This window comes from Eurosta solidaginis, chromosome 1 (genome assembly GCF_040869045.1).
Source record: "Eurosta solidaginis isolate ZX-2024a chromosome 1, ASM4086904v1, whole genome shotgun sequence".
Taxonomy (NCBI): Eukaryota; Metazoa; Arthropoda; class Insecta; order Diptera; family Tephritidae; genus Eurosta; species Eurosta solidaginis.
Window position 1 is genome coordinate 324,810,764 of NC_090319.1, and position 136,655 is coordinate 324,947,418.

General features: G+C 36.7%; 5 protein-coding genes and 1 pseudogene across 11 annotated transcripts; 3 read left to right on the forward strand and 3 right to left on the reverse strand.

Moving 5' to 3' along the window:
* The first annotated feature begins 299 nt into the window (after positions 1 to 299).
* On the forward strand, positions 300 to 106,414 carry DPCoAC (dephosphocoenzyme A carrier). 5 transcript variants are annotated; one of them, XM_067761992.1, is made up of 9 exons: positions 303 to 884; positions 56,737 to 56,789; positions 94,783 to 94,951; positions 95,026 to 95,140; positions 95,214 to 95,402; positions 97,646 to 97,765; positions 97,834 to 97,979; positions 101,987 to 102,173; positions 102,227 to 106,414. In XM_067761992.1, the coding sequence occupies exons 3-9, from the start codon at positions 94,789 to 94,791 to the stop codon at positions 102,378 to 102,380; spliced, it is 1,074 nt and encodes a 357-aa protein (XP_067618093.1). In that variant the 5' UTR covers positions 303 to 884; positions 56,737 to 56,789; positions 94,783 to 94,788; the 3' UTR covers positions 102,381 to 106,414. The 5 variants fall into 5 exon arrangements, with proteins under 5 accessions (XP_067618090.1, XP_067618091.1, XP_067618094.1 ...); XM_067761993.1 differs by lacking the exon at positions 56,737 to 56,789 and having other exon boundaries at positions 302 to 920; XM_067761991.1 differs by lacking the exon at positions 56,737 to 56,789.
* LOC137240857 (piggyBac transposable element-derived protein 3-like) lies at positions 26,743 to 28,564 on the forward strand (annotated as a pseudogene).
* LOC137237809 (uncharacterized) lies at positions 46,144 to 54,341 on the forward strand. The gene is made up of 2 exons (XM_067761994.1): positions 46,144 to 52,734; positions 52,797 to 54,341. The coding sequence occupies exon 2, from the start codon at positions 52,813 to 52,815 to the stop codon at positions 53,917 to 53,919; it is 1,107 nt and encodes a 368-aa protein (XP_067618095.1). The 5' UTR covers positions 46,144 to 52,734; positions 52,797 to 52,812; the 3' UTR covers positions 53,920 to 54,341.
* On the reverse strand, positions 58,728 to 61,474 carry LOC137237805 (uncharacterized). 2 transcript variants are annotated; one of them, XR_010949040.1, is made up of 2 exons: positions 58,897 to 61,467; positions 58,728 to 58,805 (listed from the first exon to the last, which is right to left on the reverse strand). XR_010949040.1 is itself a non-coding variant. In XM_067761987.1 (2 exons), the coding sequence occupies exons 1-2, from the start codon at positions 61,465 to 61,467 to the stop codon at positions 58,990 to 58,992; spliced, it is 2,409 nt and encodes an 802-aa protein (XP_067618088.1). In that variant the 5' UTR covers positions 61,468 to 61,474; the 3' UTR covers positions 58,730 to 58,989. The 2 variants fall into 2 exon arrangements, 1 of the variants encoding a protein (XP_067618088.1); XM_067761987.1 differs by having other exon boundaries at positions 58,730 to 61,372; positions 61,442 to 61,474.
* On the reverse strand, positions 61,655 to 64,339 carry LOC137237806 (uncharacterized). The gene is made up of 2 exons (XM_067761988.1): positions 64,300 to 64,339; positions 61,655 to 64,230 (listed from the first exon to the last, which is right to left on the reverse strand). Exons 1-2 carry the CDS (start codon positions 64,323 to 64,325, stop codon positions 61,848 to 61,850), a joined length of 2,409 nt encoding a protein of 802 aa, XP_067618089.1. The 5' UTR covers positions 64,326 to 64,339; the 3' UTR covers positions 61,655 to 61,847.
* LOC137237804 (uncharacterized) lies at positions 64,395 to 68,457 on the reverse strand. 2 transcript variants are annotated; one of them, XR_010949039.1, is made up of 3 exons: positions 67,475 to 68,457; positions 64,613 to 67,379; positions 64,395 to 64,521 (listed from the first exon to the last, which is right to left on the reverse strand). XR_010949039.1 is itself a non-coding variant. In XM_067761986.1 (3 exons), the coding sequence occupies exons 2-3, from the start codon at positions 67,181 to 67,183 to the stop codon at positions 64,706 to 64,708; spliced, it is 2,409 nt and encodes an 802-aa protein (XP_067618087.1). In that variant the 5' UTR covers positions 67,184 to 67,379; positions 67,475 to 68,457; the 3' UTR covers positions 64,699 to 64,705. The 2 variants fall into 2 exon arrangements, 1 of the variants encoding a protein (XP_067618087.1); XM_067761986.1 differs by lacking the exon at positions 64,395 to 64,521 and having other exon boundaries at positions 64,699 to 67,088; positions 67,158 to 67,379.
* Positions 106,415 to 136,655: the final 30,241 nt, after the last annotated feature.

Consider the following 136,655-nt stretch of genomic DNA (forward strand, 5'->3'; position numbering starts at 1 on the left):
GCGTTATGGTATGGCACTATTAATCGATTACATTGATTTCCATAAGGTAGGTTCGATCAGCTGTTTTGTCAACATTAATTGGCCCTTTACTTTCTATCATTTTGGATTTTTTTTTTAAATTCTTGGTCCTAATAGTTTCTGAGGGTGGTTACCTTCGTAGGAACCATCTATCGTACACACTCGCACTCACAGGCTTGAACAATTTCGCCAAAAAAGGTTAGAGCGAGACAACACCAGCTGCACAAGCAACGAAATTAAACAAAGTGAATACGATGATAAATATCTAACAAAATAAACAATCAAAAACAATTGTGTAAAATGTTAGAACGCAATAGAAAAAGTTCGCCAGTTGAAGTTTCGTAATTTCTTTTTTATCAAAAAGAAATTTGTACGGAGCTTATCATTTTAGTTGAGTAAACGCAGAAGTCGTAATAAGCGTTGTGAAGACGTAAAATAATTTAATTTTTGTGCAGTGAAGCACGAAAGCAGTGCGTTGACGAAATTAAATACAAATTCACTAATAGAAATTTATAATTAAGGTGTGAACGAAAAAAGTGCTAATTCGGCTAAATCTTAGGAAAGGGTAAAGTCCCAGAATAACTTCGGTTCTTGTCACTGTATAAATTTATTTGCGTGGAAATGTGTTTTAAAATAAAATAACATTGAATAGAACTAATTGTTAGTGAAGTGTGGAAGTGTGTATATCGTCGAAAATAGATGCAAGAAGTATTTAGCTCAATTGGAGCCGGTGCATCCGTGGCGGAGTATTAGCCAAAAGTGTGTCTTAGAGATCCACAACCACCCACTTAACACAGGACAGCATCGTATAATCTTCTCTTAAATTATTACGTCCAAAGTATTACTTTACATTCGGCTGAAGATCGGTGAGTGTTACAATTCAGAATGTTAATTTGTCCGCCGTAAGTAAATTCAAGTGCAACTTTAACATGTAGATACTTAATTATATAATTAGCATAGTATATAATAAAATAAACATCTCACTTTTTTTAGTATATATGTAAATATACATATACATGAATCTAAGTATGTATGCATAAATATACATACATACATAAAAATTACAGCCTGCCTCAGTTCGATTGCGCTGTTTGTTTGGACGGATGAACATTCTAGGTGGACATACTTAAATCATTGTGAATCAAACTAAGTTTGATATCTTAAAGCCCCGACACATAAGCACCTTTTCAGATAGATGAGTTTAACACAAGCTTATCAGCCCAATTCTAAACGAAAATTCCGTGCGAGTTTTCTCCCTTCTCCCATTCCTCGTATTCTAAATAAAAATTCCTTGTGAGTTTTTTCACTTCTCCCTTTCCTCCTATTCTGAACAATGTTCGAAAAAGCGGAAACCGGTTATGGGAGAAAAGTAGGTATTCAGACCAATTCTAAATATTCTCGCGGAATTTTGTTCTCGCGGATTTTTTTATTCCCGCGGAAAAATTCCTCCAATTCTGTTCTCCTAGGGAGAACAATAATTGGGGAATAGGAATTTCGAATTTTCGAAATCAGCTGTTTTGTCAATTGAAATTTCGTTGCACATTTCTTATTTGGTTTAAAAAATTGAAAAGTTTAATTATTGTTGCAAATTTGTTGGAAATTAAGAAATAAAATATAAACAATGCACAGTATTTATTGCATTTCATGTGGTATTCACTGAAATGAGTAATGAATTGGTGCCACAGCAACATCAACAGCGGAACATAAGAAGAAGACGGCCGCAAAACAAAAATCTGCCGGAGTTGCCTGATTTCATTCAGCAAAGCAATTTTCTGGCAGCCAAGTTGAGTTGAATTCGTCCTTCGTTCCTTCGTCATATGGCAAAATCTAATTAAGCCTTATTAAAAAATCCTTGCGCAATTTCTGGATGGCTGCATCAAATATGTATACCAAGAGCTCTACCGTTGCTTATGATATACTTTTCGACTTAAAATAAAGAATATTGTGGTTGTAGTTGTTGTTGAATTAACAGTGAGAATATTGTGGTAGAATGTTCATAGATATTTTAGCACAAATTTGTACAAATAAGTGTTTTCTTAAAAGAACCAATTTCCTTTAACTATTTTGATGCATTTCCTTTAATTTAACTAGTGAAAAAACTCCTATGAAATGGCAGAGAAATCTCCCTCTCCCTCACATTCATAATACCTACTTTTCTCCCATAACCGGTTTCCGCTTTTTCGAACATTGTTCAGAATAGGAGGAAAGGGAGAAGTAAAAACTCACAAGGAATTTTTATTTAGAATACGAGGAATGGGAGAAGGGAAAAAACTCGCACGGAATTTTGGTTTAGAATTGGGCTGATTATGAATGTGAGGGAGAGGGAGATTTCTCTACCATTTCATAGGAGTTTTTTCACTTGTTAAATTAAAGGGAATGCATCAAAATAGTTAAAGGAAATTGGTTATTTTAAGAAAGAACACTTATTTGTACAAATTTTTGCTAAAAGATGTATTTATATTCTACCACAATATTCTCACTGTTAATACAACAACAACTACAACCACAATATTCTTTATTTTAAGTCGAAAAGTATATCATAAGCAACGGTAGAGCTCTTGGTATACAAATTTGATGCAGCCATCCAGAAATTGCGCAAGGATTTTTTAATAAGGCTTAAATAGATTTTGGCATATGATGAAGGACGAATTCAATTCAACTTGGCCGCCAGAAAATTGCTTTGCTGAATGAAAGCAGGCAACTCCGGCAGATTTGTGTTATGCGGCCGTCTTCTTCTTATGTTCCGCTGTTGATGTTGCTGTGGCACCAATTCATTACTCATTTCAGTGAATACCACATGAAATGCAATAAATACTGTGCAATGTTTATATTTTATTTCTTAATTTCCAACAAATTTGCAACAATAATTAAACTTTTCAATTTTTTAAACAAAATAAGAAATGTGCAACGAAATTTCAATTGACAAAACAGCTGACTTCGAAAATTCGAAATTCCTATTCCCCAATTATTGTTCTCCCTAGGAGAAGAGAATTGGAGGAATTTTTCCGCGGGAATAAAAAAATCCGCGAGAACAAAATTCCGCGAGAATATTTAGAATGGTCTGTATGAGTTATGGGTAGATTGCACGCATTTTTATGGTGAACGGTAGAATGAGCGACACTGGCGCCATCTGATATTGAAAAGCATAGTGTACAAGTACAAGTGTGTTAACTTCTTTCTGACAGGCACTCGCTTAAGTGAGCATAACGGGAAAATCTGGGTTGCCATTGTTGTTTCGGTTGAAAACGGTCAAATAGGGTTCTGTGCAGAGACCATGATTCAACTATATACAGGTTGGCTCATCTGTAAAGCAACAAAATATGTCTGTTCAAATTGTCAAAAGCTGTGTATTGTTGTTGGTGCGAATGGTATGGAATGGAAACATGCAACTTAGCAGTTTTTGTATGTGTAAGTAAAATGTTGCCAACATGCAATGACATAAATAAAATCAGCTGATGAGATGAGCCAACCTGTACATAATTGAACCATGGCAGAGACGTAAAAGATTGAAACAGGGTTTATGTAGTCACAAAAGTGTTGCTCCTGTTCCACAGCATTTTAAATTTAGATCATGGCGAAAAGTGTTCAGTTTAGAGTTATTCATTTTCATTAAAAGTTTAATTTATTACGGAGGGTTGCTCCTTTAAGCGTAAAAAGCAGAGAAAACGTAAAGTTTTTCTAATTATTGTGAAAAACTTTAATTTGAATTTCTGTACCCAAGTTTACTATATTTGTGTAACACAAGAATCTGGAGGTCAATTCCTTAACTATGAAAAACTGAAAATGTACACTTATCGAAAACTCATTTGCACACACAATTTTAACTTTGAATTTAATTGTGTTTTTATGCACAAAATTTTGAAACTAAAAACTAAATTTTCATTTGTCAGAAAAAATAAAGAAAAAACGGCCTAATGTCAAAAAACCCTATCGAAATACAAACTGGCTTGTGTATTTCGTGGGTTTTTATATTATCTTAATATATAAGAAACACGTGTCATACAATTGAGGCCAATGGACTCCTAAACTACTAACCCGATTTTGAATTTGTTTTGCACCCTGTTTGTAGTTTGATCTAACTTGAAATATAGGATAGGTTACTGGGTGACTAGGGTCTCGAGATATAGGCCAAAACGTGGATCCGGGTACCCCTAGAATGTGTTTATAGAATATGGATATCAAATGAAAGCTGTGGATGAGTGCTTTAGCAGAGGGTAATTTTCCTACCCCTGGGTGACTAGGGTATCGAGATATAGGCCAAAACGTGGACCAGTGGATGCCTAGACAGTGTTTATACAATATGGATATAAAATGAAAGCTGTTGATGAGTGCTTTAGTACAGAGTAATATATTATCCAGAGACGGACAGGCACTGGGATTAGGACTAGGACTGGGACTGAGACTCGGAGTGGGACTTGGACTGGGACTGGAATAAAATACATACCACCTTCTGGGACACGCAATAAGGGATGCAGAAGAATGAGAAGAAATTGAGAGAAGAGAAAAGAGAGAAGGAGATTGAGAAAGAGATAGAATGAGACGAAGATGGAGATAGATGAAGCGAAAAAGACGGAGGGAGGAGTGAATAAAAGGATTAGGAAAAAGTTAAGAGGGAGGGAGGCCAGAGTCAGACGGAAAAAGGTTATTAAAATGTATGCAGATTGGCCAAATTTAGGGCAGGACAACGTCTGCCGGGTCTTCTAGTACCTTTATATTAAGTCGCTTTCATTTTTGACCCACGGAAAAGTATTTTTCGGTAATTTCCCGTTGAGCTAGACACTTGATACTTAGAGCATAGTTCAGATCTGGGGAAGTTACAATGCAAGTGAAAAAAATCCGACAGGTCGCGCACGGGACGAGATATACAGAAAATTTATTTTAAAATGGAAATTTCGAATTTTAACTAACTTCTCGGTTATCCAGAGACTTGAAACTTAGCACATAGTTTGCGAGTCGATGGCACTACAATTCGAGGAAAACAATGCCGCCAGGTGGCAGATGAATCGAGATAAACGAAAGTCCCTGAAGGAACGCAGGGAATTTTGCGATCGATTTTTAGGTAACTTCCCGGTGAGCTAGAGACTTGGAACTTGGGCGTGAGCCACAACCCGGTGACAATGCAATATTTGATCAAAAAAATTTGGCTAGATGGCGCATGGATCGAGATATTAAGAAAACTAGTTTTGATTTGGGAATCTTTCAATCCATTTTCAACTAACTCCCCGGTGACCTAGAGATTTGAAACTTGGCACACAGTTCGAGACTTGGTGACAATACAACCTACAGAAAACCAAATTTCGCTAGGTAGCGCGCTAAGTGAGATAACTACAAATCCTTGCAAAACGAGGGGAATCTTGCAATCGATTTTATACTAACTTCCCGGTGAGCTGGAGATAAAGTATATCATACAAACTTGTTTGCATTTACAGCACCATTTTATTTGCAGGAGACTTTCACAGCTACAAAAATTAGGGCGGATTTACATAGGCGCTTTGGCTGTGTTGCATTCATTAATTCATCTGTCGGGCGAAGTATCGAAAAATTTATATAAATGCCTTCGTTGCGTGCCTACGCTTTGACAACGCCGTACGAAAAACAATGAAACACCGTACGTTATCATTGTTTTGAAGCGACCCAAGCGTTTATATAATTTTGCCCTTATGCATTTGTGTAAACAGCCTTAGAAGTGAAAATATTCCATGTTACACGTGTGGCGCTTTATATTTTGACTTTAATTTAAATAAATTTTGCTTTCCGTATGTTTCCGCATTGTTGCAGGCTACAAATCTTCTAGTATTCTTATTTACGCGAAAATATATGCAACTTTTTCATCTGTAAATACTACAAAGTTTTATTAAACTATTAAATGCAACTCAGCTTGCAGTACTCTTACGTACAAAAAATGCAACTCTAGACCTGAGATTTGCATCAGGTGAACGAGGCTGTTTGTAGTTTTGACGTTTATCGCTTAGTTGACACACTTGTCTAGGTACACTATGTTGAAAAGTAGCCATCATAGTGTACCTATACAAGTGTGTCAACTAAGCGATAAACGTCAAAACTATAAACAGCCTCGCTCACCTGATGCAAATCTCAGGTCTAGAGTTGCATTTTTGGTACGTAAGAGTACTTCAAGCTGAGTTGCATTTAATAGTTTAATAAAACTTTGTAGTATTTACAGATGTAATAGTTGCATATATTTCCGCGGAAATAAGAATACTAGAAGATTTGTAGCCTGCAACAATGCGGAAACATATGGAAAGCAAAAGTTATTTAAAATATAGTCAACGCCACACGTGTAACATGGAAAAATTTCACTTCTAAGGCTATTTACACATATACATAAGGGCAAAATTATATAAAACGCTTTGGTGGCTTCAAAGCAAAGTTAACGTACGGCGTTTCATTGTTTTTCGTATGGCGTTGTCAAAGCGTAGGCACGCAACCAAAGCATTTATGTAAATTTTTCGATACTTCGCCCGACAGATGAATTAATGAATGCAACACAACCAAAGCGTCTTTGTAAATCCGCCTTAATTTTTGTAGCTGTGAAAGTCTCCTGCAAATAAAATGGTGCTGTTAGTGCAAACAAATCAAACTCCTATATGACACTACTTTATTTTCTATGTATTTTTCTTGTATTTTCTCTTATATTTTTTGTCGAGGGAGTCAATAAGGTTTCAGTACTGGTGTAAGTGTGTAACTCTATTTAAAAAAACTAACGAAATACAAGAAAAATACAACGTAGTTCATTAAAAACAAACGAGCCAGTTGTATTTCGATAGGGTTTTTTGACATTAGACAGCTTTTTCTTTATTTTTTCTGTCAAATGAAAATTTTGTTTTTAGTTTCAAAATTTTGTGCATAAAAACACAACTAAATTCAAAGTGTAAATTGTGTGTGCAAATGAGTTTTCAATAAGTGTACATTTTTCAGTTTTTCATAGTTAGATTCTTGTGTTACACAAATATAGTGAACTTGGGTACAGAACTTCAAATTAAAAAGTTTTTCACAATAATTTGAAAAACTCTACGTTTTCTCTGCTTTTTACACTTAAAGGAGTAGCCCTCCGTAATAAATTAAACTTTTAATTAAAATCAATAACTCTGAACTGAACACTTTTCGCCATGATATAAAATTAAAATACTGTGGAACAGGAGCAACACTTTAGTGACTACATACACCCTGTTTCAATCTTTTACGTCTCTGCACAGAACCCTAATTGACCGTTTTCAACCGAAACAACAATGGCAACCCAGATTTTCCCGTTATGCTCACTTAAAGCCGTGGTTACTCACGAACGTACGTAGAAAAAACGTGTCAGCTGACACGACCTATCTTATGAGTGTGCAATGTAAACGAAAACTCACCGACGTGCAACGCCCGTACGTACGTAGCCCGGAACGTAGAAATCAAAACAATTTTGATTTTTTCCGTAAGAACGTGTCAGCTGATCGCTCTCTCACTAGACAGAGTTGCCTAGTAAACTTTTGTGCGCTAATTTTTGACCTTTTGCAATTTTATGCAAAAACGCCTAATTAAAGTTTGAAAAATTGTGAAAATAATTCGAAATAATTATGTAAAAGTGCTGATTATAAATATTTAATCTATTTATACTTATTTAATAGTATTCCGGCCTTTTACAATATCAAAAATTAAATTGGAAAAAGTTGATGTTTCCATAAGCATACATGCAAAATGGTCAATGGCAACAGTGCTTATCTGTAAACAATACACACACAAATATCTTATGTACATGTACACAGACGCACACATTGATTCCTACGGGCTTGAGAGTTCGGTCAAACGTGCTTCGTACGACAAACGTCCTTACGTACGGCACACGTCGGTGGGTAACTGCCGCATAATGCGGCAGTTACTCACGAACGTACGTACCAAAAACGTGTCAGCTGACACGACCTATCTTATGAGTGTGCAATGTAAACGAAAACTCACCGACGTGCAACGCCCGTACGTACGTAGCCCGGAACGTAGAAATCAAAACAATTTTGATTTTTTCCGTAAGAACGTGTCAGCTGATCGCTCTCTCACTAGACAGAGTTGCCCAGTAAATTTTTGTACGCTAATTTTTGACCGTTTGCAATTTTAAGCAAAAACGCCTAATTAAAGTTTGAAAAATTGTGAAAATAATTCGAAATAATTATGTAAAAGTGCTGATTATAAATATTTTATCTATTTATACTTATTTAATATGTATTCCGGCCTTTTACAATATCAAAAATTAAATTGGAAAAAGTTGATGTTTCCATAAGCATACATGCAAAATGGTCAATGGCAACAGTGCTTATCTGTAAACAATACACACACAAATATGTTATGTACATGTACACAGACGCACACATTGATTCCTACGGGCTTGAGAGTTCGGTCAAACGTGCTTCGTACGACAAACGTCCTTACGTACGGCACACGTCGGTGGGTAACTGCCGCATAAGCCGTAGTTACCCACGAACGTACGTAGAAAAAACGTGTCAGCTGACACGACCTAAAGCCGTGGTTACTCACGAACGTACGTAGAAAAAACGTGTCAGCTGACACGACCTATCTTATGAGTGTGCAATGTAAACGAAAACTCACCGACGTGCAACGCCCGTACGTACGTAGCCCGGAACGTAGAAATCAAAACAATTTTGATTTTTTCCGTAAGAACGTGTCAGCTGATCGCTTTCTCACTAGACAGAGTTGCCTAGTAAACTTTTGTGCGCTAATTTTTGACCGTTTGCAATTTTATGCAAAAACGCCTAATTAAAGTTTGAAAAATTGTGAAAATAATTCGAAATAATTATGTAAAAGTGCTGATTATAAATATTTAATCTATTTATACTTATTTAATAGTATTCCGGCCTTTTACAATATCAAAAATTAAATTGGAAAAAGTTGATGTTTCCATAAGCAAACATGCAAAATGGTCAATGGCAACAGTGCTTATCTGTAAACAATACACACACAAATATCTTATGTACATGTACACAGACGCACACATTGATTCCTACGGGCTTGAGAGTTCGGTCAAACGTGCTTCGTACGACAAACGTCCTTACGTACGGCACACGTCGGTGGGTAACTGCCGCATAACTTATGAGTGTGCAATGTAAACGAAAACTCATCGACGTTTAACGCACGTACTTACGTAGCCCGGAACTAGAAAGCAAAACAATTTTGATTTTTTCCGTAAGAACGTGTCAGCTGATCGCTCTCTCACTAGACAGAGTTGCCTAGTAAACGTTTGTGCGCTAATTTTTGACCGATTGCAGTTATTATATAAAAAGGCCTAAAGATTGTTTAAAATTTTGTTGAAATATCCTAAAATTATTATATAAAATTGTAGGTTACAAATAAATGAACTAGAAATTCTTTTTCAGTATTTGTTTCTGCCATTTGCACATGAAAATTTGTAATTCCAAAAGTTGATGTTTCCATAAGCATGCATGCAAAATGGTCAATGGCAACAGTGCTTTGCTGTAAACAATACACACACAAATATGTTATGTACATGTACACAGACGCACACATTGATTGCTATGGGCTTGAGAGTTCGGTCAAACGTATTTCGTACGACACACGTCGGTGGGTAACTGCCGCATTAAGCGAGTGCCTGTCAGAAAGAAGTCAACACACTTGTACTTGTACACTATGGTAGCCATCTCCCAAATTTTGTTACAAGCAAATCATAAGAAGAAGAATGTGACATTTGTTTTGGTTAAGGGTGTTGACACACTTTGCAAGTGAAATTATTTTTCCCACTGGTTAGTAAATTTTCTAACATTCTTCGCAAGTAAAAACTGTAATATAACAAATGAATACGACACAAAATATGTTAGCAAGTGTCTTTGTTGTATAGGGATAATGTTTATACCAGTGCTTTGCGAAATTTTTTATGCGAATGGGGAAGGCGTGATAAGCTTCAATTGCCAAGTCTGAAGTTCCTTCATATTTACAAACGCAACATCTTGGTTGATTGTGGGGATGTTATTGGAATGCATAAGCTTGTGTTAAGCGCACCTTTGTGAAAAATGTCATTGTGTCACGGCCTTAAGAGTGTTGGCACAGTTTGCAAGTGAAATTATTTTTCCCACTGGTTGGTAAATTTTCTAACATTTTGCACAATTAAAAACTGCAATATAACAATCGAATACGACACAAAATATGTTAGCAAGTATTTTTGTTGTATAGGGAGAATGTTTACAACAGTGCTTCGCGAAATTTTGTATGTGAATGGGGAAGGCGTGATAAACTTCAATTGCCAAGTCTGAAGTTCCTTCATATTTACAAACGCAACATCTTGGTTGATTGTGGCGAATGAATGCATAAGCTTGTGTTAAACGCATCTATATGATGTCATTGTGTCACCGCCTTTATCTGTCAACTGCCTGTCAGGATGTTCAATCCTATGCCAGGATGTTCAATATGGGAAATTCAAGGGGTTGTGTAGCGCAATATATAGCTTCTCCAACCCAATTGTCAACCTCACCTTCGGGCGGCGAATCCCGTTTCACTAACAGACGAGGCTCTGGCGACCCCAAGCTCCTCATGGAACTTGGGGGTGGGGAGGGAGGGATGGCCTGAAGGTTTAATGTGGCCATATAAATCGTCTCCGAGATGGTCGGGCCAGTACCTTAATTGTGCTGTGTTACCGGAGCGTACCGGATCTGTATCCGGCAAAGGACCATCACATCGATAACACTCCCCAAAGACTTCGGGGAGTAACCTTATCGCTACAACAACAACAACATGTTCAATATGGCTACTTTTTAGCGTTTTTACAGGGTATTCAATAGCTATCATCCGGTGGCAAAATCCTGAGCCAGATAAATAATTTTGCATGTAAATGCAACAACAACGATTTGAGCCAGATAAATCCAGATAGAAGTCTGGTTCAATTTGTGAGCCAGATAATTTGTTAATTACTTCTTTTTAGGTTGGCAACGCGGCGTTTAATATACCTACTTTTTCAAAAATAGATGTCGCTGCTTAGCCTTTCGCCGTATGAGTTAAATGAAAAACAGCGGCGACATCTGCCTATCATATTTCACGTGTGCGAAAATTTCACGACATCTGCTTCTCAAGTCTCTCAATGATCCAGAGCATTCCCGTGAGAATTGAGCGTGTTGTTGTTGTTGTTGTTGTAGCGATAAGGTTGCTCCCCGAAGGCTTTGGGGAGTGTTATCGGTGTGATGGTCCTTTGCCGGATACAGATCCGGTACGCTCCGGTACCACAGCATCATTAAGGTGCTAGCCCGACCATCTCGGGAACGATTTATGTGGCCACATTAAACCTTCAGGCCATTCCCCCCTCTCCACCCCCAAGTTCCATGAGGAGCTTGGGGTCGCCAGAGCCTCGTCTATTAGTGAAACAGGATTCGCCGCAGATAGGTGAGGTTGACAATTGGGTTTGGAGAAGCTATATATTGCGCTGGCAACCTGAAGGGTTGCGCTACACAGCCCCTTGAATCTGGTATTTTAGTCGCCTCTTACGACAGGCATACCTATCGCGGGTATATTCTGATCCCCTAACCCGCTGGGGTAGAATTGAGCGTGAGCCGGAGCTGTAAAACTCACTGAATGACGGCAAATATGGCGGCGCATAGGGCCGGCTATCTTCAGCGGGTGATAGAAAGAGATACAGAATGAGACAGCGATTGTCAATTACAAATAGGTGATTCAATCACTTTGGAATTTTGACGTCTATGCAGAAGATATCACACTTAGTTTGATTCACAATGACAAACCTTTGCATGGTGATGGAAATTTCCATCACAACATATACAGCCCAATTTTAAACGAAAATTCCGTGCGAGTTTTCTCCCTTCTCCCATTCCTCGTATTCTAAATAAAAATTCCTTGTGAGTTTTTTCACTTCTCCCTTTCCTCCTATTCTGATCAATGTTCGAAAAAGCGGAAACCGGTTATGGGAGAAAAGTAGGTATTATGAATGTGAGGGAGAGGGAGATTTCTCTGCCATTTCATAGGAGTTTTTTCACTTGTTAAATTAAAGGGAATGCATCAAAATAGTTAAAGGAAATTGGTTATTTTAAGAAAGAACACTTATTTGTACAAATTTGTGCTAAAAGATGTATTTATATTCTACCACAATATTCTCACTGTTAATACAACAACAACTACAACCACAATATTCTTTATTTTAAGTCGAAAAGTATATCATAAGCAACGGTAGAGCTCTTGGTATACAAATTTGATGCAGCCATCCAGAAATTGCGCAAGGATTTTTTAATAAGGCTTAAATAGATTTTGGCATATGATGAAGGACGAATTCAACTCAACTTGGCCGCCAGAAAATTGCTTTGCTGAATGAAAGCAGGCAACTTCGGCAGATTTGTGTTATGCGGCCGTCTTCTTCTTATGTTCCGCTGTTGATGTTGCTGTGGCACCAATTCATTACTCATTTCAGTGAATACCACATGAAATGCAATAAATACTGTGCAATGTTTATATTTTATTTCTTAATTTCCAACAAATTTGCAACAATAATTAAACTTTCCAATTTTTTAAACAAAATAAGAAATTTGCAACGAAATTTCAATTAACAAAACAGCTGACTTCGAAAATTCGAAATTCCTATTCCCCAATTATTGTTCTCCCTAGGAGAACAGTATTGGAGGAATTTTTCCGCGGGAATAAAAAAATCCGCGAGAACAAAATTCCGCGAGAATATTTAGAATTGGTCTGATAGCCATTGTGAATCAAACTAAGTGTGATATCTTATCTGTCAACTGCCTGACAGGATGTTCAATATGGCTACTTTTTTAGCGTTTTGACAGGGTGTTCAATATGGCAGCGCATAGGGTCGTCTATCTTCAGTGGGTGATAGAAAGAGATACAGAATGAGACAGCGATTGTCAATTACAAATAGGTGATCCAATCACTTTGGAATTTTGACGTCTATGCAGAAGATATCACACTTAGTTTCATTCACAATGCATATAGCGATCAAAAAATTTAGCACCAAACATATGTATTGTAGTTTTTTTGCATCTGGCATGTCTGTTGACATCTTATAAACAGTTGGTAACATCCCTGTTAAATAAAAAGCTATCCACGCCATCAATATAACGGTTTAAAGTTGACATTCTACAGTTTTTTGTGGCTGGAAGCAAAGTGCAATTTCGTGAATTTTTTTTTTAAATAATTTGAAAGATATTTTCATAATAAAGACAATTATGAGGCGTTGGATTTTATATAAGATGCGATTTTCAAACTTTTGTTGATTTGTAGGGGAAGAGGGGTCATAAAAATCACCAAAATGGAATCCGCAGCTCTAGGAAACTCTTAGTTTATGAAATATAAGCGTTTAAATTTCCAAATTTAGTAACATTGCAACTTAAGTCCTGCGCCTATATTCGGGTCGCACATGTCGATAGCGGTATCAAAAGACGCGTATTTTCTTCAAGATTCAGAATCCGAAAGCAATATAGTTTCTGCTTTCGGATTCTGAATCTTTTATCTCGTTTAAAAGTTATTCGCGGAAAACCCGTCGGTACTATTGTCCCTTTTTTCGTTGCAATTAAACAAACGAAACCATATGAAGGTGGTGAATAGTGTTGCCAGCTCCGCAAGAATATCTTTTCATCTTGGTAGAACATTATAAGGTGGTGGCACGTCGACATTAATGCAAACAAACATAACTACCAATGTATCTTGTTTTTGTAATTCTCTGAATATTCTCTTCTCTTCTTTTGCCTTGCCTTGCCTTGTCTTGTCTCGTCTTGTCGTGCCTTGCCTTGTCTTGCCCTGTCTTGTTGTTGTTGTTGTTGTTGTTGTTGTTGTAGCGATACGGTTGCTCCCCGAAGGTTTAGGGAGTGATCGATGTGATGGTCCTTTGCCGTTTACAGATCCGGTACGCTCCGGTAACACAGCATCATTAAGGTACTGGCCCGACCATCTCGGGAACGATTTATATGGCCACATCAAACCTTCAGGCCAATCCGGTATTTTAGTCGCCTCTTACGACAGGCATACCTACCGCGGGTATATTCTAACCCCCTGACCCGCTGGGTTGTCTTGTCTTGTCTTGTCTTGTCTTTTCTTGTCTTGTCTTGTCTTCACTTTCGCCTGCGGCGCTTTTGTTCAAAAAATACAAAAACATTTTGTTTTTCATTTCGAATGATAAAACATGAAAATTTTTTATAAAAATCGCGCAATTTTTTTTTTAATCAATTTTTTATTAAAAAATTTTCGCATGCGTCGCAAATGTAGAACAAATAAAAATACCCCTTTCTCTAAATTCTTATCATAAAAAATTTAAATTTTTTAATTTCTTATCATAAAAAATTTAAATGTTTACTTAAAAATCTTTCGTTTCGTAAAATTAAATACATTAATTACATATTATTCAGAGACTTAAAAAAACAAGATACATTGATAGTGTATGTTTGTTTGCATTTATGCCGACCTGCACCACCTTATAATGTTCTACCATTTCTTAAAATTTGAAGTTTTTCCTATTTATTGTTATAAATACACTTGGGAAATGAAATAAAATTGATATAAAGCTCTTTTTTGCAAAGATATAACTTATTTTATTCGTCCACGACCCTTTTAAAAATCTTTTATATAAAAGTGGGCGTGGTCCTTAACCGATTTCGTTAATTTTTCTTCAAAGCATTCCTTATAGTAAAGGCAACCTCTCTGCCGAATTTTGTTACGATAGGCTTAACGATTTTTGATTTATGATTAATAATATTTGTAGAATTGATTTTATCACAAGTCGGCTGTTCCACGCCCATTTTAAACAATATTTTCAAATTTTTATCAAGAGTCAATATCAGTCCACATGTCAAATTTCAACATTCTAGTTGTATTATTTACTAAATAATCAGGTTTTTTGTGTTTTCCAAAATGTTATTTATATAAAAAGTGGGCGTGGTTATCATCCGATTTCTCTGTTGTTGTTGTTGTTGTAGCGATAAGGTTGCTCCCCGAAGGCTTTGGGGAGTGTTATCGATGTGATGGTCCTTTGCCGGATACAGATCCGGTACGCTCCGGTACCACAGCACCATTAAGGTGCTGGCCCGACCATCTCGGGAACGATTTATGTGGCCACATTAAACCTTCAGGCCATCCCCTCCCTCCCCAACCCCAAGTTCCATAAGGAGCTTAGGGTCGCCAGAGCCTCGTCTGTTAGTGAAACAGGATTCGCCGCGGATAGGTGAGGTTGACAATTGGGTTTGGAGAAGCTATATGTTGCGCTGGCAACCTGCAGGGTTGCGCTACACAGCCCCTTGAATCTGGTATTTTAGTCGCCTCTTACGACAGGCATACCTACCGCGGGTATATTCTGACCCCCCCCCCCCTAACCCGATTTCTCTCACTTTCAATACCAATCTATTCTGGGTCCAGATAAGCTCGTGTACCAAATTTGGCGAAGATATCTCAATATTTACTCAAGTTATCGTGTTAACGGACAGACGGACGGACGGATGGATGGACGGACATGGCTCAATCAAATTTTTTTTCGATACTGATGATTTTGATATATGGAAGTCTATATCTATCTCGATTCCTTTCTACCTGTACAACAAACCGTTATCCAATCAAAGTTAATATACTCTGTGTGCAAAGCACGCTGAGTATAAATATTAGTTTTATAATACATATATATTATATATAGTATATAAAAATTTTACTATTTTGTACTTACTTATAAAGTACTTATAAAAAAATGTGGCATTTGAGAGTATGCCTCAAAGTTTCATATAAATGATGTATATTGGAACCAAACAAGATAAGTCATTTCATATAAATATGTTTTCATACAAATAAGCCGCAATCTATTGTATACATATGTATATTTGTGTAATTTGTTTACCTACCCTGTTTGGCCGTTCTTATAAAAGCTTGAACAAATTCAGTTGTATAAACAAGGTTTTACCCACATGTTCATAAAAAATATAAAGGTTTATAAAGTTGTTATAAGTCGTTGGATCTTTGAATGTAAATGTCATTTAAAAAAGCTTTATTAACCTCCTGGCGTTCGCGGCGGTGTGGTGGTAACGTGTTGGCCTACCACACTGAAGATCCTGAGTTAAAATATAAAAAATGAAGAAACAAGTTTTTTCAATAAAAAACAGATTTTTCTATGCGGGTTCGCCCCTCGGCAGTGATTTGGCAAGCATTCCGAGTGTATTTCTGCCATGAAAATGTTCTCAATGAAAACTCGTCTGCCTTGCAGCTGCCGTTCGGAGTCGTCGTTAAAGACGTTGTTGTTGTTGTAGCAATGCTCGCCCCACCTAATAGCCGCGACCGATCACAAATTGTCATCAATATCCTCTAACGGGAGTCCAAGGAAACTTGCCGTTTCAACAGGGGTGGACCATAAGGAAAGGGGTGTTAGAGGCGTTGGTTCCACATTACAATTAAAGAGATGGTTGGTGTCATGTGGGGACACATTGCAAGCGGGGCATACATTTTGTATGTCGGGGTTGATTCTGGATAGGTAAGAGTTTAACCAGTTACAGTATCCAGAACGAAGTTGAGCAAGAGTGACACGCGTTTCCCTGGGGAGTATGCGTTCCTCTTCCGCTAGTTCTGGATATTTTTCTTCAAGTACTGGATTCACCGGGCAATTCCCGACATAAAGGTCCGACGCCTGTCTATGGAGTTCACCAAGGACCTGCTTGTGTTTTTTCGCTTCATACGGCTGGGTTCTCAGGTGCCGTATTTCCTCAAAATGCTTACGGAGATGACTCCTTAGGCCCCTAGGCGGTGCTGGTTCGTCAATCAGATGTCTGTTGGGATGCCCAGGTTTCTGGGTATTCAACCGAAACTGTTTGGTCAGCATCTCATTTCTCTCCCTGATGGGGAGTATTCTCGCCTCATTATGCAGATGGTGTTCTGGGGACATAAGAAGACAGCCCGTGGCGATTCTGAGAGCAGTATTTTGGCAGGCCTGTAGTTTCTTCCAGTGGGTAGTTTTTTAGGTTTGGCGACCATATGGGTGACGCGTAGCACGTAATCGGCTGGCTAATTGCTTTGTATGTGGTCATGAGCGTTTCTTTATCTTTTCCCCAGGTACTGCCAGCAAGGGATTTGAGGATTTTATTACGGCTCTGAATTCTCGGAACAATTGCGGTTGCGTGCGCACCAAAATGTAGATCCTGATCAAACGTCACACCCAAGATCTTGGGGTGTAGGACAGTCGGTAGCGTAGTGCCATCGACGTGGCTGTTCAATATGGTCGACATTTGGGGCGTCCATGTTGTAAATAAGGTCGCGGAAGATTTAGTCGGTGACAATGCCAGGTTTCGCGAGGCGAAAAAACTGGAGAGATCAGGGAGATAGCCGTTTATTTTATTTCATAGCTCATCGATCTCTGGGCCTGGGCCTGTGGCCATTATTGTGCAGTCATCGGCGTAGGAAACGATTGTGACTCCTTCCGGTGGTGAAGGTAGCTTAGATATGTAGAAATTAAACAAAAGTGGGGATAGGACACCACCCTGTGGCACCCCTTGTTTAATTCTCCTTGGTTTTGATGTTTCGTTTCTGAATTGCACCGATGCCTGCCGACCACCCAGATAATTTGCGGTCCACCTTTTAAGACATGGGGGAAGGGTATACCCTTCCAGGTCTTGCAGTAATGAGCCATGGTTGACCGTATCAAAGGCTTTTGATAGGTCTAGCGCTACGAGTACTGTTCTATGGTGGGGGTATTGATTCAAACCGCAATTTATCTGGGTGCTAATGACATTTAGCGCGGAGGTAGTGCTATAGAGTTTTCTGAAGCCATGCTGATGAGGGGCCAGCTGCAAAAGTGCTTGGAAATAATGGAGCAAAATGGCTTCAAGCGTCTTTGCCACTGGCGATAGGAGAGATATCGGACGATATGACTCACCTACGTTAGCTGGTTTCCCAGGCTTTAGTAGCGGGACCACCTTGGCCATTTTCCATTTCTCGGGTATGGCAAAGGTGGAGAGAGACAGGTTGAAGACATGCGCTAAATATTTGAAACCCTCTTTCCCTAGGTTTTTAAGCATCGGCATGGCTATGCCGTCTGGGCCCACTGCTTTGGATGGTTTAGCGCGACCAATGGCGTCCTCAACCTCTTTAGCGGTGATGGTGATTGGTGACGCGCTAAATTTGTGTTTATGTGCGTGTCTATTGGCTCTCCGTCTATCTTTGTCGACCGTAGGATGCATTATATATTGTCGGCAGAAAGCGCTCGCGCATTTTTCCGCATCCGACAGCACCTTATCGCCAAAGGCGATGGAAACTTTGTCTTTGTGCTTAGTCGGATTCGATAGGGACTTTACGGTGGACCAGAGTTTACCTACACCGGTAGAGAGGTTACAACCTCTTAGGTGCTCTTCCCATTTCGCCCGCTTGTGTTCGTCCACAAGCAATCTGATGCGTTGGTTTATATCCCTTATTTGGGGGTCGCCTGGATCAAGCTGTCTTATAAGGTCGCGTTCCCTCGCTAAGCTCGCGGCCTCCGCCGGGAAGTGGGGCCGGATTTCGGGAATTCTCCCGGCGGGAATGAAATGTGCCGAGGCGGATTCAATGAGCTTACGGAAGGCACGCTCCCCTTGGCGGGCATCAGTCGGGATAGGGAGGGCAGCAAAGCTGCTGTCTGTTGCAGATTTATATTCTTCCCACTTTCCTTTTTTGAAGTTTATGAAAGTGCGTTTTTCGGTGATGATGAAGTCGGCGGTACGCTCGAACGAAATAAGTATGGGCAGGTGGTCGGATGCCAATGTTACCATCGGCTGCCAGTTGACGCAGTTTACGAGTTCTGCGCTCACGATTGAGATATCTGGCGAGCTATGACAGCTTCCTACCATACGTGTGGGGGCGTCTCCGTTTATTGTGCAGAACGTCGTTTCTTCTATTTGATCCGCCAACATCTCACCCCTACTGTCCGCCCGCAAGTTTGAATGCCATAGGTCGTGATGGGCATTGAAATCGCCTAAGATAATGCGATTGTTGCCAGTGAGTAAGGCCCCGATTTTAGGGCGGTATCCACTGGGGCAACAGGTGACAGGAGGGATGTAGATGTTGATGATTTCTAGATTTGCATCGCCTGACCGGACAGATAGGCCTTGACGTTCTAAGACATTGTCCCTGCGGTCGATGCCAGGATCAAATATATGATATTGCATAGAGTGGTGTATAATAAACGCGAGGCCGCCTCCATTTCCGCTCTCGCGGTCCTTCCTGTGGACATTATACCCAGAGCAGGTCTGCAATGCAGATCTTGCTGTGAGTTTAGTCTCTTGAATCGCAGCAATGCGAATGTTGTGCCGCTTCATGAAATCGACTATCTCCGTAATCTTCCCAGTTAGTCCATTACAGTTTAACTGCAGAATTCTGAAGTGCATGAGGGGTGACGCCGCCACTCTAGGGGTAAGTGACGGGTGACTACGCCTAGGTTGTGGAAGGCCAGAACGCAATTGCTGTTGTGGCCTTGGGACTGGGCGCCCTTGGGCAAGCATTGGGGTACCCGGATGATTTGGGTTTGCGACCTGGCAACATGGCGCGATGAAACCCGTCGAGGGGTTGCCGTCGCGGAGACCAGAACATCTAGGAAAGTGGCACCACCCAAGGCAGGAGCTGCATTGAGCGGATGTCGCAAACCTATATATTCTGTGCTGGCAGACGGTGCAAACGGAGGGAGGGACTAAGAGTCTGTTTCCATGACCTGCACGATTGCTGCCAGAAAAGAGGGGGGGAGAAGAAGACGGGGCAGGGGCTGATGCTCAGCATTGCTACCAGCTCTACTACGAAGGTAGTAGTTATGAGTGGTATCAGCTGTTTGAGTTGTTGGCGCCGTGGGGCGCGAGCAGCAGCGGGTACTTGTTGTGGCTTGCTGAGCAGCGAGGCTGCTGGAAGGTAGTGGAGGGGCAATTAGGCGTAGATTACGGGACGCCCTTGGGCGTGAGCAGCAAGGAGCCACAAAAGATTTATAAAAGTTACGTGGACGTCGGGTTTTGGGATCAAGCCCAGAACAACCTGTCCGATGCAACCATCCCTTGCACGAGACACACTGAACAGAGTATGACCGTCCTAAAAAGATTCTTTTCTGGCAAATGCAGCAAAACCATTTCTCAGGACCGGGGTCAGGAGACGGACCCGGATTGGGTTCGATACCTTCCCGGAGTAAGAGAATATGTAGCAGTCCTGCTGCAAGGAGCTGCTGGGAGGATGACAATTTGTGGGAGGGACGAAACAAATTAAATGGGGTCACACTGAAATGACAGTCCTTGGTCGGGAAAAATCCCGAGTCGCTCCGGTACATAGAACCGACTGCCTTGGGAAAAGACGAAGTCCCGTTAATTTGTAGGAAAAATTTAAAAAGGAGCACGACGCAAATTGGAAGAGAACCTCGGCCTAAAATCTCTTCGGAGGATTTCGCGCCCTGCATTTATTTATTTTTATTATGAACCTCTCATCTCAGTAATTTTTATGAATAAGAGATGTTAGTTTGCCGTTAAATTTATACCAGGAATGGCAAGGGCAATACTTTTTGTTATATACATACATATGGAATTCATATGTTTTTGTTCGAAAGTATAAAAACCTGAATTAATAAATTTATGTGGCATAAGAGTTGTAAACGGTAAATGAAAATAATTATCACGCCTTAAGCCAAAATCACACAGAATTTATTAAAATGCTTCTGGATAGCAAACATTTTTAGAAAAGAACCCTGAAAAAGCGTTTTGTTCAAGATATGCTGATATTCGTTTTAAGAACCAGTACTTTTCCGCTAAAACTGATCCTTTCCGATTAAACATATTTATTCTAAACAATATTTATTCTAGAAATCCCTTGTGAAGGTAATTTAATAAAGATGATACTACGCTTGAATTAATAAAACTTCCTACCTACTTTTACTAGTTTTATTTATTTCTTTTTTTCGCTTAAATTAAGATTTATAAGATTTATTGTGTCTTCGTTTTCCAAAGTGTTTTCAATTAATCCATATTATCCTATCGCCCCAAATAGAGTGCGTTTATACTTCGCAATGCCCTAATCGCGGTTGACCAAGTAGGCTTAGATTTTAAAATGTATAGTAAAATATTCGTAGCTCCCTATAATCAGTTTCTAATTTAAGAAGGACACGCATGCATATTTTTTTGTGAGAAGTTTGTGAAATTTATTAAATTTCGCCCGACATGACCTGCAGGAAACCCCAAGTAAAAATTTGCCTAGACTTTAAGCTATAATTATTGGAGTTTTTATTTTGTTTTGTTCATGAAATTATCATATATTTGGCAATTTGAAGAGAATTATATTTCGTCTTCTTATTATGGCTTTGATACTTTTCATTCAGTGCCATATTTAAGGTGCGCTGGGCATAGAAGAGTGCGTGAAATCTACTATATATTTGTGAAAGTATGTCTGTATGTATGTTTGGACCTGCAGCCTAAAGCGCAGAATGGAATCGAACGAAATTTTGTCATGACATAACCTGAGTGCGTCAATCTATCGTAGGCTATATAAAAAAAGTTTTCGACAAGGGGGCGTGGCACCTCCCATACAACTGGAATTTTTCGTAGTCAATATATGTGAAAGTATTAAGGCTAGACGACTGAAATTAGGTGAGTGGTTATATGAGACCATTCCCTACCCCCTCCAGAAAAACTGGGTATCACGAAAAAGGGGCGTGGCATCTCCCATACAAATGGGGGTTAAGATTAGTTAATATATTAGTCTATATAGCACTGCTTTTATTTATATTCGAACGACGCTCTATGGCGCCTTTTGAGTTTTTTCTTTGCAAAAACCATAACTTTTGAAATAATAAAGATATTTTAAAGATTTATACAGCACCTGAAAGCTAATTATTTAGACTTTGGATAATTTAAAATACAGGGTGCCAGAGTAACATTGTGCTTCATAATAATTCGTCAAAGTTGAAAAATTGTAGAAAAATACAAAAAAAATTTTTTTTGTTAAAAATTGAAGGACAAACTTTGAAATTTTTTTTATGAGGATATATTTGAACATGAAATCAGATAAACTTATGATTTGTATGAAAGAGTGTGGCTCTACCCACTTATGATTAAAAGTTTTGCATTTATTAGCCGTTTTTTTTTATACACGCGTATACGTTTACGTTTGCGCGTGAAAAAAAACGAATATCCTCGCTTAGATAATGCTTAGAGACTCTTCTAGCGGCAGTGGTTAAATAACTAGCTACAGCCACAGGGTGTACCGAAAAGCGGAGACACAACCCTCTGATGGCCATAGAGTATAACATATAGCTAAATCAGTTGCGATGAATTGTGGACACACATAGAATACATAGAATTAGTGTAGATGGTGAAACAGAGACACATATTTCAGTTACATCTGAGTATAATGCGTATTGAAATTTAGTAGTACACATTTTATGCGCAGCAATTTCAGAGGTGTATTTAAAGTTTGACGCTTAGCAGTCCATATAAAGTTTAAGCGTATAGACGTTTACGTGTAAAAAAAAAACACGGCTATTATATTTATCTATTTATCCTTCGATAACCCGAGATCTATAAACAGCGCCAAAGACTTCAGGAGTGTATCTCCTAGGTAGCGCATTTGGGGGACTGGACTTGCTAACGCAACTGCTCCTATGATATGGGACTTGGTGTTTTCTTCGTCTTTTTTATATTTAATAGCCAATGCTTCTGTAAGATGAGTCTTGGTGATAGTTCTAGTATAATCTGACAGCTTCCTTTTTCTTGTGTAGGTCGAACATTCTTCTATGGGTTTTGTTGGTCTTCCTCTAGTTCGCTTGGTTGATGTGCTAGGCATTTCTTGGTCAAAAAAACTTTTAGCAGCTAGCCAGCTTTCATACTTACTTATAAACCTTGAAGTAGAACGACCGACTGCTTGCCATTTTCTTTGTATTGAAATGTAGAGGAGCCAATTTTTTCTTTCAAGCCTTCAGTCTTCTTTGTTGCATGCTTCATTTGGTAATTCTGTCATAATAGCCTCAAAGAACTCCGCTTTTGTCTTTGAAGCTTTGAACATCTCAAATATTTTAGAATTTTCTAGAGACATATTAAAATTTGCCATCGAGTATATCTTACTAAAAAAATATGTGAGCTCTATTTATGTTTATTTAAATAAACAGTATACTTTATTCTATAGGCTCCAAAAAACGACTGATTTTGGGCGTTGTATTAAACATTGCTTTATATACTCAAATTATGGAAATGAGTTCCAGGTATATTATGCAGCTTGTAACCGAAAAATTTGGTTTTATTAACAAATTCCAACAACAAAAGTGACCGTACTAAATTCGCCTCCTTCTTACCTATACCTGCTCAGGCGCGTATTTATACTCAAGGTTGCTTCACTTTATTTGATGTAAAAAGTGAAATCGCAGCTGGACGCAGGTAAACTTTATGAATTCAGGTAACTGAATATTTAGCAAATACCTACTGTAAATTTCACGGATACCTTTTTGTCCTTTTTTATTTTCCATCAAATTTCGAAAAAGGTCCTAAAAATAGGCTTTTCGAAAAACAGGCAAATCTGAGAACTTTTATAAAAAAAAAAAAACAAATTTTATGTTTTGCTTCAACCCAGAATTAATTAAGCCAGCCGTACAAATACAATTAGTACTATCTATTTATTTAAACAACAAAAACAGAAAGCAACATAAGAAACCTGAAAATGAAGAACTTCTACAATCACATGAAGTACAAATACGGTGAACACACTTGCATGTACTTAAAACAATTTAGCAAACAGAAAATTAAATTAGCTAAGCAATCACAACAACTAAAATATTTACTGGAATGTAAAAGATACGGTCTCATACCGAACCATCTTTCAAACACACTAAAAAGCACGCTAATAAACACAACATCCGACAAAGTACAGCAACAAATAGAAAAAACAAAACACCATTTTTTCTTAAAAATTCTCAATATTGAAATCACGCAAACAAATATGAACATAAAAGTAACTAAGGATACAATATATAATGCACATCAACAAATACGTAGGACTCTCAATGAAGATGAATTTAAGGCAGTCGTCGTCAAGCAAAACTCTCTAAGTAATAAGATCGGTAAACAAAGTGAAACAACCATTTCATCCAAAATTCAGAAGCTCAAACACGAGCAAATTCGGAAATTAGGCGTCAGCCTTAACTCTGAATGGTTTGTCAACGCTACAAATATAGAATTTCCCGAGGATGTCAAGTGGCTACTGTCTTTAGGCAAAAAATTTACATTGCCAACTACAACAAACAATTTTTCCTCTGTCCAAACAATAGCCGAAATGGAACAAGTTTTTGAGACTTTAGAAACAGAAAAAGAAAAGGAAGTAGCAAGAAATAAACTCAGCAACAGAATTATGAATTTTAAGCGCAACATCAGGCACAATTCTGTGGAAAAATTCATATTAGAAACATATAGGAAAACAAAAGCGTTCCTTAAGACACACAAAGACGACATAGTCATCACAGACAGCGACAAAGGAAACAAAACAATAGCACTCTACAAAATGGACTACAACACTAAAATGGAAAATCTACTAGGAGACAAGAATACTTACAAAGTAGTTAGAGGCGATCCAACAAACACACTACAAAGGAAAAACAACAACATAGTTTACGAACTATATAAAGGCAAACACATTAGCTTAAGAGAAAAACAACAATTGACGAGCACGGCAGCAACTGCCCCTCGTTTATATGGGCTACCAAAAATCCACAAACCTGAATGTCCCCTACGTCCAATTGTTTCGTGCACCAATGTCCCATGTTATCAGCTCTCCAAATTTATAGGAAAAATACTGATATCGTTGATTTCGCCTGAACTCAACATTAAAAACTCATATGAATTAAAAGAAAGACTAAACAATATAAATGTTTGTGAAAAAGATGTGTTAGTGTCGTTCGATGTTGTCTCCTTGTTCACCAACATACCAACAAATTTAGCGTCAAAAATCATAATGCGGAAATGGGAAGAAATAGCAAAAAACACGACTATATCTAAGAGCAAGTTCCAAAGCATATTAGATTTCTGCCTCAAAGATAACAATTACTTCACACACAACGACAAAATGTATACACAAACTTATGGCATGCCCATGGGCAACCCCCTCTCCCCCACTATTGCCGACATAGTCATGGACGATGTACTCAACTTCACATTCATGGAACTCCAAAAACAACACGGCATACAAATAAAATTTCTAGTCAAATACGTAGACGACATCTTCGCGATTATTGAAAAGGACGACGCAAATATAATTTTAGATACACTCAACAAATACCACAACAAGTTAAAATTTACTATAGAGAAAGAAGTAAATGGCAGTATCCCTTTCTTGGACACCCGCATTCACAACAACAACAATAATTTGATTTTAGATTGGTACTCTAAACCAACGGCTTCTGGGCGCCTAATGAACTATTTTTCTTCTCAGCCCTTTAAATATAAAATTAATACAGCAAATAATTTTATACATAAAGTATTATCAATAAGCCATCAACAGTTTCATGAGACCAATGTAAGAAATATTAAAAACACGCTTAAAAAGAATAACTACCCTGACTACTTAATAACCAATCTAATCGACAAAAAACTAATGGACATAAAAAACACAACAAAACAAACCCCAAATATAGATAACCAAACAAAGCGATACTTCAGTGTCACATACATTCCCAGGCTGACAGAAAGTCTTGCACATGATCATAATAATAAGAGAACATCCCACACAACATTGGCATTCAAATCGAATTGCACTCTAGCGACGTGTTTCACTAAAACAAAAAGCCCTATAGATATCCAACAACAAAGTAATGTAGTATATGAAATACAGTGCAAAGGTAACGACAGCGAAAACTGCAACAAAGTGTACATTGGCACAACAAAAAGAACACTAGGTACGCGATTAGCTGAACACGAAGCCGACATACGCAAACAAAAACAAAGCACAGCTTTATCTCAACACGCGGTAACAAACAACCACACAGCTTACTTTGCAAATACAAGAATATTGGACAAAGAGAAAAGAGAAAAAACGAGATACACCATAGAGAGCCTTCGAATACTTCAAAAAAGAGAACATACGATTAACAGAAGAGAAGACACTGACAATATTGCCGCTTCATATTTATTATGTTTATAGCATTTATAGTGACAAGTTTACCACAAAAAACGATGGTATCGATTTTTGATTTAGTTTTAATAGTTTAATGGTTTTAACATATTTGAATATTTAAAGCAACACATTTTTATGTAAGTAAGTGCAAAATTAACATTATTGTCAAGTGTAATTTTTGTTTGATGTGTAATCATGTTCACCATCTCCTTACATATCTCTATATATATGGATGTAAAAAAATAAAAACTTATTGTAATGTTCGCTTTCTTATATTAAATAAATATAGATATCTCAACTCCTGATGATGCCAAGGAAATTTGGCGAAACGTTGAGTTATAAGGTGGAATAAGTCTCTTTTATTCGCACTATCAACAATTAGATCAGAAAAGCTTATAAAAATTAAAAAATCTGCATAATTATCCTTTCGTTATAATACAAGAGAGCTGTAGCAGGCCGTTTTATTTAGAGATAAAAAAATTTTTAATGCAACAAAAAAGAAAAACTACAAATTTTTCTAAGTGTTAAAAATTAATCAACTTTGAGCGGCTCTACCTCCTAAAATATCATTTTCTGTTTAATAAGAGTTACATATTCGTAATTCTTTATTAAATACATGTATTAGGTTTATCGAACGCTTTCATGAAATTTTTGATTTTTGCCAAGCTTTTCGGGCAGAGGCGCCATAGTGCGACGTCGGGTACTCTGCTAGTATCTTATAAAAACAAGAAAAAGAATCTGTTCCACCCGAATTTGTGTTCGATAAAAGTAATACCTTAGAGTTTTTCGAGATTTTTTTTGACGATAAGGTTTACGAACTTCTCTCTCTTCTCTTTTTTGCAAAGATATAGCTTATTTTATTCATCCACGACCCTTTTAAAAATCGTTTATATAAAAGTGGGCGTGGTTCTTAATCGATTTCGTTAATTTTTCTTCAAAGCATTCCTTATAGTAAGGGCAACCTCTCTACCGAATTTTGTTACGATAGATTTAACGACTTTTGCTTTGTGATTAATAATATTTGTAAAATTGATTTTATCACAAGTGGGCGGTGCCACGTCCATTTAAAAATTTTTTTTTCAAATTTTTATCAAGGGTCTCAATATCAGTCCCCACGTCAAATTTCAGCATTCTAGGTGTATTATTTACTAAATAATCAGGTTTTTGTGTTTTCCAAAATGTTATATATATAAAAGTGGGCGTGGTTATCATCCGATTTCACTCATTTTCAATACCAATCTATTCTGGGTCCAGATAAGCTCGTGTACCAAACTTGGTGAAGATATCTCAATATTTACTCAGGTTATCGTGTTAACCGACAGACGGACGGACGGACATGGCTCAATCGAATTTTTTTTCGATACTGATGATTTTGATATATGGAAGTCTATATATATCTCGATTCCTTCATACCTGTACAACCAACCGTTATCCAATCAAAGTTAGTATATTCTGTGTGCAAAGCACGCTGACTATAAAAATGAACTTCAGAGTTACAACTGAAGCAGATAAGAGTTTTATCGGTATTTTACTCCTATCTGGTTTTAATAGTGCTTCTTGATATATATTATACTGGAACCAAAATATAGATACTCATCATCCAGGTGTGGCCTCGTGCATATCTCGTACTGGGTTCGGAGAACTACTACGTTCTTTCCATGCCAGTGGGGATGGCCATATTTCTCCTGATGCAAAATTTGGTAAAGTAAGTCCTTTATGGGATTTGTTGAATGAAAGATGGCTAAGGTATTTTCCCGGAGACAAACATTTATCTATAGATGAATCGATCATACCTTATTTTGGAAAACATGGAACCAAGCAGCACATTCACGAAAATCCAATTCCTTTTGGGTATAAAATAAGGTCACTCTGCACAAGATTGGGGTATCTCATTTTTGGAGAACCATATCGATGAAGTCAGTAAAGTTGGCAACGATGCTACTGTAACTCTTAGAGCCAACATAGTTGAAGACGCTCCAATCAAAGATGTTGTAAAAAATATGAAAAAAACTGGGCTCATACCATCAAGTAACCGATATAAATTCCAACATAACTTTAGTACGTTACAACGACAACAATATCGTAACCGTCACCTCAACGGAAAGCGAGGTTCGCCCAGTCGGCAAGGTATAGAGATGGCTCAATAATAAACGTGCAGATGTCCATTAGCCGCATTGCTACCAAATATACTACAAGTTTATGGGTGGAGTAGATAGACTTGATCAAAATGTCGGAAAATACAGAATCGGAATAAGGCTCAAAAGATGGCATTGGCAAATGTTGACTTTTCCCATAAACGTGTGCGTTAATAATGCATTTCAGTTATACCTGCTTTCAGAGCAGCACAAGGTTAAAAGTTTTTTTTTATCTTTCACGAGGTATATAGTGCAGAGGTACTTGCTTCTTGGAGCAGCACCCTTGACACTGGCAAGTCGAAAGTTCACGATTCTACTAGACTGGATGGAAACGCACTTCAACTGGTTTATATGTTCAGTTAACTTATCAATTTAACTAAGTTATTATTTTTTTAACGATATAGATTGTTTTCTAAATTTTCTTCGTTTGGGCGTTAATAAAAGAATTATCATAAATTATTATTAAGGGAGTTTAAATCGTTTTCCACCTGGTCCATCCAGCGGAGTGGCGGCCAGAGCGTCATCTTTCATTCGCACAACATGGACGAGCCAGCGTAGCCGCTGCATTTAAATTCGCTGAACTATGTTGATGTCTGCGTAAAGCTCGTACAGCTCATCATTAAATCTTCTTCGGTACTCGCCATACATCCTTCGAAGAACTTTTCCCTCTAACACTTCCAGAGCCGCTTTATCTGATGTTTTAATGTTCCATGCTTCTGCACAATATATCAGGACGGGTACGATAAGTGACTTGTAGAGTATGGTTTTCGTTTGCAGAGAGGGGACTTTACTTTTCAATTGCCCACCTAGTCCAAAGTAGCATTTATTGGCAACAGTCACTTTAACTTTGAGTTAAAAATATTGTAACGAATTTACTGCAATTCCCCTTATTTGCAATCTTCTGCCAACGTTCGTATCGCTAAACTGTTGAATAAATAACTCCAATATTGAATAATGGAAAAATTGCCTTTATTAAAGTACTTCACAATAACACTTATACCTTGCAACGAATAGCTTGCTTAATACCCAAACTGATTAATAGCTCAAATGAAGCTGATTTTTTGCCTCTACTATTGTCGCCTTTTTATACTGTCCGACCTCCTCGTTGCATAGTTCTAGGCTTTTCTAATTCCAGAACTTACTAGTTAGTTATAAATTTCTCAGCTACAACTACAGATGTAAATGTTTATAGCTTCTCTCATACCCCATGAGCTTGTATGAGTGAGCGACACTTCCACAATCACAATTGCATACCTTTAGGAGCATTTCTTTTGCTTCTCCGCCGCGTGCACACGTATGTGAAGACATAATGACTGAATTATTGATGTGAATTCACGTCACTGCTTAGCATCGGCTTAGAGATGGCAGTACCCCTTAGTGTTGCTAATATTCGTATCACTGCCCTCCACCTAAGTCTGATCGTCCCGTTCAGACAAATCTCTCGATCTAAACGCTGCTAGCCTCTCCAAATGAACCACCCTTCTACTTCGTGGTTTCCCAATTGTTTGTATGCGGTAGATGGTGTCACTGATCTTCTTCACAACTTTGTACGGGCCTTCCCAACTGCACCGAAATTTGGATGGAACACCTTTCCGCCGGTTAGGGTTGTATAACAGTACCAAATCTCCCGCCAAGAAACCTTTCGAATTATTGTTCTCATCGTACCTATGTTTCATCGTACTACTCAATACCCTAGTTCGTTCCTTCACACTCTGTTGTTTGGCCAATGAACTACTTCGTAGAGCTTGCGCTGGACGGATTTGCTTTGCATAATCAGTATCGTTCCGACGCTTCAAAACAGTAGTGTGCCCTGGCTTGAAACCGCCCTCGCATTCTTTCTGCGAAATTCTTTCCTTCGTTTTAGTACGTCCGTTAGGGTTTTTCGATGCCAGTGTTTCTCTCAAAGGTACCTTCGGTTTTGATTTGTTTGGCCCATTCGTTCCATCAACCCTTGCCCAATCTGCTGCCTTTGACTTTTACTGTTTTTGTCGGATCTCTTTCACCAGCACTCGATTACTGCTGAACCCTTCTTCCAAACTGAAGTTAAGTGGCACATCCTGGTTCTCATAGCGCATAATCTTTCTTGGCATATCGATCCTGATGTCATGGTCAACTAAGAAGTCCACTCCCAATATGACTTCATCAACGATCTCCGCCACAACGAATTTGTGTAGAACCATGACCTTTCCAATTAGGACTTCACATATCACTACTCCCTGGACTTGGTTATACTCGCCTGTGACCGTACGCAACCTTGCTCCAGGTAACGGTTTTACTCTCCTGTTGACTAAATCAGATCGAATCAAGGAATGAGATGCGCTCGTATCTACAGTCAGTACACGCTCCTTGCCATCCACATTCCCTCTGACGGTAAGACTGCTTGATTTCCTTCCAATTTGCGACACAGATATCACAGGACATTCAATAGCTGGAGCTAGCTCTCGATTTTTACATCTGGCACGCTCTTGCTTATCTCCTCCAACTTTGCGCTTACGGCCACCCAAGTTGGAACTACCAGGACCAAGATTGCAATGACGTGCAATGTGACCGGGCTTCCCGCATTTGAAGCATTTGATAACTCTTTCACTCCGCTTCTGCGATCCTTTCAGCGCCTCCAATATTGCGTCTACCAACTCTGGCCTTTCTACTTCCACACTGCGTGCTTTGAAAACAGGCTTACACAGAAGCGACGCTGTTTCCTGAATCAGAGCATGTGATACCGTTTCTGCGAATGTTAGTTTTGGATTCGCATATGTAGCCCGCTTCCTTTCTACATCTCGTATGCCATTTATTAAACTCTGGATTTTTACCCTTTCAGTGCATTCCACGGGTGCGTCCGCATTTGCAAGATGAGCCAATCTTTCAATATCTGAAGCAAACTCCTGCAATGTCTCATTTGCTTTTTGGTAGCGGTTTTGCAACTCTATTTGGAATATCTGTTTTCTATGCTCGCTTCCATAACGTCTCTCGACAGCGGCCATCAATGCTTCATAGTTGTTCCGCTCTCCTTCGGGAATCGTCTGTAGGATTTCGGCTGCTGGCCCCTTCAATGCCACGAACAGTGCAGCAACTTTATCTTCCGCATTCCAGTTGTTCACTGCTGCGGTCTTCTCAAACTGTAGCTTGAAGACCTGGAAAGGAACAGAACCGTCAAAGGATGGTGTCTTTACCTTCGGATTGCTTGCTGAAACAGCTGGACGATTTAGTTGTAACTGCTCCATACGACCTTTCAAATCATCGACTTCTGCCTGAAATTGAGCGATTTTTGCATCCTGCGCTTGCAGTTTTGATGATCCCCTTGCTTCCTGTTCTGACAGTTGCGAAGATATGGGAGATTCTTGTGCTTTCAACTACTCAGACATATATGTCTTCTGTTCTAACTGTGTTTCTATCTTAGATGTTATACGTGTCTCCTGTGATTCCAGTTGAGATGCCAGTTGAGATGACATTTGCGATGACATTTCTGAAATACGTTCCTCCTGTGCTTTCATATTGGATGTTAAACGTGTCTCTTGCGATTCCAGTTGAGAAACCACTGTCGATGTTTGAGCAGATATTGCAGCCAAAATCATGTTCAAGTCTGTGCTCGTAACTGTCTGCGTAACTGTCTCTTCCATTTTTGTTGTTTCCTCGCCATCAAGATGAAAGTCATACTCTTCCCTGTCAATTCCTTCTAATTCCATTGTCTGTCCTAGTCGTTCCTGAAGTTCTAGTTTAATGCCGGTTGTATTCAATCTACGGCTCTCCAACTCCTTCTTCAGTTGCTGGATCTTCAATTCACTTAACTTTGGCATGTCCAAGTTGTATTCGAAATCTTCGGAATTTATTCAACAATTCCTCTTCTGACACCAATTGTAACGAATTTACTGCAATTCCCCTTATTTGCAATCTTATGCCAACGTTCGTATCGCTAAACTGTTGAATAAATAACTCCAATATTGAATAATGGAAAAATGGCCTTTATTAAAGTACTTCACAATAACACTTATACTTTGCAACGAATAGCTTGCTTAATAACCAAACTGATTGATAGCTCAAATGAAACTGATTTTTTGCCTCTACTATTGTCGCCTTTTTATACTGTCCGACCTCCTCGTTGCATATTTCTAGGCTTTTCTAATTCCAGAACTTACTAGTTAGTTATAAATTTCTCAGCTACAACTACAGATGTATAATTTTTATAGCTTCTCTCATACCCCATGCGCTTGTATGTGTGAGCGACACTTCCACAATCACAATTGCATACCTTTAGGAGCATTTCAGATAAGATATCTGCATGTGCTTGTGCGTTGCTTCTCCGCCGCGTGCACGCGTTTGTGTAGACATAATGATTGAATTATTGATGTGAATTCACGTGACTGCTTAGCATCGGCCTAGAGATGGCAGTACCCCTCAGTGTTGGTAATATTCGTAACAATATTGTAACGAATATTAGCAGCAGTTTTTTTTTTATTTATTTATTAGCAGCACTAAGGGATACTATCATCTCTAAGCCGATGCTAAGCAGTGACTTGGATGCACATCAATAGTTCAATCATTATGTCTACACATATGTACGTACACGCAGCGGAGAAGTAACGTACAAACACATGCAGATATGTTATCTGAGATGCTCCCAAAAGAATGCAATTATAATTGTGGAAGTGTCGCTCACAAATACACGCGCATATGAGAAGCTATACACGTGCATCTGTAGTTATAATGATTGAATTATTGATGTGCATCCAAGTCACTGCTTAGCATCGGCTTAGAGATGATAGTATCCCTTAGTGCTGCTAGAATGGGCCTCAGTGGCTAGAAATGGACAGCGCTAAATATTTTTATTTCCAACATATATTTATTTATTTAATTTATTACAAGTGTGTCGGGGTCATTGTAATCTTTTAGGAATATGAGCCGAATTCCAACCTTCGCTAACGTTAAATCTCCATCGCCAAAAATACCTAAAGCAGTATCAAGTGCGCAGAAAAGTATGCAACATTTAGTACCGTATGGTTACAAGGAATAACAGCCTAACTGCTATACTTCTACATACATAGGACTTAGGTGGTTATTCCTTATGACCATATGATACTTTATGTCACATAAGCTGTCACCGCCGAAGTGTTTTATTAACAAACGGTCGTCACTGTTACGCACAATGGCGTGGGCGGCATTTTCATCGAGATGAAAAGCAAACATTTGCCTCGCACCACCCAAAATGAGTTCCAAAGTTTATAAGGAGTTCTTGGACGATGCTCTCGTTTGATTTTCAGATGATCAAATGGATGAAGACAGCATTTTCCAACAGGATAACGCTGCCATTCATGTTTCAAAGGGGTCTTTCAAATGGCTGGCAGAACACAACATTCCACTTATGAAGTGACCTGCATGCAGTTCCAATTCGAAGCCGGTAGAAGAACTTTGTAGAGCAAAATTTATGGACAAAAGGTCCACGGACACTAGGGTGGTCCATCTTTTTCGATTTCGGAAGTTTTAATCTCCCACTCGTGGAAATGATTTCAATTGATGAAAAAATAACCCTATTAAAAAATAAGCGAGCTAAAATAAGGGGAAGGCGGGCCGCACAATATGCCCTTTTACCAATATAAGAATACTTTGAATTATTCCTAATATTTATACAACCTATTGCATTCATATTATAAATGAAAAAATAACCCTATTAAAAAATAAGCGAGCTAAAATAAGGGGAAGGCGGGCCGCACAATATGCCCTTTTACCAATATAAGAATACTTTGAATTATTCCTAATATTTATACAACCTATTGCATTCATATTATCTAAGTAATGGCAACCGACAAATACGAATATTTAATACTTTAATATGATGTAAAATGTGTAAAAAAATATGGCATCATAAACTTGTAGCATAGGAAAAAATCAATAGATATAAAATCACATATTGGAAAAGTAATGTTTATTTTATTTTAAACTACAGCCTTTTAACAAAAAATATTCATTCTATTACTTAAAAACTTGTAACATGGTTTCCTTGTTGACATTTGGAAAACGTGCTTTATAATCTTTAACAACTGAAATAAAAATTAGGTTTGTTCTTCATTTTTTGTTAAAGGTGATTATATTCACCAATAAGCTTTATGCCGCGCTCAGCTGCATCATTTACCACTTTAAGTTTACGAACAATATCTAAACATTGTTTGTAAGATGAATTTGTGCTCCATTTTCCAAAAAGTCTGTAGGTAAGTTTAACTTTTCAAAAAATAATTTACTTTTATCGCATATAAAGTCCTCAATTTCCTTGTGTTTAATGCCATTAATATCACTTATCTTCAACCGTTTAATGCCTTCTTCATTTGGCTTTACTTTCTTTAAAGCATCGACCATAGCCCGCTTTGAAACAATCGAAATTTCGTTACCAAAAAAAGGTAACGAAATGTTGACTGGATTTAAATACCACAAATGGTTTAATATTTTTTTACTTGTTACTCCAGATATCTCTTTGTCAATATTTTTATATTCATTCAGTTCTTTCCAAAGCTGTAAATCAAGTAGTGGTGCTTTGTTCGCATATGTAGCTTTGAACCAAACTTTTACATATAAAAAAAAAATAAAAAAAATAAAAAGGCATATATCTGCAATTCCTGTCTTTTCTTTTACTGTTAATTGAAATTGATCTTGAAAAAAAAAAATATTTTGAGACAGTAAATTGCCTTAGACATCCAACGTGCATGATGAAATGCACCTGGACGATAAAAATTTAGGTTAGTGGGATGTACTTCAGTGAAAAGTTTACAAAGTAATAAAAACTCTTTATAATCATCGCGGGGTTGTTGAATTGTTAGACATAGATTTATAAAATTTGGAATTTCAAGTTTAACTGGCTCTAGAATGTGTTTAATTTTTTCTATCTGTAATCCAGTCTTTACCTGATTTTGAATTATTTTTGGCCAAAATTCTTGAAAACGTTTAAATAAGGGTACGCTTGGACCAGATGAAGAAGGCATCTTTACTTCAAAGACACTTCAAAATCATTTCAAGTATGTGGTGTCTACATGGAAAGTACAAAATATCACGTTCTAACATGTGTTGCAGTATTGTGGCCGCCCCTTTGATATAACCCATGTTGGATGCTGTAGTATCACAAAAGAACGCTATCACTTTACTGTCCAAATTCCACTCTAAAAATACGTCATAGACTGCAGCGGCTTGCTCTTTTCCTGTTGAATTTGGCAGAGCAGGAACTGCAAGCAAAGTGCTCAATATCACCACTGGTAACCAAGACAGCAAGCCTATCGACCTTTTCTGCTTCAGTTAAGGAAGGTAAAAGCTTTCCATCCCAATGAATTACTGGTGCCAATAACTTATCATTTTCAAAAGCAGCCTTTAAATTAATAGACCTCTTTTCACGCATTTGTTGCCTGGACCGGCGTAATGTAGATCTGCTTATGGACAAAGCTGCAGCGTCATGCCCCAATGCTTCTCCTACGTCTACTAAAATGTGGACTCCAAATCTGTCGCTAATTTTGCAGGCATCAAATGCCGCTGATATTTTCGGAGTGAATGTTACGTGCACCATAGAGTCTTTTTTTGGTTGTGAAGGACCCGGTTCTTCTTGAAGTACCTCTTCTGGAAATTTATCTGTTTCATCTTTGCTGCTACGGGACTCGTCCGAACTACCACCTGATGATAAAGGAAATGTAACTCGTTCCATTATTCTGGATTGTTCTTGAACGCTTCCCTGCATTCGCTCGAATAGTTTTTCAGATCTTTCCATAGCAGCTTTCTCTTTGGAAGCAAGTTGGTAATCGTACCCATGCATATAGGCAGGACGCCCTTTTTTCTTTGATTAAGTAAAAACTGTATATCTTCGTCTATTTTCAGCAACTCCAAAGCATTTGTATGGGAGATATCAAATAAGTCATCAAGTCTTTCCACAAAAATATGTTCTTTTTCTTTTGAACTAGGCCTTTTAGCTGACTTCTGTAGTACCCTCCACTCTGTATACAGCATCTCAAGCTTCTCGATACAGTGATCATCTCTACGTGTCGGAATGCGAGACTTATCCCAAAAAACAGAAACTTCTTTAAGAGTTAAAGAGGCACTTTCACGTAGACTAAGCTTAACTTCACGCATGTTGTAAAATAGCACCAGTAATACTTGCTTATTGGAGGGCAATTTATTGCCTACAATTTGCGACGTATAGTGTCCAATTAAATAAACCTCACAATCTTTTCGTAAAGATCTTTTAGCAGACATCATAAAAAAACTTCGAAGAAAAACCTTTTTCACAGAAGAACGCACGAATAGACACAGTGTTACTACCGTATAGCTATTATCAATGATGACGGCATCATTGATGATGACTATTATCTTATAATATAAAATCGAGAAGAAAAACACCGCGAGAGACGTGTCAGCTGATTGCTCTCTCAACTGACAGAGTTGCCTATTGACATTTTTATATGCTGAGTATGGTCCGTTTGCAATTATAACAGAAAATGTATAATATATTTTTCTAATTTTAATAAATTAACGAAAAATTTATATGAAAAGTTGTAAATTATAGATAAGTGAACTGGCTAGATATATTTTATATTAGTTTTTTTTATGATGTGAAAAACTGTAAACTGAAAATGGATGTTTGCATGCTAACCAATCAATGGCAACATTTTTCTAAATGTATACAAAGCAAAACAAAAGAAAACAGCTGATTTCTAAGTTGCCACAAAAATCAATCAAACTTGAACGCGCACGTGCGTACGTACGTACGTCCGTACGTTTTTTGGGTAACAGACGCTTTGGCGATAAATTGACGCCTACTAGTTTATTTGCATAAACCACTCAGTGGCGTCATATAAAATGTTTGACCTGCCTGCGGCACGGGTTAGAGTTATCCAATTTATCCCAAATTTTGACACAAATTACTTTTAGCGTAATGAAACATTTCTGTGGGGTGGGAGGCAAGAAATTAAAATAAAATATTTTTTACCTTATAAAATGGACCACCCTAACGGACACCTTTACAGAACTCAATTAGAGTTGAATTTGGCTATTAAAGAAGCTTGGAAAGATTTAAGCAGCATGCTGCTGCAAAATTTAGCCAAGTCGATACCCATTTGAATATATGAAGCCATTAATAAAAATGGAGGACCAATTAATTGGTAAAAATTTATTAAATGAATAAATATTTAAAAATAAAGTTGTTGCGTTTAAACGAATATGCACGTATTCGTAGTAGTATTTTTATACTCAGTTGAGCAGAGCTCACAGAGTATATTAAGTTTGATTGGATAACGGTTGGTTGTACATATATAAAGGAATCGAGATAGATATAGACTTCCATATATCAAAATAATCAGGATCGAAAAAAAATTTGATTGAGCCATGTCCGTCCGTCCGTCCGTCCGTCCGTTAACACGATAACTTGAGTAAATTTTGAGGTATCTTGATGAAATTTGGTATGTAGATTCCTGGGCACTCATCTCAGATCGCTATTTAAAATGAACGATATCGGACTATAACCACGCCCACTTTTTCGATATCGAAAATTTCGAAAAACCGAAAAAATGCGATAATTCATTGCCAAAGGCGGTTAAAGCGATGAAACTTGGCAGATGGGTTGACGTTATGACACAGAATAGAAAATTAGTACGATTTTGGACAATGGGCGTGGCACCGCCCACTTTTACAAGAAGGTAATTTAAAAGTTTTGCAAGCTGTAATTTGGCAGTCGTTGAAGATATCATGATGAAATTTGGCAGGAACGCTACTACTATTACTATATATGTGCTAAATAAAAATTAGCAAAATTGGATGAAGAACACGCCCACTTTTAAAAAAAATTTTTTTTTAAATTCAAATTTTAACAAAAATTTTAATATCTTTACTGTATATAAGTAAATTAAGTCAAAATTCAACTCCTGTAATGATATGATGCAACAAAATACAAAAATAAAAGAAAATTTCAAAATGGGCGTGGCTCCGCCCAGTTTCATTTAGTTTGTCTAGAATACTTTTAATGCCATAAGTCGAACAAAAATTTACCAATCCTCCTCAAATTCGGTAGGGACATAGATTCTATCTACTTTATCGATATCGAAAATTACGAAAAATGAAAAAAATGCCATAATTCTATACCAAATACGAAAAAAGGGATGAAACATGGTAACTGGATTGGTTTATTGACGCAAAATATAACTTTGGAAAAAACTTTGTAAAATGGGTGTGACACCTACCATATTAAGTAGAAGAAAATGAAAAAGTTCTACAAGGCGAAATCAACAGCCCTTGGAATCTTGGGAGGAATACTGTTAGTGGTATTGCATATATAAATAAATTAGCAGTACCCGACAGATGATTTTCTGGATCACCTGGTCCACATTTTGGTCGATATCGCGAGAACACCTTCACATATACATCTAAGGGCCACCCGCTTTTAAAACCCTCATTAATACCTTTAATTTGATATCCATATCGTACAAACACATTCTAGAGTCACCCCTGGCCCACCCTAATGGCGATATCTCGAAAAGGCGTCCACCTATAGACCTAATGTCCACTGCCTCTTAAAATGCTCAGTAACACCTTTCGTTTGATACCCATATCGTACAAACATTCTAGAGTCACCTCTGGCCCACCCTAATGGCGATATCTCGAAAAGGCGTCCACCTATAGACCTAATGTCCACTGCCTCTTAAAATGCTCAGTAACACCTTTCGTTTGATACCCATATCGTACAAACATTCTAGAGTCACCCTTGGTCCACATTTATGGCGATATATCGAAAAGGCGTCCACATATAGAACTAAGGATTACTCCCTTTTAAAATACTCATTACCACCTTTCATTTGATACCCATATCGTACAAACACATTCTAGAGTCACCCCTGGCCCACCCTAATGGCGATATCTCGAAAAGGCGTCCACCTATAGACCTAATGCCCACTCTCTCTTAAAATGCTCAGTAACACCTTTCGTTTGATACCCATATCGTACAAACATTATAGAGTCACCCCTGTTCCACACTAATGGCGATATCTCGAAAAGACGTCCACCAATAGACCTAATGCCCACTCCCTCTTAAAATGCTCAGTAACACCTTTCGTTTGATACCCATATCGTACAAACACATTCTAGAGTCACCCCTGGCCCACCCTAATGACGATATCTCGAAAAGGCGTCCACTTATAGACCTAATGCCCACTCCCTCTTAAAATGCTCAGTAACACCTTTCGTTTGATACCCATATCGTACAAACATTCTAGAGTCACCCTTGGTCCACCTTTATGGCGATATCTCGAAAAGGCGTCCACCTATAGAACTAAGGATTACTCCCTTTTAAAATACTCATTACCATCTTTCATTTGATACCCATATCATACAAATACATTCTAGAGTCACCCCTGGCCCACCCTAATGGCGACATTTCGAAAAGGCGTCCACCTATAGACCTATTGCCCACTCCCTCTTAAAATGCTCAGTAACACTTTTCGTTTGATACCCATATCGTACAAACAAATTCTAGAGTCAGCCCTGGTCCACCTTTATGGCGATATCCCTAAATGGCGTCCATCCATAGAACTATGGCCTACTCTCTCTTAAAATACTCTTTAATACCTTCCATTTGATACACATGTCATACAACCACATTCCAGGGTTCCCTAGGTTCATTTTTCTACATGGTGATTTTCCTTATTTTGTCTCCATAGCTCTCAACTGAGTATGTAATGTTCGGTTGCACCCGAACTTAGCCTTCCCTACTTGTTGAATATGTGATGATAAGAGTACAACAACAACGAAAACAGGTTTTTTGAGTCAATTCGAATTTCCGTTAGATGAACAAAGAATATGGGCTAGAATTTGTTGTTATGAATGCATAAACAAAAGAACGCCAAAGTGGTAAAGTTAAAATTAAGAGTGCGTTTAAACAAATATGTATCACTGTATCTTCTCCGGTTGAATTCCTTATCCAATTTTTCAAACGCCTCAAAGTTGAAAAACTTCGTTCACTGCTGGCAATGGTTACAGCAATCTTCAAAAAGTTGAAAACGAGTGGAAAAAGTTTTTCCTTACAACGATTCAATGCGTCGATGAATGTCTTTGGGCGATGTTCTGCTCCAACCCATCGTTCTCTCCATAGTAGGACTTCATTTTTCACCAAAGATACCGCTGTTCCAGCAAGTGCTGGCCACTGATCCATTATTAAGTATTTTGACAGTTTCAGAAGCGCTTTCACCTACTTCTCTGACCAATTTATCGGGAATGACATTTTCAATAATGGACAATGTGTTTTTATGCTTGATGAATCTATTAGACACTGAAGATATGAAGTGATCGATGAAAGGGATGAATATTGATTTGCGAAAATATTCTTCGCTGAGCTGTTTTTTCGGTTTTTTTGACGACTCACAATCCTAGGGACTTCAATCTTCTCTCCGATAGATTCAGCTATTTCTTTAGCATCAAGAGACTTTTTTTTGAACTTTTCTCTCATTTCTTTCAACAAAACATCCAGATCATCAGCCGCTGAAAGAGGTAATGGTTGAGCCAAAGATGAAATTTCGTTAATAACAACCATTGCCACAATGAATGCTCCAGTCCTCAAAATGTGTAGATAACTGAAAGCATTTCTAGAACTTTCAGCGTTTCCAAAGTCATGAATTTTTTTTAAACTGAAACAAATGGGAGTAAACATTTCTTTGAAGCAGATTACAGCATCTAGTCTTTCCGTCCATCTTGCGATTGTGTGAAAATCGCTTCAAACGTTCTTTCTTTGTTGTATAATTCAAAGTTTCGACGGCATCCTTGAGAATAGCTTCGCATTTTGCTGAAGGTCGTCAAAAAACGAGAAATTTTGAATGTCATATTTTAAGAAATTATTAATTTTATCAATTTAGTATAACTTATCTTGTGAGATTGAACACAATCGTCAAGGAAGAAACATTATTTTAGAAATTGAAATGTATATCATCTCAACTCAACCTTTTACGAAACTACTACTATTTAGGGAAGGGGTTTGTCCCCAAAACGCCCCCCGTTACTACACCACTGATTCAATGAATCTGAGCGAATTATCGTCCCATTGATCTTGAAAAACATCACTTAGTTATACATAATACCAACATCTAATTTTTGGATCTATTAAATTTTTTTATCTTTAAATAAAGGTCAGCGGACCATTAATTCATTACCGCTACAAATATGTAAATCTTTGAAAGCGTATTTAGCTTTGTAGTATATTTATTTACACATTGTCAAAGCTTGTTTTTGCTATTTGTTTTTTTTTTTTGTTACTTTTATCAACTTCGTTATTTGCCGGGTTAAGTTCAAAGTCCATATAATCAAACACAAGCAGGTTTATAAACAATCCTCCTTCAGTGCTCTCACCTCCTATGAATTAGATCTTATTTTTATACTCATCGTGCTTTGCACACAGAGTAGGTACATATATTAACTTTGATTGGATAACGGTTGGTTGTACAGGTATAAAGAAATCGAGATAGATATATCAAAATCATCAGTATCGAAAAAAATTTGATTGAGCCATGTCCCTCCGTCCGTCCGTCCGTCCGTTAACACGATAACTTGAGTAAATATTGAGATATCTTCACCAAATTTGGTACACGAGCTTATCTGGACCCAGAATAGATTGGTATTGAAAAGGAGCGAAATCGGATGATAACCACGCCCACTTTTTATATATATAACATTTTGGAAAACACAAAAACTTGATTATTTAATAAATAATACACCTAGAATGTTGAAATTTGACTTGTGGGCTGATATTGAGACTTCTGATAAAAATTTTTTTAAAATGGGCGTGGCACCGCCCTCTTGTGATAAAATCATTTTCACAAATATTATTAATCATAAATCAAAAATCGTTAAACCTATCATAACAAAATTCGGCAGAGAGGTTGCCTTTACTATAAGGAATGCTTTGAAGAAAAATTAACGAAATCGGTTAAGGACCACGCCCACTTTTATATAAAAGATTTTTAAAAGGGTCGTGGACGAATAAAATAAGTTATATCTTTGCAATGAGCTTTATATCAATGGTATTTCATTTCCCAAGTGGATTTATAACAATAAATAGGAAAAACTGGGCGTGGCACCGCCCCTTTTATGACTAAGCAATTTCTATGTTTCGGGAGCCATAACTAAAAGAAAAATTAACATATCGTAATGAAATTGTGTACAAATATTTTCCTTATAGCAGGGAATATTTCTAGAAAAAATGGACTGGATCGGTTAAAGACCACGGCAACTTAGATATAAAACAAGTTTTAAAGGGTCGTAGACTAGAATAATAAGCTATAACTTAGCAAAAAATAGTTTCGAATCAATGATATTTCACTTATCAAGTTTTATTGTAAGAGGAAATGACATTTTTTTTAAACGTGCAGTGCCACGTTTTATGTAGAAAATTAATTCACTGAAATGAAATGTACAATTGAAGCTCACGCTGAGTATATAATGTTGCGTTACACCCGAACTTAGACACCTTTACTTGTTTGTTATTATTTTATTTAAGTAAGCGCGCATACTTTTGAGTTTGTGCCTAAATGAATATCTACTCGTATGTATGTATGAATGTATGTACATATGTAAGTTATTTTTGCACACAAGTTTGCTCAAACCAAATTTCTCAGTTCTAGAATCACTGCAGAAAATTCGAGTTGCTTCGAACTAGTGTCGAGTTAGACCATTTGCTGACAGCAGTAGTTCTTGCTCAATACTTCACGTTTACAAGGTTACGTCAATAGCGGTAGTTAAACGGGACTATTGTCACACCCGTTAAGCTTATACAATTTAACATTTTCTCAAGTAAACTAGTGTTTATCTGTCCGTAAAAAAGAGGGCAGAGGGAAGATTAATTTTAAAGTTCACGTGAGAAAACGGCCCCAAGTTTATGAGTGACAAAAACATCGTATGACTATCATAGAAATGATTGATTGAAATCACCATATGTAATAATTCATTGACTTTAGTTCGTTAATACACCGTGCTAGCTGCGCAGAGTGCTTAACTCAAAGCGTTACATCAAGCAGTCAAATGCTCATTTTGAGATTACAATTAAAATTTTGGATTGCAACCCTATGTAAATTGATTGCCTGGAAATTGATTGCTGCTGAATTAGACGACAACAAGAAGAAATATTTAATGGGTGAAAATTAAGAAAAAAAGGCGTAGTACCAAGTACTCGTGAAATTCGAAGTGTAAACATACAGGTGTACGTTTGGAAACTAGCTTTTGTAAGATAGCTAGAGTTCGCCCGGCGTTGCAGTTAACCCACAACAGAAACAAATAGTTTCGCGCTTTTTGAGAAGAGCTTCGTCGGCTTCTTATTGGTAACAACTTATGTGTTTTTTAAACGGTTTTATTTAGCTTGACTTGACAGGCTGACTGGCTGGCTGGCACGAATTTTGTAATTGAAATTTAAGTAACTTCCCGATAAGCTACAAGCTTGAAAATATTTCAAAAAATCGTATTTGTGGTCCGATTTGGTTTGTTTTTGGAACACATAATACATACATGAATAGAAAGCAATCTATGAAAAAAAAAAATAGCTGCTAGGTGGCGCAAGGATCGAGATATTCAAAAAAATCGTATTTGTGGTCCGATTTGGCTCATATTTGGAACACATATTACATACAAGAATAGAAAGAGACCTATGAAAAAATTGCCGCTAGGTGGCGTAAGGACCAAGATATTCAAAACTTCGTATTTGTGGTCCGATTTGGTTTGTATTTGGAACACAATACATACATGAATAGAAAGCGACCTATAAAAAATAGTATTTGTGGTCCGATTTGACTCGTATTTGGAGCACATAATAAATACAAGAAAAGAAAGAGACCTATGAAAAAAAAAAAATCGCCGCTAGGTGGCGCAAGGATCGAGATATTCAAAAAATCGTATTTGTTGTCCGATTTGGCTCATATTTGGAACACATAATACATACATGAATGGAAAGCGACCTATGAAAAAAATCGCCGCTAGGTGGCGCAGTATTCAAAAAAATCTTATTTGTGCTCCGATTAGGCTCATATTTGGAACACATATTACATACAAGAATAGACAGAGACCTATGAAAAAATCGCGGCTAGGTGGCGCAAGGATCGAGATATTCAAATAAATCGTATTTGTGGTCCGATTTGGCTCATATTTGGAACACATAATACATAGATGAATAGAAAGCGATCTATGAAAAAAAAATCGCTGCTAGGTGGCGCACGGATCGAGATATTCAAAAAATCGTATTTGCGGTCCGATTTGGCTCATATTTGGAACACATAATACATACAAGAATAGAAAGAGACCTATGAAAAAATTGCCGCTAGGTGGAGCAAGGATCGAGATATTCAAAAAATCGTATTTGTGGTCCGATTTGGTTTGTACTTGGAACACATAATACATACAAGAATAGAAAGAGAGCTATAAAAAATTGCCGCTAGGTGGAGCAAGGATCGAGATATTCAAAAAATCGTATTTGCGGTCCGATTTGGCTGATATTTGGAACACATAATACATAGATGAATAGAAAGCGATCTATGAAAAAAAAATCGCTGCTAGGTGGCGCAAGGATCGAGAGATTCAAAAAATCGTAGTTGTTGTCCGATTTGTCTCATATTTGGAACACATAATACATACATGAATGGAAAGCGACAAATGAAAAAAATCAGCGCTAGGTGGCGCAGGTATTTAGATATTCAAAAAAATCTTATTTGTGCTCCGATTAGGTTCATATTTGGAACACTATTACATACATGAATAGAATATGACATATGAAAAAAATCGCCGCCAGGTGGCGCAAGGATTGAGTTATTAAAAATACTCGTATTTGTGGTCCGATTTGGCTCATATTTGGAACAAATATTACATACAGTCCTGTAGAAGTGACATCAAAATATTTTGGAGGTCGAGGAGGGACAAACATACGTGGCGCAGAGTCGAGTAAAGTCTTTGGAAGGATTATGTATTGAGGACTTAGATTGTAACAAATTGTCAGGGGAGAGTCCTTGTAATAATGAGTCACTAAATGAACTAAATAGAATGAGAAATAATAGGCAATTAAAGAAAGACTAAAAACTTGAAAATAAAATAATTAAAAAAATTTTTAAGTTACAGGGGCCCTATTCAGTAACTGTGAGTTTTAAAATGTACACTTTTTCTTCATATTGTTACGAATATTAGCAACACTAAAGGGTACTGCCATCTCTAAGCCGATGCTAAGCAGCGCCTTGTATGCACATCCATAAATCAATCATTATGTATCTACATAAACGAATCAATCTTATGTCTACACATATGTACGTACACGCAGCGGAGAAGAGATGCACAAACACATGCAGATATCTTATCTGTGATGCTCCCGAAAGTATGCAATTGTAATTGTGGAAGTGTCGCTCACAAATACGCGCACATATGAGGAGCTATACACGTGCATCTGCAGTTATAATTATTTGGCAGTAACTAAGTAAATTCTGGAAGCGCCTAGAAGATGCAACGAGGAAATCACAGAGTATAAAAGCACCAAAGGTAGAGGCGCTACAACCAGTTTTGATTAAGCACGCAATCTGTCGGGCAAAAGTAGAGTTATTTGTTGTGAAGTACTTTAATAAAGGCCATTTTGCATTACTAAATATTGGAGTTATTTATTCAACAGTATAGTGATTCGAACTTAGCAGAAGGATACAAATTAGAGGATTTGCAGTAAAATTCGTTACAATATAATTTTTAATGTGAAAAATGTACATTTCAAAACTCATAGTTACTGAATAGGGCTACAGGTAAGTATTGTTTTCAATAAAACCGTTTAACATAGTTTTGCTATCGATAACGAATAACTATCGTCAACCTATCGGTTTGTTCACTGAAATAAATGGTGCTAGTAAAATCAACAAATCGGTTCTGTTGTTCTTGACTTAACGGAGATTCGGTGAAATTGATCGAATTATGGTTAATTCGACTGTTTGGTTTAGTAATTTCAACAGAAGAGAAATTGTCGCTCTTAAGTTAGCAAAATTCTGTAAAATTGACAGATTCCTGGTCAATCTAACTGATTTTTCTGTTAACACAACTGATCTTACAGGTCATTTCAACGGCGATCAACTCTCAATACATGAGCAAATTTCAAAGAGAATTTTACGCTCACTGCGCTCTCTACTTTGTACTTATGACGATGGTGCCACTTGTTAAAAAAAACACCAAAATAAGAAAACCATCAAATCGAAAAAACACACGAAATGGGAAAACAACAAAATCTAGTTTTTCAGTTATCAATACAAAACAAACCCTTTTTTGAATTTACTGTGCAAAAATTATGAGATACCGGGACACCTATCTATCGGGTACAATTTTGCAACTTCTCGTCCAAGCGAAATGCAAAATTGCGCCCTCTTGTTGCAAAAGTTTTGTTTGAACGAACAGGATTTTTCCAAAGTTAGTAATATTTTGTTCAAGTTTTTACAAATTTTCACTGACGCGAACGAATTTAATAAGATAACAACATAAAAGTTTGAGTTGTTTTGGAATCGTTTCAACTTAAAGTGTTACGAAAATTAAACTTGCCGAATTATATGTAAAGTTACTCCAGTGGTGAATTACCTTCCTGCGATTTGGTTCTTTACTGTTCTATAACTTACAAGTTCTCTTTTTAAAATGTTACGTCAAACATTTATACATACTATAAGTTTTGTTCGAAACAATCAAGTGTGGACACTACATGCGAGAGAAGAAATTGAGAATGAGCTGAGCTGCAACTGAAAGAATTGAGAATCAGTTTTGTGACTTCTATTTTCATTTCTATTTGCAAAGCGAAGTTCAAAACTATAAATTAAATTATAAAATATAAAATTTAGTGAAAGTGCGTTTAATAAAACCAAATAATAAAGTGTATAAATTTTAATGTGTGCCAGCATATTTGATGTAGCCCAATTGACGTTCGGTTAGTAAGTGCCACAGTGGTGTGATTGTAGCGTGCTCCGCCTGCCACACCGTATGCCCTGGGTTCGCACCCCGGGAAAAGCAACATCAAAATTTTAGAAATAAGGTTTTTCAATTAGAAGAAAATTTTTCTAAGCGGGGTCGCCCCTCGGCAGTATTTGGCAAGCGCTCGGAGTGTACTTCTGCCATGAAAAGCTCTCAGTGAAAAGTCATCTGCCTTGCAAGCGCTCCGAGTGTACTTCTGCCATGAAAAGCTCTCAGTGAAAACTCATCTGCCTTGCAGATACTGTTCGGAGTTGGCATAAAACATGTTGGTCCCGCCCGGCCAATTTGTAGGGAAAATCAAGAGGAGCACGACGCAAATTGGAAGAGAAGCTTGGCCTAAAATCTCTTCGGAGGTTATCGCGCCTTATATTTATTTACAACTTTTTTTGTTCATTTGACTACTAAAACGGTCAATTACGAATCAACGATTTGTGCGCTGTTGATTCAACATCTTGTTGCGATGGATACAATTGACAGAAATTTCGGTTGAATTGACCCGTATTTCAATTGATTTTACCAATCTTTTTCTTTCAGTGTTATTGCGAAGTCATCGGCTTCTTATTGATTTCTTATCGGCTTGACAGGGTTACACATTTGCCATTTTATACCTTTTCGATAGTACTTTGATAAGAAATTGATAACAAATATATATATATATATATATGTATGTATATATATTGATAATATATCGATAAGTGCATTTAATTTAAATTAATTTAATTATATTTCATTTAATTTTATTTTGGTAATTATTGCTAATACGCATCCAAAAATATGAGGAGAGGTGGCAAACGACGCGTCTTGACCTCAGTATTAATAATCCTAAGGCGGAAAAAAAATTTCGAGTCGTTCAAAGATATTAACAAAAAACCGAAAAATTACCCCGGCACTCTCCAAAGTATAGTATAGTATTCAGCCGCGGTTATAAAAAATTACCCTCAAAATTAAATCCGTGTAAAATCCACAATTTTTTTCCCGTGGGCAGCATTACAACAACCGCATGAAAATTGCCAACATCAACTGCAAATATCACCGGACAAAGAAACATTTTTCTACTCTCCTGATCTTTAATACTGAGGTCAAGACGCGTCGTTTGACATCTCTCTCGATATTTGTTGTGCTCTGTTTTTGTAAACACTTTTTTGTATCAATAATAAAAAGCATTTGCTCATGTTTGCTGGGGTCCTTATTTCTAACAAAACAGCAGTGTTTTCATATGTTCGAGCACATGCATGCACAGAAATTGTGTATATGCTCAAAAACTTTAATTTATATGTAGGTGACATGTTTGCCTTTCTGTTGCTGTGTGATTTCGCTCATACCAACTCTAGCACGCACCTTGCTCCCACATTACGCTAATGTATAGTGGCTATACTTACACTCTCATTCTTTATTACTCCATAAAGCAAACTAATACCACACAGTAGAGCTGCAAACGTATCGATATTCGGCTTACTCGATATTTAAGAGGGAGGGTATCGATATATCGCGATATATATCGAATTTTTTTTATAGTGAAAAGCGCTTACTCAATTTAAAAGCAATATCGGGTATTTATCAGACATTTATGTAAAAACAATATGTACATGTAAGTTATAACAGCAGTATCCAGCGGTTGACCCATTTACTCACGTTGCTGAGCATGTGACCGCGCTATGTTGCGTGTTGAAGTTTCGCTGACGCAGCACACGCGCAGAATAAGCGGAAGTTAATTGGGACAACGTTTGGTGTAGTTGCAGAAATTGTGATTGAACAGCAAATCTAGTTTTAGTTAAGTAAACTATTTTTTATACAATAATTGGTTAGCATAGCATAATTACTTTAACACAAGAACTTAGCTGCTAGGTAAATTACTTTGTTCGAGTTAGTTCAATTTGGATCGTGCAAGAGCACAGAATAAATTTTATAACGTTAAAATATTTTTCGTGTTTATTTTAATTCGGTGAACGGACAGTTCACCGCAACTTTAATTTTTTATCGCCTCGCCTGCTGTGAGGCTTAACTGGCGCCCGAGCAGTGCGGTGCAGGGTTCGCGTTCCAAGTGAAATTGTATTTAGTTATGCGTACAAAGGATAAAAAACTCGTGTAGTGAAGATACGAAACAAAGAAATTTTTTTTTTTTTTTTCAAGAAACCAAAACAGATACAAGAATCAACTAAAAATCCTTACAGTGAAAATAAGAACAAGAAAACAAAAAGGAGACAAACATCAGCAAAACTTACCGAGCCCAAATGAAGTGGTGGTTGTAAGTAACAAATCGTAAGCCTCATTGTATATCTTTTCATTCCAGCATGAATCCAGAAAAGATGAAAAAGTCCTTAACGGAAATGAATGACGCCGTTAACGCAATTCTCGCCAAACTTAGAAGGTTTGAAGAGCATTAGATGTGTTCATTAGAGGCCTAAATGGTGACCTCCCCACTTGGCACATGAACTTCAACCGCAGGAACGCCATATATCGCCAGCCCCGCCCAAATAGGTATTTCAATAACAACTCCCAATAGCCCCTCGGTATTATGTAAACCCAAATATAATGACGCCGGTCAGGTTAGAGCAGCTCCAAATCAACCAAGAGCATTTACAAATTTCTCAGGTATACACCAAGGCCGGGCAGGACCAAACTGCAACTACCCGAACTCCGGTCAAACGAGAAATAGCAATCAGACTACGCAAAATTGGCGTAGCAACTCTACCCCTTCAGGATTTATTAGAACAAACCCTAGTCCTTCCCGCCAAACCAGAATATCTAAAATACCGGCCAAATACAGGACTTTAACAATTCAAAGAGGGGCACACGTTCGGGAAGGTTTTTATTCCAATCAGGCAGGGGGCCAAGCAAACAATAGAAGTTGTTTCACTTAATACCAGTGGATGAGGAAGCAGGAAAAGACACTACGATCGAACACGGTCAGGAGCAAGGCGATGGCGATCAACCAAATTTTACGGCAGGGGCCTCGTGTCCGGTGTACCATACTTAGAGTATGCCACTCCACATCAGGGAACTCTAGAATTCTTGGTATACATGGGGGATAACAAGAATTACACTAGCGAACGAGCTGCACAAAATTCCACAGCGGTGGAAAAACCATTCACAATCATTTCGGCGGGGGGAATATTAAAATACATAGAAAAGTTCGTGGACATTTTTTAACGTTTGTGGGAAAGGACATCCCCACTACATTCTTTAACCTTCCGGGGCTAAAGTCCTTTGATGGAATCCTTGGAGACGATACGCTGACAGAAGTCAGAGCAGTTCTTGAGGGGGAATTGAACATATTGATATTATAACCAGACACAGTAATATCTCTTAAGCGCAAAACGGCACATGTTAATAGTATCTACACGGACCTCCCTATCGATCCTAACATTTCAGAGCCTGCAAAAGAGTAAATCCGTAGAATCCTTAGCAAGCACGAAGAGATGTTTGGCCGAGTTGATAGGAGCATAAGAGGGCTCACCGCAATGCCATTGAAAATAGCAGATTTTAGAGCGGTATTATTTCCCGAGAATGCGTGCTCAAATTAGGAAATATGTACTGGCTTGTGAAACATGCAAGTTTAGTAAGTACGATAGACACCCTAATAAACCAGAGTTACAGGCTACATCAATCCCATCACAACCTTGCGAGATCCTTCACATAGATATTTTTGAAACAACAAATTTTTAAGTTTTATTGACAAATTTTCAAAATTCGCAAAGCTTTTTCAAGTTAGGAACAAAGGAACTCTGCACCTTAAACACAAAATTGTGAAGCTTCTCCACTATTTTACAACTCCAAAAATTTTAGTCAGTGATAATGAACGGGGATTGATTAACCCAATAATACAGAAGTATTAGAATCATTGGGAATTCAGCTTTACCGCACTTCATCTCAGAGAAGTGAGGTAAATGGCCAAATTGAGAGATTCCACTCCACGTTACTAGAAATTTATAGATTCCTGAAGGCGGAAAACTCTGATCTCAGGACTAAAGGACTCGTTAATATAGCAGTAGATCGCTATAATAATTCAGTTCACTCTGTAACGAACAGGAAACCTTCGGATATATTTTTTAATCGCTCAGAAGCTTCTAACTATCAGGAACTCCTTGACAAAAGCAGGAAAATTAATAGATACACAAAAAAAATTATTAAAATAGAAACAGATGGCTAAGGTTGAGAGACATAATAGGAGAAGGACCATGTAGAAGCGTTATAACAAAAATGATATTATATACGTCAAGGATAAGAAAATAAAGGGGAAACAAAAACAAATTTATAAAAAGGAAATAGTTGCCAAGGAGAACGAAGTTTCTGTAACCACACTTAGTGGGATAAAAATTATAAAGCACATATAAAAAATGTAAAAAGAAGGGGACAAAATACCCCCACATAATAAAACAAACAAACATACAAAAAACATGAAAAGAAATTATAAAATATCTGGCACCAAGAGGGAGTTTATCTAACAAGAGCGGGCTTGTAAGTGGGACAAATCGTGCCTTAGTAGGCTCGTAGTGCCATCGAATTTGACAAATGGCTACACTACTTCCAAACGGGATTCTGGCGATCTCCCCATAGCTGGTTCGAGAAATGTTAACACCTCTGGTCCAGGAGAAAAGAGAAAAATTTGAGCTTATGCGCCTAATCCGCTAAGCAAATGCATATTTAATTCTCTGCGCCTAATCCGTAAAAAAAAAAAAAAAAAAAAAAAAAAACATATTAATTAAAACATATTAGAACAGAAGACAAAAGAAAAAAGAAAAAAACATATTTCTGAATTTTGTTATTACTTGCTACAACAAAAAAGAACAAAAAAAAAAAAAAAAAAAAAAAACAAAAAAAAAAAGAAAAAGGGAAAGAGAAAAAACAAAAAATCACCAAAGAAATGTATTTCTGAATTCCGTTATTACAACATTGAAATTATTAGATACTACTATGTAGCGTAAACACAAAACCAACAAAAAACAAATATACAAGGAACCGAAATGATATGTACAAAAAAAAACAAAAAAAAAAAAGGAAATAGAATGAAAAAACGCCCCTTTTCTAACAATTTTTTCACTCCCACTAATATCCTAACCTCACAATAACATAAATAACTTCCAACAACCACTAACCTACTAACACCAATAATGTTAGGTATGGTCTTTCCAATTGCAGACTCCCACTGTTGGCGTCGGCCATCAGCGGCCTCCACATTTTCCACTATAAGGCACCAATCGTTAGTATCCAGAGCGGAAATGGGTGGATCATCAGCGGATCCTTCAAACTTATACATGCTATCAACCTCCGGCAGTACGCTACTATTATATCGAAGATGGAAAAGCTGGCTTACCAACTACTAAAACGAACTGACGACCAGCTCCTAGCACAAGTCTATATCAACCAAACTCTGCAGCGCCTCGAAGAGCTGACGGGGAACACGAAAAGAATCAGACCCTACCGATCTATTGACTGGATAGGCTCTGCGTGGAAATGGCTAGCGGGATCACCCGATGCCACTGATTGGGACAATATCCTCCACAGCCAGGGTGAAATCATAGAAAACAATAATCACCAATACAAGGTAAACAAAGATCTATTCACGGCAACTTTAGAAATTTCCAAAAAAATTAATGAAATTGTAAGCCGCACCAATTCGGTAATGAAGGAAGCTGAGGCAGAACAATTCGAGCAGAGCGCCCTTCATAATATCGTGCTCGTCCGAGAAGAGGTCAATAAAGTAGTACGGGCATGTCAGCAAGCTAAACGTGGAATTATTAACACTAACCTACTCGACATGGACGAAGTTAATCAGATCCTGTCAGAAATGGAAACACTACCTTACCAAAATATAATTGAGGCAATTGAATACGGAAAACCATCAATATATACAAATGGGACTATGCTCCTATACGTTCTATCAATACCCAAAGTAACAGAGAAGAAGTATAACCTATTAATTACTCGCGCCGGTATCTACGAAGGCAAACAACTGGACCTTCCATTCGATAAAATGCTCGTCAACCAAGAAGAAACGTATGGACTCAAGGAAAACTGCTTGACAACCAGTTCATCTACGGTATGTGAATCAGAGTCCTTGAGCAAATTGGAAGAGAATACCTGCCTACCTCGGTTGCTGAAAGGAGGTGACGCTAGCTGCCAATTCATCAGGCGCAATGGAACGATAATCGAATTGATAAACGATAACACAATTTTTATCTCAAACTACCAAGGTGTAGTGGAAAGTAATAACGATACTAGTAACATAAATGGCACCTACGTTATCCAGTTAAGTAACGAAACGATAAAAATTGGCAACCAAGTGTTCTCCAGCAACGAAGCAATCACAGCTCAAGCCTTGCCAGCCGTACTAGCAAACGTCAAAAAGCACACTACAAAGATCAATCTGGAGTACGTTCACGATATCACGATGGAAAACGTTAGATATCTAGGGTATGTAAACGGGAAAACTAACTTCTCGTTAGTCACGGAAACTGCCTCGATATTCGCAATAGCCCTCATCGTCACCATGCTATGGAAATGGTACACTAGGAAGCTAGATATTCCACCAGTTCAAATTCCGATGCAATGGGCAACAAACACGAAGATCTTCAAGGGCCACTCTGCCCATGAAATCCGTTACCTGGACGACAGCGCACCAGTCAAGCCAGTCAGAATCAACATTACGCCAAGTAACCAGATCGACTCTATAAAAGATATATCCACTTCACATTTTTCATGCTTTGATCTGCGGGACGCAGATCTTTAAAGGGGGAGGAGTTATAACAGCAGTATCCAGCGGTTGACCCATTTACTCACGTTGCTGAGCATGTGACCGCGCTATGTTGCGTGTTGAAGTTTCGCTGACGCAGCACACGCGCAGAATAAGCGGAAGTTAATTGGGACAACGATTGGTGTAGTTGCAGAAATTGTGATTGAACAGCAAATCTAGTTTTAGTTAAGTAAACTATTTTTTATACAATAATTGGTTAGCATAGCATAATTACTTTAACACAAGAACTTAGCTGCTAGGTAAATTACTTTGTTCGAGTTAGTTCAATTTGGATCGTGCAAGAGCACAGAATAAATTTTATAACGTTAAAATATTTTTCGTGTTTATTTTAATTCGGTGAACGGACAGTTCACCGCAACTTTAATTTTTTATCGCCTCGCCTGCTGTGAGGCTTAATTTGTATATATATATATATATATATATATATATATATATATATATATATATATATATATATATGTTATATTGTCTTCATAACTTCGAAACGATCATAAAACACATTCTGCAAAGTTGTCCGCGATGGTAGCTTATACAGCGAAACGAGGGTATATACAAAGTTACGACACACTTTGTCATCCACTACGGGAAAAGGTCGAACGTCTGCGGTGACTAAAGCCTAGTAGGGTGCTGTCAAAAGCCTTTTTACGTGATGATGGATCTTCATATATTTTTTTCATATAAAAATCAATCCTATTTGGCGAGCTATATGAATCTAAATTTGCAGTTGTATGCGATCGTTATAGATGGTGAAACAAATTGTACCTATTACCACTAGTTTTATAACACTTTTTGCAACAGTAGCATATTGCAAAAGTGTTACTGATTTTGTCAAAATGGATCCAAATGCTTGACTTTGTACTTCGTAGCTTTTTGGCAACACAATTTGTGTGTATAATATGAAAAAATAACGTACCTTTCACATTGACCTTTTGTAAGAATTTTTCAATATTCAGAGCCACCAACTTGTTAGGTATTCATCTAAAATAAACATAAATCTGACATAATGTCTGTAGTTTTATTTATTTATGTTTTATTTGTCTTACCAAAGTTTTAGACGCTGGTAATTCTGCCGCTAGCAAAAGGAATAAGAAATGGGAATACAGTACGCGATATTTAAAAAAAAACATCGATAATCGCACGGTGAACCTAGTACTCGATGTATCGATATTTATATCGATACTTTTGCAGCTCTACCACACAGTACGCCTATGCTTATATATTCTTATTGGTACATACATATACCAATATTACACACTACGCCTGCATTTACATTCTACACACATCCCCCACATAGCATGCCCCCTACAAAGACCTTACGCTCACGCTTACTTTTATATCTTATGCTTACATTCAGGGTCCCCCCATACCGTGAGCAAATTCGTTTACACCTCAAATTGTTATATATTTCAGTTAAATTATATATGTTTCTATAAGTAGGTGGGTAGAAATGGTAGTCAAGAAGTAAAAAATCAAAAGTTTTTTAATTTCGATTTTCTATTAAACAATTGAATGAGACTCCATAATTTAAAAAGTAAATAAGTAAGGAAGGCTAAGTTCGGGTGTAACCGAACATTACATACTCAGCTGAGAGCTTTGGTGACAAAATGAAACCTAGGGTAACCCTTGAATGTGTTTGTACGACATGGGTATCAAATGGAAGGTATTAAAGAGTATTTTAGAAAGGATTGGTCCTTAGTTCTATAGGTGGACGCCTTTTCGAGATATCGCCATAAAGGTGGACCAGGGGTGACTCTAGAATGTGTTTGTACGATATGGGTATCAAATGAAGGTGTTAGTGAGGGTTTTAAAAGGGAGTGAAGAAGCTATGCCCTTACCGAATTTCACAAGGACTGGTAAATTTTTGTTTGACTTGTGGCATTAAAAGTGTTCTAGACAAATTAACTGAAAAAGGGCGGAGCCACACCCATTTTGAGATTTTCTTTTATTTTTGTATTTTGTTGCACCATATCATTACTGGAGTTGCATGTTGACATAATTTACTTGTATACTGTAAAGATATTCAACTTTTTGTTAAAATTTGACTTAAACATTTTTTTTAAGGGGGCGTGTACGTCATCCGATTTTGCTAATTTTTATTTAGCACACATATAGAAATAGGGATAACGTTCCTGCCAAATTTCATCATGATATCTTCAACGACTGCCAAATTACGGCCTGCGAAACTTTTAAATTACCATCTTTTAAAAGTGGGCGGTGGCACGCCCATTTTCCAAAATTTTATAAATTTTCTATTCTGCGTCATAAGGTCATCCCAACTACCAAGTTTCATCGCTTTATCCGTCTTTGGTAATGAATTATCGCACTTTTTCGGGTTTTCGATATCGAAAAAGTGGGCGTGGTTATTGTCCGATTTCGTTCATTTTATATAGCGATCTGAGATGAGTGCCCTTACATACCACATTTCATTAAGATACCTAAAAATTTACTCAAGTTGTCATGTTTACGGACGGACGGACATGGCTAAATGAATTTCTTTTTTCTCCCAGATCATTTTGATATATAGAAGTCTATATCTATCTCGATTAGTTTCTGCCGTTACGGATTACCGTTATGCGAACAAAATTAGTATACTCTGTGAGCTCTGCTCAGCTGAGTATAAAAAACTCCTTGGTTGAATATCACTTTGCATGCACTTAAGTTTGCTCACTACTGGGCGTTCATTCTGTTTATTCCTTCTTTTAGCATCTCATTTAATAAAACGTGTCTATAAATACAACTGACAAACAGAATCTCAATGGGTTTGTTATAACGCCATATTTCTTGTCTTTACAGGGTGTATCAATAATACAGATCGTTATTCTTTGCTGGCAACAACTTTTTTAACGGTAATAAAATGCTAGAGAACTTTTATCCGTTTTGCCTGAAATGGCTAACGTAGGTTCACGTTATAACCAGAATATGTGGTAACAACTTATTATCATGTTAAACTGGAAATGTAAAGTTAATAATGCTTTTGATAAAAAAATAAGATTGTATATCGATCTTTGTACTTAAAAAAATTAAACCAAATTACTTTATATTTTCGCCGTATATAAAATTGGCAATTTTACCATTTGTGTCAGAATCGCTGATAAGAATCTCTGGGATAAGCAGCTTTATTCATGGGTTGTCCGTTGCATGAGTTGCACTTCGATGGCGGATGCCCTTACACTTTGGACGCATCTTCTTAGCTGCAATAGAACAAAAAATTAAACAATCTCTCCGTATTTTGAACAGCATAGTCCACTAAGGTTGGGAAAACATTTGTTTAGGCTTGCCATTACAAAATCGCGAAAGTTTTTGCGTACATTAGAGTGGTCCAAAAAAATTTGTTTTTTGCTATAGTGAAAATAAAAAGATATCCTGTAAAAACTTGAGCTTTAACCTCGAATAACTACTAGACAAGTCAGTTTACCAAAAAATATTTTCAGACCTTTTATGTAGACCATTTAATTGCCTATAAAAATATGAATTGCTAGTGGTATTGGTAAGAGCTCTGGTACACATTCTATAAAAACTTGAAAATTCCCCATACAATTTGTATGGAAAAACTTAGTCGCATGAGGCACCTGTTGCCGTGTTTGTGGTTGAACTTCTTCGAAACGGCACGACCGATTCTCATAAAATTTTGTGAACATATTGAGTAGGTTTGAGAATCGGATCTTATCTATTTTTCACGCCCCTTAATTTTTTTTTAGACATAATTTGCTGTTTTTTTATGAAACAGCGTTCAAAAATACCTACAACCCTCTGAGACGAGGACTGGGAATAAGGGATGGAGAAAAATAACAAGCACTAAAAGGAAACAAAAACGAGGGAAGGAGAAAGATACTGAGAAAGAGATAGAGTTAGACGAAGATAGAGAGATAGGCATAGATGGAGCGGGAAGAGAGAACTAGAGGGAGCTGGAGAGAAAAGAAGGGATGGAAAAGACGGAGAGGGAGAAAGAAACGCAGATAGGGTAGTGAATAAATGGTTAAAAAAGGGAAGAGAGGGAGTGAGAGTAAGAGGTAAAGCCTTATTAAAAGTTATGTAGATAAATAGAATTAAGTGCAGAGCAACGTCTGCTGGGTCTGCTCGTATTAAAATAAAAATCTGAAATTTTTACATGTTGTCTTTTGAGATGGGTTTGAAAAGTATTTTCATTATACCAAAATTAAAAAAAATATATTTTTTGGCTAACTTTAATATATGTACTCATAATATATGGGTGTTTCCAACGTGACGGACGTTTTATCGTGGTACAATTTTTTGGGTATAAAAATTAAAGTAGGCACTGGATCAGAAACTTTTGTTTTGTTATAAATGAAGTTCGTAGAAATAAATCCAAACCAATTAAAAATATTTCCCATAAGTGATACACGAATACTTTATGGCTACCTAAAGTTGCTGTTACACCTTTCGAAAACGTAGTTAAAATTTTAGGTGATATCATATTTTCTTAGAATTCTGCGTAAACCATTTCGCTGCATGTAATAGGAATGTTTAATAAAAGAATATAAAAGTATTATAATTGCATATCTCGTATCTCTGCAGCAATGTTATTTTTTGATCAAAAATCGAGTTGGACTTGTTTGACGGTCCCGTTTAAACGTTCCACTTGTTTTTGTAGTAAAGCCTGAATTTTAAATGCAAATAACAAACGGCATGTTCATATTTTTTTATAAATATGCAAAGTTATGTCGAAAATTGCATTAATTCTTGCAAAATTAATTTTTGAACTTCACCACTCAGATGTGAGAAAATCTGTTTAAAATAATTATTAAATTGTGGAGCTTTTCGGCCGATTTTTTTGAAATAAAACCATCGTTTATTTTATCTTCTACGCGTTTCGACGCATATTCGCGTCTTCCTCAGGAAGGCTTTAATAAATATACGAAAAACAAGATATTTATATTAATCGAATTACATTATACATTGAATCAAATAACATTTTTTCCCTATTGCACTTACTAAGTTAACAATTATTTAAATATCACATCTGGGTATAATCAATGGAAAATTATATATATATAAAAAACACCGCACATCTTCTCTTGTCCAGGCTCAAACATTTTGTGTGATCGCAGTAGCATATGCGCAATTTATGTTGTCAACGTCTTCTTTAAAATTCATTGCTTTGTTAAATTGTTGTTGTATCCGTAACCCTTCTAGCGTCATCCTTCTTCTTGTTCTGTTCTCCACATCCAATATTTTTGTGTTGTTAAAATCAGCTGTGTGGTTATTTTCTATCAGGTGTTGCGATAATGCTGTAGTGTATTTGTTGTTTTTGGCATCGGATTTATGTTCGTTTACCCTTGTTTCAAGCGATCTTTTTGTTGTGCCAATGTAAACCTTATTGCAGCTTTCTCCTTGTTTGCCTTTGCACTGTATTTCATACACTACGTTGTGTAGTTGTTCTTTATTAATTTTGTCCTTTGTTTTTGTGTATATGCTGCGAATTGTGTGATGCGGTTTGTGTGCGTAGCTTAAATTGTTGCTTTTGATAATTTTACCTAAAGTGTTGTTGTCCGTTAGTTGAGGTACATATGTGACGCCAATGTATATTTTGTTGTTGTTATCTTCCCTTTCTGTATTGATATTGCAGTTTCTCGTTTTGTTTTCTGCTGCAGTTATAAATGCTTCTATTACTGCATTAGGGTAGCCATTTTTTTGGAGAATGTTTTTTATATTTCTCTTGTTTTCCTCCATGAACTCCTGGTCGCTCAGGGAGTAGACTTTCTTAATAAAACCTATGGCCGTGTTTTTCTTTTGACTCCATGGGTGGTTCGACAAATAGTGGATCATTCTCGATGATGCTACGGCTTTCTTATACCAATTGGTCCTTATTTTGTTCTCTGTATTATGGACCTCTATATCTAGGAAGGCTAATTTGTTGTTCGTTTCTCTCTCCAGGGTGAATTTTATTTTAGTATGTTGTCCATTGAATATTTTTAGTATCTCTTCCACGTCATTAATCTTAACTATAGCGAACATGTCATCTACATATTTTGTTATGTATTTTACATGTATGTCCTTAGATCTTAGCTCAGTGATGCTGTCGTCAATAATCTTGTCCAACACAATATCTGCTATTGTTGGTGATAAGGGATTGCCCATCGGCATACCATATGTTTGTTGGTAGAAGGTCCCATCGTGTACGAAATAATTATTTTCTCTCAAGCAAAACTCGAGAATTTTGAGAAATTGGGTTTTTGAGATTTTTGTGTGGTTTTGTAAACCTGTCCATTGTTTCATGATTGTGCCAATCGCAAAGTGAATAGGTATGTTTGTGAATAGGGATACTACGTCCAATGATATTAGAGTTTCGTCATCTTCAATTGTTAGATTTTTAATGTTTTCTTTTAGTCGTTGTGAATTCTTTATATTGTATTTGTCCGAAACGATGTTTTGTAGTATCTGACCTACGTATTTTGATAATCTCGAGCATGGTACGTTCACCGAAGAAGAAATAGGCCGCAGAGGTATGTTTTCTTTATGAACTTTAGGTAATCCATATATTCTCGGAGCTGTAGCTGCTGGGCACGACAAGTAGTGTTTTTCTTTCAAATTGATGCTTTGCGTTTTGTAGAGGTCGTTCACGATCTTGTTGTTTTTACGTAATAGAAATTGGGTAGGATCAGTTCTTATGGTTTTGTACGTTAGCTTGTCATCCAAGAGGTCTTTCATTTTGTCTTCGTACTCTGATTTGTACATCATCACAGTCTTACTACCTTTATCCGCGTTCATGATAACTATGGAGTCCTTATGTTGTTTTAGGAACCGTTTGGTTTCTTCATAGATTTGCAATATGAATTTCTCTTTCGGACTGTTTCTAAATTTATTTTTAAAGTTGTTTACCCTAGTTGCAAATTTGCATCTAACTATGTCTTTCTCTCTATCATCTGGCATCGTCTGTATGCCTTGCTCGATATCTGCTATTAACTGTACGGGCGAGAAAGTCTTTTTCGTGATGGGAAGCGCGAATTTATTACCCAGGGATAGTAGCCACCGGCACTCTGTGGGAATGTTAATCTTTGTCTTGTTCGTAAACCAATCTTCATTATATTTCAAATTATATTTTTCAAAGGTTTCTTTTATTGCAGTGAGCAGTTTTTTATTTAGATTTATTTCAATTTTCTTTTTGGTACCCTCTAAGTATTGATTTTGAGATGCAACTATTGAGTTATACTCTTTTTCATCCAAAATTTCACCCATTGCTTGCTTGGTTTTTCTTATAAGATCATTAACCATTTTAATTTTTATATTTGCCTCTTTGATTTCTAAGTTGAGTACTTTTATTAAAAATTGGTTTTCTATATTCTGCATTTCCTTCTTCGTTATTTCAAGTTTAAATCCCAATACTATTTTACTTGTCTTACCCTTTAAATGTGGTGGTGTGATCCCATAGTCCTTACATTTAAGTAAAAATTTTAGTCGTTGTTGTTGTCTTGCGAGAGTCAGATGGTGTTTTTTGTATTCTTTAATTAGTTGGCAAGTGTCTATATTGTATTTGTACCTTATATGCTGGAAAAAATGTCTCATCTTGCTGCTTTTTTGTTTTTCGTATTTGCTGCTTCGGTGTAGCTCTCCGATCAGTTTTAATTATTTTACATTGGGCCAGGTCGTAAAGTTTAATTATTAAATTGTGGAGCTTTTCGGCCGATTTTTTTGAAATAAAACCATCGTTTATTTTATCTTCTACGCGTTTCGACGCATATTCGCGTCTTCCTCAGGAAGGCTTTAATAAATATACGAAAAACAAGATATTTATATTAATCGAATTACATTATACATTGAATCAAATAACATTTTTTCCCTATTGCACTTACTAAGTTAACAATTATTTAAATATCACATCTGGGTATAATCAATGGAAAATTGTATATATATAAAAAACACCGCACATCTTCTCTTGTCCAGGCTCAAACATTTTGTGTGATCGCAGTAGCATATGCGCAATTTATGTTGTCAACGTCTTCTTTAAAATTCATTGCTTTGTTAAATTGTTGTTGTATCCGTAACCCTTCTAGCGTCATCCTTCTTCTTGTTCTGTTCTCCACATCCAATATTTTTGTGTTGTTAAAATCAGCTGTGTGGTTATTTTCTATCAGGTGTTGCGATAATGCTGTAGTGTATTTGTTGTTTTTGGCATCGGATTTATGTTCGTTTACCCTTGTTTCAAGCGATCTTTTTGTTGTGCCAATGTAAACCTTATTGCAGCTTTCTCCTTGTTTGCCTTTGCACTGTATTTCATACACTACGTTGTGTAGTTGTTCTTTATTAATTTTGTCCTTTGTTTTTGTGTATATGCTGCGAATTGTGTGATGCGGTTTGTGTGCGTAGCTTAAATTGTTGCTTTTGATAATTTTACCTAAAGTGTTGTTGTCCGTTAGTTGAGGTACATATGTGACGCCAATGTATATTTTGTTGTTGTTATCTTCCCTTTCTGTATTGATATTGCAGTTTCTCGTTTTGTTTTCTGCTGCAGTTATAAATGCTTCTATTACTGCATTAGGGTAGCCATTTTTTTGGAGAATGTTTTTTATATTTCTCTTGTTTTCCTCCATGAACTCCTGGTCGCTCAGGGAGTAGACTTTCTTAATAAAACCTATGGCCGTGTTTTTCTTTTGACTCCATGGGTGGTTCGACAAATAGTGGATCATTCTCGATGATGCTACGGCTTTCTTATACCAATTGGTCCTTATTTTGTTCTCTGTATTATGGACCTCTATATCTAGGAAGGCTAATTTGTTGTTCGTTTCTCTCTCCAGGGTGAATTTTATTTTAGTATGTTGTCCATTGAATATTTTTAGTATCTCTTCCACGTCATTAATCTTAACTATAGCGAACATGTCATCTACATATTTTGTTATGTATTTTACATGTATGTCCTTAGATCTTAGCTCAGTGATGCTGTCGTCAATAATCTTGTCCAACACAATATCTGCTATTGTTGGTGATAAGGGATTGCCCATCGGCATACCATATGTTTGTTGGTAGAAGGTCCCATCGTGTACGAAATAATTATTTTCTCTCAAGCAAAACTCGAGAATTTTGAGAAATTGGGTTTTTGAGATTTTTGTGTGGTTTTGTAAACCTGTCCATTGTTTCATGATTGTGCCAATCGCAAAGTGAATAGGTATGTTTGTGAATAGGGATACTACGTCCAATGATATTAGAGTTTCGTCATCTTCAATTGTTAGATTTTTAATGTTTTCTTTTAGTCGTTGTGAATTCTTTATATTGTATTTGTCCGAAACGATGTTTTGTAGTATCTGACCTACGTATTTTGATAATCTCGAGCATGGTACGTTCACCGAAGAAGAAATAGGCCGCAGAGGTATGTTTTCTTTATGAACTTTAGGTAATCCATATATTCTCGGAGCTGTAGCTGCTGGGCACGACAAGTAGTGTTTTTCTTTCAAATTGATGCTTTGCGTTTTGTAGAGGTCGTTCACGATCTTGTTGTTTTTACGTAATAGAAATTGGGTAGGATCAGTTCTTATGGTTTTGTACGTTAGCTTGTCATCCAAGAGGTCTTTCATTTTGTCTTCGTACTCTGATTTGTACATCATCACAGTCTTACTACCTTTATCCGCGTTCATGATAACTATGGAGTCCTTATGTTGTTTTAGGAACCGTTTGGTTTCTTCATAGATTTGCAATATGAATTTCTCTTTCGGACTGTTTCTAAATTTATTTTTAAAGTTGTTTACCCTAGTTGCAAATTTGCATCTAACTATGTCTTTCTCTCTATCATCTGGCATCGTCTGTATGCCTTGCTCGATATCTGCTATTAACTGTACGGGCGAGAAAGTCTTTTTCGAGATGGGAAGCGCGAATTTATTACCCAGGGATAGTAGCCACCGGCACTCTGTGGGAATGTTAATCTTTGTCTTGTTCGTAAACCAATCTTCATTATATTTCAAATTATATTTTTCAAAGGTTTCTTTTATTGCAGTGAGCAGTTTTTTATTTAGATTTATTTCAATTTTCTTTTTGGTACCCTCTAAGTATTGATTTTGAGATGCAACTATTGAGTTATACTCTTTTTCATCCAAAATTTCACCCATTGCTTGCTTGGTTTTTCTTATAAGATCATTAACCATTTTAATTTTTATATTTGCCTCTTTGATTTCTAAGTTGAGTACTTTTATTAAAAATTGGTTTTCTATATTCTGCATTTCCTTCTTCGTTATTTCAAGTTTAAATCCCAATACTATTTTACTTGTCTTACCCTTTAAATGTGGTGGTGTGATCCCATAGTCCTTACATTTAAGTAAAAATTTTAGTCGTTGTTGTTGTCTTGCGAGAGTCAGATGGTGTTTTTTGTATTCTTTAATTAGTTGGCAAGTGTCTATATTGTATTTGTACCTTATATGCTGGAAAAAATGTCTCATCTTGCTGCTTTTTTGTTTTTCGTATTTGCTGCTTCGGTGTAGCTCTCCGATCAGTTTTAATTATTTTATATTGGGCCAGGTCGTAAAGTTTAATTATTAAATTGTGGAGCTTTTCGGCCGATTTTTTTGAAATAAAACCATCGTTTATTTTATCTTCTACGCGTTTCGACGCATATTCGCGTCTTCCTCAGGAAGGCTTTAATAAATATACGAAAAACAAGATATTTATATTAATCGAATTACATTATACATTGAATCAAATAACATTTTTTCCCTATTGCACTTACTAAGTTAACAATTATTTAAATATCACATCTGGGTATAATCAATGGAAAATTATATATATATAAAAAACACCGCACATCTTCTCTTGTCCAGGCTCAAACATTTTGTGTGATCGCAGTAGCATATGCGCAATTTATGTTGTCAACGTCTTCTTTAAAATTCATTGCTTTGTTAAATTGTTGTTGTATCCGTAACCCTTCTAGCGTCATCCTTCTTCTTGTTCTGTTCTCCACATCCAATATTTTTGTGTTGTTAAAATCAGCTGTGTGGTTATTTTCTATCAGGTGTTGCGATAATGCTGTAGTGTATTTGTTGTTTTTGGCATCGGATTTATGTTCGTTTACCCTTGTTTCAAGCGATCTTTTTGTTGTGCCAATGTAAACCTTATTGCAGCTTTCTCCTTGTTTGCCTTTGCACTGTATTTCATACACTACGTTGTGTAGTTGTTCTTTATTAATTTTGTCCTTTGTTTTTGTGTATATGCTGCGAATTGTGTGATGCGGTTTGTGTGCGTAGCTTAAATTGTTGCTTTTGATAATTTTACCTAAAGTGTTGTTGTCCGTTAGTTGAGGTACATATGTGACGCCAATGTATATTTTGTTGTTGTTATCTTCCCTTTCTGTATTGATATTGCAGTTTCTCGTTTTGTTTTCTGCTGCAGTTATAAATGCTTCTATTACTGCATTAGGGTAGCCATTTTTTTGGAGAATGTTTTTTATATTTCTCTTGTTTTCCTCCATGAACTCCTGGTCGCTCAGGGAGTAGACTTTCTTAATAAAACCTATGGCCGTGTTTTTCTTTTGACTCCATGGGTGGTTCGACAAATAGTGGATCATTCTCGATGATGCTACGGCTTTCTTATACCAATTGGTCCTTATTTTGTTCTCTGTATTATGGACCTCTATATCTAGGAAGGCTAATTTGTTGTTCGTTTCTCTCTCCAGGGTGAATTTTATTTTAGTATGTTGTCCATTGAATATTTTTAGTATCTCTTCCACGTCATTAATCTTAACTATAGCGAACATGTCATCTACATATTTTGTTATGTATTTTACATGTATGTCCTTAGATCTTAGCTCAGTGATGCTGTCGTCAATAATCTTGTCCAACACAATATCTGCTATTGTTGGTGATAAGGGATTGCCCATCGGCATACCATATGTTTGTTGGTAGAAGGTCCCATCGTGTACGAAATAATTATTTTCTCTCAAGCAAAACTCGAGAATTTTGAGAAATTGGGTTTTTGAGATTTTTGTGTGGTTTTGTAAACCTGTCCATTGTTTCATGATTGTGCCAATCGCAAAGTGAATAGGTATGTTTGTGAATAGGGATACTACGTCCAATGATATTAGAGTTTCGTCATCTTCAATTGTTAGATTTTTAATGTTTTCTTTTAGTCGTTGTGAATTCTTTATATTGTATTTGTCCGAAACGATGTTTTGTAGTATCTGACCTACGTATTTTGATAATCTCGAGCATGGTACGTTCACCGAAGAAGAAATAGGCCGCAGAGGTATGTTTTCTTTATGAACTTTAGGTAATCCATATATTCTCGGAGCTGTAGCTGCTGGGCACGACAAGTAGTGTTTTTCTTTCAAATTGATGCTTTGCGTTTTGTAGAGGTCGTTCACGATCTTGTTGTTTTTACGTAATAGAAATTGGGTAGGATCAGTTCTTATGGTTTTGTACGTTAGCTTGTCATCCAAGAGGTCTTTCATTTTGTCTTCGTACTCTGATTTGTACATCATCACAGTCTTACTACCTTTATCCGCGTTCATGATAACTATGGAGTCCTTATGTTGTTTTAGGAACCGTTTGGTTTCTTCATAGATTTGCAATATGAATTTCTCTTTCGGACTGTTTCTAAATTTATTTTTAAAGTTGTTTACCCTAGTTGCAAATTTGCATCTAACTATGTCTTTCTCTCTATCATCTGGCATCGTCTGTATGCCTTGCTCGATATCTGCTATTAACTGTACGGGCGAGAAAGTCTTTTTCGAGATGGGAAGCGCGAATTTATTACCCAGGGATAGTAGCCACCGGCACTCTGTGGGAATGTTAATCTTTGTCTTGTTCGTAAACCAATCTTCATTATATTTCAAATTATATTTTTCAAAGGTTTCTTTTATTGCAGTGAGCAGTTTTTTATTTAGATTTATTTCAATTTTCTTTTTGGTACCCTCTAAGTATTGATTTTGAGATGCAACTATTGAGTTATACTCTTTTTCATCCAAAATTTCACCCATTGCTTGCTTGGTTTTTCTTATAAGATCATTAACCATTTTAATTTTTATATTTGCCTCTTTGATTTCTAAGTTGAGTACTTTTATTAAAAATTGGTTTTCTATATTCTGCATTTCCTTCTTCGTTATTTCAAGTTTAAATCCCAATACTATTTTACTTGTCTTACCCTTTAAATGTGGTGGTGTGATCCCATAGTCCTTACATTTAAGTAAAAATTTTAGTCGTTGTTGTTGTCTTGCGAGAGTCAGATGGTGTTTTTTGTATTCTTTAATTAGTTGGCAAGTGTCTATATTGTATTTGTACCTTATATGCTGGAAAAAATGTCTCATCTTGCTGCTTTTTTGTTTTTCGTATTTGCTGCTTCGGTGTAGCTCTCCGATCAGTTTTAATTATTTTATATTGGGCCAGGTCGTAAAGTTTAATTATTAAATTGTGGAGCTTTTCGGCCGATTTTTTTGAAATAAAACCATCGTTTATTTTATCTTCTACGCGTTTCGACGCATATTCGCGTCTTCCTCAGGAAGGCTTTAATAAATATACGAAAAACAAGATATTTATATTAATCGAATTACATTATACATTGAATCAAATAACATTTTTTTTTTCTCTATTGCACTTACTAAGTTAACAATTATTTAAATATCACATCTGGGTATAATCAATGGAAAATTATATATATATAAAAAACACCGCACATCTTCTCTTGTCCAGGCTCAAACATTTTGTGTGATCGCAGTAGCATATGCGCAATTTATGTTGTCAACGTCTTCTTTAAAATTCATTGCTTTGTTAAATTGTTGTTGTATCCGTAACCCTTCTAGCGTCATCCTTCTTCTTGTTCTGTTCTCCACATCCAATATTTTTGTGTTGTTAAAATCAGCTGTGTGGTTATTTTCTATCAGGTGTTGCGATAATGCTGTAGTGTATTTGTTGTTTTTGGCATCGGATTTATGTTCGTTTACCCTTGTTTCAAGCGATCTTTTTGTTGTGCCAATGTAAACCTTATTGCAGCTTTCTCCTTGTTTGCCTTTGCACTGTATTTCATACACTACGTTGTGTAGTTGTTCTTTATTAATTTTGTCCTTTGTTTTTGTGTATATGCTGCGAATTGTGTGATGCGGTTTGTGTGCGTAGCTTAAATTGTTGCTTTTGATAATTTTACCTAAAGTGTTGTTGTCCGTTAGTTGAGGTACATATGTGACGCCAATGTATATTTTGTTGTTGTTATCTTCCCTTTCTGTATTGATATTGCAGTTTCTCGTTTTGTTTTCTGCTGCAGTTATAAATGCTTCTATTACTGCATTAGGGTAGCCATTTTTTTGGAGAATGTTTTTTATATTTCTCTTGTTTTCCTCCATGAACTCCTGGTCGCTCAGGGAGTAGACTTTCTTAATAAAACCTATGGCCGTGTTTTTCTTTTGACTCCATGGGTGGTTCGACAAATAGTGGATCATTCTCGATGATGCTACGGCTTTCTTATACCAATTGGTCCTTATTTTGTTCTCTGTATTATGGACCTCTATATCTAGGAAGGCTAATTTGTTGTTCGTTTCTCTCTCCAGGGTGAATTTTATTTTAGTATGTTGTCCATTGAATATTTTTAGTATCTCTTCCACGTCATTAATCTTAACTCTAGCGAACATGTCATCTACATATTTTGTTATGTATTTTACATGTATGTCCTTAGATCTTAGCTCAGTGATGCTGTCGTCAATAATCTTGTCCAACACAATATCTGCTATTGTTGGTGATAAGGGATTGCCCATCGGCATACCATATGTTTGTTGGTAGAAGGTCCCATCGTGTACGAAATAATTATTTTCTCTCAAGCAAAACTCGAGAATTTTGAGAAATTGGGTTTTTGAGATTTTTGTGTGGTTTTGTAAACCTGTCCATTGTTTCATGATTGTGCCAATCGCAAAGTGAATAGGTATGTTTGTGAATAGGGATACTACGTCCAATGATATTAGAGTTTCGTCATCTTCAATTGTTAGATTTTTAATGTTTTCTTTTAGTCGTTGTGAATTCTTTATATTGTATTTGTCCGAAACGATGTTTTGTAGTATCTGACCTACGTATTTTGATAATCTCGAGCATGGTACGTTCACCGAAGAAGAAATAGGCCGCAGAGGTATGGACAATGGACAACATACTAAAATAAAATTCACCCTGGAGAGAGAAACGAACAACAAATTAGCCTTCCTAGATATAGAGGTCCATAATACAGAGAACAAAATAAGGACCAATTGGTATAAGAAAGCCGTAGCATCATCGAGAATGATCCACTATTTGTCGAACCACCCATGGAGTCAAAAGAAAAACACGGCCATAGGTTTTATTAAGAAAGTCTACTCCCTGAGCGACCAGGAGTTCATGGAGGAAAACAAGAGAAATATAAAAAACATTCTCCAAAAAAATGGCTACCCTAATGCAGTAATAGAAGCATTTATAACTGCAGCAGAAAACAAAACGAGAAACTGCAATATCAATACAGAAAGGGAAGATAACAACAACAAAATATACATTGGCGTCACATATGTACCTCAACTAACGGACAACAACACTTTAGGTAAAATTATCAAAAGCAACAATTTAAGCTACGCACACAAACCGCATCACACAATTCGCAGCATATACACAAAAACAAAGGACAAAATTAATAAAGAACAACTACACAACGTAGTGTATGAAATACAGTGCAAAGGCAAACAAGGAGAAAGCTGCAATAAGGTTTACATTGGCACAACAAAAAGATCGCTTGAAACAAGGGTAAACGAACATAAATCCGATGCCAAAAACAACAAATACACTACAGCATTATCGCAACACCTGATAGAAAATAACCACACAGCTGATTTTAACAACACAAAAATATTGGATGTGGAGAACAGAACAAGAAGAAGGATGACGCTAGAAGGGTTACGGATACAACAACAATTTAACAAAGCAATGAATTTTAAAGAAGACGTTGACAACATAAATTGCGCATATGCTACTGCGATCACACAAAATGTTTGAGCCTGGACAAGAGAAGATGTGCGGTGTTTTTTATATATATATAATTTTCCATTGATTATACCCAGATGTGATATTTAAATAATTGTTAACTTAGTAAGTGCAATAGGGAAAAAATGTTATTTGATTCAATGTATAATGTAATTCGATTAATATAAATATCTTGTTTTTCGTATATTTATTAAAGCCTTCCTGAGGAAGACGCGAATATGCGTCGAAACGCGTAGAAGATAAAATAAACGATGGTTTTATTTCAAAAAAATCGGCCGAAAAGCTCCACAATTTAATAATTAAACTTTACCACCTGGCCCAATATAAAATAGTTTAAAATAAATTTGGAAGGAAATAAATGACATTTTTCGAAAAGTGTTCAGACTTTCCGAGTTTTAACATCCTTACTTGAATGCGAATACTTCTTGAAAAACAAACTATGGGACCATAAAGATACCCTTAAATAACATTTAGATTGGAAATTAGGAAACGTAAAACCTGCTAAGCCTAATTTTTGTAAATTTGAAACATATTTTGCATCCGAACGCTTGCGAAAAATCACGTTTTTTAAAGAGTTAAGAGTAAGTTTTTAAAAGTTTTTTTTTTATTAGTTTGATGGGTCATATATATGTATGTAGGTATTGATAACGTTATTTGTGTTTGCAATATTGAGGGCGATCTCCGTCGCTTTCCAAAAATATAATAAAGTTTAATCTTGCGACAGCTGCATTCTTAATTGATTGTCGATGTGTAAAATAATCTGACAGATGTCGCTGTGGAGAATGTAATCAGTATTTGCGATATAACGTGTTTAAAAAATAGCAACTAATTTTGGGGAAGCACTCTAATGTACATAAATTCTACGTGGTTTTATTTAGTTAATAAATAGTTCAATTAAATTTGCTAAATTTTTGTTTATTCACCAAACAGCAGCGCTACCGGCAAACCATGACGGGCACAATAAATTCAAAGTCCAAATGCAACAATTTAAAAATAAACTGAGTGCATTACAAAATGTGTTTTCATGTGTTACACAATTGCCAAATACTCGTAAATAAGCATTAATTTGAGTATATAAATATATATTGTATGCATGTAAATAACTATATTCGTTTAAATTAGTCAACGCCATGACAAAAGTCATAAACATTTACGTCAACTTGTTATTGTTCGTTGGCATCAGCTGTTTTCTATTGTTGTTATTGCTTATACAATTTATTTTTCCTCGTTCAAAACTGGCATTGTTTTTGTTTATCTTAAAAAATTTGAGGTTAATTTTACGTTTTGCGAATTGCCGAGCCTACATACGCTATAACTTTTTATACCCAGCTGTACTTGTACGCAGGGTATTATAACTTTGATTCGATAACGGTTGGTTGTACAGGTATAAAGGAATCGAGATAGATATAGACTTCCATATATCAAAATCATCAGTATCGAAAACAAACTTGATTGAGCCCGTCCGCCCGTCTGTCCGTCTGTCCGTTAACACGATAACTTGAGTAAATATTGAGATATCTTCACCAAATTTGGTACACGAGCTTATCTTGACCCAGAATAGATTTGTATTGAAAATGAGCGAAATCGGATGATAACCACGCCCACTTTTTATATATATATCATTTTAGAAGCACACAAAAAACCTGATTATTTAGTAAATAAAACACCAAGGATGTTGAAATTTGACGTGTGGACTGATATTGAGACACTTGATAAAAATTTGAAAAAATTTTTAAAATGGGCGTGGCACCTCCCACTTGTGATAAAATCAATTTTACAAACATTATTAATCATAAATCAAAAATCGTTAAACCTATCGTAACAAAATTTGGCAGAGAGGTTGCCTTTACTATAACGAATGCTTTGAAGAAAAATTAACGAAATCGGTTAAGGACCACGCCCACTTTTATATAAAATATTTTAAAAGGGTCGTGGACGAAAAAAAAAAATAAGCTATAAGCAAAAAAGCAAAAAAGCTATAAGCAAAAAAGAGCTTTATATCAATGGTATTTCATTTCCCAAGTGGATTTATAACAATAAATAGGAAAAACTTTAAATTTAAAAAATGGGCGTGGCACCGCCCCTTTTATGACTAAGCAATCTTCTATGCTTCGGGAGCCATAACTTGAAGAAAAAATTAGTTCAGAATAGAACCATATGTAAGTATATGTATTATTGCGCAGCCTTGTAACACTATTAAGCACACAAAACAAACAACAACAGCATTTCAAGTGTATATCTGGGTATGTAATGTTCGGTTTCACCCGAACTTAGACTTCCTTACTTGTTTTAAATATACTTACCCATGCACATACCTTGCAGGAATTCACTCGCGCTGACCTTAGGCTAGCTTTAATATAAGGAATACGTGTACTATTCCTTCAACGTTCCGGTATCAAGGGTTTTCCTCCCATCTCCTTTCGCCACCGTCCATGATGACCGGTATCTTGAGAAACTTACATAGCGTAATTTCCTCAGTCAAACATAATATTTGTTTTGGCAAGAATTACTCTCAGTGAGATATTTCTGAAATAGTTAACTAAAGCCCCTATTATGAGCATTTTTCGATCTTCGATCTACGCTGGCTATCGAACATCGAAAATCGAATTTGAAATTGGTATTATGACATCTAATCTCTGTCGAAATTTTCATTGTGTATCTAATTTTGAAGCGAATAGAAATTTGTTGTCGACGCTGTATCGAATTAGAAGAAAATTGTTTGAAACCCAAGTTTTTGGTGTTTATCTTCTACCTTTTTGCTACCTTATAGTAATTTCAAACTATTTGTGTTAATCGTATATAAAGTAAATTAATATCCACTCAAAAGTTATTTTAAAGAAAATGTTATATTTTCATGATGCAAAATTGAATAATGATGAAAATATTTTAAAATAGAAAAATCAATATTGAAAATTAAAATATTGTAAAACAAAGTAACATAATAACAAGTTAAATAAAAATAATTGAGTCAATATAATTTAAGAACCCTACATATAGGTCCAAGGTTGTGAATACAAAACAACTGATTGGAAGACTGGTTTCAAAAATTGCACAAAATCCGTTTTTAACAAAAGGAACTTGCCGAAAGGATCAGGTGGAAAAAACTCCGAGTGCATTCTCTCTCAGTTGAGACAATCCCTAGCGCAAAATCTGAGAATAGTTGGCAATTTCAAAATGGTTGGAATAGACTTGGCTCTTGTGCATTATTGCAGCCATTCATCTTTACTAGATAACAAGTCCATGAACGCTTCTATAGTCATTATGAAGTTTAGTTTTTAACACATGTAGCAACATGTTTAGAAAGTTATGCGTTCAAATTCATTTCAGCGTTTTATACTTCTGGCTAGTTCCAGTACTTCAGGTTTTTTCTTCATAATAAATAATTATACTCAGCTGAGCAGAGCTCGCAGAGTATATTAACTTTGTTCGCATAACGGTAACGGCACAAACTAATCGAGATAGATATAGACTTCTATATATCAAAATGATCTTGGCGAAAAAAGAAATGTATTTAAATTTTGAAGTATCTTGATGAAATTTGGTATGTAGGTTCCTGGGCACTCATCTCAGACCGCTATTTAAAATGAACGAAATCGGACTATAACCACGTCCACTTTTTCGATATCGAATATTTCGAAAAACCGAAAAAGTGCGACAATTTATGACCAAAGACGGATAAAGCGATGAAACTTGGTATGTGGGTTGAGCTTATGACGTAGAATAGAAAATTAGTAAAATTTTGGACAATGGGCGTGGCACCGCCCACTTTTGAAAGAAGGTAATTTGAAAGTTTTGCAAGCCATAATTTGGCAGTCGTTGAAGATATCATGATGAAATCTGGCAAGAGCGTTACTCTTATTCATATATGTGAGCTAAATAAAAATTAGCAAAATCGTATGACGAACACGCCCACTAAAAAAAAACAATTTTTAAGTCAAATTATAACAAAAAATTTAATATCTTTACAGTATATAAGTAAATTATGTCAAAATTCAACTCCAGTAATGATATGGTGCAACAAAATACAAAAATAAAAGAAAGTTTCAAAATGGGCGTGGCTCCGCCCTTTTTCATTTAATTTGTCTAGAATACTTTTAATGCCATAAGTCGAACAAAAATTTACCAATCCAAATCTGGTAGGGGCATAGATTCTATAACTGTTTTCTGTGAAAATGGGCGAAATCGGTTGAAGCCACGCCCAGTTTTTATACACAGTCGACCGTCTGTCCTTCCACTCGGCCCTTAACACGATCACTTGAGCAAAAATCGATATATCTTTGCTAAACTTAGTTCACTTTAACTTGGTATAAAAAATGGCCGAAATCCGACTATGACCACTCCCACTTTTTCGATATCGAAAATTACGAAAAATTAAAAAAATGCCATAATTCTATACTAAATATGAAAAAAGGGATGAAACATTGTAATTGGATTGGTTTATTGACGCAAAATATAACTTTAGAAAAAACTTTGTAAAATGGGTGTGACACCTTCCATATTAAATTGAATAAAATGAAAAAGTTCTGCAGGGCGAAATCAAAAGCCCTTGGAATCTTGGCAGGGATACTGTTCGTGGTATTACATATATAAGTAAATTAGCGATACCCGACAGATGATGTTCTGGGTCACGCTGGTCAACATTTTGGTCGATATCTCGAAAACGCCTTCACATATACAACTAAGGGCCACTCCCTTTTAAAACCCTCATTAATACCTTTAATTTGATACCCATATCGTACAAGCACATTCTAGAGTCACCCCTGGTCCACCTTTATGGCGATATCCCGAAATGGCGTCCACCTATAGAACTATAGCCCACTCCCTTTTAAAATACTCTTTAATACCTTCCATTTGATACCCATGTCATACAAACACATACATGGTGATTTTCTCTTATTTTGTCTCCAAATCTCTCAGCTTAGTATGTAATGTTCGGTTACACCCGAACTTAGCCTTCCTTACTTGTTTTGCTTTTATTTTATTTGACAGATGATGGGAATGTGCTTTTCTGAAGGGTTGAATTTATCGAAGTATCGAACAATGACACTAGTCTTGATCGAATGAGTGCCATAATACCGAATGAAAATTCGTTCGATCAGCTCTTTCGACCACTGTCGAAGATCGAATTTGTCTCATAATAGGGGCCAATAGGGGCCAAATAGGGGGGTATTTTCTGAAAACTTCTTACTCCATTTCCTGCAGGGTGTTTATGTTTTCGCATTCGTGCTTATTAAAATCAAGAAGTAAATAAAAATATTAACATCCCAATATTATACATATATTTCCTTTGTACGTGTGTATCACATTGGGGATTAAGCACTAATTTCATTCAAAACCACTTACAGGTTCGAAAAATCAACCGATTGCAACAATGTTTACACAAAAATTTTCGTAATTGAATTCTGAAGAGACTCGCATCGCTTGATTCTTCAAATTAAGTTGTTTATCAAACAATTTGTTGCAAAATAGCCTATTCTTTGCAGAACTTTATATTATAATACGTATTGTAACGAATTTAGTGCAATTCCTCTTATTTGCAACCTTCTGATAACGTTCGAATCACTAAACTGTTGAATAAATAGCTCCACTATTCAATTATGCAAAATGGTCTTTATTAAAGTACTTCAGAATAACACTACTATTGCTCGCCAGATAGCGTCTTAAATCAAACTGATTGTCGCGCCTCTACTGTTGCTGCCTTTTATACTGTCTGGTTTCCTCGTTGCATATTTCTAGGCTTTTCTATTTCCAGAACTTAATAGTTAGTTATCAGCTATAAAATTACTCAGCTGTAACTACAGATGCATGATTCTTCTTCTCTCAAACCCCATGCGCTTGTATGTGTGAGCGACACTTGCACAACCATTGCATACTTTCGGGAGTATCTCAGATATATGCATGTGGTTGTGCGTTGCTTCTCCGCTGCGTGTACGTACATATGTGTAGACATAATGATTAATTTGGTTATGTGCATACAAGTCACTGCTCAGTATCGGCTTAGAGATGATAGTACCCCTTAGTGTTGCTAGTATTCGTCACAGTATTTGTGTATCACGTTCGTGACATACAATTTTTGCTCAATACTTAAAATAATGATATACACTTTAAGAGATAGTAGGTATTGCTAATCTGAAATTTGACATTCGTTTTGCAAAATTAATTTGTTTAAACAATTTTTTAAAGAACATTTTGCAAAATTGTTGTCTTCTAAATAAGTGCCAAATTTGGGCTTTACAGAAAAAAGGGTCCGAAATGATAGTTTAGTTTATTGAAATACAATTACTTATAAACAAATTATTAAATAAAAAGTTCTGCAATTTTAATAAATCAATCAATTTACATCCATACGAAAATAAATAATGATATAAGTACTTCTAAGAAGGTGCAGGATTTGCTGAATTTAAATTGCCTTTGTAATTCGTAAAATTAAATTATTTAAACAAATGAGTATATGCTTAAATGAGTATATTCTTAATAATTTAAGAATTTTTTTAAACAAATCTTAGTAAAATGATTATTACTTTTTTTTTTTTTTTGAAAAATAACTACCAAATTCTAATTCTATCGAACAAATTCGTCCGAAACAACCGTATTGTACATATACTAAAATATACTAAAATACGAAAGTACGAAAGTTTATGAATATTAAAATATTCGTCTTCAATTAAAAACAAATTGTTACTTAATTTTAAAAATCGGGCGATGTGAGTCTCTTCAAAATTCAATTACAAAAATTTCTGTACAAAAATGATTAAAATCGGTTAGTATTTGTGATATGTAGGTGGTTTTGAAAAGTTCGTCCCCAATGTATGTGACTCCCAAATGACGAGACCGATTGTGATGAAATTTTGTGTGTGTGTTCGAAATTATTTGCGGATGGTTTCGATCATAATTTGGTCCGTTTGTTTCTTATCCTTCCAGGATGTGAACCAGGAGGGGCAGTCCTATTCTAAAAAAAAAAAAAAGAGTTTATGTTGCCCTTTCCTTAAAAACCGGTAGTACCTGTACCTTGATTAGCTTTTTACTTGAGACACGTTGATTTCCGGAAATTGGACCAGGGACCGACCAATTCTAAAAAAATAAATTAGGGTGCGAATTGCTTGAAATTCGGTACAGAGGTACTTCCTTGACCAACTTAATATTGTAAAAACTTTTCTTTCCCGGAAGTGGACCAGTGGCCGACGTATCTTAAAATTCAGTACATGGGTTCCTCTTCGACAAGCTTAATATTTGGGACCCTTTCTTTACAGGAAGTTTATCTGAGCCCGAGCGAGATGTTAGAGAAGAATAAAAAGAACTAGAGAGAAGAGAAACGAGGGAAGAAGAAAACGACTGTGAAAAGAGGGTAAGAAGGAAAGGAGCTAATGAGAAAGGAGGGATGGAAAAGACAGCGAAAAAGAAAGAGGCGCATAGATAGGAGTGAATAAGAGGATGAAGAAAAGGGGGAGAGAATGGAGGCAAAGTAAAAGGTAAAAACTTCTTAAAAGTTATGCAGGTAGACCAAAGTTAGGGCAGAACAACTTCTGCCGGGCCTGCTAGTATTATATATAAGATCGTTGATGCTTTCTAAGTGGATTTTAGTTGCGTATGTTAACCCATTTCTGAGATATAGACCAAAATCTGAAACAGGGTGAACCTATAATAAGTTTTCACAATATGGGTATCAAATTGGATGTGTTAGTTGGGGTTGTGGGAAGGGGCAGGGGTTAGGAATAAGAGCGATATGCAACGGGAGAGTTATACAAAAAGCTAAACGTAGAAAAAGAAAAAAAGGAAAATAAGAGACAGGAGTGGGTATCGGGAAGGGGGAGAAAGAGAAAAGGGAGCGGAAAATAATAGGGGAGAAGAAATAAAGTGGGAGTTGTAAATGGAGATAAGAATGGAGAAAGTGCGAGGGGTGGATAGGGAGGAAGCAATAGAAGGGTAGGATATTAAGAAAAATAAAGGGAGGTGAGTCGAGAAAATGAAATGGAAAAAATACGAAAGAAAAACAGGGATCAAACATGAAGAGGAGGAAGGAAATGCAAGATGATTCAAAAATTTGTTTTGCAGATATTTATATTTTAAATGCCTTTGTTTTCTGAGATACATGCAAGGAAGGAATGCTATCGGGCAGGAGAACGTGTCGAATATCTATCTACAGCTTATATATAATAAAAAAAATATATTAAAAAAAACTAAAAAACATGCAAATATGGTGCCGTTTTAGTATGTACATTCCACATAGAAATTTGATGTTGATATCACCGTAGCACAGAGGTTCATGTCTCCGCTATTAAGCACAACTCGTTTTGTAGCGATTTATTTAACCACTACCGCGAGTCTTCAATAATCGCCGCTAGATGGGCCTAACTCTCCTTTGCTCGCCTAGGCTAGAGAGATACAAAGAAGTATACATAAAAATAAAAAAATAAATGTAAGGCGCGATAACCTCCGAAGTGATCTAAGGCCGAGCTTCTCTTCCAATTTGCGTCATGCTCCTCTTGATTTTCCCTACAAATTGGCCGGACGGGACCTACATGTTTTATGCCGACTCCGAACGGCATCTGCAAGGCAGATGAGTTTTCACTGAGAGCTTTTTATGGCAGAAATACACTCGGAGCACTTGCCAAACACTGCCGAGGGGCGACCCCGCTTAGAACAATTTTCTTCTAATTGAAAAACCTTATTTCTAAAATTTTGATGTTGCTTCGCCCGGGGTGCGAACCCGGGGCATACGGTGTGGTAGGCGGAGCACGCTACCATCACACAACGGTGGCCGCCAGCATACATAAGCGTGTTAAAAATGAATGCGTCTTTTAAAATTGTAACCACGTTAGTTTCATATAGTTTCGTAGTGGTTTATAAAAACAAAGAATTCTGCTTATTCCAAACCTTCTGCTAACGTTCGAGTCGCTAAACTGTTGAATAAATAACTCCAATATTCAATAATGCAAAATGGGCTTTATTAGACTACTTGGAGAGTACTTCACAATAGCATTTATACTTCACAACCAATAGCGTGCTTAAATCAAAACTGATTAGTCATGCCTCAGCTTGTGCTGCTTTTATACTCTCGGTTTCCTCGTCCACCCATTTCTCCTAAGGTCTAGTAATTTCGTGAACTTCATGCTTGGTTACCTGCCATATACATATCGTTAGCTTAATGTGAAAATGTGCTAAGTCACTTTTTTTGAAAAATTGTATTTTAATGCAGTTTTAAAACTGAATTCAAAATACAACGATCACAAAAAAAAAAATATTTTAATTTTAAATTTTTACGTGCTGTGGGGAATGATGTGTAAACGTGCTAAGTCGTCAGCTGTTAAAAAAAAATGTGCTAAGTCAACGAGTCAATAATATCAATCGGAATTACTAGTCATTTCTGTGTGCGTGCATTTTATTTACCTATTTAATTCATTCAGTCTAAAAGTACATGCTTTGTAGTTGTTGTTGTATTAACGATAAAGACACTCCCGAAGGCTTTGGGCCGATGTTGATGGTCCTTTGCCGGATATAGATCCGGTACGTCCCGGTAACAAAGTACTATTAAGGTACTAGCCCGACTATCTCGGGAACGATTTATATGACCACTTTAAACCTTCCAGGCCATCCCGACCTCCCCACCCCCTAGCTCCATGAGGAAGTTTGGGTCGCCAGAGAGCGTTGCGAACACAACCCCTTGAAATTGGATTCACCCAATTCAGACATGCCTTAGGTGTTTGATAAATGCTTTGCGCTGACTTTTATCTACTTGAATTTTTACATGTCGATAACTACATGCTTTCTTACAGACACGTTAAAAATAGAAAACAATTCAAGCTTAAACTTATATAAGCTGTTATTAAAAGTAATAACACTGCTGAATCTATTTGCTGTGTAGATGTATAGTTTTAGTTATAGGTTCATTCATAGCATAATTCGTTTTATGAGTTATTTCGATAAATAACACAGGCCGACAAAATTCAACCATTATTCAGACCCAGAAACCAACTATATATTTCCGATGGTTTATGATGCGCTGAATTCAAATGAATTTTGGTGAAAGAAAACATCTGCGAGGCTACATAACCTCAAATATGGGCAAAAACGGTGTTTTTTGCACTTTTTGGTTAGGATATCTCGAAAACCAGAGCTGATGGAGCAATTTTGAGGCAAGATTTCGATTCATCGCATCAAAATCCTTCGAAAATATATAGTCCGGTTCCTGGGTCTGAGATGCTGTCGGCCTGTGTAATCTATTATGCCGAAGATCACGCAGTGGAATATATGGAATGAACAAATTAGATAAATCAGAGCAATTCGTGCTAAAGTTTATTACATTATAGGGAAGCATGAGTGAGATAAAAGTTCTTCTGTCATGCAAAGCCTGAAGTCCAAGCAATTTGCGCCTGCTGGTATGTGATAGGAGGCCGTCTGGCCAGTGAAGCATATGTAAAGCAATATTTGTAAACAAAATTTTGAACTCCCTCAATTTTATAGTACTTAGATTCATAGAAAGGATTATATATTATTGAGCAATACTCAAGACCACTTCTGACCAAGGATATATAAAGTGCCTTCAACGTCATAGGGACCTTAAAGTCACTGGTGTTAAGTCTACTGAACCCAACCATTGCAACAAATTTTGAAACAGCGAAGTCAATGTGACTAGAAAAAGAGAGTTTGGAGTCAAAAATTACACCCAAGTGTTTACTCTCTTGACAACGATTAAGAGATTTAGCATTTAGTTTGTAGATAAAGTATGTGGCAGTTTTTTTTTTTTTTTTTGGAGCAAGACACAGCATATATTTCAATCATTAAAGGGGAGGAGTGATGGGAAAACATATTGAGTAAAAAGTGGTAAGTCAGGAGAAAAAATGTGTCTCCTGTAAAATTCGTAAAAGTTGACTTAGCATATTTTCACATTAAGCTAACGATATATATTTGTAGTTTGTAGCCATATGCGTGTGTATATGTGTGTACTACTTCGGCTGATGATTATATGTGTTTGTGAATATCTCTCCGTTGCCTTGTATGTATGTGCGTAAATAATCATTGATTTGTTTACGTACATACGAGTGGCTGCTTAGTATCAGTTTAGTGATGCTAGTATCACTTAGTGATGATAATATTCGTCACAATATTGTCATCGGTTGGTTAGTTGAAGCAGGTATTCCATATTTGGCGTAGGGATTCCATATATGAGAAAAAAAAATAGAAGACATTAGGATAGACAGTGAAGAGGAGAAGTGAGGCTCACATTCAAAATGTAGGCAAACAAGTTTTCGGCAGAACAATTTCTGCCGGGTACTCTAGTACATATATAACGAATATGTTGTTTTTTAAATCATCAATAAACAGTTATTTGTGTATTATATTACTAAACCAGAAATACTTCAATCAGCAATGTGCGAAATAGCGTGAAAATTTGCAATCAATTCGTGCGCGAAATTACGTACGTGCATAGAATAAAGTTTTTTGTTTTTTTCCTATATATTTTCATATTAAAAACGCAGTAAATACAGTTTTAATGCAATTCCATATGCTTTTTAAAATTCATAAACAAATAATAATGAGTAAACAAAGTGATACTCAATTATTTGTTCATTGCACTTATCATTTTAACAATGAGTTGGTGTAAATTTGTGCACATTCAAGGTTGGATGGCTTTTTGTACTCAGCGTGCTTTGCACACGAGAGTATACTAACTTTGGTAACATAACGGTTGATCGTAACGGCATAAACGAATCGCGATTAATATAGACTTCCGTATATCAAAATGCTCTATGAAAAAAGGAATTGATTTAGCCATGTCCGTCCGTCTGTCTGTCTGTGTTCCCGATTACTTGAGTAAATGTTGAGATATCTAATTGAAATTTGGCGCTCATCTCTCATCGCTATTTAAAATAAACGAAATCGCATAATGACCACGCCTACTTTCTAGGTATATAACTTTTTTGAAAACACAAAAAACCTGATATTAAGTAAATAATACACCTAGAATGTTGAAATTTTGTGTGTGGACTGATACTGAAGTTCTTAATAAAACATTGAAGAAATTTTTGAAAATGGGCGTGGCACCGCCCACTACTCATAAAATCAATTTTACAAATATTATTAATGATAAATCAAAAACCGTTAAACCTATCATAACAAAATTCGGCATAAGGAATGCTTCGAAGAAAAATTAACGAAATCGGTTAAGGACCACGCCTAGTTTTAAATAAAAGATTTTTAAAATGGTCGTGGCTATATCGAAAAAAAAGAGCTTTATATCACTGGTACTTCTTTTTCCAAGTAAAACTATAAAAAGAAATAGGAAAAACTTAAATTCTTAAAAATGGCCGCGGCATCGCCACTTTTATAACTATGCAATTTTCTATGCTTCGGAAGCCATAACTCGAAGAAAAATTAACGAATCGTAGTAAGATTGGGTACACATTAACTTGGGTCGATTTGTATGAACGAAAGTTAACCGATATCGCGCCATCGATTTTTTGATAGGATTTGGGCTCAGGAAAAAAAGTTCCACTACTCATACCAAAAAAAAAAAAAAATTTTCGAGCCTGCAAGAAAAAAAACGGCGAAAGGGCCAATTTTTCGACCAAAACACTCCCCAAAACCAAAAAATATTTGGTTATCGCCGTTTTTAAAACAGTTTTTTCAAAAAAAAAAAAAAAATACTTTCGGTTTTGGGGAGTGTTTTGGCCGAAAAACTGACCCTTTCACCATTTTTTTTCGCAGTCTCGAAACAATATTTTTAGGTATACGTAGTGGAACTTTTTTTCCTGAGTCCAAATCCTATCGAAAAATCGATGGCGCGATATCGGTTAATAAATCGACCCAGTCTAGTACACATATTTTCCTTATAGCAGGAAATATTTCTAGTAAAAATGGACGGGATCGGTTAAAGACCGCGCCCACTTTTATATAAAAGATGTTTAAAAGGGTCGTAGACTAGAATAATAAGCTATATCCCAGCAAAAATAATTTTGTATCAATGATATTTCACTTACCAAGTTTTATTGTAAGGGGAAATTGGGTGACATTTTTGTTTTTAATGGGCCCCTTTTTCGATCAAGCATTAAACAACATTTCAAGAGCCTCACATTTCAATATTCCAGGTGTATTATTTACTAAATAATCAGATTTTTTGTTTTTCCAAAATGTTATATATAAAAAAAGTGGGGGTGGCTATCATCAGATTTCGCTGTTGTTGTTGTTGTGGGGGCTTTGGGAAGTGTTATCGATGTTGATGGTCCTTTGCCGGATATAGATCCGGTACTTTCCGGTAACAAAGCATCATTAAGGTACTAGCCCTACCATTTCGGGAACGATTTGGTATGACCACATGAAACCTTCTAGGCCATCCCGCCCTCTCACCCCATAGTTCCATGGGGAACTTAGGGTCGCCAGAGCCTCGGCTGTTAATGAAACAGGATTCGCCACGGATAGGTGTGGTTGACAATTGGGTTGGAGAAGCCATATATGTATTGGGCTAGCAACCCCTTGAGAGGGTTGCGCTACACAACCCCTTGAATCAATTTAGTATTTTAGTCACCTCATACGACAGGCATACCTACCGCGGGTATATTCTAAGGCACCTAACCCGCTGGGTGTATCAGATTTCGCTCATTTTAAACACCGATGGTAGAAGAGTGCCAAGGAACCCATATACCATATTTCAATAAGATATCTCAATATTTACTCAAGTTTTCGTGAACACAGGCAGGCGGACGGACGTGGCTAAATCAATTACTTTTTCCATCCTGAGCATTTTGATATATGGAAGTTTATATTTATCTCCATTCGTTTATGCCGTTACGATCACCCGTATGTTACCAAAGTTCATAATATTGAAACATATAGAAATCTTCAAATTTTAGGTATGTTTCCTTTAAATTCAGATGTGTGAAATAAACAGCAGCGTAAATTCAACTTCGGGTACACCCGAACTTAGACTCCCTTACCTTTTTGGGTATAGTTTGTGTTTAAAATATGCCTCAATAGGATTAGAAAAGTGATATATCTGAAATGAACTGTACAATTGAAATTCACGCTGAGTATATAATGTTCGGTTACAACCAAACTTAGGCGAGCTTACTTGTTAAGGTGTGACTTTTGTGACTATGACTTAATTATGATTGGTTGATTTAATTTCAACTGAAAAACGACCTAACATAAATTTTTGGTCAATTTTAGAAATTCTAGCATTTATTGATGAACAAAATTCTCGTAATTTTTGTAAATTTTGGCACCACACGAATTAACCCGTACTAAGTTCATATTTACATATTTTGCGTGAATATTCATCGACTCGTTTATAAATAACTTTGTCAAGATGTTGGATTGAAGCCAATAATCTATTGCCCGCAATCATCTAAAACTATAATATTTAAGACTTGTGTTGTTATTACTTTTTATATCAGTAAAAACATACTCATTACACTGTTAAAAAATATTTTTGAAAAACAAGTTGCGAAAATGTGCTCCCATGAAAAAATATTAGAACAGAAGACGGTCACTTTGGTTGCCATGCAAAAATTACAGCTGATTCCATTCAACACGGCATCTACAGACCACAACCATAATAAAGCAAAGTTGGCGACAACCTTACCCAAGCTTTGGCTTACTTGATTACTTTGACGCAAAAAGTAGCCAAAAGAAAAATTTTATTATCTATTATTTACTTCTATTCTAAGTTTTATTGACAAAATAAAACGGACGCCACTCGCTGACGCTACACAAAAATAGAATTAGGGCTACATCTAAATTCTGTAATTCAGTCTCATCTCATCTGACCTGATTTTCTATAGGTTCATTAAAAAGAAAAGTTGGTTTTTTAAACACAAATGAGCAATTAAATTTATTTACCGCGAGGAAACAAACAAATTTTTCTTCCATTGTGAATTGCTAGAAGTGAAGAATCTTTCTATTCCTGAATTACCATCTTAATTGCTTGTTTGCTTGAGGTCCATGAAATGAATTGCCAATTTGTGTTTTAAAGCAACTATTCTTTTAAATGTGTCTATCGAAAATCGGACTTCGTATTAATATTTGTTTTTGAAATCTAAGTAATAGAAATATGTAAATAATAAAATAAAATACGTTTACGAAATTGTTTGAAAAGCACTATCGAGCAAAGGATTTTGGTAATCGAACACCGGTTTAACAGGTGATCGAGGCTATTTACTATTGTTGAACGTTTTTTCAAACATTTGCTGCTTGAATGAATTCACAATGCTCTCTCTATTCCTGACAGTCATTCTCCCTGCCAGCTTATTTGACAAATATGTAGGGTGGTATATTGGGTATTGTGATCGTTGCAAGGCGAATCCATACCAGGTGGTGGCAAAGCGAATTAAACCAATTCGCCGTGCAGAAGAATGTCAAGTCAAAAGAAAATTTTAATTGATTTCAATTAACTGACACAATATAATTAAAGTACAAGGCGCTGTATGGAAAATAATCAAGAAGAAGCAATCAGCTGTTGGGATAACAACACCTGGTACTGAATTCGCCTTGGTTCGTTGCTGCTACATTTGTTTGTGTAGCTTTCGTTATCTTGTACTTAAATGGTCGTTGTTGTTGTAAGCAGCGTTTGTTTACAAATGGCGTAAATTTTAAAATTCCACAATGATTTTCTATACCTGATAACATTCGTCATAATAGATATCGCTTGAAAGGCATCACCCCCATCGCTTTTGCCGTTGGGAAATCGAAACACGTATGCTTTTAATTTGGTAACTTCTTACATCTGAAGCTAAGCTCATTCAGTGTTCCTCGTTGCTGTTTTTGCATATATCATATATATTATTTCTAATTGCTGTTTTTATGTACGGGTCCCTTTTTTCGATCTTATTTGGAATCCAAATCTTTAAATAAAGTTTTGGTTGTAGTGCTTTTGCTTAGCTATATTTTATTAAAATAATTTGCAAAAAATAAACGATAGTGAGCACACAAAGAAATATATTTGTTCCATGGCACTATTGTGAATATTTGCACTGCATTACCGGTAGTTGCTTTCATACGCCAGATGGCAGCGCAAGCTGTAAGTTTTAATTGATTGATAGAACAGCTGATTTCTGTTGATATTTGATAAGCGACTTTTAGATTGGTTGCGCAAGATGCGCACGGGTAGGGTTCGTATACATATAATATAGCAACTCATGGAAACATGCAAATGCCTCTTACAGGTTGCAAATCGCACAAACCGAGCAATTTCTTTTGGAAATATTTGCAAGGTTTCCATGATTATCCCGTATTTGGGAGTGAGTATCCATTATACATACATATGTATAAGAATTTAGTTTTCTTGTGACACACTACATATGTATGTGCGATCTTGATTTACCGACCAGATCAACTCCAACCCTGATAAACCATTAAGTCTTTATTGTCATTGGCTTTTTTCTCGAATGATCTAATCTTTATGGAAATCGGCACTCCCTTTCTGCTTCATTTTGTTATCGATAGTTATAAAAAAGTTAGTTAATCGACAAATTGACATAAATATGTACTAGTTTATAATAATGCTAATCTGAACTTGAAATTTGTATTCATACTTTAGGAAAATGCAAGCATTTGTTATCTTAAGCGTCCTTTTCAATACCACCAAAGCAAACTTGTCCATTCATTCATCTAATCCCTACGCTGATTAGCCGGTCAAAGTCGCTGTTGCTTTTGGCGCACTAATGAGAGTATTCTAATATATATAGATCAAGTATATATAACCCTGGCCTTTATATAGTTGCAAGTTTTTGCCTACATATTAATCTTTCCTGTGTCTACCCTGTAGAAAAAACTTGAATATTAAAAGAATGAATGTAAAAGAATTGTACTAAGTAGATACCTCATTACTTTTCTTATTAAACTAGAAAAGGCTCACAAAAGATTACAAATTGTAATGAACTCATTTAGATACTGAAATGTTGCTCCATCCAACTGTAACGAGTTGGAGTATAGTTGAAGCGGTAGTGAAGTGCAAGTCGATAGATAATGCTTTTAAAAAGTTCTCAGAAAGAAAAAGAGACCGTGTTCATATGTTCTCCTGTATGTGCGAGCTTCAATAAGAAAACTGAAAGCATTGGCGCGACCCTCTTAGAAATTGTTTTCTAACACTATGCGACAAAATCAACCTTTTTCTGGGTATTGCACCAAACCAACTTTTTTTATGAGATTGAGGCTTAAGTCTAAAAAGTACTATCTCCGTTTTCCTAATTTAGCCTCCAAAAAATAGATATCGGCTTGCGAAATTCTACATTTCGAAATTTTTTTTTTAAAGCATTCAGCAAATTAAAAAAAGTAAAAATGTGGTCGTGGTCCGGTCTTTTCCCTTATTTGAAGGGCTGAATTCCTTTTTTGAGAAATTTAGTATAACATCTGTTATACGAGGTGAAAAGTCAGAACTTCATTTTTTTTCATATTTTCGAAGCTCTGACTTTTCACCTCGTATAACGGCTGTTAACTAAATTTCTCAAAAAAAGAATTCAGCCCCAGCCAGCATTTTTTGAAAATTTTGATCAAAAAATATTCAAATATCATACCCCAAGATGATTAAAAACGTTCAAATTTAAAAGCATTTTCTGTTCGAAAATTAACGTATTGTAAAAATGTACCATAAATGTGATTATTCTTGAATAATCATTTAGGATTCATATTTCGAAACGCTTTTTGTTCATATCTGATATCATTTTAAAATAGGGCTTTAATTGTTCTAGAGTAATATTTGAATGCTTTTCACAGTCATTTTCTGATCATATTCGTGAACATATTTCAATCATTTTGGTTGAGATTTTTAAATAATTTTTGAAATGCGATTATCATACATTTATTCTTCATATCTCATACAAAATAAGATAGTACATAGTAATCTCATTTCATCAGGGGAAGAAAGCATGCGGAAGTGAGCTATTGAACAAAAGGTAATTCGCAAACAAACTAGACCAATATACACCTGCGACTACAACATCCAGCATCAGTTATGATCGTTAACATCTTAAAATACGATATGGTACGTGATGCTGGTACATATGTCAAGAGAGTTTCACTTACCTGGGGTTCAAATAGTTCACAACTTTTGTATTGTCTAATGTTGGATTTATATTTTCTGGGAAGCCGAAGATGGAGAAATGGTTGGGGACATCTTTTGTTACGAGCAGTATATACATATGTACATTATTTCTTGTCTTGAAGAATAAAATTTTAATATATTTTTTCTGAACTTCATGATTGAAAAAATGTGTGTATGCGAAAAAATAAGATCTTCAATCAAAAGTAAAATTTTAACAAGTATAAAATTCATTATTCAGTCACCAAAGATTGTCAGAAAAGATTCAGAAAGCTGAATGAAAAATGATTAAAATTTGTGATCACCTAAAGTAAACACATTTGATTCAAATATGATTCCAAAATGTGATTAAAAAACTATATTCAGTTTTTGATCATCAAAAGAATTCATATTTGATTATTTATTTTGTTCAATTGTATAACTCATTATTTAGTCAGAAAGAGTAATCAAATTCTATTGAAATGTAGGGAAATTCAAAATTTAATTACCTAAATTCTGAGTGGGGCCATTGAAATAAAAGAAAAAGGCGGACCACGACCACATTTTTACTTTTTTAATTTGCTGAACGCGTTAAGAAAAAAACAAAATTTCGAAATGTAGCATTTCGAACTTCGAAATCCGATATTTTTTTTTTTTGGAGGCGAACTACTAAAAACGGAGATAGTACTTTGTCTACGTAAGCCTCAATCTCTACAAAAGAGTGGGTTTGGTCCAATACCAAGCCGGCTGTTGCACGTTGTAATTGAAAAAAAAAACTGTTTTCGAAGGTTTTTTTTGCTGCTTTTCCCGCTCCTTGAACCCAGTACTTGGTAGGCGGAGCACGCTAGGCGGCCACATCAAGGCGGCTGCCCTATCTAGACTGCCTTTTTGAAAACGATCTATCATAGCATACTTCTGGAAAATCTTTTATATCCGAATAAGTTCGCAAAACTTTTTAAAAGGATGTTTTTAAAAAAATTTTATTGAATATCGTCCTCTCTCAGAATTTGGTTTAAATTTAATAAATTTTCAGTTCTTCAATCTGAGATAGTTAGCAATTAGAATTTCGAAATACATATTCTTAAAACAATTTTTCGAATTCGAAAATAATTTGGAAATATATTCTTGTATACTTTTCAATCCCGATAAAATAAGTAAATAGTTTCAAAACTCAAATTTTTATAGTTTTTCAAAATTTGGAAATTCGAAGACTTTTCGAAGTTTCAGATTCTGCTTATCACTTTAAAACTGTGAGCCATACCAGATAACCGCAACTACGGAAGTTTAAAATATTCGAAACTATACATCGCTGATTTTGATTGAATTTCTCACGAGTATTCACAGCATATTTGAAACATTTTCGAAATTCGAATTTTTTCGTATGCTTTATTTCCATTGGTATAAGTTCGTTTCGACACACCAATTGAGTTGCTTGAAAAGTTGATAAGTGGAATTTCTTGTTATAGTTGACTGAATATGTAGCTCTTATCAGGACTTAGAGATATGGTCTCGTTTTAGACTTGTGCTGCCATACTGCCGAGTCCCATTTGATTAAAAGTTATATGTTCTTGTAGAAATTGGTTTAAAGGCGGTGAAGAAGTTAGGAGAAATGCTACACTGGAAGGATAAACTAGAGGAAGACCGAAAAAACTCTGGTAATAGCGTTTAACTCGAACGCACGCATCAAGACGTTTACAGCTACCAGAAGAAGGCGAAATAAAAATTTTCCATTCCCAAATTACCAAACAATATTTGCATCCTTTGCCTTTGTCCTTATCATTGATGCCCATACAGCAAATACATATGAACTGTTGCAAGTTAAGTATGTATGCTATCCAACTGAAGCTCCACAAGTGCCACCAGAGCCTTGCTACTAATTAGATTTTGCTCATACCTAATTAGTTCAACTATTTGTATTTCTTTTTATACTTAGCTGAGCAGAGCTCACAGAGTAAAATTAATTTTGTTCGCATAACGGTACCCTGTAACGGCATAAACTAATCGAAAAAAAGAAATTCATTTAGCCATGTCCGTCCGCCCGTAAACATGATAACTTGAGTAAATGTTGAGGTATCTTGATAAAATTTGGTATGTACTTTCCTGGGAATTCATCTCAGATCGCTATTTAAAATTGACGAAATCGGACTATAACCATGCCCACTTTTTCGATATCGAAAATTTCGAAAAACCGAAAAACTGCGATAATCCATTACCAAGGACGGATAAAGCTATGAAACTTGGTAGGTGGGTTGGCTTTATGACGCGGAATAGAAAATTAGTAAAATTTTGGACAATGGGCATGGCACCGCCCACTTTTAAAAGAAGGTAATTTAAAAGTTTTACAAGCTGTAATTTGGCAGTCGTTGAAGATATCATGATGAAATTTGGCAGGAACGTTACTGCTATTACTATATGTGTGCTAAATAAAAATTAGCAAAATTGGATGACGAACACGCCCACTTAAAAAAAAAAAAACAATTTTTAAGTCAAATTATAACAAAACAAGTAAGGAAGGTTAAGTTCAGGTGTAACCGAACATTACATACTCAGTTGAGAGCTATGGTGACAACATAAGGGAAAATAACCATGTAGGAAAATGAACCGAGGGAAACCCTGGAATGTGTTTGTATGACATGTGTATCAAATGAAAGGCATTAAAGAGTATTTTATGAAGGAGTGGGCCATAGTTCTATAGGTGGACGCCGTTTCGAGATATCGCCATAAAGGTGGACCAGGGGTGACCCTAGAATTTGTTTGTACAATATGGGTATCAAAAGAAAGGTGTTAATGAGTATTTTAAAAGGGAGTAATCATTAAAGGTATTAATGAGGGTTTTAAAAGGGAGTGGTGGTAGTTGTATAGGTGGTCGCCTTTTCGAGATATCGCCATAAAGGTGCACCAGGGGTGACTCTATAATGCGTTTGTACGATATGGGTATCAAATGAAAGGTGTAAATGAGTATTTTAATAGGGAGTAATCCTTAGTTCCATAGGTGGACGCCGTTTCGAGATATCGCCATAAAGGTGGACCAGGGGTGACCCTAGAATTTGTTTGTACAATATGGGTATCAAAAGAAAGGTGTTAATGAGTATTTTAAAAGGGAGTAATCCTTAGTTCCATAGGTGGACGCCGTTTCGAAATATCGCCACAAAGGTGGACCTGGGGTGACCCTAGAATTTGTTTGTTCAATATGGGCATCAAACGAATGGTGTTAATGAGTATTTTAAAAGGGAGTGGGCCTTAGTTCTATAGGTGGACGCCGTTTCGAAATATCGCCATAAAGGTGGACCAGAGGTGACTATAGAATGTGTTTGTACGATATGGGTATCAAATTAAAGGTATTAATGAGAGTTTTAAAAGGGAGTGGTGGTAGTTGTATAGGTGGTCGCCTTTTCGAGATATCGCCATAAAGGTGGACCAGGGGTGACTCTAGAATGCGTTTGTACGATATGGGTATCAAATGAAAGGTGTTAATGAGTATTTTAAAAGGGAGTAATCATTAGTTCCATAGGTGGACGCAGTTTCGAGATATCGCCATAAAGGTGGACCAGGGTGACCCTAGAATTTGTTTGTACAATATGGGTATCAAAAGAAAGGTGTTAATGAGTATTTTAAAAGGGAGTAATCCTTAGTTCCATTGTTGGACGCCGTTTCGAGATATCGCCACAAAGGTGGACCTGGGGTGACCCTAGAATTTGTTTGTTCAATATGGGCATCAAACGAATGGTGTTAATGAGTATTTTAAAAGGGAGTGGGCCTTAGTTCTATAGGTGGACGCCGTTTCGAAATATCGCCATAAAGGTGGACCAGAGGTGACTATATAATGTGTTTGTACGATATGGGTATCAAATTAAAGGTATTAATGAGGGTTTTAAAAGGGAGTGGTGGTTGTTGTATAGGTGGTCGCCTTTTCGAGATATCGCCATAAAGGTGGACCAGGGGTGACTCTAGAATGCGTTTGTACGATATGGGTATCAAATGAAAGGTGTTAATGAGTATTTTTAAAGCGAGTAATCCTTAGTTCTATGGGTGGACGCCGTTTCGAGATATCGCCATAAAGGTGGACCAGGGGTGACCCTAGAATTTGTTTGTACAATATGGGTATCAAAAGAAAGGTGTTAATGAGTATTTTAAATGCGAGTAATCCTTAGTTCCATAGGTGGACGCCGTTTCGAGATATCGCCATAAAGGTGGACCAGGGGTGACCCTAGAATTTGTTTGTACAATATGAACATGAAACGAAAGGTGTTAATGAGTATTTTAAAAGGGAGTGGGCCTTAGTTCTATAGGTGGACGCCGTTTCGAAATATCGCCATAAAGGTGGACCAGGGGTGACTCTAGAATGTGTTTGTACGATATGGGTATCAAATTAAAGGTATTAATGAGAGTTTTAAAAGGGAGTGGTGGTAGTTGTATATGTGAAGGCGTTTTCCAGATATCGACCAAAATGTAGACCAGGGTGACCCAGAACATCATCTGTTGGATACCGCTAATTTATTTATATATGTAATACCTGCCAAGATTTTAAGGGTTTTTTTATTTCGCCCTGCAGAACTTTTTCATTTTCTTCTACTTAATATGGTAGGTGTCACAACCATTTTATAAAGTTTTTTCTAAAGTTATATTTCGCGTCAATAAACCAATCCAATTACCTCACCATGTTTCATCCTTTTCTTCGTATTTGGTATAGAATTATGGCATTTTTTTCATTTTTCGTAATTTTCGATATCGAAAAAGTGGGCGTGGTCATTGTCGGATTTCGTTCATTTTTCATACCAAGATAAAGTGAGTTCAAGTAAGTACGTGAACAAAGTTCATTAAAGATATGTCGATTTTTGGTCAAGTTATCGTGTTAACGGCCATTCGGAAGGACAGACGAACGACTGTGTATAAAAACTGGGCGTGGCATCAACCGATTTCGCCCGTTTTCACAGAAAACAGTTAACATCATAAAATCTATGCCCCTACCAAATTTCAAAAGGATTGGTTAATTTTTGTTCGACTTATGGCGTTAAAAGTATCCTAGACAAATTAAATGAAAAAGGGCGGAGCCACGCCCATTTTGAAATTTTCTTTTATTTTTGTATTTTGTTGCACCATATCATTTCTGGAGTTGAATGTTGACATAATTTACTTATATACTGTAAAGATATTAAATTTTTTGTTAAAATTTTACTTTAAAAAAAAATTTTTTTAAGTGGGCGTGGTCCTCCGATTTTGCTAATTTTTATTAGGCGTACATATAGTAATAGGAGTAACGTCCCTGCCAAATTTCATCATGATATCTTCAACGACTGACAAATTACAGCTTGCAAAAGTTTTAAATTACCTTCTTTTAAAAGTGGGCGGTGCCACGCCCATTGTCCAAAATTGTACTAATTTTCTATTCTGCGTCATAAATTCAACTCATCTACCAAGTTTCGTCGCTTTATCTGTCTTTGGTAATGAATTATCGCACTTTTTCGGTTTTTCGAAATTTTCGATATCGAAAAAGTGGGCGTGGTTATAGTCCGATATCGTTCATTTTAAATAGCGATCTGAGATGAGTGCTCAGGAACCTACATACCAAATTTCATCAAGATACCTCAAAATTTACTCAAGTTATCGTGTTAACGGACGGACGGACGGACGGACATGGATCAATCGAATTTTTTTTCGATACTGATGATTTTGATATATGGAAGTCTATATCTATCTCGATTCCTTTATACCTGTATAACCAACCGTTATCCAATCAAAGTTAATATACTCTGTGAGCTCTGCTCAACTGAGTATAAAAATTTAATATCTTTACAGTATATAAGTAAATTATGTCAAAATTCAACTCCAGTAATGATATGGTGCAACAAATACAAAAATAAAAGAAAATTTCAAAATGGGCGTGGCTCCGCCCTTTTTCATTTAATTTGTCTAGAATACTTTTAATGCCATAAGTCGAACAAAAATTTACCAATCCAAATTTGGTAGGGGCATAGATTCTGTGACGATAACTGTTTTCTGTTAAAAAGGGGCGAAATCAGTTGAAGCCACGCCCAGTTTTTATACACAGTCACCCGTGTCCTTCCGCTCGGCCCTTAACACGATCACTTGAGCAAAAGTCTATATATCTTTGCTAAACTTAGTTTACGTACTTATCTCAACTCACTTTATCTTGGTATACAAAATGGCCGAAATCCGACTATGACCACGCCCACTTTTTCGATATCGAAAATTACGAAAAATTAAAAAAATGCCATAATTCTATACTAAATATGAAAAAAGGGATGAAACATTGTAATTGCATTGGTTTATTGACGCAAATTATAACTTTAGAAAAAACTGTGTAGAATAGGTGTGACACCTTCCATAATAAATTGAATAAAATGAAAAAGTTCTCCAGGGCGAAATCAAAAGCCCTTGGAATCTTGGCAGGGATACTGTTCGTGGTATTACATATATAAATAAATTAGCGGTACCCGACAGATGATGTTCTGTGCTACCGTGGTCCGATATCTCGAAAACGCCTTCACATATACAACTAAGGTTCACTCCCTTTTAAAACCCTCATTAATACCTTTAATTTGATACCCATATCGTGCAAACACATTATAGAGTCACCTCTGGTCCACCTTTATGGCGATATCTCGAAAAGGCGTCCACCTATAGAGCTATGGCCCGCTCTCTTTTAAAATACTCTTTATTACATTTCATTTAATACCCATGTCATACAAACACATTCCAGGGTTACCCTAGGTTCATTTTCCTACATGGTGATTTTCTCATATTTTGTCTCCAAAGCTCTCAGCTGAGTATGTAATATTCGGTTACACCCGAACTTAGCCTTCCTTACTTGTTACTGCTAAAGTCATATCGTATCCTTTTTGAGGTTCTTACTAAATTTATTTTTATTAAATCTTCTCGTTTGGTTTTCAGTTTGCAATGAGCAGTCTTCTCGAGAAGCCCAGCATTGCGATGTCGATTAAGTCGTCGTCAAATAGTCAATTAACATCAAATGCCGCCAGCGAATCAACAGTCCCGAATCCAACGGAAGTCACGACAAATCAAATCACAGTTACCAGCTCGCTTGCGCATAATAATAATGGTAAGAGCGATTTAGTAAACCTATTTTAAGTAATGTTACTAAGTTATTATTATCACATACATTAATTATTGCAGAGCACACCATTTTCGATCAAGTTCTCATAAGTCTGGTATCTGGTTCAGCTGCCGGAGCTTTGGCGAAAACCACTATAGCGCCGCTGGATCGCACGAAAATAAATTTTCAAATTAGGTATATTGAAGTTATGATTATAAAAAATTTAATATATATCTTATTTATAAATCTTTTAACATCTTGTTTGCAGAAAACATGTTCCTTATTCACTCAAAGCAGCATTGGAATTTCTTAGAAATACCTATGAAAGGGAGGGTGTTTTAGCGTTATGGCGTGGCAATTCAGCAACGATGGCGCGTATTGTGCCTTATGCAGCCATACAATTTACGGCGCACGAACAATGGCGCAAAATCTTGCAAGTTGATAAAAATGGCACAGAGTAAGTGGTAGAATAGTCATGGAAGCTAAAGTAAATTAGAAGTGTTCTTAAATGTGTTGGTTCTCTTTGAAGTTAGGTTTAGAGAATCGGGCGATTGGTAGACAGACGTTAAATTGTAAATTTTGTTTGAAAATAATAACAACGACACTCTGTGATTCAGTGCTTGCTTTCCTGAAATAACTCACACAGATCTCATATATCAATCCTTTTAGGTGTCATAAATTAGAAAAAGTTCTTATCTTTGTGATGGTGTATACGAGTTTTCGAATCCCATTGCCTAACGTTCTGTATGGTCACCGGCTGCTGAGATAACGTGTACCAACAACAATATTAGCCCAAAACTAGTACATTATCCATCTATGGAGGAACTTGCTATTGCCTCGAGAAGCTGATCGGCCTGAGCTCATCGGGAGTGATATGACACCAAAATTATTGTTATTAAGAATTTCTTTTGTATTCTAGCAATTCGTTTCAAACAAATAATTATTATTACGAGCCGGACCCGTGCGCATGTTGCGCAACCAATATAAAAGTCTGTTATCAAATATGAACAGAAATCAGCTGTTCTATTAACTTACAGCTGTTTTATCAAATCACAGCTTGCGCTGCCATCTAGCGTATAATAGCAACTGCCCTCAATCAATTAAAACTTACAGCTTGCGCTGCCATCTAGCGTACAATAGCAACTGCCGGTAATGCATTGCAAATATTCACAATAGGGCCATAGTACAAATAGATTTCTTTGTGTGCTCACAATCGTTTATTTTTAGCAAATTATTTTAATAAAATATAGCTAAACAAAAGCACTACGACCAAAATTGCTCAAAGCTCGCTAATAGCCCGAATTTCCATCTTTACAACCAAAACTTTATAGATTTCGATTCCAAATAAGAGCGAAAAAGGGACCCCTACATAAAAACAGCAATTAGAAGTAATATAAATGATTATCTTATATCTTATTGAATATGTTAACACTTTACTGCATTAGCGGTGTTAAAAATAAACGAAAAACCCTGATCAAAATTTTTCGAAAATTTAAAGTTTTCAAAAACCATGGAAAGTCTTCTTTCGAAATTAAAGCAGTTAACTCTTTTTCGATAAGCCCAGGATTTATTTGGTTACTTGGTTTGATTTGTGTAAAAAATATATATATTCAAAATATTTTCGAAATTTTAACCATCGAAACTGTTTTAATTTAAGACTGTATTTGTAAACACTTCATTGCTGAATCAGTGTTACACGACATAACAAAAAAATACATATGTGACCTGGAATCATCAAACGCCCCTATTGTGCGATAATACCGTTTTTCACTTTTTGAGTGAATCTTATGGGAAATTTAACGCTATTTCCAAGAACAAACCGCACAAATCGAATTTAAAGTACAAGCTGAGTACCCCCTACACGATAATCCAAACCATACATACCACACATACTCAAAAATTTTTCAAAAACTTAAATAAGTTGGATTTGGTAACTACAGGATTTTACATTATAGATATGCGTTAATTTACTAAAAAAAAAATACAAAATATTTTCAAAATTCTACACATCGAAACTGTTTTAATTTGTTTCTAAATTATTCTAACTCGACTAACTCCTTATGTCAGTAAAAAAAGTATAGTTTAAAAAGTTTTTAAATTAAAAGGTTTCGAAATTATAAGTATTTTCTTTATTTTGTTAAATTGGCTTCAAAACCATGGAAATTCGATTTTTTGAAACTAATATGTATAGTATTCATTTTTGCTATCAGTTTGTGTTACATTTACAATTACAATGTCCAACGAAAAGCGTATTTTTTTTTTAAGAATTTTCGAAACTCGAATTTTCCAACGTCATAATCGTTTTTTTTTTCTTTACTAAAAACAATATTTCGAAGTTGTGATATATACACTTATTTACACTTGCTTGTTATTTAGTTTTTCACGAATTTTCACAGGAAATTTGAAAATATTCTCGAAACTCGAAATATTTGAAATATTTTCGAAATTGAAGCTAGAAAAAGAACTACGTTTTGCGATGCTTTATTTCAAATAGTTTCGAATTTCGAAATGGCATACATATTAAAATTGCAAAAACTATTTACTTTCTTCTGTGAGGGTTCTTATTTAGGTTCAAAGCGAATTTGTATTAAAAATCGAAATTTAGTATTGCGAAGTAAATTTTTTTTGAAAAAATTTTTACATGGCATTAGTCGTTTGCATTCATACTAATATACTTGTTTTATAATTATTTTTTTACAGCACTAAAGGCACACGTTTTATTGCCGGATCTTTAGCTGGCATAACTTCCCAATCGCTGACCTATCCACTAGATCTAGCACGCGCTCGTATGGCCGTTACAGATAAATATACTGGATACAGGTCTGAATTAATGTATTAAACAATTATTTTGTTTGCCTCAACTTGTGAAATTTTTTCGTATTTTACAGAACGTTGCGACAAGTTTTTGTAAAAATTTGGGTCGAAGAAGGGCCACGCACACTATATCGCGGTTATTTTGCCACTATACTGGGTGTGATACCTTATGCGGGAGTTTCTTTTTTTACATATGAAACACTAAAGCGTGAATATTATGGTAAGAAAAATATAATTTGTGAGTTGTTTGTGAGAGCTAAATTTAAGCTTAAGGTGGGGTGTACTGTTGGGCATTGACAATTTACGACTCATACGTTGTGGTTGTTGTAGCATTAGAGAGATCCCCCGAAGGTTTTTGGGAGTGCTATCGATGCTGATAGTCTCCTTTGTCTTGCCTGCTAAATATCTGATACATTCATATTTGCACCAGAATTTCACTCGGGTAGGTGAAGTTTTCAGTTCGATTTCGGAAGCTATGCTGATTTATATTGCGCTTATCAACCCCTCTTGAACCCGACTCATACGTCTTCCATCGTGGGCTCTAGCCAGCGTGAAAAACTATGTTGAAATATGCCGTAACCAATCTGTGTGAGGTCTTGAATCATCAGAAAAGAAGAGATCTCCAGCGTGGCACTCCGGTAAATTAGCCCACTGAACTTGGCAGTGTCCAAAAAGTACGCCTGAAAGTGGGTATCTGCGAGTAAACCGCTAAATAGCTTTATAAAATTATGAATATTTTTGAGACCTTGCAACCGAGAGGTTACTAGATAACCACAAACACAGCAAATAGGAGCAGCAACTAAAGACAAGAGTGTGACCGTCCTAAAACCATTATTTTCCGGCAAACGCAGCAAAACCATTTCTCTGGAACGGTATCAGTTACAGGTCCCGGATTGGGTTCGATACCTTCCCAGGCGCAGGCGCATTGCCGCTGCAAGGATCTGCTGGGAGGATGAAAATTTGTGGGAGGGACGCAACAAATTAAATGGGGTTACACTGAAATGACAGCACTTGGTGGAGAAAATCCGTCGCTCCGGTACATAAATTGTTTTACTGAGGTTGGAAAGTCCAACCCGACAAGGAGAATCATATCATCAAAAAACCACTCTTTTACGAATAGCACTTAAGAGTGGACCGCTACCTTACTGTTTCGTGAACCTGTATGGATTTCGAAAAATGCGTAGCGTCACAAAAAACTACTCTTTTACGAATAGCACTTAAGAGTGGACCGCTACCTTACTGTTTCGTGAACCTGTATGGATTTTGAAAAATGCGTAGCGTCACAATTGCACAAAATGCCGAAAACGAAATACAAAGGTTCATAGCTTCCCCAATCCAATTTTCAATATCACCTATCCGAGGCGAATCTTGTTACAATCTTGTATCACATACATATTTAGCAGGCGAGGTTCTGGCTACCCCAAGCCCCGTATGTAGCTGGGTATGGCGGGGCGGAATGGTTAGGTTGAGCTGGCCGGTCAATAAAAACTTCACATAGAATGACTGTGTCCAAAGTGTTACCAGAATTGGTTGACGAGCAAACGGAAAAACCGCAATTCAGCATCAAAACATATGTTATAGAATAACTCCGTCCTTTTGGCAAATACTAGCAGTTTTCTAGGGCCTATCTTAATTGCTGCCTTGAGATCTTGCAACCCTACCGCCCCTAGTAGCTGCAGCCTTGACCTCGCGAGCGCAGGACAAGAACATAGAACGTGGTCGATCGTTTATTCCTGCAGCTCGCCTTCCTACATCTGCTGTTACGGACGAGGCCTAACTTATATACTAGGCAGTGTCCAGTTAGTATGCCTATCGTGAGGCCTAAGTCTTATATCTTTAGAGATATGAAAACTTTTTTGAGTCTAACGTCGTAGGATTTGCACATAATCTTCGAAATTTTGCAGCCCCGCGCTTACTTGCATGAATTTTCGTAATTCTATGAAACTTTGTACTTGTCATATTAATTCGTTAGTTTATGGTCTTGCTAGTACCTTAATGGTACTTTTACCGGATCCGCAAAGGACCACCAACAACGATAACATTCCCCAAAACCTTACGAGGGTGTCTTTATCGCTATATAAGAAAACCGTGGAATAAATAGATGGTACTTCACGCACTTGAACCTTAAACACCAACAGAAGAACCAACAGGAAAAATAAGAGAGATTCTTGGAGCAAACATAAATGAAACAGTCAAGGTCCTTCGCATTCAAGCAAAGATTTGTTTGATGACATAGAAATAAAAAAAATGTTGCCGGTAGAATCATATGTATTATCTTTAATGGCTGTTTTTATGTACGAGTCCCTTTTTCGCTCTTATTTGGAATCCAAATCTATAAATAAAGTTTTGTTTGTAAAGATGGAGATTCGGGCTATTAGTGAGCTTTGGACAATTTTGGTCGTAGTGCTTTTGTTTAGCTATATTTTATTAAAATAATTTGTTAAAAAAACGATTGTGAGCACACAAAGAAATCTATATGTACTAGAGCACTATTGTGAATATTTTCACTGCATTACCGGCAGTTGTTACCATACGCCAGATGGCAGCGCAAGCTGTAAGTTTTGATTGATTGATAGAACTGCTGATTTATATTGATATTTGATAAGATAATCTTATATTGGTTGCGCAAAAGGCGCACGGGTCCGGCTCGTGATAAACAAACAATAACTCTGACGAAAAACTCGGGCCTACAAAACTGGTTTACAAGAAGCAGGTGCAGCAAACAAGCGCAATACCTAAAAAGGCTTGATATTATGATGTAACAGTCGGATCTTTAAAATTGTTATACAAAAAGCCAGGAAACATTCAAAAAAGAAAACATTCCACAGAAGAATAATAAACGAATAATAACACTAACGAAATACCCAGGCCTTTAAATCTGGCAGATAATAGATTTTAAAAGCTATTTTTGTGTTTCGATTTTTATCGGATCAATCGAAATACATATATTCGGGTTTGACTCAAGAATGGCTCCTGAAATCCCTTCTAACGAATTAGCAGTGCTGGGATGTGTTATGTTTCCTTAAACTTGAGTTAGGAAAAGCCTTCGTACTCCCAAAAATTGTGAATTAAAATGGTTTTGAATATTTTTGAGACCATGCAACCGATAAATAAATACAAGGCATGATATACCTACGAGGAGATTTGGGCCAAATAATTTGAAATATTATTATATCAATAATCCGACCTCCCCCTCTTCAAGAAGCAGGACTAACTTTAATCTCAAAAAAAGAAAAGTGACTTTAATCTTTGCGTAAGTTTCGATGAGAATACTATTATAATCATATATATTATTTATAATTGCTGTTTTTATATACGGGTCTCTTTTTCGCTCTTATTTGGAATCCAAATCTATAAATAAAGTTTTGTTTGTAAAGATGGAGATTCGGGCAATCAGCGAGCTTAGGGCAATTTTGGTCGTAGTGCTTTTGTTTAGCTATATTTTATTAAAATAATTTGTTAAAAATAAATGATTATGAGCACACAAAGAAATCTATTTGTACTATGGCATTTTGTGAATATTTGCACTGCATTACCGGCAGTTGCTCTCATACCCCAGATGGCAGCGCAAGCTGTAAGTTTTGATTGACAGAACAGCTGATTTCTGTTGATATTTAATGAGAGACTTTTAGATTGGTTGCACAAGATGCGCACGGGTACGGCTTGTATATATAAAAAGAAAAGACTTTGTTGCGCCTTGGCGTCAAACCAATCATTGTCTTTATTAGCGAAGTTACATTAGTAATTATACAAAATTATTCTAGTTAATTCTTTTGAGCTATCTACATTACATACATATTTACATTAATACATACTTACATACTAAGTGTACAAAATATAATTAGGCGCTTTGGCAGCGAACTGCATAGATACATATATGTATATTCAGTTCGGTGGGAAGCGCAAGCTCAGCTAAATAAAATTAGTTGTGGGAAATGCATAATAAGCAAAAACGGAAAAGAGCAAGTTAAGTGTAAACGAGTCGTGGGAATAAATTGTGTGCAGGCAAAGGTTTGTGGTGAGCAATTAGCTTTAAATTGAAATAGAATAAGCCTCAAGTTACGAGGCGTCGATTGTCGTAGCGCGTGTCTGAATATGTTTGTACAAATGAATGAATGACTGGATGAATGAATGCTACACTACATGGGCGGTCGCCAACAATTCTTTATCGAAAAATTTTGATATCATTTAAATAATTGTTGATAACATTTTATTATTTACTTACAGAGGTCACAGGTAATACAAAACTGAATACGCTAGTCTCACTTGCATTTGGTGCTGTTGCTGGTGCAGCAGGCCAAACATCCAGCTACCCATTGGATATAGTGCGCAGACGAATGCAAACAATGGGCGTCAATAAGGATTCAAACGATCAATATCGCACCATATACACAACATTAAAGAAAATTTATAAGTGAGTTTAAATAGGAAATTTATTTACCTAAACTAAATTTTTGCATCTTACAGGGAAGAAGGTATCAAAAATGGTTTTTACAAAGGTCTTAGCATGAATTGGATCAAAGGTCCGATCGCTGTAGGCATCAGTTTCTCCACCTATGATTTAATCAAGGAACTACTTAGGGAATTACTACATTTGAAACGTGGCCGGCACGACGCCTAAACGGCTTACGTGTTACTTACAAACATAACTAACTGATTTATTTTTATATACGATTTTAATTTTAGTTATATTTATATACAACATACATACATACAAGAATTTTGTTACGCTAACTTTTATTTTCTACTTAAAAAAAAAAAAAAAATGCTGAACGGTAATTTGTGTGATGGAGAAGATTAGAAATACCAAAACCCTCAATTAAACGAATTACTTATTAAATATTGTATTGTATATGCATTTTTGGCTGTATTTATAAGCTGTTGTAAACGTAAAAGGTTCAATTAAATATTCTAAAATATTAAGTAGATACATATATATACCTATATACTAAAAAACGTGTGCTACTCTTAGTTTTTCCAAGTAATTGGCTATTTAATAAAATAATTTAAGGTTACCGTTTTAGCTAAAATTTATTATTTGGAGGGCCGAATTTTGTTCCTTTCCATATGCACATACATACATACTGAATGTACCATTAGCTTGGAGTGTACTTCGTTTATGCAGAATCTCCAACTCTAACAAATAGCATTAAAAAGTCAATACAGCAGATTTACAATCATTTGAAAGATATGTATCAAAATATCGCTTAGATTGTAAACCTGCTGAGTTGACCTTTTAATTGCGGCGGCCGTCGGAAGCGTGCTCGCCTACTACACCAAGGGTCCTGGCTTGAAGGTTCGGGAAAAGCAACAACAAAAACCTTAGAAAAATTTTTTTCAATTAGAAAACAATTTTTCTAAGCGTGGTCGCACCTTGGCACTGGTTTGGCAAACAATCGTGAGTGTATATGGTGAAATCCGCCAAACTTTGGTTTTTTTTGGAGAAAACATTTTTTTTTTTGAAACAGGTAACACGCAAATCTTTTTGTTAGAAACATTGGGGGGCAATAGTGCATCACCGTTACTCGTCTTACTTAATGCCTCAAAAAGATATAGTCAAAAGGTCGAGCAAAATATATATAAATTGAGGTCGCAATGTTAAATATATATTTATTTCAACACTGTACCGATTATATGGAAATTTTAATAAAATATGGAGATATATGCAGCTGTTAGCTATGTAAAATTTTTCTGATACACGAGACCCGGTTTTGTAGATATCGGTAAAAATATAAAACCGAATAACCGCCAAATATTTTTTACTGCAAAGTTTGCAGCACATTTATTTTAACACCTTACCCGAGATCCGGTTTTGGAGATATTAATAAAAATATAAACCCGGAAAACCTTAAATTTTTTACTTACTGTTTAAAACACTTCTTAACCGATTGTGTTGAAATTTTATCAGGATGTACATATCTATGTGGGGTATATTTAGGTAAAATTTTGTTGGTACCCGAAACCCGGTTTTAGAGATATCGGCAAAAATATGAAACCGGCTAACTGTCAAATATTTTTTTACCTGCCATATGGATATCAAACAAAAGGTGTTTTAAAGACATTTAACTAACTGTAGTTGTCATATCGATATTCCCACATCTTAAGGCTATTACATGAAAAAAGTAATGTAATAACAGAACTTCATTAAAACATTAATATTGTACACAGAGCAAAGTTAATTGATTTTTTTTTTATAATTTTTGTACAAAATTTGTGTTTCTTTTCATTTACTTTTAAATAAAACCTGGTTTAAAAACTAAAATACAAATTTCTACACTTTTTAACGATTGCCGATTTTTTTCGAAAATTTCGTATATTTGCCCCATGTACAAACATCAAAAACTTTCCTTGTGTGAATATTCCAAGATGAGGCAATTGATGGTATACTACTGTGGTGTAGAGAAAAAATTAACAAACGGGTATGAAGTGATAAAAATAAAATTGTAGTTGTGCCCACAAAAAACATGCTCCTGAAAAAAATTTACGCAATCAAGCGCTTCCACTTTTCTGCCTCTGCCTTCAAAACTGAAAGGGGCACATCGAATTTAAAGTCCTAGGTATTTTTAGTCCCTGATAGGCTATTATCGCGCATAATCCAAATTTCAATACTCAGTTGCCTCAAAAAGCTATAGGCAAAAAACTGTCAATATTGAAAATGACAAAAAAAAAGTATCGCTACTTTGATTGATGATAGTTTTGAGTATTGGAGGGGCACATTAATTTTGCTCATACTTTTAGAATCTCCGTCTCAAAAACAACATTCAGTTTAAATACCATAGCGTTTCAGATGCCTCAAAATTTTATCGAAAACAATTTAAAAAAAAATCAAGGTTATCGCTTGAAAAAGTGTAAAAATCGACGTTTCGAAGTTCTGCAAAAACTTACTATCAACTTTCTTGTTTTTTTAAATCATCAGATCGGATAGTCAAAAGGTCAAACTTAATGTCCTTGTACTTTTTTCTGGCCTTAAGTTTTTTGACCATGTGTAAAACCCGAGTATCCAAAAAAGTAAAAGTTTTTGGGATTTGCCCATATCTGCCATGAAAAGCTTTCCAGTGAAAATTCATCTGCCTGCAGATGCCGTCCGAAGTCGACATACACATGTATGTTCCGTCCCGCCAATTTGTAGGAAATATTAAAAAGATGCAAGATGCAAATATCCCGTCTTGCATTATTTTTTATATATATGTATGTGTGTGCATACTCCATACTTATAAACAATAAAAACATTTAATTGAAAATATTTGTATTAAGCACAATAACGACAATAAATACATACATACACACTTATTTGTATTAAGCGTAGCATATGCAAACAAATTTATATTAGTGAAGAGTGTTTTCAAATGCAGTTTTTTAAAATCATCTTATAATTGTTCTTAATTTTTTGATATGTATTTAAAATATATATGTTTATAAAAAAAATAAGAATAAAATGTTTATATATAGAGATTACTAAGTGGAATCACACCACATTTCGGCTGACAGTTCGAAAGCGCTTTATCTCAGAATGTTTTTCAAAAACTAAAACTCAGATTTTGTTTGAAAAACTGTTCTATCTGAAGCATTTTTCCAAAAAGACCTATTTCACGTTGTTGTTGTTGTTATAGCGATAAGGACACTCCCCGAAGGGCGGGGAGTATTATCGATGTTGATGGTCCTTTGCCGGATACAGATCCGGTACGTTCCGGTACCAAGCCCGACCATCTCAAAATAAACCATTACCACTAAACCTAAAGGTTACTCACTGGAAGAAAATACAGGCCTGCCAAAACATTTCTCTCAGAATCGCTACGGTAATGAAATGCTAAACAAACAGTTTCTGTTGAATACCCAGAAACCTATACCCAACATAGCAACAGACATCAGATTGAAGAAGCTCACCTCCCGAGAGCTTAGGGAGTCATCTCCGCAAGCATTATGAAAAATACGGCACCTGAGAAAACAGCAGTGCGTAGAAGAAAAACACAAAGAGAGAGTGATATTCAAAAAAGGCATCGGACCTCTATGCCTGACGTACCCCGTTCTTAAAGATAAATACTCTGAACTCGCAGGAGAGGAAAGCATTCTCCCTAGAGAGACGCGCGTCACTCTAGCTGAATTCGATATGGATAATGTAACAGGTTAAACTCTTACTTATCCAGAAACAACCCCGACATACACACTCAACCCTACATGACACCAACCATCTCTTTAAATGCAATGTGGAACCAACGCCTCTAACATCCCTCTTACTCTGGTCCACCCATGTTAAAACAGCAAGTTTCCTTGGACTCGCGTTAGAGGATATTGATGTAAATTTTTGAGTGGTCACCGCTATTGCATTTTACTAAGCACAACAACAACGTCAAAATAAACTGTATTTATAAGCTGTTTTTGTATAAAACTCAGAGGTAGGATGCTCTTCAAAAAAATTCTGAAATGGGCCGTTTTCCAGAAGTTTGCTGATGAGATAGGTAATTTTCGAAACGGCAGCAGAGGTGGGGTGATATTCCCCTCAGAAGACAATACATGGAAACAATATTAGAGCGGGCAAGAATTCTGTTTTTTTTTTTTTTTTGAAATTTGTAAATGTTATTAAATATCGATAAAAAATTACTTGTATATTTTCTTATAACGTTAATGTGCAGTTAAACATGTTCTTTTGTACTGTCATGCTCGTGTTTCATTGGGGAATATTCCTATAGGGTGGTCTTGGATGGTTAGAATGGGTGCAGCGCCCGAAAATATGCTTTAGAATTAAAACTGGTTCACATTCGCCTCAGCTCAGACATACATATTTCAGAAAAACACAAATGCAAAACAAAATCAAATTAGTTTAGTGGAATTTGTTCCGGCATTGAGTGGATATTTTCAGCAGGGCAAGCAGATTATGTACATAGACGAGATAGTGCCGTCATCAAGGTTACCAGTTTAAGTATGGAAACACGACGAGGATCCTTATACAAATTGAGTGCAGCTGATCATGCCCGGAATCTTCGGAATGAGGATTACAATGCGCGATTTGGTATTGGTTTGCGACAATCCACCGTTTCGTTCAGGACTTGAGTCGGTGGTTACCTAATTTTGCATTAAGGGGCCATAATCGCCGATTCAGGACACCATTGAAAATATTTGAGCCGAAATAAAAACGTATGTTAAATATAAAGTACGTTTTCCAGCCACGTAGAGTCCAGGATTGTAGAAAGGTGACTCCACAACATGAAATTATTAGCCAAGTAAAAGACGCAGTACGCTCGCGAGAAAAACTCTTCGAAAGATAAGCGGCCTCTATCTATCATGCTAAATTGTTGCCCTCGGCCGGTGGAAAAAATGCCGTCAGATCGTTTATGTTGCTATAAACGGCCAGCATATGTTTAAGGTGTGCGCATTAGATGAGGTTCTAACATCAATTGAAATCACTATCTCAGCTCCCTTTCCCACTGGAAGGAGTTACTATTGTTTCGTATGTACCATGCTTCTAACTAAAGTATTGTAACGAATTTAGGGAAATTTCGCTTATTCCAAACCTTCTGTTAACGTTCGAATCGCTAAACTGTTGAATAAATAACTCGAATATTCAATAATGCAAAATGGCCTTTATTAGATTACTTTGAGAATACTACACAATAACTCTTACTTCACAACTAATTGCGTGTTTAAATCAAACTGCTTAGTCATGCCTCAGCTTGCGCTGCTTTTATACTCTCGGTTTCCTCGTTCACCCATTTCTCCTAAGGTCTAATAATTTCGTGAATTTCATGCTTGGTTACCAACCAGATACATGCATATTTGTAGTTTGTAGCTATATGCGTGTGTATATGTGATTACTACGTCGGCTAATGATGACATGCGTTTGTGAGTATCTCTCCGCTGTCTTGTATGCATGTGTGTAAATGATGATTGATTTGTTTACGTACATACGAGTGGCTGCTTAGTATCGCCTTAGTGAGGATAATATCGCTTAATGATGCTAATATTCGTCACATTGTTACCTTCTTGTGCCCACAGAGAGAACAATTTGAATGCCGCTACCATGAGTTTAAAATCAAAACGAGATGTTATTTCAATATGAAAAAAATAGTGACAGAAACACGTGAGCGTCTTTAAAAAACTAAATAAATGTAAGGCGCGATAATGGCCCTCGAGTCAGCTCAGCAAACGTTGGGCGGACACCACGTCTTGCAGGGTAGCAAGATCTTTCTGGCCGAAAGTGGATGGCAGGAGGTCTGCTGAAATAATTGGGTTCACTAAGGCTCACCTATCAATGGTCATTGAAGTTTTGACAGGGCACTGTCCCATAGGTATCCATGCGGTACGTCTCAATATAGTGAAAACTCCATCCTGCTGCAGCTGTATGATGAGGTGGAATCACCAAAGTATTCGGTCGCGACTCACTTGGATCTCCCGAGGATTTATCCAAAGTTGAGATCGGTGTCATTCGGAGCTTTATCGTTGCTACCCAACGATTCTCTAAGTAGCTAGATCTAAGTCGCCGTTATTTTTGGTGTATGTGGTATCACAATGGACCTTCGTGTTGTCCAAGTGAGCTATGCTTATCATGACAGCTACCACCTAACCTAACCTTACCTAAGGCGCGATAATCCCCAAAAAGACTTTAGGCCGAAGGTCCCTTCCAATTTGTGTCATGCTTCTTTTAATTTTTCCTATAAACTAGCGAGACGGGACCTACATGTTTTATACCGACTCCAAACGGCATCTGCAAGGCAGATGAGTTTACACTGTAAGCCAAATCACTGGCGAGGGGCGACGCCGCTTAGAAAAACTTCCTTCTAAAATTTTTATGCTGCTATGTCGGAGCACACAACCACCTCACCACGACGGTCGCACGAATTGGGGCTTTACAAATAAGTGGTGGCCACCGTGGTGTGTTGGTAGCGTGCTCCGCCTACCACACCGTATGCCCTGGGTTCGCACCCCGGGCAAAGCAACATCAAAATTTTAGAAATAAGGTTTTTAAATTAGAAGAAAATTTTTCTAAGCGGGGTCGCCCCTCGGCAGTGTTTGGCAAGCGCTCCGGGTGTATTTCTGCCATGAAAAGCTCTCAGTGAAAACTCATCTGCCTTGCAGATGCCGTTCGGAGTCGGCATAAAACATGTAGGTCCCGTCCGGCCAATTTGTAGGGAAAATCAAGAGGAGCACGACGCAAATTGGAAGAGATGCTCGGCCTTAGATCTCTTCGGAGGTTATCGCGCCTTACATTTATTTTTTTTTATTTATAAATAAGTTTCAATTTCTTTTACACAACAAATTAGTATTACTGTATGCAGAGGTAAGTATACGTATATATCGTTCCATTTGTCATAAGTGGAAAGTGCCTTCCAAAATTTGCTCTTCGATCGCCCGTGCGCTCTATGGGACATAACTGCCTGGGCATCTAATGTCAGGTTGACCGCCAACTCGGGGGATATGGTCTGGTTTGCTGAGATGTATAAAGCCGCGCATTGGACTAGGCCTAAGCTAGAAGGGGGACGCTCCAGGAGAAACTATATAGAAATCATTATAGACAGTTGTTGTTGTTGTTGTTGTTGTTGTTGTTGTAGCCATAAGGTTCTCCCCGAAGGCTTTGGGGAGTGTTTTCGATGTGATGGTCCTTTGCCGGATACAGATCCGGTACGCTGCGGTACCACAGCACCATTAAGGTGCTAGCCCGACCATCTCGGGAACGATTTATGTTGCTACATTAAACCTTCCCTCCCTCCCCACCACCCAGAGCCTCGTCTGTTAGTGAAACAGTATTCGCCGCGGATAGGTGAGGTTGACAATTGGGTTTGGAGAAGCTATATATTGCGCTGGCAACCTGAAGGGTTGCGCTACACAGCCCCCTGGTATTTTAGCCGCCTCTTACGATAGGCATACCTAAATTGCTTCTGATTATAGACAGTAGCCCGTGGAAAATCAACGGGGACATGAGAGTGAAAAGGCCTCGACGGCGCTTTACGCAAGTCAAGGAATTGGGAGTGTTCGTGGGGTCTATTGTTCTCTCTCTCTCTCTCATTGGGCATTTACAGCGATTGTAAAACCTATCCTATAGTATGGAGTCTTTGTTTTGTGGTAGGCCAATCCAAAAAATTAGAGGGGTTATGTGGGCTATCAACGCTCAGCATAACGGAAAGAACCCCCAGGCATGTACTGTATGTCATTCTCCACCTACACCTATAGACCTGATGGCGAATGCCACGCGGCAGCTTGAGCACAGACCATACGGTCATAGCAGTATAGCATCATCAAATATTGGACGGGTATGCTACCGAATTCCCTAACTGCGCTTGGATGGGTCCCTAAAAGCGACATTGGAGGTGGAAAGCTAGCGCAACGGCGCTCAAATGGTAGACGAGGCGATACATAAGTATAATGATGGTTCCAAAGTAATGGAAAGAGTAGGGTCTGCGGTATACTGCGCAGGCGGATTTAGTAGCTGTGACCAACGCAGTAAAACACACGAAAATTGCTCAAACTGCAGGCGCGTTAACTTTTATATTGACAGCCAAGCAGCAATTAAGACAAAAAACTCTCAGCACAGCAACTAAAAGTGTGTTAGAGTGAAAAGAATCAGGATGATGGAAAGAAGCATACATCTATATTGGGTTCTGGACATATGGCAATAGATGAAAATGAAAAAGCGGATGATTTAGCTAAAAAACGCATCGCTCGAAGCTTGTGCCATAGACGTCCCATTCAGATTGGGCGGGATTAAAAGAAGGCGAGAGTAGCACATTAACGATTAAGAGGAAAGGCGTGGTATCAAGTGCGTCACTACAAAGTGTCGAAAATCATGTGTATGTCTTATAATCTTAGACTAACAAAGTTACTCTTTATCATTAAAAGGAGTGGACTGTAGGCTCATGATAGGTATTATGACTGGAAACTGACATCTGGGGTCACATGTTTTTAAATTAGGCATCGTCAGTGATAGCAAATGTTAGAGGAGGAAACGATCCCGCATGTTTTGAGCTATTCTCGCTGGGTTAAGACTCCAGTTATAATAATAGCACAGCTATCAGATCTAGAAGCAGCAAGTAACATAGGTACTAGAAAGTTTCTAGTATTTGCCAACGGACGGAGTTATTTTAAAACATAGGTCCGGGTTTTTGATACGGTTTTTCGGATTGGTTGTTCAGCAAACTTCCGGTACTACTATGAACTCATTCAGTTTATGTGAGGTCCTCACTGACCGGCCAGTTCAACCTAGCCTAACCTAAGGTTTAACGCTAGCCGGTCGTTTATCTGACAGTAAATTTGTCGAAATTGTTCGATACCCCAGACCACTGTAATGCGGATTTCCTAGACGCCTGGACGTGGTGGGCTACAGGAACTCGGCCACCTTTTGCCAGCTGATCAAACGCTGTGTTGAAACTACCTTGCGGGGTAAAGCGATCCTTCTGAACCGCGTGCCGAACCTGGTGGTTGGGATTATGACGGGAGGCTTCCAAATAGGAGTAAATTCTGTGCAACATAGCATTCTGGAAGACCCTCCTGCCTCAGTATGATATGAAAATTAATGACGAGCTGTACAAGCTTTACAAAGATTCATACCTGAATGAAGTAAATCCTAGCGGCTACGATGCTCAACTGGCAGTAATAAGGTTCTCTGTCAGGGCTTATTTGCAGCAAAAAAATAAACTATTCTCTATTGAATACGAACATGCAATGCATGCACCGTCTGGAGTTTTAAGTGCTAACTGGAGTTTAAACGCGCACTGAAAAACCGGAACTAAGACAATCACCCCTTACAAGTTCGTAAGTAGATGTAGCAACAAGTGTGTGGCCACCTTTTTCAAACCCAACGCTCCTGAATAATTATTAAAATAGTTCTCATAATAACAGTTACCAAGGCAAAGGTAAATAAAATAAAGAATTAACTTGAAAAAGAATTAAACGTTCGTGCTTAATTTCTGATGTAATGTTCCCATCCGTGCTATCTGGGTTACGCGAGCAATATATAAAAAATGGAGTGTGGGAATTTTTCCGTCAGACTTGGCTAAGTACTCACTGAAGTATGCAAATTCTATTCAACCAATCCTCTGGAAAAAGTGCACATTTCACCTATGATCAGCATAAGTAGTGCTCTAATAACAACTTCAATCCAAGCTCTTCGGATAATTCTTGAAACCCAGGATACCGAGCAGAGGCAACATCAGCCCTGCGCTTAAGAAAGTCATTCAGTTAAACGGCTGGGTTGAACTCATATTTCGTCGGTTTTCTAAACGAATATATTCAATCCATGGTTCAACTATATACAGGTTGGCTCATCTGTAAAGCAACAAAATATGTCTGTTCAAATTGTCAAAATCTGTGTATTGGGGATGGTGCGAATGGTATGGAATGGAAACATAAAACTTAGCAGTTTTCGTATGTGTAATGCGGCAGTTACCCACCGACGTGTGCCGTACGTACGGACGTTTGTCGTACGAAGCACGTTTGACCGAACTCTTAAGCCCGTAGGAATCAATGTGTGCATCTGTGTATATGTACATAACATATTTGTGTGTGCATTGTTTACAGATAAACACTGTTGCCATTGACCATTTTGCATGTATGCTTATGGAAACATCAACTTTTTCCAATTTCATTTTATATATTGTAAAAGGCCGGAATAATTATTAAATAAGTATAAATAGATAACATATTTATAATCTGCACTTTTACATAATTATTTCAAATTATTTTCACAATTTTTCAAACTTTAATTAGGTGTTTTTGCATAAAATTGCAAACGGTCAAAAATTAGCGCACAACAGTTTACTAGGCAACTCTGTTTAGTGAGAGAGCGATCAGCTGACACGTTCTTACGGAAAAAATCAAAATTGTTTTGATTTCTACGTTCCGGGCTACGTACGTACGGGCGTTGCACGTCGGTGAGTTTTCGTTTACATTGCACACTCATAAGATAGGTCGTGTCAGCTGACACGTTTTTGGTACGTACGTTCGTGAGTAACTGCCGCATAAGTAAAATGTTGCCAATGTGTTGGTTTCATTTTGAGTTTGCCATCTCCTTTTGACAATCCCTTCGACCATGCAATGACATAAATAAAATCAGCTGCTGAGATGAGCCAACCTGTACATAATTGAACCATGATTCAATCGTTTCAAATGTAATCGAAAAGGGAAAAATGTTTATCATACGACACGTCATACTAGATTTAGTACTGTTGTCATATCGCTCATTTGCTGCAACGTCGTCTTAACTCAAAAAACATAATTTTCCAGGAGAGCCATTCAAAGATTTTAACTGCCATATGTTACGCATATAAAGGCATATTTTCATTTTTATATCACGTGCTAAATTTCAAACTCAAAAGTCATGTTTTTTGAGTTATGACGACGTTGCAGCAAATGAGCGATATGGTGTAGCTCCAAGTTAAAGTTAATCTCCCATTCTAAAGTGCTATTACAGCTATTTAAATTAACGTGAGTATGTTGATTCAGGGTTTTGAATAGATTTTGGTGCAGATTTATCGCATCTACGATGTGGATGATAATAACTATAGTTATGGTTATCGGCACGGTTGCGAAGCCACGGCAATGAAAAAAAAGGAAAGATAAGAATTCAAAACCGAAGCCGGAACCGAAACCGAAATTGGTAATCCAATGGAACTTAAATCGTTTTCCACCTGGTCCTTCCAGCGGAGTGGGCCGCCCTCTATCTCTGCTTCCATATGCGGGTTCCGATAAAAATACTTTCGTAGCCGAAGCATCCTCTTCAATTCGCCTAACATGTCCTAGCCGCTGCGTTCCAATTTGCTGGACTATGTTGATGTCTGCTGTTTTACTGCTATTGGCAAGAGTGATTCTTTGTTTGATTCCAAAGCTGATGAAGAAATTATGGGTGCCAAAATTGGCGTGGTTACCAAGGCACAAATGCGCCCACTCTTTGCTTGATGACAGTAGGTATATACTTCGTTTTGACCTAATTCACCATTTTTTCCGCTTCTTTTCCAGTTTGGAGTAAGCAGAACTTAATTGACGAGATCAATGTCGTCAGCGTACCCCAGTAATTGCGCGCTTTTTTTATTTTTATTTTTTCATCACCAAATTAAAGATATCGCACGATATAGGGTCACCCTGTCTGAAACCTCGTTTAGTTTCGAACGACTCGGAGAGGTCCTTCCCAATTTTGACTGAGCTGACGTTCTTGCTCGCCGTAATTATGCATAGCCCCATAAGTTTTGCTAGGAAACATATAGGCAGCTGTCGAAGGTAGCTTTAAAATCGACGAAGAGGAGTTGTGTGTCAATTCTTTTTTCGCGGGTTTATTCCAGGATTTGGTGCAAAGTAAAAATCTGGTCCATGGTAGATTTACCAAATCTAAAGCAGCACTGATAAGGTGCTGTAACGAATGTTGGGAAATTCCTGATTATTTTACACGAATAAATAACTCAAATATTCGGTATAGCAATATCCTAAAGTCTAGACGTTTCACAAACATGCCTTCTAGAACAATTGTATCTCATGCTTAGTTATTTAGCTATACATGTATATCTATACTTTATGTTTTTCTTGTAGCTAAATGCGTGTGACTACGTAAGTACAACTTCTGCCCTTAGTTGCCGGCTACATACATATATGTATGCGAAATATTCTCTTCGCTGTCAGCTTTAATGTTTACAGGTACAAATGTGTGGCTGCTTGCTTTATTGTTGTTGTGCATTTATTCAGTAGCATCATATTGATGAACCGAAATGCTAATATTCGTCACAGTACAATAGGCCGATTCACGATGGGCTTCAATCTTTCGCACAATACGGTTCAATCTTTCACACATTACGTTTCAATACTTCGCATAATTCGCCTGACAGGACTTTATATGCGATATTAAGAAGGCTGGTCCGCGGTCTTATTGTTTTTTAATCTGGTTATTGCTATTCTGACTTCATCATAATCAGGTGGAGGAACATTAATTCTATCATCATCATCGATTGCGGGCATGGGCTCATCATCTCTGGGCAGTGTATGGCTGTCTCCATAAAGAAGAAAAGAGAAGTGTTCTCTCCATAGTCTAAATACTATCTGGACATCGGTTACAAGATCGCCGCTTTCGTTCTTACAGCAGTTTGGCTCGGATTTAAAAGCTTCCATCTGTCGCCAAATGTTTTGGTAAAACTGCGGGCGTTATTCCTGGTGTCTAGCAGCTCAAGCTCCTCGAACTCACGTCTTTCTGCCACCAATTTGATTTTAAAAGGATCATATGTAATTTTAAATAGTAAAATAAGAATAATACCCTTTTAGCACAGAAACGTAATCGAATCACAATTCTATTTAATGAAATAATTAAGTTTCCCTTTCCATACAGGAGCTTTTTCCTTCATTAAGCGAACATCTGTCCACAGCCCCTAAAAAATATTTCGTTTTTACAAAAATAGTTAAAATAGAAAGCAGCCGTTTCCTTAACTATAAATACTGTGACGAATATAAGCATCACTAAGCTGTTAGTAAATAATCACGCAACAACAAAAACTTGAAGCAGCCACTCTTATGTACGTGTACACAATAAAGTTAGCAACACTTATGTAGAAGGCGACGAACAGCTATCTCACACTACAGAGATGTAGTCATCAGCCGAAGTAGTTACTCACAAATACACACGCATATGGGTATAACCCAGTAACAAAAGGTAATAGTAAGGAAATGAGTTGGTAATAGCCAAAGTGAGGGTCTACTGCTGAATTTTAACAATGCGATGTCCTACGAAATTCATACCTGAACAACTCGCTTACCCGTGGATATTAACCAGTCAATTATATGAATTACCAACTCACATACTTGGGTAAATGAATTGATCAGCTGTTCACCTTACCGACTCACATACTTTGATATAAATACTTTAATTCAAAATAACAACAACGATTTTAAAACGAAATTCGTTTCTTCTCTCATCCCGCAACCTATTACCAACTCGCTTACCTTTTTCAGTTCCGAATTCTTTTGCTACTGGGAAACTACAAACATACATATACTTATATACCTGGTAACTAACCAATTATGAGTTTTTTCGTGTTTTTCTTTTTTTCGTAAATTATTGAAAATAATAAATTTTTGATTGTCATTTGTTACATTGACAATAAAATTCGAAGCACCCAGCAAAGCCGACTGGATTTTTCACTCGATTAGGCATTAATAAAGTAATGATGAGATAATTAAGAATTTGTATTTTGTATGGAAGATTGAGTTCAATTAGGGCTTTAATGAAGAAAACTTGACTAATTATTTCATTAAGCCTCTGTGTGAAATTGGCATAATATAAATTTATCTTATCAAAGGTACAATTAACATTTCTGAAATATATTTCATTCTTTCTTAAGTACATTTGACTTGTGTAAAGTACATTTCACGCTTTTTAAAATCGAATTTACTCTTTCTAAAGTTCAAATGATACATTCTCAAATTAAACTGTTTTCTAAAGTACTGGTGAAAAATGTGTTGTTGGTTTGTTGGTTTGACTGTAGAGTTGTATTACACTATCTAAGTATATGCACGTGAATGTTTATTAAATTGTATTTAATTAAGTTTTATATTTATGTCGTATGTATAAATAATTGGATATGCTTGGTAATACAAACTGACATCCATATCTACACACATACTTAACCTGCAAACTGTAGCGGAAGCGATAACAAGAAAGAAGAAATGCTACGGTAGCATTGCTGCTCTGAAGACCCATTAACCTTGCAACAGCGTAATGATTGTGACGAATTTGTTAAAACTTTAACTCCTTATAGGATTTTCTCAAGCCAACTAATTAAAGCTCGAAATAATTCACTTCGTGGCTTGAAATTTGCTTTGTTCACACTGTGCATTCGTAATTCATTCATTACGAAGGCCAATAAACCCTGTAATAACGAAATTATTGTGACAAATTTAATTATTCGTCAAATAACTTGTTTGATGCCCACACGACAACTTCTTTGTTTCGCAGGTACTTATGGTTTCTCTAGTGTATGCTTTTGTGAATTCATACAAGAACTCTGGACTATAGAATGCTTCTATAGCACGCTTCTTGGCTACGTCGTCTGCCTGTTCTTTACCTTTATGTCCCTTATGCGCGGTAACCGTTCCTAAAAAAATTTTTTGTTGGCTCACACATTATTTGGGACTCCAGAGTCTAACTTCGCGAATTACATGGTCGAGAATGAATGTTCCCCAGCAAACATCCATAAAACAGTTAGGGTTCTTCACATACAAGATAAAGGCCGACGTCTCAACGTACTCGAAAACATGGAAATCTACAAACAGAAAACATTCGACGGTAGAATAATAAAGAAACAGATAAACACAATTTCTGACACAATATTCGAGCCTTTAAAACTTGTTTACAAGAAACAAAGTAATCACACAGGTCCAACAGACAAAGACACAACTACAAATAAACACAAAACAATTAACGCACCAAAACACCAAACCCACAAAGAAGGTCAAACGACTAAAATTACGGATTTTTACCTGCCTCAGTCAGCCACACAAATCGATCAGTAAAAACCACCCTCGGTTCTGAATGAACACACAGCACAGTCACATAAATAAATATACACAAGCATCAATTTTGACAATACCTGCTCATGTACCTACGAACTATAAATACAGGTTAAACGACAACAAGAGATCAGAACGAAAATCGACACTGATGGTGGCACAACGCCGAAACCGGTTTGTCTCAAAACCAAATTGGACAAGGGATGACGGAAAATCGTTCCAATATACATCACGAAATAGAACCGGTCACCCAAATTTTAAATTGATTATCGTAGCCGCATCCTGTATCTACTTCTATCACCCACTGAAAATAGCCTACAGTATGCGTCTCCATATTGAACATCCTGTTATTCAGTTGACGGATAAGATATCACACGTGTTTTTTACGCAGTGGAGCGTAATTCACGAACCTGTGGGTTTGTTTATGCATGCAGCTTGTAAATGTGCACATACCCAAAATATTCGAAAAATCGTTGCCGAAATAGTCGGTTGCTGTTTTTGGTGTGGTAGCGATAATGACACTCCCCGAAGGTCTTGCGGAGTGTTGTCGATGTTGTCGATCCTTTGCCGGATACAGATCCGGTACGTTACGGTACCAAGCCCAATCGTCTTGGGAACGATTTGTTATGACCACATGCGACCTTCTAGGCCATACCGTCCTTCCACCCCTTAGATCCATGAGGAGTTCGTGGTCGCCAGAGCCTCGGCTGTTAATGAAACAGGATACGCCACGGATAGGTGAGGTTGACAATTGGGTTGGAGAAGCTGGCAACACCTTGAAAGGGTTGCACTACACAACCCCTTGAATCTATTTGGTATTTTAGTCCCCTCTCACGACAGGCATACCTAACACTGGTATATTCTAACCACCTGAGGTGGTGGTACCGGATTTATATTTGGCTTATGAAAATAAGCCTTATATAAGGTGCAATATTTTTTTTTATGGCTATACACCTATATGCATGTACATGAATATGGGAATTCCAAAGAAGCTGCATCTATGCAAATCAACTAATTGATACTATTTATACCCAAGGTGACAAAGGACTGACCATTTGTTTATTAATTACGTTATCATTTACATTGGGACAGATTTATTATTGCGTAATTAACGTTACTTAAACATACATACATGAAAGAAACCGATTGGACAGTATCTGCATGGTGGTAATCTGAAGTCTCTCTAACTCCCAAAGGTCATTCCTAAACCTTACGGAGATGGTGGTGCTGCCTAACGTCATTTGGCAAAGCGGTATAAGCTTTCCAATATACATTACTTTTCAGGGAGCTTTAATTCAGACACAGCAGCATACACCAACCAAGTTTTGCGCTGTCAAAAGCTGCATTGAACTAAACAAAAGATGTTGCATATCAATTCTCTTGTCGGGAGTTGTCTCTAGGACTAAGAGTATCCTGAAACATTGATAATACTAATTCAATTCCCGGGATCACTTTTTTGTGGTTTGAGTACACTTAAACTCCAAACTGAAAGAATGCATACCAATTGGTGAATGCTTCTTACCTACTTTTAGCCTCGATGTTTTTACAGTTCGTCAAGTTTTATCTGCGCCTTGTTATTCTTTAGCCGGCATATTGCCACTCATACTTCGTCGGGCCGATGATCCTGTTTTCCGTCAGCATCTATCGGGGTATCGGCTTCACCTTCTCCCTCGCTATCTAATAATGAGGTATAGTCCTCTCTTCACAACTTAAACACATTCTCTGTATCGTTGCTGCAGGAATCTACCTCAGTATTGAAGCCTTCTGTCCTACGCCGCACCTTTGGTAGAGTTTTCGGGCGTCAACCAACATCTAAAGCTCCTTGCGCTCACGTTTTTTTTCTTCTTCAAAACGGCATTCTTCACCGAACCTGTAGTTTTTCGGGCTAGCCTACGATGTCCGTGACGGCGGTACGTAATGAAAAATAATCGACTGTTTGAGTAGAGTTGAGAGCTCCGTTTCGTGTGCAGATTCTCAAAGCCAAACTTTGATTGTGTCACTAAATAAACTTTATTCACTGCACAGTATGTGTGGCAATGGATACCGTCAATTGGGGTGATTGTTTTCGTTCCGAGTTCTTCGACCAGGAAACAGCCAAGTTGTTTGGTGTATCGTTATATGCTGGAACTTGACACTGCGGCTGAGCATATTTCAAGCAGGGGCGAAGTCAAGCAACCTCAACCTATTAGAAGGTGTTGTATAGAGGAAGCTGCAGACTGTAGGTCCAAATTCCCCTTTCTTGCCCATTCCGGCTTTACAGTCGCAGAGCAATGCCATGACTGCAGTCATCGTATGTCGTTACGTACGTCGCACGCATCATCTATTGGTGCATACGTGCAAATAAATATTATACTGAAAAACCTCGCCTTGATGCGGATGGCGACGAGACTCGAGGCGAAGTTTCTTGTCCACCACGCTGCTTTAAACTCTCCTCCCCTTAGCAGTGGTGTGGTGCTAGTGAGCTCCGTCTAACACACCGACGGTCATAGGTTCAACTTCCGGGCAAAGCAGTATCGTAAACTAAAAAAAGTTCTTTCAATTGGAAAAAAATTTCTCTAAGTGGAGTCAAACACTCCGAGTATATATCTGCCATGAAAGCTTCTCAGTGAGAATGCATTTACCATGCAGCCGCTGTTTGAAGTCGGCATAAATGTTGGTATGTATAGTCGCCAATTTGTGGGAAAACTTATGTAGGAACAGGACACAATTTGGAGGTAGATCGCGCCAAGTATTTTTTTTGTCATGGCCACTGCGGTAGGCTTTGGGGAGTGTTATCGATGTTGATGGTCCTTTGTCGGATGCAGATCCGGTACGTTCCGGTAACAATCACCATAAAGGTACTAGCGCGACCATCTCGGAAACGATTTGATATAACCACATGCAACCTTCTAGGCCATACCGCCTTCCCACCCCCTAGATCCATCACGAGATCGGGGTCGCCTGAGCCTCGGCTGTTAATAAAACAGGATTTTCCACTGGTAGGTGAGGTTGACAATTGGGTTGGAGCAGCTATATATTGCGCTGGCAACCCCTTGAGAGGGTTGCGCTACACAACCCCTTGAATCAATTTGGTATTTTAGTCGCCTCTTACGACGACAGGCATACCCACCGCGGTTATATTCTAAACCCCCTAACCCGCTGGGGCACACTGCGGTAGGCCGCAAGGCCCTTTTGTCATTCGGACATAGTCCATTGGCCTTACATATGACTGTGATCTTAGCCCTTTCTCTCACGAGGACATCAACCACCCGACATTCCTCCTGCAAGATTCCGAACATTATAACTCTATGCCCCCTAGTCGTAGTCCTTGAAACGTTTGCCGTGACCGTAATGAGAAAAAGAGACCTGATGAGGCTTGTTTAATTTTTATGTTAGAGGTTTTTACGGGAATTATTTTGTTTTGTTGATTTTCCGACAGGGTGGATAAATGATGTATATTGGAACGATTTTCCGTCATCCCTTATCAAATTTGGTTTTGAGACAAACCGGTTTCGGCGTTGTGCCATCATCAGTGTCCATTTTCGTTTTGATATGTTGTTGTCATTTGTCCTGTATTTATAGTTCGTAGGTACATGAGCAGGTATTGTCAAAATTGTGTATTTATGTGTATGTGCTGTGTGTGTTCATTCAGAATCGAGGGTGGTTTTTACTGATCGATTTGTGTGGCTGATTGAGGCAGGTAAAAATTCGTAATTTTAGTCGTTTGACCTTCTTTGCGGGTTTGTTGTTTTGGTGCGTTAATTGTTCTGTGTTTATTTGTTGTTGTGTGTTTGTCTGTTGTACCTGTGTGATTACTCTGTTTCTTGTATACAAGTTTTAAAGGCTCGAATATTGTGTCAGAAATTGTGTTTATCTGTTCGTTTATTATTCTACCGTCGAATGTTTTCTGTTTGTAGATTTCCATGTTTTCGAGTACGTTTATACGTCAGCCTTTATCTTGTATGGGAAGAACCCTAATTGCTTTATTGATGTTTGTTGGGGAACATTGATTCTCGACCATGTGATTCGCGAAGTTAGACTCTGGTATAAGGATTGCGTATTTTTTTATTGTAATCTAATGTGTTCTCTGAACCTCGTTCTTATTTGCCGTCCTGTTTGTCCTATGTAACTATGTTGGCATCCGTAGGTAAGCTTGTATACGCCGTGGCTGCTAAACTGATCCTCTGAGTTAGTCCTCGTTCTTAGTTTTCGCCCTAGATTGTTCGATGTTTGGAATGCTGTGCTAATGTCATATTTTTTAAAGAAGTTTGCCAATTTATATGTTGCTTATCCAGTATATGTCATAGTCGTCCAGCTATTATTTTCTTTTCATTATTTCTTTTTGGTTTTCCATTTGTCCTTCTGAGCCTATCTACTAGTGTTTCTTTATATCCGTTGTTTGCAGTGATGTTATATATGACCTCAAGTTCTCTCTTATATGCCTCTTGTGTAAGAGGTGTTCTTTCTAGTCTATGTACCAAATGCCTTAATGCTGCATTTTTATGCTGTTGGGGATGATTTGAGGTACTATATATTAATACGCTAACAAAATTTCCATACAAACAATTGACGGTTTCGCATAGTAAGCATACGTAAAATCATATAAAAAAGATATGAATCGATTCGTATAGATCAGGCGCAGTGTATAGGCTTATTTTTGTTAACAAATATTACTCTATTTATTTATAATTAATAGAAAAAGCTTTTTGTAAATCCAACAATCTCTCCAAATATGGATATTTACTTTCTTGCACAAAAGTGCGCCATCTTTGGACAAATTATGTAAGTGCTCTAAGACTGAAACCTACATAGGCGTACGCGCTACACGGTGAAAGATTAAAACATGGTTTCCCATTGTTGCCACTTATCTATAATAGCCTCTACCAAAATCCTAAAAAATTGTTCCAAAATAATTTGTAGCATACCAAAAAATCTTAAATAGAATTAATTTTTGACCGGCCCATTTTTTGTGGTAAATTTCACTTACACGTAAATACACAAGTCTTTATTTAACATATCTTTGTTTTTTATTTTAGTTGTTTTCAAAAAAACATGAAATCGCAAATAATGAGTTAACTTTTGTTGAAACTAACTAATTTATTTATAACAATTAATGGCAAATTTGACGGAAAATGTTTTTGCATTTGCAGATTTAATCCTCGTTTTAGATAAAGTACGTCTTATAGGGAGCAAAAAATAAAAAGTTACAAAAATATAACATTAAATTTTTTATATTGCCTTTTATGCTAATTTATTTTATTTCTTATTTTATTTTATTATATATTCTCTTATTTCAAATTGATTTATTATTATTTAAATGCAACTTGACTTAATCGGAAAGTTTCACGTTGTATGTTAAACGAAACAAAAAAAACGTCCCAAAAACGTTTTTGATTTTAGGTCAAAGCGGCAACCGGCATCATAGTGGCCGTATTGCATAAGCAGTATATTACTCACTATATTTATTATTAGGCTAACTTTGTTGGAGGATGCTTAGATCCCATAACCCTAATTTGTTTATGTCGCTTAAAGTTATGAAATTAATTTTATTTTAGTAAATATGTTTGCGTGAATAATTTCAATGTTTTTTTTTGGGTTTTCTTTTCTTTCTAATTTATTCTTCTTTGTTATATCTTAGTATTATATTGTTCACAGACGATATTTTATGGTAGATGTGGTCATATATATTCATTAAATGGAGTGTTTACAAATTAATTACGTACATAGATCTCAATGGGAATCGCAACATTAAATATCCGAATATTAGATTCTTCATATTTCCACAATGATCACATTAATACCCGGAAAAAAGTCTAAGTGCACTTATTGCGTTTTTATATGGAACTGTTCGTTCACTTCACTTAATTTTTTCGCAATTTAAGTACTTTATTTTTATACCTTTCATGAAAATGAAATGGTATATTAATTTCGTCACGAAACCGAAAATTGTAAGTCCTTAAAGGAAAATAGATAGACCCACCATTAAATATACCGAAATAATCAGATTGAAGAGCTGAGTTGATTTAGCCATGTCCGTCTGTCCGTCTGTCCGTCTGTCTGTTTGTATGCAAACTAGTCCCTCAATTTTTGAGATATCTTGATAAAATTTGGTGAGCGGGTGTATTTGGGTGTCCGATTAGACATTTGTCGGAACCGACCGGATCGGACCACTATAGCATATATCCTCCATACAACCGATTTTTCAGAAAAAGAGGATTTTTGTAATATCTTACCCAATTTAACAGATTGAAGCTTCAAACTTCACCATATACTTTCGTATTTTGCTCATATTGTTGCCTGAAAAAATTGATGAGATCGGTCGTATATATAGTATATATCCCCCACAACCGATTGTTCAGATAAGGAACTTTTCGTAATTACTGCCCCATTTTAAGAGCTAGAGGCTTCAAATTTCAACGAATGCTTAGGTATATAGCATATATTGTTGTCTGAAAAAATCATAAAGATCGGTGGTATATATAGTATATATATGGTGGTATATATAGTATATATATATAGTATATATATATATATTTTTGGCAAATTTTAGCCCCATTTTAACAGCTAGAAGCTTCAAATTTCACCGAATACTTACGTATATAGCATATATTGTTGTCTGAAAAAATCATAGAGATCGGTTGTATATATAGTATATATCTCATACAACCGATTGTCCAGATAAGAAACTTTTCGCAATTTCTACCCCATTTTAACAGCTATAAGCTTCAAATTTCACCGATTGCTTACGTATATAGCATATATTGTTGTCTGAAAAAATCATAGAGATCGGTTGTATATATAGCATATATCTCATACAACCGATTGTTCAGATAAGAAACTTTTCGCAATTTCTACCCCATTTTAACAGCTAGAAGCTTCAAATTTCACCAAATGCTTACGTATATAGCATATATTGTTGTCTGAAAAAATCATAGAGATCGGTGGTATATATAGTATATATCTCATACAACCGATTGTTCAGATAAGAAACTTTGCGCAATTTCTGCCCCGTTTTAACAGCTAGAAGCTTCAAATTTCACAAAATGCTTACGGATATATCATATATTGTTGTCTGAAAAAATTATAGAGATCGGTGGTATATATATTATACACTTCATACAAACTGTCATTTTTGCCCCTTTTTTACGGCTAGAAGCTTCAAAATTCATCAAATTTCATCAAATAGTTACGTTTACGTCATATATTTTTGAGATATCTTGATAAAATTTGGTGAGCGGGTGTATTTGGGTGTCCGATTAGACATCTGTCGGAACCGACCGGATCGGACCACTATAGCATATATCCTCCATACAACCGATTTTTCCGAAAAAGAGAATTTTTGTAATATCTTACCCAATTTAACAGATTGAAGCTTCAAACTTCACCATATACTTTCGTATATTGCACAAATTGTTGCCTGAAAAAATTGATGAGATCGGTCGTATATATAGTATATATCCCCCACAACCGATTGTTCAGATAAGGAACTTTTCGTAATTACTGCCCCATTTTAAGAGCTAGAGGCTTCAAATTTCAACGAATGCTTAGGTATATAGCATATATTATTGTCTGAAAAAATCATAAAGATCGGTGGTATATATAGTATATATATATATAGTATATATATATATAGTATATATATATTTTTTTGGCAAATTGTAGCCCCATTTTAACAGCTAGAAGCTTCAAATTTCACCGAATACTTACGTATATAGCATATATTGTTGTCTGAAAAAATCATAGAGATCGGTTGTATATATAGTATATATCTCATACAACCGATTGTTCAGATAAGAAACTTTTCGCAATTTCTACCCCATTTTAACAGCTATAAGCTTCAAATTTCCCAGATTGCTTACGTATATAGCATATATTGTTGTCTGAAAAAATCATAGAGATCGGTTGTATATATAGTATATATCTCATACAACCGATTGTTCAGATAAGAAACTTTTCGCAATTTCTACCCCATTTTAACAGCTATAAGCTTTAAATTTCACCGATTGCTTACGTATATAGCATATATTGTTGTCTGAAAAAATCATAGAGATCGGTTGTATATATAGTATATATCTCATACAACCGATTGTCCAGATAAGAAACTTTTCGCAATTTCTACCCCATTTTAACAGCTAGAAGCTTCAAATTTCACCAAATGCTTACGTATATAGCATATATTGTTGTCTGAAAAAATTATAGAGATCGGTGGTATATATATTATACACTTCATACAAACTGTCATTTTTGCCCCTTTTTTACGGCTAGAAGCTTCATAATTCATCAAATTTCATCAAATAGTTACGTTTACGTCATATATTTTTGAAATACGTGATTCGTAGTCATAGTTTTTACATGCAGACCACAAAAAACGTGAAGCTTTGCATCCTCACACAGATTACCTACCTATTTTTTATTTTATATTTATCTTAAAAATCGTTTAGATATGCTCAAATTTCACTAAATGCTTACGTGTATAGCATATATTGTTGTCTGAGAAAATCATAGATACCGGTGGTATATATAGTATATATCCCATACAACCGATTGTTTAGATAAGAAAATTTGCGCAATTTCTTCCCCATTTTAACAGCTAGAAGCTTCAAATTTCACCAAATGCTTACGTGTATAGCATATATTGTTGTCTGAAAAAATCATAGAGATCGGTGGTATATATATTATATACCCCATATAAACTCTAATTTTTGCCCCCTTTTTACGGCTAGAAGCTTCAAAATTCATCAAATTTCATCAAATAGTTACGCTTACGTCATATATTGTTGAAATACGTGATTCGTAGTCATAGTTTTTACACGCAGACCACAAAAAACCAGAAACTTTGCATCCTCACACAAAGTACCTACCTGTTTTTTATTTTATATTTATCTTAAAAATCGTTAAGGTATGCAGATCTGTTCACTATATATTTCTTATCTTATACATCCGATTATTCGGAGATTACGAACGGGATAAGATTATTGTTCAGCCCCATTCATGAAAGGCATGAAGTCTTCGGCACAGCCGAAGACAGTCCCGTTCTTACTTGTTTTTCTTCAATTAAACATTTTTTTAGTAAACTCTGCCTTCTTACATAATTTTTGTATATCTTTATTTTATTTTTTATTTTATCCTCTATTCTACTCGACATTTTTGTTTTGAGTCACACTGACATATTAGATATGTATTAATGGAAAATTAAACGAGTGGCGTGAAATAGGCTAAATTCCTTTAGCAAATTTCTTCGTTTTCAACTAAAAGTTCGTGTTTTTTGAATTATGACACTATTGACGTAAATGGGCGATATATGTATATGGGTGATATAGGCCTACTGGGGAACCGAGCTCCCAAAACTAACTTCGGTAGCGCGCCAACGGGGACCTTCCGGGTGGTGTGGAAAAAACTATTTTTCAATTCAATTTCAAGTAATTTCACCATAATTCTATGTCAATTTCATTTGATTTTACATAATTTTTATATTTTTGTTTAAGGAGCTCCATACCAAAACGTTATAATTACATGTGAAAAGTTTGTAGAAAATTTAAGAAAATACAATCAAAAAGTACAAAGTCTTAGATCAAATTCAAAATTTTAAAGAAAAAGTTAAGCAAGACTGATGCATAGACTGAGCCAAAGGCGATACTAGTTTTGTATTATTGTGTCGGTGGCCGTTGGCGATTTTCACACATCAGCAATACATTGAATATCACTATGAATAATTTCACTAATATTCTGAATATAAGTGGTACGCTTACACCACCATTGGAAGATGTTGCTTTGGCATCCTTATACACACATTTACATAAGATAGCTGTTGCTAATGGAACAATGCGCGCATCTATTCAAAGTCTACGAAAAGATCATGACGAAGCAGATATCGTATACATATAATGGGTTTGATCAGAACCCTGTTTTATTCGACTTCCAAAGAGGAACGTGATATTTTTTTTAAATACAAAAGAGCTAGAATATTCAAATTTACGTGAACGCAAAAATAGTTTAATTGAAGCTTTAGGAAATATGCTTCGCTAATATGGTTTCATACAGACTCAAGTGATAAAAGCTTTGAAAATATGGCAGCGAAAACAAGCACTGTCAGCAAATGGTGGCCAGTTTCCTGACAATTTAGACGAAATACAATGTTTTGTTGAATCACTAATGGAATGCATCACGAATATTATAGAATTAGCAGACAGTTTTCTATATTTTGTTGATAATGACCAACTTCTTAATCAAATATTAAATCATGCGCGTGGCTTACATAATGTTCTCATGTTTTCAGCCTTCATTGTTGAGAAGCAGCCACCACAAGTAATAAAGAAAACGTCGAAGTGAGTGCAAGAAAATACGTTTTATTCCACATATGAATTATATATATATCGCACACTAACTAAAAAAGAGTCACAACTTAAAATTTTTCAAAATCGGTTTTTTTCCATAAACCACAGTACACATCTCTAACTGCCCCTTAAATTTCGTTGTCATTATTTTCTTCTTTAACCAAAGAGGATAAATACAATAAGAGCCGTCACTCGTTATTTTTTTGGCATTAACTCGATGTATACTGAGAGGTAGTCGCAACTTTTTTTTTTTGCGAGATGTTTATAAATGTATTCTATACATTTTCGTGGGGTATTTGTGTTTATTTTTCGACTGTATTTAATTAATTTATTTAATTCTATTTCCAAAAATCACAGTTGCACATGGGGCCTACACGGCATGGATAATTGCGAGACAATTAAAAATGTCCCTCTCAGAAAACATTCGGCATCAATTTTTTCAATTTCCGGCGAGATGCTCGTCACAAAATAACGAGTGACGGCTCTTATTGTATTTATCAGTGTTGCCAGGTTAGCCTTTTCGAGGCTAGATTTAGCCTTTTGTTTTTGCCTTTAGCCTCGAAATTTTGGGTTTAGCTTCGTGACTTTTTTCTAGCCTTTTTTAATCCGAATGTATTTTTAATAATTTCTAAAATAAAATAATTTCAATAGTTCCTGTGAACACCTTATACCTAATAATATGAGTTCTCTACAAAAGATTAATTCTTTTTCTGCTGAAAATTCGTTGAAAGTTTTAAAGCCAGATGTATTTTCTTGCTTTGAAAAAGAGAAGTATAGTTATTATTCAAGTCAAATAGCATTAATAGAGCTGCAGTGGCGAAAACTTATAACTATACAATGGAAAAATGTACACTCCACCATGGAATTTTGGTCGGAAGTCCGAGAACATAAAAATGCATTAAACGAACCACATTTTTTAGAACTTGTCAAATTCATATTTAGTTTTTTAGTATTACCACTCAGTAACGCGGAGGTTGAAAGAATTTTTAGTGGCATGAAAATTCTGAAACTAAATTAAGGAACAAACTAAAAATTAAAATGCTTAATGCGCTGCTTAATATTAGATGCTCGTTAAAACGCTTATCTTTGTGTATATACACATATGCAATCATTTAAAGTAATTCCATGTGCTAGTCAAGTCGTGCTTGGCGACTTTAACGCCAGGGTGGGCAAAGAAGGTGTTTTTGGCCCTACAGTCGGAAAGTTCAGCCTACACAATGAAACTTCTCCTAACGGATTGAGGCTGATTGACTTTGCCGGTGCTCGAAACATGGTCATATCAAGCACGAGGTTCATGCATAAAAAGATACATCAAGCTACATGGCTGTCTCCTGATCGAAATACTCGCAATCAGATCGATCACGTTGTGATAGACGGGCGGCATGCCTCCAGTGTTTTAGATGTGCGAACGATCCGAGGACCTAAAATCGATTCGGACCATTATCTCGTTGCAGCCAAAATACGCACCCGCCTCAACGCGGCTAAAAACAAGGAACAAAAAACACAAGGAAAGCTAGACGTCGAAAAGCTTCAATCACAACAGACTGCCAATGATTTCGCAACTCGACTCTCACACCTGCTCTCTGAGGGCACAACTCATCCTGAAGGAATACAGGAGCAGTGGGAGCATATCTCCAAAGCACTTCGTACTGCCGCCGAGGAAAAAATTGGTTACCGGCGGCCACGAAAAAACAACTGGTATGATGAAGAATGCCGCGTTGCAACCGAAAGAAAAGACGCTGCCTACAGGGCTACGTTAAAAGCGAGCGCGACAAGAGGAGTGTGTGAACGCTATCGTGAGTTGAAAAGGGAAGCGAGACGCCTTTTCAGGAAGCAAAAAGCAGAAGCAGAAAGGCGTGAGTGCGAGGAGCTTGAGCTGCTAGCCACCAGGAATAACGCCCGAAAATTCTACCAAAAAATACGGCGACAGACGGAAGGTTTTAAGACCGGGGCAAACTCCTGTAGGAATGAAAACGGCGACCTTGTAACTGATGTCCAGAGAGTGCTTAGATTATGGAGGGAACACTTCTCTGCTCTCCTAAATGGAGGCAGCAATTCACCGCGCAGAGATGAAGAACCCGATCCCGCAATCGATGATGATGGAATATATGTCCCCCCGCCCGATTATGACGAAGTTAGAATAGCAATAGCCAGATTGAAAAACAACAAGGCCGTGGGCGCTGATGGATTGCCTGCGGAGCTATTCAAGTTCGGCGGCGAGGAGTTGGTAAGGCGCATGCAGCAGCTTCTTAGCAAAATATGGGCGGACGAAAGCATGCCCGACGGTTGGAATCTAAGTGTTCTTTGCCCAGTCCACAAGAAGGGGGATACTGCAAAATGCACCAACTATCGTGGAATCAGCCTTCTTAATATCGCATATAAGGTCCTTTCAAGTGTATTGTGCGAAAGATTGAAGCCCACCGTGAACCGGCTGATTGGACCTTATCAGTGCGGCTTCAGACCTGGTAAATCTACCATCGACCAGATTTTCACAATGCGCCAAATCTTGGAAAAAACCCGCGAAAAGAGAATCGACACACATCACCTCTTCGTCGACTTTAAAGCCGCCTTCGACAGCACGAAAAGGAGCTGCCTATATGCCGCTATGTCTGAATTTGGTTTCCCCGCAAAACTTATACGGCTGTGCAAAATGACGTTGAGCAACACCATCAGCTCAGTCAGAATTGGGATGGACCTCTCCGAGCCGTTCGAAACTAAACGAGGTTTCAGACAGGGTGACCCCCTATCGTGCGATTTCTTTAATTTGATGCTGGAGAAAATTATACTAGCTGCAGAACTTAACCGCACTGGAACAATATACTATAAAAGCGTGCAATTACTGGCATATGCTGATGACATTGATATCATCGGCCTAAACACCCGCGCTGTTAGTTCTGCTTACTCCAAGCTGGAAAAAGAAGCGGTAAAGATGGGTTTGATGGTGAATGAGGACAAAACGAAGTACCTGCTGTCATCGAGCAAAGAGTCAGCGCATATGCGCCTTGGCAATCACGCTACTGTTGGCAGCCATAATTTCGAAATAGTAAAAGACTTCGTTTATTTGGGAACCAGCATCAACACTAGGAACAACATCAGCACTGAAATCCAGCTTTGGACTAGGTAGGCAATTGAAAAGTAAAGTCCTCTCTCGGCGAACGAAAATCATACTCTACAAGTCACTTATCGTACCCGTCCTGCTATATGGGGCAGAAGCATGGGCCATGACAACAGCAGATGAAGCGGCTTTGGGAGTGTTCGAGAGAAAAGTTCTTCGAAAGATTTATGGACCTCTACGCGTTGGCGTTGGCGAGTACCGAAGAAGATTTAATGATGAGCTGTACGAGCTATACGCAGACATCAACATAGTCCAGCGAATTAAAACGCAGCGGCTGCGCTGGCTAGGCCATGTTATGCGAATGAAAGATGATGCTCCGGCCAAGAAAGTGTTTCTATCGGAACCCGCCTATGGAAGCAGAGGTAGAGGGCGGCCCCCACTCCGTTGGAAGGACCAGGTGGAAAACGATTTAAACTCCCTTGGTGTGACCAATTGGCGCCGGTTGGCGGAGCGAAGGAGCGACTGGCGCGCCTTGTTGGACGGCCATAACCGTTTAGACGGTTAAGCGCCAATTAAAGAAAAAAAAAGAAGTCAAGGAAAATGTGCCTGATATGTTTTGAAACAAGAAGTTATGTTTATAAGTTTTTATTTACAAATGTGTAAACTAAAATATAAAAAAAAAAAATTTATGAATTAACCAAAAAAATTTCTGGCCTTTTTTAGCTTCTTTTTTTTCTAAATTAATTTTTTCTAACCTTTTTTGCCAATCTAGCTAACACTGGTATTTATTCTCTTTGCTTTAACTGGAAAATTACCGTTATGCCAGTTTTCGTGTTGATTGCATCGCTTGCGCTCTATATACAGTTTGTAACTTTAGCATAATTTTCCACTTAGGAAGCATCTTGCTAATAACCGATCGATATGGAATTGTATCGCGGAATAAAACTAATTGCATTGTTGTAAGCCAATTGTTTTTCTATCACAATTTATGATTTAAGTGATATTTTTAAATTAAGAACGGTGGTATTGCCCCAAACGTAATCCAAAAAAAAGTCACTTTTCCGGAAACTCGTGGATCTCTTCCTCTTTCTTTTTTCGCTAGTGATCGCCCAATTTTTCTTACTTTGTTTCGATACCTTTGCATCGCAACTTTTTGGTCCCATCACTAGTCACTAGGTGTGTTCGCACGAAAACGCTCCCAATTGAACCGTAACCGTATACCATAACAGCAGACCGTAACACAATGTTTATAACAGTGTATCACGAAATTTTTAATGCAGCCGAAATAAGTTTCACCTGCCAAGTTTGAAGTTCTGATATCTTTACAAATGCAAAATCTTTCCCGATTGTGACGATGTTCGCTTCTGCATCAAAACTCATGAACATCCCCTGCAAAAATTGTTGGATTACGTGTTCCATTTTCTTCATGTTGGAGTACTCTAACAATACTCCTTTGCAACGCGTTTGCGGACCACCATCAGCCGATCATTGCTCTTTTTTTAACGACCGTGATCACCATTGTGAATGATAACTAAGTGTGATATCTTCAGCATAGACGTCAAAATTCCAAAGTGATTGGATCACCTGATTTGTAATTGACTATCGCTGTCTCATTCTGTATCTCTCTTTATCACCCGCTGAAGATAGGCACCGCCATATTGAACACCCTGTCAAAACGCTAAAAAGTAGCCATCATTGTGAATGATGACTAAGTGTGATATCTTATATATGAACTGCCTAACAGGATGCCTGACATCCTTCACGATGTCAACTGCCTGACAGGATGCTCAATATGGCTCCTTTTTAGCGTTTTGACAGGGTGTTCAATATGGCGGTGCCTATCTTCAGCGGGTGATAGAAAGAGATACAGAATGAGACAGCGATAGTCAATTACAAATCAGGTGATCCAATCACTTTGGATTTTCGACGTCTATGCAGAAGATATCACACTTAGTTATCATTCACAATGGTAGCCATATTGAATATCCTGTCAGGCAGTTGACATATAGGATATCACACTTAGTCATCATTCACAATGTTGATCACAACATGATGACGATCGAACAGAGTTGCCAAAAGTAAAATATTGCATACAAATAATTAATGATAAAATTTTACTATGGCAACTCTGATAAAAAGCCACAGCGCATATACATACTATAGTATAGAGAAATATTAGTTTCTTTATTCACGCAAATGCTAAATAACATAAGAATATTCGTAGTATAAAATATAAAAGTTGTATTGCCCCTCTTCATTTACTTTTATTTTAAATTAAATTCACTCCGATAATTCTTTCCGACAACACAATTCCTCTTTAGTACTTTGGCATATGATCCTCTGTGGGTGCTCAATGGAGTACTACAGTGAAAGTACTTTGGAAGGTACTCTCACGTATGTACTCTATGGAATACTCACAAACAATGGGAGAATGGGATCACCTACTCCTCTCCTAGGACATCGCAATGTTAATTGGATCACATTTTTTGTATGAACACAGATTAGTTTTGGAACACTCCTATACTCCCAAAGGAGTATTCCTTACCCTATTTATGGAGTACTCGCGTTTTCGAAGAGTCAGAAAATTGATTGTGAGTGTGGCCATAGTAGTAAAATTGCACAAATGGCCCAGACATAATTTGGTTTTCCATATAGATGCGTTAAGACCGCTGCACAGTGACATTAGTCGTTTTCACGCGCGTATACGTTTACGTTTGCGCGTGAAAAAACGCCTATCGCTTAGATAATGCTTAGGAGACCCATCTAGCGGCAGTGGTTAAACAACTACAGCTACAGCACAGGGTGTACCGAAAAGCGGAGACACAACCCTCTGATGGCCATAGGGTATAACATATAGCTGAAGCAGTTGCGATGAATTGTGGACACACATAGAATACATAGAATTCAGGGCATTTTTTAAGTAATACGAACGTGGCCAAATGGCCACGTAGTAGTCCGCCGTGGCCACGTAGTAATCATAATCTGGCCACAACTAAATTTCGAAAATGCGTGAACAACACCTAACTGAAATAATGTCAGAAATTTTCTGAACATACATGATTTCCCCAAAATGTTAAAAAATATATAACTTGCTAATTCTAATGAAGTTTTTGGTACTAATCGAAGAAATTTATCAACGAATGAATGATAGTTAGATATGGGAAAGGGGTAAATACCCAAATGGTAAATACACGGTAAATTGGTTATACATGGTAAAAATGGGTAAAGTCCCAAATATTTACCCAAAATAAATACCCACGACGGCCACCGTGGTGTGATGGTAGCGTGCTCCGCCTACCACACCGGATGCCCTGGGTGCAAACCCCGGGCAAAGCAACATCAAACATTTTAGAAATAAGGTTTTTCAATTAGAAGAAAATTTCTCTAAGCGGGGTCGCCCCTCGGCAGTGTTTGGCAAGCGCTCCGGGTGTATTTCTGCCATGAAAAGCTCTCAGTGAAAACTCATCTGCCTTGCAGATGCCGTTCGGAGTCGGCATAAAATCATGTAGGTCCCGTCCGGCCAATTTGTAGGGAAAATCAAGAGGAGCACGACGCAAATTGGAAGAGAAGCTCGGCCTTAGATCTCTTCGGAGGTTATCGCGCCTTACATTTATTTATTTATTTTTAAGGGTAAAAATAATCTTTTGGAAAATATGGGAAACCAACACACAAATTCATTCCAAAATGTATCCAATTTGTCCTATATTGGTGGGTAGTTATCCATTATGCTATCGGTTGAATTAGTTTTAATCTGTAATCCAGCGTTTTTCAAAAATACAATAATGCATGCCGTTGCAAATATTTAAGTTTACCCAGTAAACATTTTGAGTCGAAAAAGAGTCGGAAAAATATCTAAATTGAAGCCTTTACAGCCGGTATGTGCTCATTTGGGAGGCCGAAACCAATGTATTTCCTTCTTGCAATGGTCGTCCTATATGAGCCTATTAACGTAAATCATTTGAGCCTAAAAAAGATGCTTATACAATAGGGCGGGTCGATTTAAAAATCGCTCATTGCTCTGTGAAAATCGTATTCTAGGGATCAAAATAAGGAACTTTGACGAAGGAACCATACCTCTAAAACGAATTCTGATGTCCCCCCCTTTGGGTCGAACTTTTGGGTAGGGGCAATTTTAATTCTACCTGCTGTGTCTTGTGGTGGCTTAAAAACAACAACACAAGTAATTTTACGATCTGCAATTGTGTCACAGTGATACCTTCAGTTTTTAAAATGGTTGAATAAAAAACCCACACAACTATGTTTACGACATGCAAATGCATCACAGTGATGCCTTGCTTTTAAAAGGGGGTTGTAAAAACGCTAATTTCTAATAATTTTTTAATTTCTTTTCTATTACTAAGTTAAATTCATTTTTTCATTTACATATGTTCTGACTAAATAAATTTCTAAAGAGAAAAATAAACTCCAAAAAGAAAAAAAACATAGGCATTTCAAAGTGGGATTTTTCAAAATTTGCAAGTTCGACCCAAAGGGGGGGCATCAGAATTCGTTTTAGAGGTATGGTTCCTTCGGCAAAGTTTCTTATTTTGATCCCTAGAATATGATTTTCACAGATCAATGGGCGATTTTTTGCCTCCCCATAAATCGACCCGGCCTATTATACAATAAAAGAATAGGAAGGGTAAAAATAATGTACAAATGTAATTCATTTTGTATTAAAATGAACAGTGATCGTAACAAAGTTTCAAAATTTGTTCCAAACTCGCTGTGACGAACATAAATAGTTGATAAATGATAATTTTTGCATGCAAGATAAGGAGCCTTTAGGCCGTTAAATAAAAGGCAAAAATTAAATTTTCTTTTACCCTCCTACGCGTTTCGACGCTTTTCTGATTCCTATATTGCCCACTTATTTTGGATTCGTTTCGGATTCTTAAATTATGAGCGCCGTGAGCCTGTTTGTTTGGGTAAATATGTGTCCCTTATAAATATTCTCTTACAGTTCTGGAGTTTAATATGGTTCAAAAGCTTCAAAAATGCTATCACCTTAGAGTCTTTTATGACTCCGATTTGATGAAATTATAAACAAACGAAAAATATTAGAATTAGTAAACTAGGCAGCTCCGGAAAAAAACTCTGAAATTTTTCTACGACAATTTATTCTAAATAAATAATTAACTCAACTAATACTTATTTCATTTCTATCTTATCCTCATGTGAGTTTTATGACATTCTCCCCTATGTTTTCCGCTTCGGATATATGTCAAAAATTCTTCCTAAAAGCCCTGAAGTAGTGTCATTAAAAGGCTCAAAATTAGCAGTATATGACGCCAATAAGGCTCATATATGATATCGGAAGAAGGTCTGTATAAGACTTATGTTAGAGGCAAAATATAAGCATATAGCATTCGCTTCAGGTTCCTAAATGAGTTCAAAACGAGTGCAAACGATCCAAAGTTTGGACTCCTTTCAGACTAATTGTTGACTCCGAGTGTTTGCTGGGTTGTTTGTTTAAAATAAAAACGAAATTTTTTTAATTTCAAATGGCGTATAAATTTAATTGCTGAATTGTAATTCCAAGCAGCCTCGATTCAAACGATTTTTAAATACGCAAAAATAGATACAAAAAAGGAATATTACGGGTATTTTCCCGGTATTTACCCATAAAAATGGTAAATACCCAGTAGAATCCCAACTCTAATGATAGTTCATCAAATATACTATCAATGAGGATTTATATGGAAAAGAACATAGGTACTCACGACTTCCGTGACATATATAAATTCTACAAATTCTGCACGTGCTCGAGGGTTTTTTGTCAGCATATAATAAAAAAATTTTGGCCAAGTATGTAATAAGTTGGATATGAAAAATAACTATTCCTGGGATTACTTGTTTTATTGCAAATGTTTTGGTATGAGTGAGTCACAACCACGGTTGCCACAGCATGTTTTTTTTTTTTACCAAAAATGGCAATATTCAAAAGCTGACCGGTATGGTCAGTCATGTCGAGGAGATATTTTTCTTTTGGCCACCTAGTGAAAAATCCTTAAAAAATGCCCTGATAGAATTAGTGTAGACACACATTTCAGTTACA

Coding starts and splice junctions, on each gene's coding strand:
- DPCoAC (XM_067761990.1), top strand. CDS start 23,656: ATGAAGAACTTCTACAATCACATGAAGTACAAATACGGTGAACACACT.
- LOC137237809 (XM_067761994.1), top strand. CDS start 52,813: ATGAAGGAAGCTGAGGCAGAACAATTCGAGCAGAGCGCCCTTCATAAT.
- LOC137237805 (XM_067761987.1), bottom strand. CDS start 61,467: ATGAGACATTTTTTCCAGCATATAAG. Junction 61,373..61,441: donor CATTTTTTCCAGCATATAAG/GTACAAATACAA, acceptor GACTCTCGCAAG/ACAACAACAACGACTAAAAT.
- LOC137237806 (XM_067761988.1), bottom strand. CDS start 64,325: ATGAGACATTTTTTCCAGCATATAAG. Junction 64,231..64,299: donor CATTTTTTCCAGCATATAAG/GTACAAATACAA, acceptor GACTCTCGCAAG/ACAACAACAACGACTAAAAT.
- LOC137237804 (XM_067761986.1), bottom strand. CDS start 67,183: ATGAGACATTTTTTCCAGCATATAAG. Junction 67,089..67,157: donor CATTTTTTCCAGCATATAAG/GTACAAATACAA, acceptor GACTCTCGCAAG/ACAACAACAACGACTAAAAT.